We start from the raw sequence: 143101 nt of genomic DNA on the forward strand, positions 1-143101 counted from the left end.
ATTAGCAGCTTTCTGTAAAATAACTGTGCCATGCTGGAAAGAGTGTTTTGGCTTCGGCTAAAATTAAGGAGCGATGTTGTCCAACTTAGGAATGTGTATCAGCCATTCAGCCTTGTGGAATGTGAGAGGAGGTTGTAGAGAACTGTGGGGAAGAGTTTTCTGAAGGACAGTAGTCTGGTGTGGGGTCTTTTGGTGGGAGCTGTGGAGCATGTCACAAAGGATGATGTCGCAAAATGCCTTTGGAAGGAGAGTCCTCGTTGCAAGAAGTGTTTTGTGCAGATGAATGGCTCCAAGGAGGAAGGGTCAATACTCCTGAGAGATCACCCGTTTGTTTGAGGTGGTCTCCGAGGGGAGTTCGAAATGTAGCCGGTGCTTTCACACAGACCGTGGGTCCAGCGAGTGAGTAAAAAGATGCACTTCCAACTATTCCAGTGTGAGCTCTGGCATTTATGTGCACTTTGGTCTGGTTTCAATGTAATGGGCCCTTTTATCATTTATACTCCTTTTCTGTAAATGATCGTTAAAGTTGAAAAACTGGTAAATATACTTTCTTTAGCAAAGTCAAGATGGCGCTAAACAGTGACTCTTTTGCTTGCATCTTCAGAAACAGCTCTACTTCCATCATTACTATCTTTATTTTTGCCTTTCATGGTTCTTTGGAAGACCCTGACCTGGAGTTACACACTGACTTCAGTTCTTTGGGGGAATGGGACCTGTTCTCAGGGTTTCAGGACCGTCCGTTGTTCAGCATGACAAGGGTTCATCCTGAAAGTCCGGCTTGGATTTGGAAGCCTAAGATCTCAGGGCTCAGGAGAGGGGCGGATCGACGGTCAGTGTCACAGGAGGAGACCTGTGTGTCATCGGGAGAGCTGGAAAATCCACTGCTGTGAGCCCAAAGACCCGGGATCTTTGAGATATTTAGGAACAGAGCTAGGAGGAAGCAACGTAATGGACTTTTAACATTATAAACCAGAGAGTTGTTTGTTATGTCTCCCCGCTCGCTGGGGAAAAACGGAGGCACCACCTTCTCCCTTATTAGGGAGAGAGAGAACCTGTGGTATGTCATATACTGGGTGAAACACAAATTCTTTGGGGTAACTGCAAGTCTGTGTCTTTGCTATTTTATTTGCTCACGCTTGAGTGCTCAGTGGTGGGTGCTGATGCTTTTTTTTTGCCGGTGGGGGGAGGGGGGGATTGTTGCTCGCTGTCACTTACACGCAGGAGGGAAGGGAGCTGGGAGGGTACTCTGGGGGTCTTACGTTTAACTGTCATTCATTTTTTGGGGCACATCTCTGTTGTTGAGGACGTTTGCGAAGAAAAAGCATTTCAGGATGTATATTGTATACATTTCTCTGACATTAAATTGAACCCTTGAACCTTTACAATTTTATGCTGGTGCATGATCTGTCATTTCTGGGCTATCGATAACTGCGTATGGGCAGTGCTTACACGGTATTCACTCAAATCGAAGTTCCTTTAATCGGAGCACCACAGAGTTCTTGTTTGGTTGAACCCCAAATCATACCAAGCCTAGACATGCATTGTTTAAGAAAGGTGGACTTCTCAACAGAGTTACGTGGCTGCTAGCGGAGTTAGCTAACGAGCCAAGTCTGTATATGAGCCTGGTGAGAGGATTACAAATACAGAAAGAAGGTGTACTTTAATGATAAAGATTAGCTTTAATTGTCACACGTACATCGCGACATTGAAACATACAGTGAAATGCATTGTTGCTAACAAATCAGATCAGCGGGGTTGTGGTGCTGGGCAGTCCGCAGATGTTGCCACACATCTGGTGCCAGCAGAGCATGCCGACTACTCACTAACCCTAACCTGTCCATCTTTGGACTGTGGGAGGAAACTGGAGCACCCGGAGGAAACCCACATGGTCACAGGAGGGAGAGAGGGGAACGTCGACTCAGACCATGAGAGGCCTGCGTCGGGCATTTTCATGCCTTACAAGCACAGATTGGAAGTCCATGTGGGGCGCCACTCCTCACACAGACACTAGAGCAATGTGTGGTTAAGTGCCTTGCTCAAAGATACAAACATGCTACCACAGTTGAGGCTCGAACTAGCGACCTTCAGATCACTAGATGAATGCCTTAACCACCTGGGCCACAGGAAGAACATACAAACTTCTTACAGCCTGGTGGGAATCAACACCGATTGGTGATTGGTGCCACTATAACGCGCTGTGCTAACCCACTATGTTACTATGCTGCCCCTAAAGAATTATTTCCTCACATTCTCAATACACTAGGTAGCAAAGAGTCCCAAGGGAACCATTGCTGCATGAGGCTACATAGTGAAGATTAACAGGCCATTGACTTAAACCCATAACCTTTTGCCTCAGAAGTGTTTTTTTTTACCACAAAGCCACTCTCAAAACCCCAAGTTAAGGAAACGTTACTGAGAGTGTCTTCAGGAGAAAGTCAGTTTGTCATGATGAATAAGACCATTTATATCAACCAGCTTCAGTGTCACTGCTGACTCAGTTCACCAATACACCACACTCTACTGTACCTCCTGAGGAGGTTGCGATCATTCAGCGTCTGCAGTGCTCTGCTGCAGACGTTCTATGAGTCAGTGGTGGCCAGCATTCTATTCTACACTACAGTCTGCTGGGGCAGCTGCACCAAGGAGATTGATAAGCTCGTCTGGAAAGCTGGTTGTTGGGTCTGAGAGGAGGATGCTGCAAAAGCTACAGAGCATTATGGACAATCTCTCTCACCCCCTCCATGACAGACTGGAGAAACAGAGGAGCACCTTTAGTAACAGGCTGATTCCACCAAGGAACACCACAGGGGATCCTTTCTCCCTGTGGCTATAAGACTCGACAACTCCTCCTCCTTAAGTATATAAGTATATGGTTTCATTGCACATCTGTATCTTGCACTATTACTTTTTAATGCACATTTTTTATTTTTTTACACCTCAATGCTTACATTTTGCATTTCAAAGTATATATTTCTGACTGAGCAACCTTGCAACAACAATTTCCTTCAGGATTAATAAAGTTATCTTATTTTATCTATAGTGGGAAGTTTGGGTCTGATCAGCAATCTCAGCAACAACATACAAACACGTTGACACCTTTATCACTGCACCGAGTGGGACACGCAGGCCAAGAGGTGGTGGGCACATCTTTCAGATGGACAACCCAGACTGAGCTAGTCCAGCACCTCAGCAACCCCCCTCCCCACCCGCTGTGAAATCAATGAGAATAGAACTATTTTTCAGTACCATTGAAGAACTGTCCAACCTGTGGACATTGAACTCCAGGGCAAAGCTATTCAAAGCTCAGGATCATACAGACAATGCCTGCATTTGGACATTAAGCTCTATACTATTGTCATCTCCTTCACTGAAGCCTAATAGAGGATGGATTTCACACTCAACATCAGACAACAAAGCTCCTCCAGGAACACAGTGACCTGAGACTATAGGGTTCACAGTTAAATGGAAGGCAGGTAAACCCCTTCCCATATCTCAGGAGCTATTTCTCAGCAGGGGTGGGCATTGGTAATGAAATTCATCTGTCTTTGAAGATCCAGAAGAGTGTTTGGTTAATTGAAGGTAAGTGTGTTTAATGATCAAGATCTGAAACCTGGAACAATACTCATGGTCTTCTGCGCAGCAGAGACCATTATCCTTTTCTATGCTTCTGACCTCCGAAATACACTGGCTGGTGGTGTAGTGGCATCCGCACCGGACCTTGAGGAGAGTGGTCGCGAGTTCGAATCCAGCCACGTCCATGTGCGCTTTCCATTTGTGCTGGGTAGAGCATCAAGCTAGCAACTCAGCTTTTAAAACAGACAAGCGCTAAATGAAATGGCAAGGATTTTGCCCGATGAGCCACAAGGCGCAGAGAGGATATAAAAAATAACATCTGAAATACCAGACAGCTTCGAAGCACTGGAGATCAGAGCTATTGATGTAAAAGGTCTTTATTCAGCTCGACATCTACGTATTCTGGAGGAGAGCTGGTGGAAGACCCTCTTCTGGAACAATCTCAGTAGAATCTCTCCAAACTCGAAGTTTATCTACTTCTAAGAACAAAAGTAACAGGTGGATGATTCAATACATTTTCAATAGCTACAATGACATTGATTGCCTCAATATGCAAATGATTTCATTTGATTTCGTATTTAACTATCTTAACTGACAAGATATCTCTGAATATTCAAACATCTTGGCTGGGGGCAAAGTAATTCACAAGGAAGCCTATGTCCTCTTGAGGACACAGTTCCGTACGGTACTATAGTATGACATTAAGCCAGTTCACTTCCAGCTTCTCAGGTAACTAAGGAAGAGCAATAAATACTGTCTCACAAATCACAGCTTATTCGATAAACTTATACATTCAGGAGAAAAACAGCCTGGATATTACTATCCCTAAATCAAATCAGTTGACCTAAACTTAGTTCAAGAAAACCTATTAAGCACAAAGCTGAGTGTGTAATTTTGCTGTAGAGTGCAATAATGGCCATATAAGGTTTGCTGTGGTGTTTGAATTGCTGCCTCATTCCACACAGTTATTTGAGGTTGTGATAATTGTCTGCAAAGCCTGCACTATCAGTTGGAAAGGCTCATGGAATAAGTAGATATGCTGTGTTATGGTACACCGATTATTTTTTTTCTTTTGCAGCTGTTCACCTCTTACCCAGACACCACACAGACTCAGGATAACTGCGGGAAGTTCAGACTGCAGCAGGTGAGACTGGCTAAGTGAGGATAATGCATGTAAACATTCAAGTCCAGAGATGTGCGAAATGGAGTGCATGTGAAGTCATATAAAATGGCTCAAATCGAGTTCATGGTGTGACTCAGCGTCACTGAAGGCTCCAAAGCCACATGAAGGTATATGGAAAACAGGAAACCGTTCATCCATTGCAACAACGTTACAGAGATAACATGAATCAGCAATTGCGATATGGGAGCTATTCAAAGGCATCTAAGTCTATTCCTTTTTGTGAAAGTAACACAGAACCTGTCACTTTAGTTAATCAACTAACATGTTTATACCCATTTCCATTTCGACAACAGTTTCAATATCCTGGAGCTGGTCGTCCAGTTATCCTCAGAAATTTGAAAGCTGCAAATCTAAAACCGATAACCAAAAGCTCAGGGAAACAATTGGTGAGATTACGATTTGAGGAATTTCTCACAAAAAGCTTCGTGTGTTTTGCAGACTGGAGACTATTTTCTCTTTCTGTGAGTGGCCTTGCCAAAGAGGGCATTCAAACTTTGTGAGTACACTGCATGTGTGTAAGATTGCAAAACTATGGAAAAAGTCTCAAAAAGTGTATTAAATTAGTCAAGCATACTTATCTATAACAAATCCACTCTGCTCTCAATTGACATGGGTGTCTATAAATCTTTAAAACGACACATAATAAAATATGTAAGCAGTTGTTTAGAAGTATTGAATAAGAATACATCTCATTCATGACCAGTGTAAATTTAAGTTGATTCCGAATGTTCAGAATGTGTGATGATATTATCCACTGTACTTCTGTCAGAATGAAAAGGGTTAATGTCTGCACTCTCCCTATACCAGTGCTGTTGAATAAAGATCCCTTCCTAATTTATTAAACTGGCTTCACGTTGACAGCATTACATTGTCACACAAACTGTGCACTTAACATTTTAAAAGTGGGAGTGCACTGCGACTAGAATCATTCCACAAGATTCAGAAACTAATTCAAACTCACGACAGAGGACGAGAAGAGGGAGCATCCCAAATTTTAGGTCGTCACTCTGAATGCTTTAATCAACAGCACGGAACTAAGGAGGGAGCTCCTTTGTCTGCAAGGAATCCGGTGACACTCCAAACCATAACCTAGGTGGTAGTGAGGAAGCTTAATGTTGGAAATTAAGCCCCAGCTCAAAGTTCGAAGTACATATATGTCACGGTATACTCCTTGAGATTCATTTTCATGCATGTATACTCAGTAGTTCCAAAGAAACACAATAGAACCACTGAAAGCTGCTCACAAAGACGTACAAACAAGCAATATGCAAAAGACAGACTGTGCAAATACATAATTAAATAAACAATATTGAGGACAGGAGTTGTAGAGCTTACGGACAGAGCACCACAAAATGTTTAGCCTCTTTTCACACGTGAACAATGTCAATGAATATTTAACTAAACCCCATTTCCCAACAATTGCAGTTCCGGCCTCATCCATGGATCCATGTAAGTAGCTATATTCATTCACTAGTTCCAAGTTCTTTTAGTTGGGATTGGGAATATGGTTCATCTGTTCCTCCACAGCCTCACGCAATTACAGGAGCCCCACTCCTTACACCCAGCTTCGCTGTCCAATTTGTCCATCCTAGTGCTGATCTGTGGACCTTGCTATCACCATCCTTTTAAGCACCTCCCTTCACAATGTCAGTTCAATTATGATAGAAGCCTTTCAATTCAATCATTCTATTGGGTCAACTTTCTGGTCTTGATAGAAATATGATCCTATGAATGTTCCCTTCTTGGCTGCATCTTCCATCACTGTCCTTCCCAGAAAAATTCAATGATGGTGTACCCCTTTTAACCAAATTAATAAGATCTGGAAATCTGCTCATCTAACAATTGCTCCTTCTTTTAGTACCTCACTTTGTTCCGGATCTGGTGGCATGGTAGGATTGTGGTTAGCTCAACGCTTCACAGCACAGGTGACCTGGGTTCAATTCCCACTGCTGCCTGTAAGGAGTTTGTAAGTTCTCCCCCCGACTATACAGTTTTCCTCCAGGTGCTCCGGTTTCCTCCCACAGTCCAAAGAAGTATCAGTCAGTAGGTGAATTGGTCATTGTAAATTGCTCCATGATTAGGCTAGGGTTAAATCAGGAATTGCTGGGCAGTGCGGATCAAAGGGCCAGAAGGGCCTATTCTGCAATAAAAATAAAATAAAACTTGGCCTGTACAATATTCACCTACTTGTTACAGAATTAATATCTTTAAATACATTTTCTTAAAGAATGATTTCAAACGAATTAGTTTTTAAAAATTGCTTTATTTGTCATATGTGCATCAAAACATTTAGCAAAATGCATCTTTCTATCCGGTCAAGTCAGTGAGGATTGTACAAGGCAGCCCACAAGTGTCGCCACCCTTCCAGTACCAGTCAACAATCTGCAAAAGCACAACTTCACACTGAACCCTAATTTTTGAGCAACCCCAATCTTTCCAGTTTTGTAATCACAGGCCCATGTTTAAATGGTTCATTTGAGATGTACTGTACATTTATTATCGAAGTATGTATACTATACAGCCAACAACAGGAATTCTGCAGATGCTGGAAATTCAAGCAACACACATCAAAGTTTCTGGTGAACGCAGCAGGCCAAGCAGCATCTCTAGGAAGAGGTGCAGTCGACGTTTCAGGCCGAGACCCTTCGTCAGGACTAACTGAAGGAAGAATGAGTAAGGGATTTGAAAGTTGGAGGGGGAGGGGGAGATCCAAAATGATAGGAGAAGACAGGAGGGGGAGGGATGGAGCCAAGAGCTGGACAGGATTGGCAAAAGGGGATACGACAGGATCATGGGACAGGAGGTCCGGGAAGAAAGACAAGGGGGGGGGGACCCAGAGGATGGGCAAGAGGTATATTCAGAGGGACAGAGGGAGAAAAAGGAGAGTGAGAGAAAGAATGTGTGCATAAAAATGAGTAACAGATAGGATACGAGGGGGAGGTGGGGCCTTAGCGGAAGTTAGAGAAGTCGATGTTCATGCCATCAGGTTGGAGGCTACCCAGACGGAATATAAGGTGTTGTTCCTCCAACCTGAGTGTGGCCGTGGCCTCCTCTACTGTAAAGATGAAGCCAAAAACAAAAAAATATCCAGCGAGCAGATTTAACAAGATGTTTTCATTCACAGAACAGCCACTCACTGGATATTTTATTGTTTTTGGCACCATTCTTTGTAAACTCCAGAGTCTGTTGTGCATAAAAATCCCAGAAGTCCAGCAGTTTCTGAGATACTCAAATCACCCTGGGTGGCACCTCATTAATTAGCTTGTTTATTTCGTTTTTTTTAAAGAGGTGCTGGACGCGCTCCGATGCGCTCCGGCTAGCACTGCACCCCTGGATAAGATAGAGGCAGGGAAGTTGTTTCTACTGGTAGGTGAAACTAGAACTAGGGGACATAGCCTCAAGGTTTGGGTGAGTAAATTTGGGATGGAGATGAAAAGGAACTGCTTTTCCCAAAGAGTGGTAAATCTGTGCCCAATGAAGCAATGGAGGCTACCTCACTAAATATATACTTAAGACAATGTTGGATAGATTTTTTTCATAGCAGCGGAATTAAGGGTTTATGGGGAAAAGGCAGGTAGGCGGAGATGAGTCTATGGTCAGATCAGCCATCATCTTATTGAATGACGGAGCAGGTTCGATGGGCCAGATGGCCTACACCTCCTCCTAATTCTTATGTTCTTATGTTCTTAAAATGAAAATTTAAATTTAAAAACCTAACTCTCCCATGTGGCTAAATATCAAATTATCATCGATAGCCTGCCTCTGAAGCCCCTCTGATACAGTTTTCTATGTTAATGATACTATTTCAAGACAAGTGGCTGTTGTGGATTATCGTCGAGGTTTCCATTAAGCAGAACCGATTTAAAACTAGGCTCTAGCACAGGGGTTCCTAATCTGGGCCCCAAGGACCTCTCGGTTAATGGCATGGAAAAAGTTGGGAACCTCTGCTCTAGAGGAATATCAGTCTGCAAGATAGGTCAAAAGAGAAAAACTGTTTTTGCCAATAATCTCCTAAAAGCCTCTCATTTTTAGTCATAGTCATAGTCATAGTCATACTTTATTGATCCCGGGGAAGATTTGTTCTCAAGAGTTCCAGTTTATTTTCTTGTATTGTTCACTAGAAGATGTTTTGAAGTCAAAGAAGAAGTAACTACCTAATAAATCTAAATTTACTAATGATTATCGATTGCAATTAAAACTCATCCAACTTGCCGTCGTAGTTCAGTGGGAAAAAAGACATGCTTTTCTTGTTCCATTATGTAACTCCAGGTTCACTCTCAGTTCTTCTCTTAAAATGACTGTGTTAACCATCAGTTCAGGAGCAATTAGAGATAGAGAAAGTGTGCATGAAAATTGTACGCTCTCCCTGTTAATGCCTGGGTTTCACCTAGTTTCCTCCCAAACGTCAAGGGACGCTGATTGATAGATTAATTAATGACTGTAACTTATACCTGGTTGAGATTGGTAGTAGCAGAATTACAGGAGAGTGAATGGATACAAAGGATATGGGGAAATAAAAGGGGGAAGAGGCTTATAGAATTGCTCTGATAGCTAGCATAAATTTGCTGATCCAAATTTATTGGCCGAGCCTGTGATGTCAAGAATAAAGAACAGAATCAGAACACATTCCAAGAAGTAGGGCAGGATTTTCTCTCTCTATTAATTATTATATGAATGAATTTGACAGTTCTGTGAGGCAGTTAGCAGACCTGCTACCTCACAGTATCTGAGACCAGGGTTCAATCCTGACCTTGGATGCTCACTGCGTCTGCATGAAGTAGGTCTCCAGACGGTTCCTTCCACATTCAAAAGACATCCACCGTATATTGGCCACTGTAAGTTGTCTCAGGTATGTAGGTAAGTGGTAGAATCTCAGGAGACTTGATGAGAATTTGGAGAGAATTAGAAAGTGAAATTAACACAGGGTTAGTACAAATGGGTGTCTGATGCTCAACACACTCAGTGAGCCAAAGGGTCTTTTCCCATACTGTATCAGTCTCTATGGACTCTATGATTCTAGTCCCATGTTAAACTATTCAAAAGTAGTTATTCTGCTCTTGATGTTTTGTATTCTATTAGAAATGTGTAATTTGAAAATTTTAGCGGCCGTTTTGCATATTCAATGCTATTTACTCTACCAGTGGTGCAAATGTTAAAGAAGCTGTTGACAGTCATTAAAACCCTACGTTATGCTGAAAACCCATGTTTCAAGATTCAGTAAGTTTATTGTCCTTCTTCACTACACAAGTGCAAAGGAGAACAATATCAATGTTACTCCAAATCTGATGCAGCATAAAAAAACACAAAAACAAATAAATATCAATATAAAAGCAATCCTAAAAAACACAATGCACAAGGAATCACAGAGCATGACTTCATATACATAAAGACATGAAAGATAAAGAGGCAATGTACCAATGAAAGAAAAAGAAAATTTATTTCTTTGATGAAATGCAAAGATAACGCAAGGAAAGAAAATGAAGCACAAAGATGAGGGTGTACATATATCAGGATTTCAGGAAGAAACTGAGAAATGTTTGATAAAATTCAATGAATTTTAAATATAAACATTACAATATTTGTAGCTTCTAGTAACGTCACACCTCTCCCACATTCAGCACCTTGTTGTGAATGGACCAGTGTTGGAGTGGCTTTGGCTCATCAGGCTTGGGCAAGATCAGTCTTAGGTGAGGTAAGCATCCAGCAGGTGTCTCCTTTCCCTTTATTTTTTCAATCCTTGCTGTTAGGGCATAGTTATTGCTGTGAGAATGGCTCCATGGTATTTTTTTGTTCTGTGTGTGAGATGTGGGAACTCTGGGAGACCTCCAACCTCCCGGATGACCACATCTGCACCGAGCTTCAGCTCCTCGGAGAACGTGTTAAGGAACTGGAGCTGCAGCTCGATGACCTTCGGCTGATACAGGAGACTGAGGAAATGGTAAGTTGGAGCTAGAGGGAGATGGTTGCAGAAGGGGGGAAAATGGATGACTGTCAGGAGAAGGAAGGGAAATGGCCGTTCTCTCCAAAAATCAGTTTACCACTTTGGGTACTGTTGGGGAGGACGACTCACTGGGGGGAATGAGTCTGGTGCTGTGGCTCAGAAAGGAACAGAGGTGAAGGGGACTGCAGTGGTGATAGGAGATGCCACTAGCAGAGGAATAGAGACAAGATTCTGAGGGTGCAGTAGAGACACCCGGATAGTATGTTGCCTCCCAGGTGCCAGGTTAATGGATTGTCTCGGATCGGGTCCATGCATTGTAAAGGGGGAGGGTGAGCAGCTGGAAGCCTTGGAATATATTGGCACCGATGGTGTAGGTAGGAAAGGTGAGGAGGTCCTTAAGAGAGATTTTACAGAGCTTGGTAGAATGCTGAAAAACAGGACCTCTAGGATAGTAATCTCTCGATTGCTGCCAAACCACAAGCCAGTGAGGGCAAGAATAGGATGATTTGGCAGATGAATGTGTGACTGAGGAACAAGTGTAAGCGCAGTTTTTCAGATTTTGTGGAACATTGGGATCTCTACAACCTGCATAAGAGGGACAGGGTTACACCTGAACTTGAGCGGGACTAATATTCTTGTGGGCAGGTTTGCTGGGCTGTTTGGGGTGGTTTGAACTGATTTGGCAGGGAAACAGGAATTGGAGTGACAGCGCTGAAGATGGGGTAGTTAGTTTACAAATGGGAGTAGTTGGTTTACAAACAGAGGCAGTGCATAGTGAGACTGTTAGCAAGGAGAGGCTGATGATCGGCAAAATTGCAGTCAACAGGATGGGTAGCAATGTAAAAGGGGGACAAAATCAAAAAGAGAGAATACAGGACTGATGATGTTACATTTGAATGCACACAGTATATGGAATAAGGTAGATTAACGTAGCACAGGGATAGATTGGCACGTATGACGTTGTGTTTTTTTTTTTGACCTCTCAAGTGCCTTCAGTACTATACAGCCCTCATTGCAGGGGGAAATTCCATTCAATGCAGGTTGTATCCTGGATAATGGACTACCCGATTGGCAGACCCCAGTTTGTGTGGCTTCAGAGCTGTGTGTCAGACATGGCTGTAATGAGCACAGGGGCCCCACAGGGGACTGTATTGGCTCCCTTCCTGTTTACCCTGTATAACTCGGACTTTAGATACAACACTGAGTCATGTCATCTGCAGAAATTTTCTGATGACTCAGCAATAGATGAGTGTATAAAAGGAGGACAGGAGGATGAATTCAGGGCCCTAGTGGATGACTTTGTCAATTGGTACAAGCTGGATCATCTGCAGTTTAACATCAGTAAGACAAAGGAGATGGTGATGGATTTTAGGAAGACCAAGCCTGTACTTCTCCCTGTTACTATTAATGGTGAGGACATGGATGTGGTGAGGACCTACAAGTACCTGGAGATGCCTCTGGATGACAGACCTGAGTTGAGCACCCACACAGAGGCTGTGTACAAGAACAGTCAGAGTTGCCTCTACTTCCCGAGGAGAATGAGGTCCTTTAGAGTATACAGGCCTCTCCTTCACATGTTCTATTGGTCTGTTTTCACCAATACAATCTTCTATGCAGAGGTGTGCTGGGACAATGGCATCAACACCATTGATGCTAACAGGCTCAATAAAATGATTAGAAAGGCTGGCTCTGTTATAAGATCAAACTGGACACACTGGAGGCTATGGTAGAACAAAGGACCTTACAGAAAATCTTGGCATTTCTGGACAATATTTCTCACCCTCTGCATTCCACCTTGGCTGAACAGAGGAGTGCTTTCAATAATAGACTAGGACAATTGCACTGCTCCAAAAAGCACTATATGAGGTCATTCTTACCCTCAGCCATTAGGCTCTATAATGAGTCAACCATAGCTGAAGGGGATGATGCCTTCCTGTCAAGCTGTTTGAGGTAACTTATTTCTTATTCTTTCTTACTTCCCTTATAAAATTTGTATATCTATGCACTTGTAATGCTACTGTGGCACTATGATTTCCTTTGGGATCAATAAAGTATCTATCTAACTATCTATTTATCACTCTCTGAATCATGGCTAAAAGAAGATTATAGTTGGGAGCTTAACATCCAAGGATATATATTGTACCCAAAGAGTTGTGAGGTAATGTTACAGCTATATAAAACCTTGGTGAGACCTCACTTGAGTACTGTGTTCAGTTCTGGTCACCTCATTACAGGACAGAGGTGGATTCTCTAGAAAGAGTGCAGAGGAGATTTACAAGGATGTTGCCCGGATTGGAGAGCATGATTTATGAGAACAGGTTGAATGAACTTGGCCTTTTCTCCTTGGAGCGACGGAGGATGAGAAGTGGCCTGATAGAGGTGTATAAGATGATGAGAGGCATTGATTGTGAGGATGTTCAGAGGCTGTTTTCCAGGGTTGAAGTGGCTAACATGGGGGGGCTTGGAAGTAGATTCAGAGGGGATGTCAAGTCTAAGTTTTTCACATAGGCAGTGGTGGAGGCAGATACAATAGGGTCTTCTAAGAGACTTTTAGGTACACTGAGCTTAGAAAAATAGAGGGCTATGTGGTAGGGTAATTCTAAGCAGTTTCTACAGCAGATTACATGGTCGGCACAACATCGTGGGCCGAAGGGCCTGTAACGTGCGATAGATTTCTATATTCTATAACAGGCAGATAGGCAAGCGGGTGGAGTGGCTCCATTGGTAAAAAATGAAACTAAATCATTAGAAAGAGATCATATAGGATTGGAAGGGGTAGAACTATTGTGGCAGAGCTGAGGAACTGCTAAGATAAAAAGACCCTGATTCAAGTTACAGTATTTTGCATCAGCTTTCACAGTGGAAGACACTAGTAGGGTGCCAGAAATGCGAGAGTATTAGGAGAAGTGAGTGTAGTTTCTATTACTAAGGAGAATATGGTTGGGAAGTTGAAAAGTCTGAAGGTAGGCAAGTCAACTGGACCAGATGGTATACACTCCAGGAGTCTGAAAGAGGTGGATGACAAGATAGTGAAGACATTAGTAATGATCTTTCAAGAATCAATTGATTACGGCACATAGTTTTGGAGGGCTGGAATATTGCAAATGTCATATCACACTTCAAGAAAGGAGAGAGGCAGAAGATAAGAAATTACAGACCAATTAGTCTGACCTCAGTGGTTGGGAAGATGTTGGAATCAATTGTTAAGTATGTGGTTTCAGGGGACTTGGAGGCAGATGATAAAACAGGCCACTGTCAGCATGGTTTCCTTCAGGGAAAATCTTGCATGAAAATCTATTGAAATTCTTTGAAGAAGTAACAAATAGGATAGACAAAGGAGAATCAATGGATGTCGTGTACTTATATTTTCAGAAGGCCTTCGACAAGGTGCCACACATGAGGTTGCTTAACATGCTAAGAGCCCACGATATTACATGAAAGACATTAGCATGGATAGAGCATGGGAAATAAAGGGAGCCTTTTCTGGTTGGCTGCTGGTGACTAATGGTGTTCCACAGGGGGCTGTGTTGGGATCGCTTCTCTTTCTGTTATATGTCAATGATGGAATTGATGGCTTTGTGGCCAAGTTTGCGAACAATACGAAGATAGGTGGAGGGGCAAGTTGTTTTGAGGAATTAGAGAGGCTACAGAAGGATTTAGACAGATTAGGAGAATGAGCAAAGAAGTTAAAGATTGAATACAGTTGATGGAAAGTGTAGGATCATGCACTTCAGTAGAAGAAATGAAAGCATAGACTATTTTCTAAATGGAGGGAAAATTCATAATCTGAGGTGCAAAGGGACTTGGGAGTCTTTGCGCAGGCTTCCCTAAAGGTTAATTTGCAGGTTGAGTTCATAATGAGGAAGGCAAATGCAATGTTAGCAATCATTTCAAGGACTAGAACACAAAAGCAAGGATGTAATGTTGAGGCTTTATAAAACACCGGTGAGGCCTTACTTTGAGTATTGTGAGCAGTTTTTGGCTCCTTATCTAAGAAAAGATGTGCTGACATTGGAGATGGTTCAAAGGAGGTTCACAAAAATTAGTCCAAGATTGGAAGGCTTGTCATGTGAGGTGCATTTGATGGCTCCGGGCATCTACTTACAGGAATTCAGAAGAATGAGGGGTGACCTCATGGAAATCTACCAAATGTTGAAAGGCCTCGATAGAGTGGATAGGGCAAGGATATTTCCTATGGTGGAGGAGTCTAACACCAGATGACACAGCCTCAGAATAGAAGGAAATCCTTTTAGAAGAGAGATGAGGAGAAATTTAGGCCGAGTGGTGAATCTATGGAATTCATTGCCACCAGGGGCTGTGGAGGCCAAGTCATTGGGTATACTTAAGGCAGAGGCTGATAGATTCTTGATTAGTCAGGGCATGAAGGGATGCAGGCAGAAGGCAGAAGATTGAGGCTGAGAGGGAAAGTGCATCATCTACGATGAAATGGCAGAACAGACACAATGGGCCAAATGGCCTAATTCTGCTTCTACTTTTTATGGTCATGATTTTATGCCTAGATACCCTCATAACTACTCAGGTCCCACAGACGTCGATATAATTTTATTCCCGAGTACATTTCCCCTTCCAATTGCTATAGAATACACAGAAACTCAACATGTTGCCACATGCCAAGCTTAGCTTTCCCCTTTGCTCTATCACGTTTATAACATTACTCACCTCTGCTGCTCCCTCAGCACCAAATTTCTATTCTGTACTTTTCCACTCAGCAGTGAGACTTCTTCCATGTTATATTTTGTACTTTAAACTATCAGATCTATAGACTGGTCTTTATGGACTCAAATTTTATGCTTTTAGATAACTCATAAGGCTTAAATCACGCAGAACTGTAATGGTGTACATTGGCAATGACGTAACCCAGGTGCAGGTTCCCACGTAGAGACGGCGACGAGAGTTTATTCAAAATAATTCCGAAAGGACATCGGTGGCTGGGTCAAACGACACTGTGAGAAGTAACATACTCAAACCTAGGACCCTGTGATGATTAGCACTAATTGGGCATCTGCTTAAATAATACAAGTACCACGGGATCCCTGAGCCCATCAAAATAAACTGAACAAGCTTAAATAGAAACCACCAAGAGACCACATAACAATGAATGAATCGCTAGAGAAAAAGCAAATGGAAATCTGAACGATTAACGACTCTCATGAAACAACAATTAACCAATTCAAGTGCTCTAAAAACATCAGAGCCCAATGTTTTCCAGACACATGCCTGAAGAACTCATTGCAAGAATCCCATGAGTTATGAAATCTAATGTTCTGAGAACAATATTCCCATCACTTCCATCGCTATGGAGTTTCAGTGACCGGCATGCTACAGACGTTTTTACTTTGTTTTAACAGCTACTCTTTCTGCATACTTTCCATCTGTTTTATTGCAGACAAATTCTGGGGTGATGACCATCTTTGCCAATATTACTTCTAAGGACTCTTCTGTTTGTGAAGAAAGAAGAATAAGCCCAAACTTTTCTGAAATTGATTCTGTGAACTTTTTTCCATAGATACTGCCTGGCATCTCCAGCATTTTGTATATGAATACCACAAATGATTGAGTAAAATTATACACTATTTTCTGCCTTTCAGTATGCGACTGCTCAGAGACCTCAGTATCCTGTGTTGCCAGTTCTGCCTGTGTGGTAAGTGGTTTAGGGTACAAACTGAAAACTGATGGAATTCGCTGCTTCCACCTCATTATCAGTAGCTCTCTCTGATAACCCTATGGTGCACCTCATAGTCACCAATTTATTTTCAGTAGGGGTTCATACATCATGCATTGAGGCCCTCCATTGGTCGTGGTCGACCATGAATGTTGCATCCGGGCTGACTTTGTGATACGCAGGTCAGGGCAGTACGATACGGAGAGCAAGCAGTTGCCCATGTAGCAGGCTCCCCCTCTCCCTGCAGCTGATGAATCGAAAAGAACGGCAGAGACCGATACGGTTTGGCACCAGTGGCATCCCAGGAGTTGCCAGTCACTGTTGAGCTCAATGTAAGACTGCCTTAGGGACTCCAGATCCAAACCTGATCAGTTCCCCGATCTGCCACTACCTGCCTGTCATTTTACACCCCCTCCCCACACACACCTCTGGTCCACTAATTACCTCCGAATCCCTTCTCACCACTTCCCTTCTCCTCTTTAGGTTGGCCATCTCCTCTCTCAGTCCTAATGCGAGGCTTTCACCAAAAAGGTTGACAATTCATTTTCTTCCATAGATGTTGCTTGATCCCCTGAGTTCTTCCAGTGGTTTGTTTCTTTCTCCAGCTTCCAGCATCTTCTGCTTCATGTGTCTCTATCATCTATGATGTTGAATGATAGCTCTCATTTCAACAAGAACTGCCCAAATCTCAATACTACAAAGTAACTTGAGTTCTCTCCAAAAATAATAACATCACAGGTTTCAAGAACAGTTACTACACCTCAACCACCAGGCCCTTGAACAAAAGGGGAAACCTACACTCATTCTATTTCTGGTGCTCTCACAACCAATGATCTCACTTTAAGGACCCTTTATCCTGTTATTTTGTGGTCTCATTATTCATTGCTATTTATTAATATTTGCATTTGCACAGCTTGTCGTTCCTCTTTACAACCACTGTTCTATAGATTTGCTAAGTATGCTCGCAGGAAAAAGCAACTCCAGTTTGAATGTGGTGACGTGTGTGTTCCCAGATAATAAATTTTACTTTGACTTTAAAAATACCACATAATTATAAAAATAATATGACATATTAAAACTATCAAATTTCCCCACTGTTCCATTTTAATGTTTTTGAGTAGTACATCTATTATTGGAGAAAATATAACATGAGAGTATTGGAAAAGATTTTGGACTCCATTCAAGTCAAGTCAAGTCAAGTTTATTGTCATATAACTATATACAGTTGCTACAAAAAGTATTCACCCCCTTGGAAGTGTTCACGTTTTATAGTTCTACAACATTAAATCACAGTGGATTTAATTGGGCCTTTTTTGGCACCGATCAGTAGAAAAATAGTCTTTCATGTCAAAGTCAAAACAGATCTCTACAAAGTGATCTAAATTAATTACAGATATAAAACACAAAATAATTCATTGCATAAGTATTCACCCCCCTTCAAGTCAGTATTTAGTAGATGTGTCTTTGGCAGCAATTACAGCCTTCAGTCTGTGTGGATAGGTCTCTATCAGCTTTGCACATCTGGGCACTGCAATTTTTCCCCATTCTTCATGACAAAACTGCTGACAATCTGTCAGATTGCAGGAGGATTGTAGGTAAACAACCCTTTTCAAGTCCTCAATTGGGTTGAGGTCTGGACTCTGATTTGGTCACTCCAGGACATTAACTTTGTTGTTTTTAGACCATTTCTGTATAGCTTTAGCTTTATGCTTGGGGTCATTGTCCTGCTGGAAACAAATCTTCTCCAAAGTCACAGTTCTTTTGCAGACTGCGTCAAGATTTCCTCCAGGATTTCCCTGTATTTTGCTGCATTCATTTTACCCTCGACCTTCACAAGCCTTCCAGGACCTGCTGCAGTGAAGCATCCCCACAACATGATACGGCCACCACTATGCTTCACAGTAGAGATGGTGTGTTTTTAATGATGTGGAGTTTTTGGCTTACGCCAAACATAGCATTTAGTCTGATGGCCAAAAACTTCAATTTTGGTTTCATCAGACCATAGAACCTTCTATCAGCTCACTTCGGAGTCTCCCACATGCCTTCTGGCAAACTCCAGCTGAGATTTCATGTGAGTTTTTTTCAACAGTGACTTTCTCTTTGTCACTCTCCCATAATGTTGTGACTGAAGAAGCACCTGGGCAACAGTTGTTGTATATGCAATCTCTCCCATCTCAGCCACTGAAGCTTGCAACTCCTCCAGAGTTTTCATAGGTCTCTTGGAGGCCTCCCTCGTTAGTCCTCTCCCCTTTGAGGATGACCTGTTCTAGACTGATTTCTTTCATATTCCATATTTCATATGCCACACTCTTTCCATTTCTTGATCACTGACTTAACTGTTCTCCAGGGGATAGTCAGTGACTTGGAAATTTTTTTGTATCCATCTCCTGATTTGTGCTTTTCAATAACCTTTTTATGGAGTTGCTTGGAGTGTTCTTATGTCTTTATGGTGTAGTTTATTCCAAGATACTGACTCGCCAGCAGAGGAACCTTCCAGATACAGGTGTATTTTTACTACAATCAGTTGAAATCCCTCGACTGCACACGGTGATCTCCGTTTAACTAATTATACGAGTTCTAACGCCAACTAGCTGCACCAGTGATGATTTGGTTTGTCATATTAAAAAGGGGTAAATGTTTATGCAATCAATTATTTTGTGTTTTATGTTTGTAATTAACTTGGATCACTTTGTAGAGCGGTTTTTACTTTGACACCAAAGAGTCTTTTACTGTTGATCAGAGTCAAAAAAAGCCAAATTAAGGCCTCTGTAAAACATTAAAACATGAAAACTTCCAAGGGGATTGAATACTTTTTATAGGCACTGTACATGTATACTGTCAAACGAGACAACATTTCTCCGGACCAGGGTGTAAATCACAGAAGTACATATAACACACAGGAAAGTAAGAATTAAATCTACAAATAAATTATGCAGAAATAAACAAAGTAAAGTGCATAAATTAAATATTGTAGCATACAGAACAAATTAACCAGTGACACTTCAACAGGGAGTTCAGAAGCCTAATGGCCTGAGGGAAGGAACTGTTTCCCATCCTGACCAGTTTTGGAGTCTCCTGCCTGATGGTAGAAAGTCAAAGGGGATGCCAGATGGATAGATGGGATCCTTGATAATGCTAAGGGACCTGCGTATGCAACGCTCCTGACAAATGTTCCCAACGGATGGTAGCGAGACCCCTATGATCCTCTCAGCAGTTCTCACGGTCCTTTGTAGTGACTTCCAGCCTGATCGATGAGAGGGATAAGTAGGGATAATTTAGAATGGGTGATCTTTTGGGAAGAACTCACAGTAGAAGAAGAAATTCAAAGCTTGGTAACCTTGGGACTACAAGAAAGCAAATGTTGTCAGTTTATTATATAATAATCATAGTTGCTGGATTATTTTTGTTGAATTAATAAACTAGCAATTGAACAAAAGACTAAACTCTGAACAATGAGCGTTATTTAAATAATGTATACAAAAGGAGCTCCTTACAACCACTAAAAGACCCAAGGGAGAATTTCCCGTGAAACACCTACACTCACTGATGATAAATCATTGCCACATGCAGCTGTTGAAGCAAGTAAAGTTGAAGCAATTAACAGAAAGCTAGTTAAAGTGCAAAATGGTCGCAGGATCACGAGGGAACTTTTCTAACTGGACAAACTGAGATGTTAAGAGGTTCAAATAGAAGATAAGCATTATCAAAGATCTTATAATCAGGTGACCTGTTGCTCTACTAAAAAGCTATGCAAAAATTCCTCTAGCTCATATTCATTAGATCTTTCCAACCTTCTTCATCATAATACAAAACATGCACTCTGCAGGAATGCTGAAGTAGTCTTTAGTGTATGTTGGTTGTATCTTAAACCAAGCAACACACACAAAATGCTGGAGGAACTCAGCAGGCCAGGCAGCATCTGTGGAAAAGAATATAGTTGACGTTTTGGACCGAGACCTTTTACCAGGGCTGGAGAAAAAAAAAGATGAGGATTCAGGTTTAGAATGTGGGGGGAGGGGAGGAAGAAACACAAGGCGATAGGTGAAACCTTGGGCGGGGAGAGGTGAAGTAAAGAGCTGGGAAGTTGATTGGTGAAAGAGATACAGGGCTGGAGAAAGGGGAATCTGATAGGAGAGATCAGAAGGCCATGGGAGAAAGGGAAGGGGGAGGAGCAGCAGAGGGAGGTGATGGGCAGGTAAGGAGACAAGGTAAGAGAGTAAAAAGGGAATGGAGAATGGTGAGGAGGGGGTGACATTACCAGAATTTCAAGAAATCGATGTTCATGCCATCATGTTAGAAGCTGCCCAGCAGAATATAAAGTGTTGCTCTTCCACCCTGAGTATGGCCTCCTCGCAACAGTAGAGGAGGCCAGGGACTGACATGTGAGAATGGGAGTGGAAAGTGGAATTAAAAAGGGTGGCCACTGGGAGATCCTGCTTTTTCTCCTGGACAGAGCAAAGCTGCTCGGCAAAGCAATCTCCCAATCTCCTTTGGGTCTCACCAATACACGGGAGGCCAGATACAGTAGGCGACCCCAACAGACTCACAGGAGAAGCGTCGCCTCACCTGAAAGGACAATTTAGGGCCCTGAATGGTATTGAGGGAGGAGGTGTAGGGGCAGGAGTAGCACTTGTTCTGCGTACAAGGATAAATGCCAGGAGGGAGTTGAGTGGGGATCCAGTTGAAGGTGAAGAAAGGGGCTTCCCTTCCTCCACCATCAATGCTGCCCTCAACCGCATCTCTTCCTTTTCACATACGCCTGCCCTCACCCCAAACGTCCTGCCACCCCTACCACCCACCAACCTCATCGTCCTGCACATAATTCTCCATAACTTACGCCATCTCCAACGGGATCCCAACACTAAGCACATCTTTCCCTCCTCCCTACTTTCTGTTTTCCACAGGGATTGCACCCTTTGTAACTCCTTTGTCCATTCGTCCCTTCCCACTGATCTCCCTCCTGGCCCTTAATCTTGCAAGCGGAATAAGTGCTACACCTGCCCCTACACCTTTCAGGGCCCCAAACAATCCATCCAGGTGAGGTGACATTTCACCTGTGAGTCTGTTGGGGTCATCCGATGCTCCTGCTATGGCCTCCTGTATGTCGGTGAGACCTGACGTAGATTGTGAGACCACTTTGCCTAGCTCCTACGCTTCACCAGCCAGAAAAAGTGGAATTTCCCAGTGGTCACTCACTTCAATTCCACTTCCCATTCAGTCCACGGCCTCCTCTACTGCTGCGATGAGGCCACACTCAGGTTAGAGGAGCTACACCTTATATTTCGTCTGGGTAACCCCTGACCTGGTGGCAAGAACATCGATTTCTTGAACTTCTGGTAACGTCCACCCTTCCCCTTTTCCCTCTCTCACCTTATCTGCTTACCTGCTCATTTCCTCCCTCAGGAGCTCCACCCCCTTTTCTTTCTTCCATGGCCTTCTGTCCTCTCCTCTCAGATTTCCCCTTCTCCAGCCCTTTACTTCATCCCACAACCCCCCCCCCCAGTTTCACCTATCACCTTGTGTTTCTTCCTCCTCTCCCCCAACCTTCTAACTCAGACTCCTCGTCTTTTTTTCCCTCCAGTCCTATGAAAAGTCTTGGCCAAAAAGGTCGACTGTACTCTTGTCCATAGATCCATAGATGCTGCCTGGCCTGCTGAGTTCCTCGAGCACCTTGTGTGTGTTGCTTGGATATCCAGCGCCTGCAGATTTTCTCTTTATTGTACTTAAAGCCGCTTTAATTAAAATAGATAGTATCCCCAAGGTTTAAGGTTTCAAATCTGGATAATAGTCAAATGCACCTCCTAGCAACTTATTTAATTAGTGCATTAGTCAATGGGCAGTAATTCATCACAGCTGTAAATAATTGCATGCACAGCGACGGGTTTTTGTGATTACCAGAGCTTGTACACGATCACTGATAGTACAGTAATATACTGTAATAGATGGAACTGCCGCAATGGCACCATCAACAGACTGATGCCAGAAAAAAAAGGAACATCAAACCACCTTTGCACTTAACTATTCCAATTAGTTTTTTTTAAATAATGGTAGAACAGAATGCAAATTTTTTTTTGCACTCTATACCACAACGTCACTGGTTTGTCAATAATATAAACTATTGAAGGTGGTTTCAATAAGGCATTTTATATTTTGCCTCAGTTTTTTTAAATTGAGGTTAAGAGAAAATAGACTATTAGTTGGTTGGACAGCTTGCTATGTCTTCGACTTCTTCGACGAACCTCTGTTCTCAGTTTGCCAGAAGGAATCCCCAATTATGGTGAGGTTTGTTCCAACACAATCTTTGAAGTCAGATTGAAGAAGTAAACAACTGCCTTCGTGAAGGAGATTAACTTGCCAGAACATCTTTCAGATTGTCGGGTGCTATCCTGCATTTTGAAAAAATGCCTATGTAGCGTTTTCCTCCTTCAGTAAGAAAATATACAGCTAAATATTAAAACAATGTATTAAACTACAAAGAAAAAGGCAGGAGAATAGGTCAGGAAAATGAATCAGCCATGATGAAGCTGAATGGCCTGATTCTGCTCTTGTCTTTTATGGTCTTATAGTCTAAGCTTCTTGCAGGTTAGGAAGAAGCAACTGCTTCACACTAAATTGGAATTGGTTTGTTGTTGTCATGTGTGCTGAGGTACAGTGAAAAGCTTATCATACATGCTGTTCATACAGGTCAATTCATTGCACTGTGAATTGGGGTAGTATAAAGTAAATCAACAACAGAATGCAGCATAAAGTGCAACAGGTAGAAGATAAGATGCAAGGTCATAACAAGGTGAGGTCAGGAGTCCAACCTATTGTACTAGGGTAATAGTCTTAAAACGTAATAAATATTCTATTCCTGTGCATTTAGCTATATTCTGCTTTTAATACTCATACCTGTGTTCAAATATAAAAGTAAGATCATCATTAGAGGGAAATCTCTAACATTGAGATTTTGAGCATTTGTAAGATGCAGAGGTAATGAAAGATCTAACTTTATGATATAAACAAATCCTTTTTGGTCTCTGGGTCTCAGTATCAATTTCTAAGGGCTATACTTCCTATTTTTTTAATCTTCCATTGCCTATAGCATCAGATTGAAAACACCTTTCCTGCTTTAACCCAAAGCTGCTTGCTGTTCTGGTCAGTGCGCTACTTTACATAGTTTGAATGATTCTTGTTGCCAATTGGTGGGTAAGTGGTACGTTCCTTTTTTTGGGTGAGGGAATGGTTGGAGATTTGGGGTCTGATGTTCTTGTTGGTGTCCTTCCATGGAGCGATCTGTTATATTTTTGTTTGTGAGAGAGGGGTTGCAAGTTTAGTGCTATTGTTGCTGATTTTTTTTTTGCATGGGAGGAGGCTGGGGTTACAGGTTTGATATTTTAGCTGCCACGTCCGGGTGGGCGATCTGTTAGATTTTGTGGGAGGGAGGGGTTGGGGATTTGAGGTTTGCGAGTTTTTTTAAATTCTTTTTCATGTGGGGGGGGGGGTTGATGTCTCTTCTTTCAACAACTTCCATGGCTTTTGTGTACTTCATGACTATCTGGAGAAGATGAATCTCAGAGTTGTATTCTGCGTACATACTTCAATAATGAATTGAACCTTTGATGTTAATTGGCTACCTGGCACTTCAAATTATTCATACATAGCGTCTGGCAGATAGGAGAAGGGAAGCTCTGATCCCAAACCTCCACTGCCTTGCAGCTATACCCGCTCATCGGGAAGGCTTTGGGAGTAAACACCACGAAAACAATCCAGAGCTGGAGTCCCTAAAGCAGTCCTACATTGAGTTCAATGCTGACTGGCAACTCCTGTGATGTCGCTGGTGCCAAACTGTATCGGTCTCTGCCGTTCCTTTGGATTCATCAGGTATGTGGAGAGGGGGAGCCTACAGCATTGGCAGCATCTTGCTCTCCATATCGTACTGCCCTGGCTTGTGTATCAAGTAGACAGTTAGGACTCAACAACCACAGCTGACCCTAACCAACAGAGGGCCACATGTCTAGCTTATGAGAGCTTTCTTTTCACGCTGCCATGTAATTTCTAATATGGCGCCTCAGGAAGGTGAATGCCAAATGCTTCCGGTTAACTCCGGGATTTTTTTCCACGTGAGTACTGAGTTTTAAAACTCCAACCATTTGAACTGCCACTTATATAAAGTTTAATAATTTCTACAATGTGGATACATAACACATCCTGCAATTAACTAAACCTGCTGACATGATAATTCCAGTTGACTATTCCAGACAAGCCCTAATCTAATCTAATCTATGCTGAACTGTTATTCAATGTATAATGGTCTAAAGATTACTTAGTGCCCATAATTTCTTGTATCCAGGTATTTACAAATTAATCACCAATACAACAGCGGCAGTAAATGATGCACTGTATAAGGTGGTTCTGGTGAATCTCAGCAACTTCTGGCTGGTGGCTGATGAAACAAGGAAAACAACTAAATCCTTTGTTAATCACTTTTTTTCTGACAAATAATCATGCAAGCAATACTCTGTAACTTCTCTTTGGACTTGGATGCATTTCAATCTGGCAGAACTGAGTTGAGGCAGCAGACCCATCACCAAGAGCGAGGAGGTCCCAAAGTTCGATTGATTTAAGTGCTGGGCTGAATCAGAAACACCCCAGAGTGTGCCAGGGTGACTGAATATGTTGCTTGGATGAGATTTAAGTGCCAGGCTGCATGAGAAAGGTCGGGTACAGGCCAAATCGAGGCCCAGAGCTTCCAGGTCCCAGAGTGCATCGAAGAAACTGAACCCAATGTTAGGACAACAATTTAGGCGCCAGGCCAGATTTAAAAGGTCAGGGTGTCAGGGCCTGAGGTGAGGATCAGGTCAGTTCAGTTCACTGCTCCTTGGCATTTCCTCGGCTCTGGTAAAGGAAGCCTTTGAAATAAAACTAGAAGAAAAGAATTTTAACAAAGATGAAGGTCTCGTTCTAAGTAAGAACGGGAATTTGATTATAAACAGGTGGGAGAGCGGAAACTTGATTGGATGTGAACTGACCAATCAGGAGGGACGGACTTCAGGGGTATAAATACCACCAGGCTAGACATGCCCAAGCATCATCCCTGTCGATGGAAAGGTTTGTCATCGAAACATCGGTTATAATCAATACTGTACCCAGCTGAAAGCCCGAGAAGAGTTCATTTGTCATATATGCTCGGAAAGCATTAGATCCTTTTTCTCTTTGTGGACTTCAGTTCAGAATGCTATTTGCTTGCAGTTATTGTTTGCATGATCTGCTTTTATTTCTTTTCTCTGCACATTGGGATGCCTGGCAGTCTTCTTTTTTTAATGGGTTCTTTTGGGTTTCTTTGTTTCATGCCTGCCAGTTAGGAGACGAATCTTAAGGTTGTTTAATGGATAATAAATTTACTTTGAGCTTTGAACTTTGAACTTTGAAGTAGGTGTCCAGTATGTTGATAAAGAAAAGAATGAAAAATGTTTGGGAACATACTCCTAGAGGTTAGGAAGAGGTTAGCCCACTTGCTAAAACACAAAGATATACAAATGTTGTTCATAAGTTAGTTCCACTGGTTTGATCATCGGTCAATAGAAGCTGACGGAACTTTTAAAATTTGAGAAAGCAAGATCCTCCTAACCTGATTCTTGATCTTGGGAAATTTCATTTCACCTCTGCGAGATCACTATTTATTGTTGGAAATGTAGATAAAGATGCTGGAAGGCAGTTGTAACTAGCAGAGAAAACTTCTTTCATTTGGCCTCGACTATGTAGAAGCTAATCTTTCTGGTTACATTTTGCATGTTATGTGACGCTCTGACCACAAGAATGTGCCATCATCTTTAAGAGTTTCCAAACAAGTATTGAAAGGTCTGAACTTCCAGGGTTCGACTTCTCATTCTGTTTCCTTTGTCGCTCCTACCCTCACTTAGCCTTGGTACATGTACGGCTAGAGTAAAGTTTGATCTATGTTGTTGAAGTTAATGAGCTCTAATCATATCTAACATAAAGGTCCTTTGGACCAGTTTGTGTATTGGAGAAAACAGTATAGTTTTTAGTTTGCTAAATACCAGTAACAATCCTGTGCATTAATTGCCCCAAAATCACCATCAGCAGATGTGGAAAACAAAACTTGTTGGTTGTTGGTAGAAAAGTATTGTTGGAAGCGGAGTTGTGCAGTGCCAATCAATGTGGGTCAGGAAAACAGGAATTCGCAATGTTTAGTTTAGTTTAGTTTGGAAACAGTTTGGAAACAGTTGTTGCCAAAGATTCTAAATAACTTTGAGTCTGGTGTTCTAGTGAGTGTGGGTGGGTTGGGAAAAGATAGTGGAAAGATTTTATTGTTTTAAAAGTTGAAATGTAATTTACATTGGAAGTGGATATTTCAAAGTCAATGATGTGATGATGTTTTGATATAATTCCAAATGTTGTTGAGTCTCCAAGAATGATGAATGCTATAAAAAGATAATGAAGAAGATTAGCTTAATCTGTCACCTGTGCATTGAAACATACAGTGAAATATGTTGTTTGTGTCCAAGTTGAGTCAGCAAGGATTGTGCAGGGCCCACAATTATCACCACAAACATAGCATGCTCAGACTCATTAACTCTAACCCATACATCTTTGGACTGTGGGCGGAAACCGGAGCATGTGGAGGAAACCTATTAAGTCATGGGGAGAACGGACAAACTCCTTACAGGCCCCGATCTTACAACTGGTGCTGTAAAATATTTCCTTAACTGCCACGCTAGCATGAAATAAGAATAATTCTGGCAAGTAAATGAAACTGCAATTCAAGTTTCATGTGCTTTAAGTAAGGCTGACATCAGAGCATGAGAAACAGGAGCAGAGTGGGTCATTTGGCCTAAACACCTACAAGGTCATTGAATGAGATGATCACCTAATTGAAACTTCACTACATTGCAAGCAACATGCATCAAAGTTTCTGGTGAATGCAGCAGGCCAGGCAGCATCTATAGGAAGAGGTACAGTCGACGTTTCAGGCCGAGACCCTTGACTACATTACTCCCATATACCTTAAGGCAATCAAGGGATAGATGGGTAATGCAGTGAAGTGGTACTGAGATTTAAGTGTACACAGCAAATGATCTGCCACAGGAGGGAATTCCAAAAATCGTCAAGCATAGTTTGTCAGCAGCCTGAAATGAAACAAAATGCACATGAAATAATTCCAGTGCTTGCACTTCAAAAGCACTACAAGAAATATAAGAATCTGATTAGGGTGGAATTAAAGTGTGACATATTTAACACTGAGGGTCCCCCAGAAACGTATGAATTGTCAATCTAGCCTTTCGCCTAAAAACATTGTGGATTACTACTTGAAATCATCTCCAGTTAAGTTTACTTCCCTCATCCAAATCATGGATTGTGAATAGCTGGGGTCAAGCACTGCTCCCCATAGCATCCTGATCACCGTAAAAAGACTGATTTATTCCCTCTCCTTATTTCCTCCCTACTTTTTTTAGATTATGAGAACACTCAGTCCTCTTTTATTGTCATTTAGAAATGCATACATGCATTAAGAAATGATACAATGTTTCTCCAGAGTGATATCACAGAAAACAGGACAGACCAAAGACTAACACTGACAGAACCACATAATTATAACATATAGTTACAGCAGTGCAAAGCAATACCATAATTTAATAAAGAACAGACCATGGGCACAGTAAAAAAAAGTTTCAAAGTCCCCGAGTTGATCGACTCCCGAGTCCCCGATAGCAGGCGACAAAAGGGAGAAACTCCCTGCCATAAACCTCCAGGCACCATCAACTTGCCGATACCTTGGAAGCAGCCCACCCCAGCCGACCCTGAGTCCATCCGTCCGAAAACTTCGAGCCTCCGACCAGCCCTCCGATACAGCCTCCTGAGCACCATCCTCTGCCGAGAGCCTTCGACCTCTCCCCGGCCGCTGAAACACGCAAAGCCAAGGATTTCGAGGCCTTCAGCTCTGGAGATTCCGGTTACCACACAGTAGCAGCGGCAGTGAAGGGGGCATTTCAGAAATTTTCCAGGTGTTCCTCCGTGCTCTCACATCTATCTCCATCAAATCAGAATTGTGCACGGTCCCCTACTTGACAGATAACAGACATCACCACCAAAGTGGCCGTGTGCGCTCCACTTCCAAGTATATTGAACCCATGTATTTTAATTCTACACACTAATCTCTTATGTCGGACTTTATCAAAGGCTTTCTGAAAATCTAAACACGTTGTCCACTGGGCTGAATAGCCTAATTCTTCACTTATGTCTTATGGTCTTATCAATACGATAATAGGTGGAGGGTCAGGTGTTGTTGCAGAAACAGAGAGGCTGCAGAAGAACTTAAGGCTGATTTATACTTGCGCGTACGGGCTACACCGTAGCCTACGCAAGTGGCCTACTCCCTTGTGAGCATTTATACTTATGCATTGGTGTGTCTGCATCGCTCTGCAATTCACAGCAGAAAACATTAGTTGGCGGTGGGGTTTCTATGCCACTGTGTTGAGTTTCTTCCTGCACTTCAAACAATGACGATTGAAACTGAGCACATCATGTTGGAGTTGGAGCTAATAAATGTTGAATAAGAGTTTCTTCTCTCTCAGTTCTGAAATGGCGGAGAAGAAGAAGCAACTGGAAAGGTGTAGGAGGAAATGCGATGCTACCAAGCGGACCAATCATAGTTGTTGCGGTCTGCGTCGCCGCAACGCGTAGTTACATTGTGGGAGAGGTGCACGTTCGGCTACAGTGTAGGGTTCAGAGTAAAGTACAGCGTAGGATACGCGGCTACACCATACCTATGGCATACATTTGATGCAGAAGTATAAATTGGGCTTTAGACAGATTAGGAGAATGAGCAAAGAGGTGGCAGATGGAATACAGTGTCAGGAAGTGTATGGCCATGCACTTCGGAAGAAGGAATAAAAGCATAGACTATTGTCTAAGTCGGGGGAAAATCCGAGGTACAAAAGGATTTGGGAGTACTCATGCAGGATTCCCTGAAGGTTAATTTGCAGGTTGAATCAGTGGTGAGGAAGGTGCATGCAATGCTAGCAGTCATTTCAAGGGGATTGGAATATAAAGGCAAGGATGTAATGCTGAGGCTGTATAAGGCACTAGTGAGGCCTCACTTGGAGTATCGTGAGCAGTTTTGGGCTCCTTATTTCAGAAAGGATCTGCTGACATTGGAGAGCATGCACAGGAGGCTCACGAGAACGATTCCAGGAATGAAGAGGTTATCGTATAAGCAAGTTTCCTCCGAGTGCTCTGGTTTCCTTCGAGAGTCCGAAGGTGTAGTCGGTCATTGTAAATTGTCCCCAGGATTAAGCTCAAATTATAGGGAGGATTTCCGGGCAGCCAGGCTCGAAGGACTGGAAGGGTCTACTCCAGGATGTATCTCAATAAATAAATAAATTATAAATCCCCCCCATTGCTGTAAAAGATTGACATTCTTCTTCAATGACCCTTGTCATTTTACACACATGTATGTCAAAATTGAGTTTATTGTCAAATGCACAAGAACATGTATGAACTTGGAGCAGTAAACCTGGAAGCTAATGCAGTCCATTTATAAGTTTCTTGCAAATTTACTCTCGTACTATTACTTTTGCTGACAGTCAATCTCTTGGCCTATGCTTAAGGTGTTTTAAACTGTTCCCCTAGGATGGGTTTGCAACTCTACATGATACATGGATGTGGTGGTCATAATTACCGACCCCGTTCTGCTTCGAGGCCACCCGGACTCTGCACCAGAGCCCGTGGTTGTGACAATAGGACTCCAGTTTACATTGAACACTACGCTTCCTTACCTATAGTGTTTCTTGTAATCAAAAGGAATATATCATACTGTAATCATTGCAGGGTAAGTCCACACACTTGGGCAGGGGCTGTGATGAATAGTGATGGTAGCTAAAATGTGGATTTTTTTTTAGATTTTAGATTATGAGAACACTCAGTCCTCTTTTATTGTCATTTAGAAATGCATACATGCATTAAGAAATGATACAACGTTTCTCCGGAGTGATGTCACAGAAAACAGGACAGACCAACGACTAACACTGACAGAACCACATAATTATAACATATAGTTACAGCAGTGCAAAACAATACCATAATTTAATAAAGAACAGACCATGGGCACAGTAAAAAAAATTCTCAAAGTCCCGAGTCGATCAACTCCCAAGTCCCCGATAGCAGGCGGCAAAAGGGAGAAACTCCCTGCCATAAACCTCCAGGCACTGTCAACTTGCCGATGCCTTGGAAGCAGCCGACCCCAGCTGACACTGAGTCCATCCGTTCCAAAACTTCGAGCTTCCGACCAGCCTCCCAAGCACCATCCTCTGCCGAGCGCCTTCAACCTCTCCCCGGCCGCTGAAACACACAAAGCCAAGGATTTCAGGGCCTTCAGTTCCGGGGATTCTGGTTACCACACAGTAGCAGTGGCAGCAGCAAAGCAGGCATTTCAGAAGTTTTCCAGAATCCCCGGAACTGAAGGCCGCTGTGCTCTCACGTCATGTTCCGCTGTGCTCTCACGTCTGTCTCCATCAAATCAGGATTGTGCACGGTCCCCTGCTTGACAGATAACAGACAAAATCACCAAAGTGGCCACGCACGCTGCCATCGCGCCGCCATCTTCTCCCCCCTCCCGGGAGGATTTTATCCCCTAGTAATTTGAAGGTGCGTGTGCTGTTGAGAGTGTTGAAGTTCTGAGCTCCAAATATAAAACCCAGTAACACGAGGACTTTCCGATATTAATATATTAATGGAGACATTACAGAAGCAGATTGGGTTGGATTAAACAAGTAAAATTTTTAAATAATTTCAAAACATTATAAAACAAAGTTATTTTTGTTGCATTGGAAAACAAAACATGTATATGTATTTCCTTTTAAGATGATTCCGTTGGCTGATAATGACATCGTCTTCTTGGCAATTGAGGACAACACTGGTTCTGTGGGTCCTGAGGAGACTGACAACAGATATGTCAGAGGAAGGGTGCCGGACGGCTCCACACACCTGAAATCTGTGCTTTGGGAAGTCCACCACATCAGACAGAAGGAGGACGCCATATGCCTAGCTATGGAACCAGCTGTCCTAATAGGCATCTCCTTCCCAACTATCGAATGGCATGCCAGATCTACACGTAGAGGAATCCTATGTCCGTGATGATGAGGAACCAGGTGAGACCAGGAAACTAGAAAATGCGAAGGTGACGGAGAGCATCTGAGTTGTGACAGATGAAGTGGGAAGGGACTGGACTAGGGGGAGAAAGGATGCAGCCAAGATAGGAAGAAGTAAGCTTGCCTGGGCACTCTTGCACGTGGATCATTGACAGAACTACTGGAAGATCTGGAACAGCAGAGGGAAGATCTCCCAAGTAAGTAAGGTCCATGTATTGAATGGAAGGCACTGGCCTGGCACTTGCTGGTGGGGGCCATGCTCCAGTTCACCAAATCACAACAACACTGCCCTCGTGGCAGGTTTGAGGCTGATAACTGGGTTGGTGAGCAGAATGCTGCAAGTTCAGAAGAGGAATTATGCCATCCTGAGCTGTCCTGCAGAAGGGAAAAAAAAAGCAGTCAGGAATATTGGCATCTGCCTTCTGAAGATACCCAAGGAACAATCAAAATTGTGATAGAGCAAAGGCAAAATTATTAATAGCACTCTGTCAATAAAAGAAATGATGTGAAAACAGCCAAAATGTGCATTTTCAAACAATCAAGTATTATTCAAATGATACTGAAACACAGAAGCTAAGCACGAGATCCAGGAGCTTTGGGACAATAACCAGACGCACGGCATCTGCAGTGTCCTATATCCTGGTTGAGGGACCCAGCTTCCTCTGGGGAGGAGCAGAGGAGCAGGAAGGTCGGAGGCAGTGGAGGGGCAGTACTGTGGTAGATTTACAGCAACAGGACTGTCAAGAGCAGCAAAATCAAGAGGAAGTTTGATCCATGTGGCTAAGTTGTGCCAGTCAAATGGGTTTGGATCTTTTACCTTGCTCCAGCATTACTTTGATGAAATGGCCTTGTTTGATTATGCTCTCCTTGTTCTCCCATTACTATCACTTAACTTTAAAGCAGAAATCTAGATCTGATTGATCATCTTTGGATCCCAATTGTACATAGATAGCATTTCAATTGTATTATTGTTGTGTTTGTGAAGTGGGCCCTGATTAGAATTTGTTGGAGGATTCTTAATCTTCCACAGTTCTTGAGTGAACTGCGATGTTCCCAATCTGGTGAAACCTGTTTTCCTTCAGTTAGTCCTGACGAAGGGTCTCGGCCTGAAACGTCGACTGTACCTCTTTCTAGAGATGCTGCCTGGCCTGCTGCGTTCACCAGCGACTTTGATGTGTGTTGCTTTCCTTCAGTGATATTTTTTATTCTCTCATATTTTATGTCATGTGTGCACAAGAATGAAGTGCTATGAAAACCATTGGGGGGCGGTGTGGAGAAAGGGGTATTTACCTTAATAGTTTAGAAATACAACATGGAACCAGATTTTGAAAGCCTAGTGCCACTTCTCAAAGAAGCTGCTGATTTTGAACTTACCAATTTACCCTGGTATTTTAAAAGCATAGGTAACTCCCTCCCTGTTGAGGTTATTTCTGCTGTTCTGACTTCTGAGGCGTCGAAGCTATGGGAAAGAATAACAAAATGCTTTGTCTACAAATGCCCGTGCAAGCTGGACAGGGTCTGAGGGGCCAAAGGAGGGGAAGCTCAGGTTTACCTCTCTGCTCGTTACTGAGGTGTGTCCCCTGGTTTGTGGTGACGTGCAGGGATGGTTAGCTATTCACCATGGAGTGCTGCCACTCGCCTACGGGGTTAACTGGGAAACAAGTGTGATAGCACGGAGCCACAGGTGAATCTTACACAGCAAAAAGAAAGATACGAATTCCCAGTTGCACAGTGCTAACATGTTTAAGAGACAAAGGCCGTTATACTTGCATGTATCTGGGAAAACATCTCAGTGTCCATAAAGTATTGATAGCCATTGCAAATAAGTCATAAACCACCAATATTTTAACAATTGACTCTTTTTCTCTGATGGATTTGTTTAATTAGAGTGAATCTACAAGATAAAGGGTACTAACAGGTAGATATTGAAGTCAATGAAACCAAATACTGGAAATGAGGTACAGCAGGGTATTCCATCGCCGCCTTAGTGACGAAGACATCAGCCAGATTGGTCCCACAGTCACACACTGCTCCAAAGTGATAAAAGAGCTCGGACTGCTGCTGGGCAAAATAAGGAACACAGGAAGCAGCAGTTCAAGGAAGATAACACTGTAGTGACTTGTGAAGTTGCTGTGGGAAGATTTCCCTGCTAACTACAGCAAACCTGTTAGTGACTAACGACTAACAGCCAAATTTAGAGACCAACACATCGAAAGTGACAAGTTCCTGTCAAGCATCCAAAACTTGTATCTAATTGCTCATTAACTTCATTCTTAACTGAATCTTTACGTGGTGGTGACATGTAAGTTATACAGTTCGTCCGCCGCTGAGCTCAGATAATATCAACACGGACGGAAGGGATAACAAAGAACAAACAACTTTGAAAAAGTGGGTGGAGGAAAATGAAGAGTGGCCTCAATCTACATTCCTGGTTGGGATAAAGGTTGAGCTTGGCACCCTCTCGTGTGCACAGCACTGCATGTAATAGAGAGGCTGGCAGGGTGTTAATAATAAAATAGGTCAAAATAAAACAATTTCAAACAATGTTTTCCATTTTGCTCCAATATTCTCCTCCAAGAGGACCACAACCTTGCCGTTGGGTTTGGAAACTTGTGTGACTCAGTGACTCAGACAGTTATACTGGCTGGAGTCAGGGCTTTACGCCTTGGCTCTTGATAGGGTCAGCCATGCCAAGCAGGTCAAAGGGTAGAGGCCAGACTGAGAGTGGTCCACCGGTCCTCCAGGTTCGGTGGGTTCAGCTCAGGGCTAACAACTCTGACCGCTAAAGCAAAATTGTTACGGAAACAGCACTGGGGAATCCTCACACACCTGAGTGTGATGATATTCCTGAGTCTCCGTCCGGGACTTGCATAACTGACAGCAGTGAAAAAACTGGGAGGGAGCTACTGACACGATGAGGGAAGTCCTGGTCACTGCCGGAGATGGAGCTCCTTCACTGGTGCCCTAAACGCCAGATGTCCAAGATGTTCCAACATTCTATTTCACCTCACCTTTCTAAAAACCTTTATTTAACCCCAAGGAACTTCATGGTCAGAGATGAAAATCGAAAATAAAGACCTCGTTCAGGTTAGAGTCAGAAAAGACAGTGAAAGGGGGAATTAAACCTGCCAGAAAGCAGATTCTAGTGATGAATATTTGGTTGACGTGGATAGGCTTTTTCCATTGAGAGTGGGAGAGATTCAAACAAGAGGACATGAGTTGAGAGTTAAAGGGAAAAAGTTTAGGGGTAACATGAGGGGGAACTTCTTTACTCTGAGAGTGGTAGCTGTGTGGAACGAGCTTCCAGCAGAAGTGGTTGAGGCAGGTTCTATGTTGTCGTTTGAAGTTAAATTGGATAGATATATGGACAGGAAAGGAATGGAGGGTTATGGGCTGAGTGCAGGTCGGTGGGACTAGGTGAGAGTAAGAGTTCGACACGGACTACCAGGGCCGAGATGGCCTGTTTCCGTGCTGTAATTGTTATATGGTTATATAGTTTATGTCACAATAAACGATATAACCAACAAGAAAAAAATATGTAGTAGAAGACTTATAAAAATTAATCACAGCTGGGGGAAGACTTTTAAATTGATATAAGACAAGCCGTGGCACCCTCTCTTGGGCTGGAAGCGGTTACTACAGTTCTGACAATCTAAAAGTTGAAAAGAAACAGAAATCGTAAGTACCCTGTAGTGGGGACGTGAGCATTCAAATACAGCAGACACAGGTTTATATTTTAGGTGGAAATCTTTCACCTTTCTAGTCTGAAATAGAAAGTTGAGACAGATGAATTGGATCCAACCGCTCTGTACAGACATCTGTAGTGCAGTCCAATGGCGAGAAACAGAGAGTTTCCCCATCAAGTCTGGAGTCAGATGGGATTGTCCACTCTTCCCCGTCTTGTTCAAGTGCTTTGCACCGTCAGGAAGGGCTCAAATGTAAGAGGGTTGACCCTGCTGGGCAGCAGAGGGACCTAGGTAAAAACCTCTCTGTACGTGGGCAGCATCACTGTCTTCTGCTCAGATCCAGACTGATTCACAGATTGATCAGCATTCTGAGACCAGTATGAGTTGGCATTAGGAGGCCAGAATTAACTGCACGAAGAACAAGGCCATGCCCTTTGGCAACTAGCCTGACCAACCCAGTGTTGCCCTCGCCGTCAGGACTGATCACCTGAAGGTGCTGGGGGATCTGGGTCGGAGGGGCCAAGGGATGCGACAGGCATAGGCTGGAGCAGATTGGGACTGTGAGAAGGATGCTCCCGATCGATGGCTGGGAGAAACCTGGTCATCAGGCGTGAGGTGCTCTCAGGGCTGCTGCACTTGGCAAAGTGTGGCCAAGCCCCGCTCAAGCTGTTGTCAGATATACGTGGGGATCCAAGATGGAGCAGGTCAGACAAGCTGCAATGCACAAGTCCTGCACAAGGGGATCAAAAATGTACCCAAAGTCGCCCTCACCCTGATGACCACCTTCATGCGTGGCTGCAATGGGATGTGCGTGGAATCTAAGTACGTGGGCACCAAGTACTACTACATTCTGAGGTTTTATCTGTCCATGGTGTTGCAAAGGATGGGTCTAGCCCATTGCTACGCAATGTCCCAGTCAGCCAGATGTTGCCACACTACCTGCCCTCATGGAAAAGTTTTTCCAAACCAACACCTTTGACCACAAGCCCACTGGGCAGTGCTCAGCACTGAACATCATCCAGACACTGCAGAAGAATTCGATAGACACAGTGGGGGAGGTTCCCCGAGCAGACTGTCCACACCACCTGGCAGAATGCCTTATTGCCAGACCTCACCGACAAGCACCAAGACCCTGCTTGGCAGGCGGTGAAGAGGGGCTCTCCCAGTCAGATCATTCCAGCATGCGGGGACCGTCTTTTCCGCCGCGCACTGCACGCGCGATGACTGTAACGGGGATGAGCTGGTTATTCAGCTCTTTGCAGACTGTAGATTTGAGAAGAAGATGTGGAGAAGGAAGCAAGGGCCAGTGTCGCAGTTCATCCCGTACAGCCATGTGACAGAGGACTCTCTGATCTGCGGCCACACAAGTGCTGCTGGCAGATCATCAACTCAATGGAAGACACCCTTCGGTCTGCCCAAAAGCTGTTGGTCTTCCAGCACATACAGGAGTGCTGCCGATGCCCACATTCCAGGTTGCGGAAGTACGTGAGGAGGGATGCGCCGGGAGCTTGTTGTAGCCACTGCAAGAGCTCCGTGTGGAAAAAAAAAAACAGTACAGGGTTGTTCTGCTACTGGACAGGGAGGGGCCAGGTCAGGTGAGAAAACCCCTCAGTGATTGTAGAATTGCACTCCCCACGTGAGGGCATGTGAGTGGCAACAGTCCTATTGGTTTTAAGGAAGGAAATAAAACACGACTTAATACATTGACTGTGAATGTAAGAATGAAATTGCATAGCACAGATTATTCATGTAAATATTTTTAAAATTTTGAATAAAGTTTATTTTGATATATTAAGAAAAAGGACTTTTGAGACAGGTGCAAGCAAGATCTGTTTTCTAGGATCATCCGCAGCAGCTGCTTAACAGATTCTCTGATCCATGAGCTGTTCCCAGAGACACAATCGGAATCAGAACCAAGTTTATCACTGACATATGCTGTGCATGTTTCTGTGTTGTTTCGTGGCAGCAGTACCGTGCAAAACATTTTTTAAAAATACTATAAGTTACAATAAAAAGTAAATAAATTGTGTGAAAGAGGAATAGTGAGTTCATGGGTTCATGGGCCGTTCAGAGCTCCGACTGAGGGGAAAGAAGTTGTTCCTGAAACATTGAGTGTGTGCCTTCAGGCTCCTGATGGCAGTAATGAGTAGGGGGCATGCCTTCTCTACTCCAAAACATTAAACTAATTGCAAGAAAAAGACGGGAGCCGGGGTGAACAGGTCTTAGTTTTGTTCTTTTTACTTTTAAGCAAGGCACGCGCATACAGCTCAGTGGTGTGATAATGTACATCATGCCATTTACATATAACCTATAATGAATCATTTAAACAACAAAGGAAGCTTGGTCAAACAATATATTCACAATATTAGTGAAATAATAAATACATAACACCCTGGGGGGGGATGAATGATGGATGCTACCTTCTTGAGAAGATCAGAATCGGAATCAAGTTTATTATCACCAGCATGTGTCGTGAAATTTGTTAACTTAGCAGCAGCAGGTCAATGCAATACATAATCTAGAAGAAGAAAAAAAGAAATAAGGAAATAAAAATAAATAAAGCAATTACAGATATTGAATAGATTAAAAATCATGCAAAAACAGAAATAGTATATATTTAAATAGTGAGGTAGTGAGAGTGTCGTCGATGCTGGGGAGTCTTGTGTTCACGATGGAGACAGCTGAATCCAAACCCTCTTGACTTTAATTGTAGTTTACTAACATTTTTGTTAGTGTATATTCTTCACAATATATGGTGTTTGTCTCCACCTGCTGGTGGAAAGCAGTATAGCAGTTACATAATAGTTTGTCAACTTTTCCATTTTCATTGGCTAAGTATTAGCACATGACACACATGCTGAGATTGTGTGGCTTTTAATTGGTCCTTCCTAATCTCAGGATTTGTCTTAGCTCAAGTATAAAAGTGTCAGCTGCTGTAAAAATCGCAAGCTTGTACCTTGTCTTTTCCTGAGGATATTTATTTTCACATGCTCTGTGACTGTTCTTATGTTTAAACATTAAAATAAACAATCATGCAGAAACAAGTGTTCACTCATTCTTGGACTCCTAAAGGAACCTAGGGATCAAAAAGTTATCGGATCTCACATGAACCATAAAGGAGATTTTTTTCCTTGGTTTCTTTCTTTGTAAATATTTTAAATTATGAATAAAGTCTATTTTTAATACTAAAAATAAGAAAGCTGAGACTTTTATTTGTCATTGTTGTTCACAGCAACCTGATTTTGTTGCCGTTCAGGTAGGTAGCTGGTTTATAGTTCCTGTGTCCAGTGGAATTAGAGATTGAATTTCATTTTTATAGCCCTTTTCTCAATGAAAGGTACAGCTGAATAGTTAAGTTCCATGTGTTTGCAGCTTGTGCGAATTTTCAGGTCGCTCCTTGTGGTCTGACCATATCTGCAGGTGATCTCTTTGGTGTGGCCAGTTTGAGCACAGGTTATGAAGCTTGAGTGCCACCTGGAGGAATAACAGTGCATCTGCAAGGCTGAAGGTTACATGGGTAGCATTATTTTTGGAGACAGTCACCCCACACCTTCGGGAAAGGAGGTCAGAAAAGGAATGGGTGACAACTAGACAGGAGGCAGAAGGCAGACAGAAAAACCTCTGAATGTGTCCTACTCTAAAACTGTGCCCTGATGTTTGTTCAGTCTTTGTGTGTAGTTTTTCATTGATTCTATTGTGTTTCTTTGTTCTACTGTGAATGCCTTCAAAAAAAAACTGAATCTCAAGGTTTTATATGGTGACATATATTACTTTGAAATTTGAACTTTGAACTTCGAAAACAGTGGTGGGCGGGGAGGGGGAGGGGGTGAACAACACACTGCCTCTGGGGAGCCCAAATCAGAATCAGGCTTATTATCATTGGCATAGGCCATGAAATTTTTTGATTTGTGACTGCAGTATAGTGCAATATATTAAAAAATATTATAAACTACAATAAAAAATATAATAAATAAGTAAATAGAACAAAAAGAGAGCAAAGTGCTGAGGTTGTGTTCATAGATTCACGGACTGTTCAAAAATCTGATTACAGAGGGGAAGAAGTTAATCCTAAAAGTTTGAGTGTCTTCTTTTGGAATCCTGTACCATTACTCTAACGGTAATAAAAATCACAGCTCAGCTCACATGGAAGGGATAAAATCCAAGGACAATGGTGGAGAAAGAGTTCTTTGTGAGGAGAATGTCTCTGTGGCCAAGGAATCAGGAATCCATTGCCTTGTAGGATTTTGTAAGTAAAACAGGAGAGAGTCGTGTTGTCTGATTAACAAAAGCCGCAGGCCTTTACCTCAATGTACAAACCAAAGGCAGTCGCCTTACACTGAAGTCATTACGTCAGACACCGTCTCTTCAAGTGAACTCAAAGACGGTGTTTGTGGATTATGTATATAGGCATCCGTTAGTCTCGTGAGGCCATGGATTTGTGCCATGGAAGGTTTCCAGGGCGCAGGCCTGGGCAAGGTTGTATGGAAGACCAGCAGTTGCCCATGCTGCAAGTCTCTCCTCTCGATGCCACTGATGTTGTCCGAGGGAAGGGCACTAGGGCCGATACAGGTTGGCACCGGTGTCCTCGCAGAGCAATGTGTGGTTAAGTGCCTTGCTCAAGGACACAACACACTGCCTCAGCTGAGGCTCAAACTAGCGACCTTCAGATCACTAGACCTATGCCTTAACCATTTGGCCACGCGTAGGTTTGCCAACTTTCTCACTCCCAAATAAGGGACAAAAGTAGCAGTCAAATACGGGACACTTGTGTTTACCCCGAGAAAGACTACCATTACCACGAAGCCTTGCGCGGGCACCTGTGTGCGCATGCGTGTACGTGCCAATTTTTTTTGCACAAATCGGTTTTGGCTTAATCTTCCCAACTATACTGTACATACATTATTTCTACTTTCTATAGGCTGTGTATTTATCATATCATTCCTGCTTTTACCATATGTTAGTGTTATTTGGTATGATTTGGTAGGTTATTTTTTGGGTCTGGGAACGCTCAAATTTTTTCATGGTAATTGCTTCTTCGCTTTACACCATTTTGGCACAGGAGGTTTCATAGGAACGCTCTACCTTAGCAGGGGAAATGCGGGACAAGGGTGGTCCTGTATGGGACAAACCAATTTAGCCCAATATATGAGATGTCCCAGCTAATATGGGACAGTTGGCAACCCTAGCCACGCGCCAACACATTATGTAGATTATGAACAATATGTGTCTTCTGTCACCCATTACATTACCCTGCACAGGCCACCTCAGAATTCACCAAAAGTGGTATTGTGTGACTCTCTGGAGCTTGTAAAAGCCTCAGGGCTCAGGACCTATGTGCTTTGGTTCGACTAACAGTAGGTGCCTCTGGCTTGCCCAGGGGTGGGCTGGCGTGCACATGGTCAAGTCATGATGCGGGGGGGTATGTATGGTAGTTGAACCATCCAGGTCTTGGTGGACCAGCTTAAGGTGATCCAGAGAAATACGTTCAGGTTTACCCTTCCCATCTACAATAAGGGTCTCTTCGACCCGGAATGGGCCATCGTAAGGGTGCTTAAGGTGAACTTAATGCGCATCATGGTGGACAAAGACAAACATAGCTCGCCCGAAACCTAAGAGTGCTGCACTCGACTCGATCGAACGCTTTTTCTGCATCCAAAGATACAACACATTGTGAAGTTTTAAAAGAGGACGAATATATAATGTTAAATAGTCTCCGAACATTTGAAAAAGAATAGCAACCCGTTATAAAGCCTGTTTCATCTTTAAAAATAATTTTACCAAAATATTCTCCAACCAATTGGCCATTACCTTTGACAGGATCTTAGCGTCGACATTCAGTAATGAATAGGTCTATATGAAGCGCAGTCAGTAGGATCTTTATCTTTTTTAAGAATTAAAGAAATAGAAGCCTCATAAAAAGTGGAGGGTAGGTCACCTTTCACAAAAGAATCCTAAAACATTTTCAACATATACAGAGAAAGCAACTTCCCAAATTTTCGTTAAATCCATGTTATTGCATTTGTTACATTCATAGCTAGGAGGGCCATTTTGTTGAAGTGGAAGGACACATCAGCTCCCACTTTGTCACAATGGTTCTCTCAAGTGATGCTATGTCTTAGTTTGGAGAAAATTAGAAGTCAAACCTTTGAACCTTTATTTGATTTTGAGAAAAGATGGGGCTCATTTGCTCGTTATTATCATTTGAGCTCATTGATATAATTTTTCCACGATCTAATTGTAAATTTTTTAGTATATTTTCTTTTCTTGCTGGTGGTTTGATGTTTATTTTTAGAAGCTTTTTGTATGACGCATGTCTCCGGGGTTGTACACCTAATGGGTTCTCTTTTTTCCTCACTTTTCTGCTTAGTAGGTTTTTTTTTGTTATCACAAAATTTTGTTTTCAATCTTTAAGATAATGTCTTTTTTGAGACATTGTAAGTGTTGTTACTTCGATGTACTCGTGTTATTTTTCCTGTATATAACAATAAAAAAATTTGGAAAGAAATAAAGGGCTGCACACCGGGATGGGAGGTAGGGATAGGTTTAAGGGAATTGAGTTTACTGACAAGGGCGGAACGCTGCTGAGACGTCAACCAGGCGCTCATGACGTCAGGAGCAAAATCGCCCAGCACCCGTAGCGGCTGCCCGTACACCAGCTCAGCTGCGGAGGATGGCAGGTCCTCCTTTGGAGCCGTCCTGACCCGCAGAGACGATCGTGCCAACGTGGGCCCTCAGAGCGGTTTTTAAGGGACGGTGAAGCCGCTCTCATAGGCTCTTGGACAGCGGGTGACGCACACTGGTGTGACGCAATTTAACGCTGGACCAGTGGTCTGATGTGAATTGGAGACCATGGTCAGAAGAAATATCAGATGGGCTGCCAAAGCGAGCCACCCTGGTGCTGTTGAAGGCCCAGGTCACGCCCACGCCTGTTGCCGACGCTCGAGGGATGGCTTCTGGCCAGCTGGTGGTACAGTCCGCCATGGTAAGGAGATGGTGAGACCGCAGGAGGAGGAATGTGCACCAACCAGATCAAACCGTCACTCAGGGACCTCGAAGGGTGCTAGTGGTGCCCGGACGTGATGGTTAACTTTTCACCCACACAACTCAGGCTGCACTCCAGTCTCGCATGTCCTACTTAAGGCCGTGCTACACAAACCTCAAAGCAACCAGCTTCTGCGAAGCCTTCCTGCCCGGGTGCAGGAGGCCGTGTATGACGTTAAAAACGGTCGGCCTCCAGCTTGCAGGCACTGTGGGGCGAGGGCGACTGGTTGAGAGATGGTGCAGGAGAGGAAGTCCCCAAACTGAACTTCAGCCAACTGTAGGCCCGTGTCTGCCGTCCAGTAAGCCTGGACCTCTGGGTCAGTAGCTTGGTAGGCCGCCACGCTGGTGTAATTAACCATAACATGACGGACATCTACGGCGGGCCATGAGTGCCACCAGCCACAGCAATACTTTTCCTTTCGATGTGCCATATGTCAGTTGTGAATTCTGAAATATAAACCAGGCGGCATTGCTGCCTTGCAGACTAAGGGTCGGATGCTTTGGCCATCACGTGCACAAGGTGGTCAATGAGTGCTGTAAAATGACGACCCTCCAGTCGAAAACAAAAATGGGGGACAGCGGTCCAGCTTTCAGTCGGACATGCCGTACTTCCTCTCGGGGGAAGTGGAGCTACCGGCTGAAGAAAGCAAGTGGCAATCGCTTCTGATCTGGGCTGACATTTACGTGCCAGGCGGCACCTAATTAATTAGCTTGTTTATTTTGGCTTTTTTCTTGAAGACGTGCTGGGTGCATCCGGCTACTGCTGTACCACTGCATTCTTCGCGGCAATGTATCGGTCCGCGGCCCGGAGGTTGAGGCCACTGGGGTGGTGGGATACTGAGGTGTCATCTCATCATCGTCTGTTTCCATCAGGGCAGGCAGGTCATCTTCTTCTATGTCTGCCTGCCTCGATGTCGAAGGCCGAGGTTCGTCATCTGCTGTGGCTGATGTGGAAGGCTTGAAAAACGACAGTATGCTTGACTGCTCAGCCTCGCGCATTTTTCTATCATACAGTTCTTTGTAAGCACTCAAACCATCCTGCAGATATGCCCTAAACCTAGGTACCCTTTCAAAATTAAAGTTGTACTTTTCTGCAATCATTGCAGCAAAAATCTCATGCAGTTGCTTCACGTTCAGTTCCTGGACGACTTCACTTTCGGTCCGTTCGCTACTGCATTCAGTTTCGATTGTTATCCTTTCCTCTTCCAATTGCATCTGCTCTTCATCTATCAGTTCTTGATCATGGGATGCCAAAACCTCTTCAACGTCATCTTCGTCAACTTCCACAAACCAAACTCACTTTGTCCTTACTTGGTTCACCACGATCGAAACACTTAATTATGTCTAGTTTTGCGCTAAGTGTAACACCCTTACGAACTCTTTTAGGCTTTTCTGATACCTTAGAACTCATCTTGCAAACGGATGCTCAAAATAAATCAACATAAAGCACAGATGCGCACAGGCATGTGTTTAAGCAATGCCGGCTAGAATGCAGTTCCAGGGGAGGAGCTTGACTGCTCGGGGCACACGCTGCCTTTTTTCGTAACAGTGAAAACACCTTCTGTTAGAGAAAACAGGTAACTAATGTAGGTCTTTCGTAACAGCGGGGTGTCGTAAAGCGAATGTTCGAAAAAAGGGGGACACCTGTATTGCCTTTAAACACATTATACGGAGGAAGCATAGGTTCAGCTGCTTGTGGAATGAAACAGTGATAGAAATTCACCATACCTGAAAACTTGCATCCTTTTTTAGTTCCGTGGGGCAGTAGGAGATTCATAACAGCGGCTACTGTTGATGGGAGAGGTTTCGCACCTTCTGTGGAGATGCGATGGCTGAGAGAGTCAATGGTTGACAACCCATTAGTTCAGAGTTCATTAGTCGCTGGAAAGTCTGCACTGCATTTTTCAACCCAGAAGGCATGCGCAGAAACTCAATTCGGCCAAACGGGGTTACAACGGCAGGTTTGGGAATATCCTCAGCACACACAGTCACCTGAGGGTAGCCCTGACTAAGTCCACTTCAGGAAAAAAATTATCTTTCTGGCTAAACGTGCCGAAAAGCCTTGAAATTTGTGGGACCGGGTAACACAGACAAGGCGGCGGTAATTGCATCATGGGTGGGAACTGCCATTGGGTTTAGGGACCATGTGGAATGGTGAAGCCCAAGGGCTATTTGACCTGTGTACAACTCCAAACGCCTGCACGTTGGCAAACTCAGCCTTCGCGCCATTCAGCTTTTCTGAGTGCAGTCTGCGCACACGGGCGTGGACTGGCGGAGCAGTTGTGGAAACGTGGTGCTCGACCCCTTGCTTTGTGACTGTCGTAGGAAGTGTGGGCCTGTGACAAGGTTTGGGAACTCGCCCAGCAGATGAGCGAACTCGCGTGCGGAGGTGCATGTGCTAGACCCAGTCGTCATAGGGAACTTACTGGAGGAGCAGGGTAACTACCCAAAGCCCTTTGCATCCACAGGCCGGCAGTTCTGAAGATCTAGAAGTCCTTTGGTGCGCAGGAAATCTGCGCCAAGCCGAAATCCAGCCAATTTAACCAAGACGAAGTCCCATGTGTACTGATGTCCACTGAAGCAGAGTGCCATGCGTCGTAACCCATACGTATGTACCTGTTGGCGGCAGCCAGCGGGGTTTCATCGCTCTTTCCTTTCTCCTCAAGAGACGGTGCTGCCCGCACACTCCCATGAGCACCCGCGTCACGCAGGAATTGTCAGCTCGAAAGGGGGTCCGTAATGAACGATGGGCGACACTGGCGGCCGGAACCCACGGCGTTTACTGACCCCCGATGTCCCGGTACACTGGCACTGTCGAAGCTGCAAGGCGGCTGGCACGTCTTGGTGTTCGTGCCGAAACGTGTGTAGTAAAAACATAGACCCAGAGTTGTCTGGTTCGGAGCCGCGGGTATGAGTCTGCTGAAGGTTCTGCTGACAGGGAAAGGAGAAGGAACCACAGGACCGTAATACATAGGAGCAGAATTAGGCCATTCAGCCCATCGAGACTCCTCTGCTATTCCACCATGGCTGATCCCAGATCCCATTCAACCCCATAAACCTGCCTTCTCCCCATAACTTTGATGCCCTGACTGATCAGGAAACGATCAATTTTCGCTTTAAATATACCCACGGTCTTGGCCTCCACCATAGTCTGTGGCAGAGCATTCCACAGATTCACTCTTCTGTGGCTAAAAAAATTCCTTCTTACCTCTGTTCTAAAAGGTCACCCCTCAATTTTGAGGCTGTGCCCTCTAGTTCTGGATACCCCCACCATAGGAAACATCCTCTCCACAGCCATCTATCTAGAATTTTCAACATTCAGTAGGTTTCAATGAGATCCCTATGCATTGTTCTAAATTCCAGTGAGTACAGGCCCAAAGCTGCCAAACGCTCCTCGTATGTTAACCCCTTCATTCCCGGAATCATCCTCATAAACCTCCTCTGGATTCTCTCCAAAGCCAACACATCCTTTCTGAGATATGGGACCCAAAACTCTTGACAATACTCCACCTGCAGCCTGACTAGTGTTTTTCAAAGGCTCAGCATTATCTCGTTGATTTTGTGTTCTATTCCCCTTGAAATAAATCCCAACATTGCATTTGCCTTCTTTACCACAGACTCAACCTGTAAATTAACCTTCTGGGAGCCTTACACACGGATTCCTAAGTCCCTCTGCACTTCTGCTGATTGAACCTTCCCCCTATTTAAATAATAGTCCGCACTTTTGTTCCTCTTACCAAAATGCATCACCATTCATTTCCCAACTCTGTATTCCATCTGCCATTTTTTTGCCCATTCTTCCAATTTGCCTAAGTCCTGCTGCAATCGCACTGCTTCCTCAGCACTACCTACCCCTCCACCTATCTTCGTATCATCCACAAACTTTGCCACAAAGCCATCAATTCTATTATCCAAATCACTGACAAATAATGTGAGAAGTAGCAGTCCCAATACTGACCCCTAGTCACTGCCAGCCAAACAGAAAATGTTCCTTTATTCCCACTCACTGCCTCTGCCTGGCTGAGTGTAGACTATCAGCCACTTTGGCAAGCTCCCTATAACCCTTCACAGCTGTAATAGTGAGGGCTAAGAGAACTTGATCAGGCATTTGTTGCGTAAAGAGTCCTTTAAAAATAGAACAAGGATGGTGATTGCCCAGGAGAGACAGCATATGGTCCATTGGTTCTGAAGGCCTAGCGTCACCCAGGCCAGACAAGAAGAGCAACTGTTAGTGTGCTCAGACTCAGAGCCCAAAAGTCTGTGATAGGTGAGTTCTCAGAGGGACATATTCATTACATGCAGCCGGGTTTTCTTCCGGTAGAGTCACCACTGTGGCTGCAGTGGAGCTGTGACATAATAAAATTTGGTATTGTCTGCGGTGACCTCGCAGTGCAAACTGTGCTTCCTGTGCTGCTTCCAAAACTCAAAGCGACTGTGTTGGGGGACGTGTCTTTGAGTAATTCTGAAATCATCTGAGAGTGTCGAGGGTCACCAATATAGGATTTTGTGGATAAAACATTTCGAGGGTCATTTCATGCGCTTAACAAAAGCCGCAGGCCTTTACTTCGATTACGGACAAACCAAAAGGAGTCGCCTTGCCCTGGTGTCATTACATCAGACACTGTCTCTTAAAGTGAGCACGGCAATGTCAGTTTTTGTGAATTATTTAGAACAGTTTCTATTATGAACAATAAAATATGTGTCATTTCTTATCCATTACATTACCCAAAAGCATCATACAAGCAGCATAGAGAAGTAAAAACATAAATTAAATATACTTATGCACATTTTATAAGAAAACACGTTATTGCAGAAGTGATCTCTCTCTCCTTGACTGCTGAGAGAGAGCCTGTCTTGGTTATGGACTGTACTTTCTGATGGACTCGAGATCGGGTCTCTTTTGGGGCTTTTGCTGTTACTAGCATGGTGGAGATTGTTGGGGGGGGGGGTCAATGCTACTGTTACTGCTTGTGCCTGGGAGGGGGAAAGGACTTTGGGGTCCTGATGTCACTATCATTGATTCTTTGGGGGGGGGTCTTGTTTTGTGGATGTCTCTGTGAAGAGTAAGAATGTCAGGTTGTACAGTGTATACATTTTTCGATATTAAATTGAACCATTTTGATTCTAGGCCCATTTGAATGCAAAATGATCACTGTAATGAATATCATAGGTATAGTCTCCTGTAACATAGTCAGACATCCCACCTCTCCCGGAAGATCCGGGAGTCTCCCGCATATTGGTAGTGGCTCCCTGACGTCCGGAAATTATATACAATATCCCGGAAATAGATTTTTTTGAGAGGGAGAGGGAGAGCGAGCATCCTGATTGGTCTCCCTTCATGCTAAGAGTGGTCCCCAACCACTGGGCCGTAAGGAAACAATATGATTTGGCGATATGAAACGATATGAGTCATTTGCACCTTTCCTCATTCCCTGTCGCGCACTGTTGAACTTGAACGCACGCGAGGTCATTACCTGCGCGTCATCCGTGTCAGCGCGGGAAGGAAATCAACTCCTCGAGCTTGTAAATGACGGTGGGCTGAAAAGTTTGTTTGACATAACATCTCTGCCGGCATTCTGGATCAAAGTCAAGGCTAAGATCGCCACAAAAGCACAGAAAACGTTGCTTCCATTTCCAACATCATATCGCTGTGAAGCGGAGTTTTCTGCAATGAATGCAACAAAAGCTAAATTGCGGAATAGACTGGAAACAAGGAACCCCGCTTGAGTATCGTTGTCTCCCATCACCCCTCGATAGGACCATCTTGTTGCAGGAAAACAAGCCCAGGGCTCACACTGATTCAGCGATATTGGTGTGTTGCAATGATTTTATATGTTCATACGGGGAAAATACGTGCTGCGTGTTTAATATCCAAACGTTACTTAAAATGTTATGATGCTATTGACTTATCACCTACATTCCGGTCATGATTAACACCCCCCCCCCACCCAGTCGGCCGGTCCGCAAGAATATTGTCAATATTAAACCGGTCCATGGTGCAAAAAATGTTGAGGACCCCTACTAAGTAGACTTATCAGTCTTCTCTGTGGGTGGGCTTTACCGTCGACCTCAAAAATAATGACAGTGTTGCTCGCTGCACTGTTTGCAACAGTGACTTTTCTATTGCCCATGGTGGGTTAAAATGTAAAAGACATGTTGAGGTGAGTTTAACAGGTGTCATTTGTTCATTAGCATAGCTAACGTTATTTGAACTAGCTGGCTAGCTGCTAAGGAGCTACTCTATTGATGTCCTACGTGATAGTCGTACTTTATTGATCCCGGGGGAAATAGGTTTTCGTGACAGTTGCACCGTAAATAATAAATAGTTAAATAGTAATACATAAATTATGCCAGTAAATTATGAAATAAGTCCAGGACCAGCCTATTGGGTCAGGGTGTCTGACCCTCCAAGCGAGGAGTTGTAAAGTTTGATGGCCACAGGCAGGAATGACTTCCCATGACGCTCTGTGTTGCATCTCGGTGGAATGAGTCTTTGGCTGAATGTACTCCTGTGCCCACCCAGTACATTATGTAGTGGATGGGAAACATTGACCAAGATGGCATGCAACTTAGACAGCATCCTCTTTTCAGACACCACCGTCAGAGAGTCCAGTTCCATCCCCACAACATCACTGGCCTTACGAATGAGTTTGTTGATTCTGTTGGTGTCTGCCACCCTCAGCCTGCTGCCCCAGCACACAACAACAAACATGATAGCACTGGCCACCATAGACTCGTAGAACATCCTCAGTATTGTCCGGCAGATGTTAAAGGACCGCAGTCTCCTCAGGAAATAGAGACGGCTCTGACCTTTCTTGTAGACAGCCTCAGCGTTCTCTGACCAGTCCAGTTTATTGTCAATTCATATCCCCAGGTATTTGTAATCCTCCACCATGTCCACACTGACCCCCTGGATGGAAACAGGGGTCACCAGTACCTTAGCTCTCCTCAGGTCTACCAGCAGCTCCTTAGTCTTTTTCACATTAAGCTGCAGATAATTCTGCTCACACCATGTGACAAAGTTTCCTACCGTAGCCTTGTACTCAGCCTCATCTCCCTTGCTGATGCATCCAACTGTGGCAGAGTCATTGGAAAAATTCTGAAGATGACAAGACTCTGTGCAGTAGTTGAAGTCGGAGGTGTAAATGGTGAAGAGAAAGGGAGACAAGACAGTCCCCTGTGGAGCCCCAGTGCTGCTGATCACTCTGTCGGACACACAGTGTTGCAAGCACACGTACTGTGGTCTGCCAGTCAGGTAATCAAGAATCCATGACACCAGGAAAGCACCCACCTGCATCGCTGTCAGCTTCTCCCCCAGCAGAGCAGGGGATGAGGCCAAACACCCTGTAGACTTGCTTAAAGTTGTAATAGAATAAACATGATAATATAATATAAACACATATTTTAATGTCACATTTCCTGCATATACCCAGCTTGGTTTACAGATTAGACAAAATCACTAAACAAAGTATTACATACACCCTTGGAGGTCGATGGACAGGCTGGGGGGGGTGGTTTATGGTGTTGCGGGGAGGGGGTGCTACTCCCTGAAATGGTGTTGATACCTCCCTGAAATGAGTTTTTGCAGGGTGGGATGTCTGCATAGTACTTCAGACTGTGGATATAGCCACCCACTATGAGGCCAATCTAAACTACAACATCTATGTTGGTAACTGGATTATCATTACAACGCATGTTTTATCCTTGTCCGCACAAACTGAAACACTCCTGCTGAGTATTTTCCCTTTACATTCCATTCAAGGACTCTTTATAACTCATGGTCTCAGTATTATTTTGATTTGCAAACATTGTCTTTTGCTTATTGATGTTTGTCAGTTTTCCTTTATGTATAATTTTCGTAAACTCTTGTATTTCTTTATTTCCTGTTTATGCCTGCAAGAAAATGACTCAACTGGTGTATGTTAACATATATTTGCATTTTGATAAGTAATTTCATTTGAATCTTTGAATTGCCAAATTTCTTGTTCACGTGATACGATGACTCCGCCCCCTGTTCCTCCTGTGTCGCCCGTTCATGACGCAGTGGCAGCCGTCGCAGGGCGATTGCGAAACAGCCACGCGGGGCTCGGTTCCTGTGCCGGGGTGTCCAAAATGGTGAAGTCTCAGTACCGGGGCCGCTGCTCGGTCAACCCGTCCACCGCTAGCACCAACCCAGGTCAGCAGGGGGAGAGAGCTGTGCAATCGGGGACCACTTCCCAAAGGGGAGGAGGAGTTGACACTCGGTCAGATAGGGGCTGATAGGGAGGGGGAGGATACGGGGCATGAGATCAAGTAAGGGGGAGGGGATGGTTGGCCCTGGGGTCTGGGGAAGGTGAGGACAAGGAAGGGGGAGGGGATGGTTGGCCCTGGGGTCTGGGGAAGGAGAGGACAAGGAAGGGGGGAGGGGATGGTTGGCCCTGGGGTCTGGGGAAGGAGAGGACAAGGAAGGGGGGAGGGGATGGTTGGCCCTGGGGTCTGGGGAAGGAGAGGACAAGGAAGAGGGAGGGGATGGTTGGGCCTGGGGTCTGGGGAAGGAGAGGACAAGGGAGGGGGGAGGGGATGGTTGGCCCTGGGGTCTGGGGAAGGAGAGGACAAGGAAGGGGGGAGGGGATGGTTGGCCCTGGGGTCTGGGGAAGGTGAGGACAAGGAAGGGGGAGGGGATGGTTGGCCCTGGGGTCTGGGGAAGGTGAGGACAAGGAAGGGGGAGGGGATGGTTGGCCCTGGGGTCTGGGGAAGGAGAGGACAAGGAAGGGGGAGGGGATGGTTAGCCCTGGGGTCTGGGGAAGGTGAGGACAAGGAAGGGGGAGGGGATGGTTGGCCCTGGGGTCTGGGGAAGGTGAGGACAAGGAAGGGGGAGGGGATGGTTGGCCCTGGGGTCTGGGGAAGGTGAGGACAAGGAAGGGGGAGGGGATGGTTAGCCCTGGGGTCTGGGGAAGGAGAGGACAAGGAAGGGGGAGGGGATGGTTGGCCCTGGGGTCTGGGGAAGGTGAGGACAAGGAAGGGGGAGAGGATGGTTGTCCCTGGGGTCTGGGGAAGGAGAGGACAAGGAAGGGGGGGAGAGGATGGTTGGCCCTGGGGTCTGGGGAAGGTGAGGACAAGGAAGGGGGAGGGGATGGTTAGCCCTGGGGTCTGGGGAAGGACAGGACAAGGAAGGGGGAGAGGATGGTTGGCCCTGGGGTCTGGGGAAGGTGAGGACAAGGAAGGGGGAGGGGATGGTTAGCCCTGGGGTCTGGGGAAGGACAGGACAAGGAAGGGGGGAGGGGATGGTTGGCCCTGGGGTCTGGGGAAGGACAGGACAAGGAAGGGGGAGGGGATGGTTGGCCCTGGGGTCTGGGGAAGGTGAGGACAAGGAAGGGGGAGGGGATGGTTGGCCCTGGGGTCTGGGGAAGGAGAGGGCAAGGGAGGGGGGAGGGGATGGTTGGCCCTGGGGTCTGGGGAAGGAGAGGACAAGGAAGGGGGCGGGGATGGTTGGCCCTGGGGTCTGGGGAAGGAGAGGACAAGGAAGGGGGGAGGGGATGGTTGGTCCTGGGGTCTGGGGAAGGAGAGGACAAGGAAGGGGGAGGGGATGGTTGGCCCTGGGGTCTGGGGAAGGTGAGGACAAGGAAGGGGGAGGGGATGGTTGGCCCTGGGGTCTGGGGAAGGTGAGGACAAGGAAGGGGGGAGGGGATGGTTAGCCCTGGGGTCTGGGGAAGGAGAGGACAAGGAAGGGGGAGGGGATGGTTAGCCCTGGGGTCTGGGGAAGGAGAGGACAAGGAAGGGGGAAGGGGTGGTTAGCCCTGGGGTCTGGGGAAGGAGAGGACAAGGAAGGGGGAGGGGATGGTTGGCCCTGGGGTCTGGGGAAGGAGAGGACAAGTAAGGGGGAGGGGATGGTTAGCCCTGGGGTCTGGGGAAGGAGAGGGCAAGGGAGGGGGGAGGGGATGGTTGGCCCTGGGGTCTGGGGAAGGTGAGGACAAGGGAGGGGGGGAGGGGATGGTTGGCCCTGGGGTCTGGGGAAGGTGAGGACAAGGAAGGGGGAGGGGATGGTTGGCCCTGGGGTCTGGGGAAGGAGAGGGCAAGGAAGGGGGAGGGGATGGTTGGCCCTGGGGTCTGGGGAAGGTGAGGACAAGGAAGGGGGAGGGGATGGTTGGCCCTGGGGTCTGGGGAAGGAGAGGGCAAGGGAGGGGGGAGGGGATGGTTGGCCCTGGGGTCTGGGGAAGGAGAGGACAAGGGAGGGGGAGGGGATGGTTGGCCCTGGGGTCTGGGGAAGGAGAGGACAAGGAAGGGGGAGGGGATGGTTGGCCCTGGGGTCTGGGGAAGGTGAGGACAAGGAAGGGGGAGGGGATGGTTGGCCCTGGGGTCTGGGGAAGGAGAGGGCAAGGAAGGGGGGGAGAGGATGGTTGGCCCTGGGGTCTGGGGAAGGAGAGGACAAGGAAGGGGGAGGGGATGGTTGGCCCTGGGGTCTGGGGAAGGAGAGGACAAGGGAGGGGGAGGGGATGGTTGGCCCTGGGGTCTGGGGAAGGTGATGACAAGGAAGCGGGAAGGGATGGTTGGCCCTGGGGTCTGGGGAAGGAGAGGACAAGGAAGGGGGAGGGGATGGTTGGGTCTGGGGAAGGAGAGGACAAGGAAGGGGGGAGGGGATGGTTGGCCCTGGGGTCTGGGGAAGGTGAGGACAAGGAAGGGGGAGGGGATGGTTGGGCCTGGGGTCTGGGGAAGGAGAGGACAAGGAAGGGGGAGGGGATGGTTGGCCCTGGGGTCTGGGGAAGGTGAGGACAAGGAAGGGGGAGGGGATGGTTGGCCCTGGGGTCTGGGGAAGGTGAGGACAAGGAAGGGGGAGGGGATGATTGGGTCTGGGGAAGGAGAGGACAAGGAAGGGGGAGGGGATGGTTGGCCCTGGGGTCTGGGGAAGGTGAGGACAAGGAAGGGGGAGGGGATGGTTGGCCCTGGGGTTTGGGGAAGGAGAGGACAAGGAAGGGGGGAGAGGATGGTTGGCCCTGGGGTCTGGGGAAGGAGAGGACAAGGAAGGGGGAGGGGATGGTTAGCCCTGGGGTCTGGGGAAGGACAGGACAAGGAAGGGGGAGAGGATGGTTGGCCCTGGGGTCTGGGGAAGGTGAGGACAAGGAAGGGGGAGGGGACGGTTGGCCCTGGGGTCTGGGGAAGGAGAGGACAAGGAAGGGGGGAGGGGATGGTTAGCCCTGGGGTCTGGGGAAGGAGAGGACAAGGAAGGGGAAGAGGATGGTTGTCCCTGGGGTCTGGGGAAGGAGAGGACAAGGAAGCGGGAAGGGATGGTTGGGCCTGGGGTCTGGGGAAGGTGAGGACAAGGAAGGGGGAGGGGATGGTTGGCCCTGGGGTCTGGGAAGGTGAGGACAAGGAAGGGGGAGGGGATGGTTGTCCCTGGGGTCTGGGGAAGGAGAGGACAAGGAAGGGGGAAGGGGTGGTTAGCCCTGGGGTCTGGGGAAGGAGAGGACAAGGAAGGGGGAGGGGATGGTTGGGCCTGGGGTCTGGGGAAGGAGAGGAAAAGGAAGAGGGAGGGGATGGTTAGCCCTGGGGTCTGGGGAAGGACAGGGCAAGGAAGGGGGAGAGGATGGTTGGCCCTGGGGTCTGGGGAAGGTGAGGACAAGGAAGGGGGAGGGGATGGTTGGCCCTGGGGTCTGGGGAAGGAGAGGACAAGGAAGGGGGAAGGGGTGGTTAGCCCTGGGGTCTGGGGAAGGAGAGGACAAGGAAGGGGGAGGGGATGGTTGGGCCTGGGGTCTGGGGAAGGAGAGGAAAAGGAAGAGGGAGGGGATGGTTAGCCCTGGGGTCTGGGGAAGGACAGGACAAGGAAGGGGGAGAGGATGGTTGGCCCTGGGGTCTGGGGAAGGTGAGGACAAGGAAGGGGGAGGGGATGGTTGGCCCTGGGGTCTGGGGAAGGAGAGGACAAGGAAGGGGGGAGGGGATGGTTGGTCCTGGGGTCTGGGGAAGGTGAGGACAAGGAAGGGGGAGGGGATGGTTGGCCCTGGGGTCTGGGGAAGGAGAGGACAAGGAAGGGGGGAGGGGATGGTTGGCCCTGGGGTCTGGGGAAGGAGAGGACAAGGAAGGGGGAGGGGATGGTTGGCCCTGGGGTCTGGGGAAGGTGAGGACAAGGAAGGGGGAGGGGATGGTTAGCCCTGGGGTCTGGGGAAGGAGAGGACAAGGAAGGGGGGAGGGGATGGTTGGCCCTGGGGTCTGGGGAAGGAGAGGACAAGGAAGGGGGAGGGGATGGTTGGGCCTGGGGTCTGGGGAAGCAGAAGACAAGGAAGGGGGGAGAGGATGGTTGGCCCTGGGGTCTGGGGAAGGAGAGGACAAGGAAGCGGGAAGGGATGGTTGGGCCTGGGGTCTGGGGAAGGTGAGGACAAGGAAGGGGGCGGGGATGGTTGGCCCTGGGGTCTGGGGAAGGAGAGGACAAGGAAGGGGGAAGGGGTGGTTAGCCCTAGGGTCTGGGGAAGGAGAGGACAAGGAAGGGGGAGAGGATGGTTGGCCCTGGGGTCTGGGGAAGGTGAGGACAAGGAAGGGGGAGGGGATGGTTGGCCCTGGAGTCTGGGGAAGGTGAGGACAAGGAAGGGGGAGGGGATGGTTGGCCCTGGGGTCTGGGGAAGGAGAGGAAAAGGAAGGGGGAGGGGATGGTTAGCCCTGGGGTCTGGGGAAGGACAGGACAAGGAACGGGGTGAGGATGGTTGGCCCTGGGGTCTGGGGAAGGTGAGGACAAGAAAGGGGGAGGGGATGGTTGGGCCTGGGGTCTGGGGAAGGAGAGGAAAAGGAAGGGGGAGGGGATGGTTGGCCCTGGGGTCTGGGGAAGGAGAGGACAAGGAAGGGGGAGAGGATGGTTGGGTCTGGGGAAGGTGAGGACAAGGAAGGAGGAGGGGATGGTTGGCCCTGGGGTCTGGGGAAGGAGAGGACAAGGAAGGGGGAAGGGGTAGTTGGCCCTGGGGTCTGGGGAAGGAGAGGACAAGGAAGGGGGAGGGGATGTTTGGCCCTGGTGTCTGGAGAAGGTGAGGACAAGGAAGGGGGAGGGGATGGTTGGCCCTGGGGTCTGGGGAAGGTGATGACAAGGAAGGGGGAGGGGATGTTTAGCCCTGGGGTCTGGGGAAGGTGAGGACAAGAAAGGGGGAGGGGATGGTTATCCCTGGGGTCTGGGGCAGGAGAGGACAAGGAAGGGGGAGGGGATGGTTCGCCCTGGGGTCTGGGGAAGGAGAGGGGGAGAGGACAATTTGCATTGGGGTTTGGGTTGGTGAGGAGAGAGTATCAGCATTGGGGTCAGGAGAGTGAAGGGAGTGGTTGGCTCTGAGGTCAGGGTAGGGGAAGGGTACGGTTGGCATGGGGGTCGGGAGGGGGTGGGGATGGTCGGGGGAATGGGGTCGGAGGGAGAGGGGATGGGTGTTGCAGGTCAGGGAGGGAGATTGGGAAGGGAATGGTTGTCTCTGGGGTCAGGGGAGGGAATGGTTGGTAATGGGGTTGTTTAGTACATGGATTTGCCAAACTCGAGAAAGCAGTTGTCAGATAAAACAGGATGCTCAGCATTCCTAACTGACATGGTGCAAAACCATAGAAAACTTCATGAAATGCATCATAGACCCTGGTTGTTGGAACTGTGATTGTTTCTGATCACTACTGTTAATGAATGTTAAGTCTTTGAAAGAGATGTCGAAAGGATCTTCAGGAATGGTGGCTAGGATCACAGTTTTCTGTTTTTAGATCAAGGAAGCTGGGTTTGATCTTTTTAGAATAGGTATTGTGATGAAAAAAGTTGTTAAAAGTTTCGATGGAGAAAAAAAGGAAGCATTTCCAATGACATATATATACATGTTCTAGAGAAGTGAAATTTAAAATGAGATGAAAGAACAAGAGGTGACTTGGTAATAAATTGTGAGATTAAGTTTGTTAATATTTCAAATAACAGATGAATGAGGCTGAATGGTTTCCTTCTGCGCTACATATTGGTTGGCTTGTGCGAAGCGGATATTAGATGCATTGGAGATAAGAATGTGAGAGTTTTGATCACAGTTTTTGGGGTGACCTTTGTATTAAGAGGTGCCTGGCTTGTCTTCTCTTTGAATACACTTATCAACTAAGCATTCATTGCCGTCTGGGCAGGAGGGTCATTCTGAATGTAGAAATGGCTGATGGCCCATTCTGTGCTACGCTTATCGCCAGTTGTACAGGTGGGTAAAGAGGCCAAATGAGGAACTACAGACTTTTCCACATTTGGGACAGGAGTTGCCTGGTGGCAAGTATGGATGGGTGGTTTGTGAGGTAGTGCACGCTGCTTTAGCATGCACTGATGAACCACGGGTATTTGGTGCCAATAACAAACAAGAAAATCTGCAGATGCTATTTGGCGCCATCCTGAATCCTCACTATTTGAGTAGTCAAGGGCCGAAGATTTCTAGGCGTTAATGGGGATGTTACGTTTCTTCATGGAGGCTTTGAGCAATCCATATGATAACTAAAAACCATTATTCAATTTCTACAAGATGTCTCTTAATTCAGATGTTTGGATAATTCAGGTATTTTGGATTGACTAAAAATGTTCCACTTAGACATTTAGAGGGAGTTTACTTTGAAAATTAGAATCTTTGTTGCAATTTAATACATCTGGTTGTGTGCAGATCGACCCAAAGATGGGGGAGGCCTCAAGAGGGACAGGGCAACTATTAAACGTCTTAATATGTACAGACAGAAGGAACGAAGGTTGGTGTAAATTTATCATTATCCACAAACATCATTGTGCTAACTCTGACTCCATCACACTGAGCACTGGATACCCACAAGGCTGTGTGCTTAGCCCATTGCTGTTTACACTGGCAACACATGACTGTGCAGCCAGATTCAAGGAGAACCTGATCAGTAAATTTGCAGATGATACCACAGTAGTGGGGCTCATCAGCAAAAGTGATGAAACTATGTACAGGGAGGAGGTCAAACACCTAGAGAGCTGTTGCAGGGATAACAACCTGATGCTTAATGTCACCAAAACCAAGGAGATGATCGTCGATTTCAGACGGTCTCAGCCTGAACACACACCCCTCAGCATCAGCGGCTCCACAGTGGAGAGAGTGGAAAACATCAAGTTCCTTGGGGTGCAGATCTCGGACAATCTCACCTGGTCCAGGAGCACCACTGGGATTGTGAAATGGGCCCAGCAGAGATTGCACTTTCTGAAGAAGCTTAAACAAGCATCACTCCCCACTAACATCTTAACTACATTCTACAGAGGCATGGTTGAGAGTGTGCTGACCTTTTGCATCACAAATTGATACTCCAGCTGCAGTGCTGTCGACAAAAAAGCCTTGCAGAGGGTGGTTAGGGGAGCAGAGAAGGTTATTGGTGTCTCCCTACCTTCTGTCCAAGACCTCTTTCAGAGTCGATGCCTCCAGAAGACACGGTACATCATTAAAGACCCCTCACACCCTCTCCATGAACTGTTTGTTCTTCTGCTAATAGGCAAACATTACAGGAGCATCAAAACTAAAACTACAAGGCTACTAAACAGCTTCCTCCCACAGGCAATCAGACCGCTAAATAGCTGCTCCACCTGACTCTGCTTTGGACACTTTTAACTTGCACCGGACACTTATAACTTGATTTTAACTGACATGTGGCTGTTTTGTTTTACTATTTATTGTTATGTTTATTATTTAGTGTTGCGTTTGTTATGATTGCACTGTCCGTGAGAAACGCTGTCTCATTCTGCCCTGCAGAGCTGATGTGTGGTTAGAATGACAAAGTTTTTTGAATCTTGAATCTTTTGTATAATACATCTCTGTAGTCGCATTTCCAAACCCCTCGAGTAAATCCTTGTCAATGTTGTGACAGAAGCTGCATCATGGTGCTGAAGCTTTCTTAATCAGCTGCTTTGTAGAGTAATAGAGCACAGAAATGGGCCCTCTGGCCCGACTGGTCTGGGCTGATCACAGCACCCTGCATGCCGGTCCCAGTTGCCCATCACCTTCCCGGCCCTTTCCCTCCAAGTACCTGTCCAAATGCCTCATAATTGTTACAGTTGTACTTTCCTTGACCACTTCCTCCGACAGCTCGTTCCAGGTGCTCACTGCCCTCTCTGTGAAGAATTTACCTCTCGGGTCTCTTTTAAATCTCTCTTCTCTTGTATCCACACCCTCTGGATTTGTTCACGGTAAATTTAATATCAAAGTATATATGTCACTATATACAACCCTGGGATTCATTTTCCTGCGGGCATTCACAGTTAATACAATGGTATCAATGAAAACCTGCGCCCAACAGGGTGGGCAAACGATCAATGTGCAAAAGACAGCAAACTGCAAACACAATAAGAAAGAGAAAATTGAAAAAAATAAGTTGGCAATAAGTATCAGGAACCTGAGATGGTGGGTGGGTAGGTTGTGGGAACAGTTCAGTGATGGGGCAAGTGAAGTTATCCTCTCTAGTTCAAGACCCTGATGGTTGAGGGGTAAAAACTCTTCCTAAATCTTGTGGTACGGGTCCTGAGGCTCCTGTACCACCTCCCTGGTGGCAGCGGTGAAAGGAGAGCATGTCCTGGATGATGGATGCTGCTTTCCTGCGACAGCGCTTCATGGAGATGTTGTCAGTGGTAGAGGGGGCTTTACCCGTGATGGACTGGGCCGTATCCACTACTTTTTGTAGGCTTTTCCGTACAAGGTACAAGGGCATTGGTGTTTCTATGCAAGGCCATGATGCACCTAGTCAGTATACTCTCCAACACACATCTATAGAAGTTGGTGAATTTTTAGATGACACCTCAAATCTTCGCAAACTTATAAGAAAGTAGAAGTGCTGCCGTGTTTTCATCGTAATTGGTACTTGCGTACTTGACCCAGGTCAGGTGCTCTGATGTGATAGCACCAAGGAATTTAAAGTTGCTGATTCTCTCCATCTCTGATCACCCGATGAGGACTGAAGTCAATAATCATCTTGGTCTCGCTCATCTTGAGTGATTTCTACTCTGCAAACTGGGAAAAGGGCTAGGACCTTATAAAAGTATGAGTAGTATGGATAAATGTCTTTGTGGTCACCTTTCACTCTGATAAGCTTGAAGGAATAAAGACAGTGTGGCTAAGCTCTCCCTAGATTTCAAGCATTCTGGTCCAAACAGCATCCTCATCTGCCCCATCTCCAACTTGGCAAAGTCTTTCCTATAACAGTACTGTTCAAAACACTCCCAAGTGCGGTCTCGCCAATTACCTGAATAACTGCAGCATTATGTCCCTACTCAAACTTGGAGGTCAGCATGCTAAACACTTTGTTCATTACCCAATTTAGCTGCATGGGCTGCTTTCAGTGAACTGATCTCAGATTAGAGCATCTTGCTGATAGCGAAGTAGGTTACAATGAACTGCAAAGAAATCGTGATCAGTTAGGGAGATGAGCTGAGGAATGGATTTCATCTTGAATAAGTGTGAGAGGATACACTTTGGGCATTCAAACCAGGGTAAAACCTGGTGAAAGGTTTAGAAGAAAGGGCAGTTGGATAACTGTGGTTTTGTTAACTTCTGGCTATTCAATGGGTAGCATTCAGGAGATCATGGGGTTTTCTTTATCTTTAAATGTGAGATTAAGTGGGATCTCATCCCTGTTTGCTTTCCAACATAATAGCTGGAAGGGATCTGTTATATCACATTCCAATAATAACGTCATTTTTTTGTTCATCCGTTTTATTCGCTAATTTTTAGTGAAGATATTGGAGGCCCTTTTCTGAGCACATCTTTAAGTAATTTGTGCATATCTTCGTACAAATCGAACCTTCATTTGCATAATTATGTCCATTTTGACAGCTGTTGGAAATCTATTACAGGCTCTTAATTGTGTTTTATTTTGTTCAAGAAACAAACATGGGAAGATTGTCAAGCCACTGCAGTTCCAGTCAACAGTTACATCTGGCACCACGTCTCGAGTGGAACCAAACATCAAGTGGTTTGGTGAGTTCATTATTTTCTAGACTAATGTGATTTTCAGATGTGGCACAAAACTGTAAACACATGTATAACTGAAATGTTCATAATCTCAAGAATTTGATTGCCAGAGAAACAGATCTGTCTGTTGTAGACTTTCCTATTGCTCCTTGGCCTGCTTCACGTGATCCTCAAGCACTGGAGCCGCATTGATAGAGGTCAGCATGCTATGCACCTTGTTCATCACCCTGTTCAGCTACATGGGCTCCTTTCAGCGAGCTGTTTGATACAGAATTGGGGCATCCTGCTGATAGTGAAGCAGGTTGCAATGAACTACAAAGAGTTTGCGATCAGTTAGGGAGATGGGCTGAGGAGTGGCAAATGGATTTCAAAATTAGATCAGTGAGCATTTTGAAACCAAAGTAGGGGGATAAAATCATCTCTGCTCACTTAGGTCCTTCATGTTGTGATGTAGAGTACATTGTGATCACCTGTACCTGCTAGGCTAGAATTTGTTGTGAAAAATTTGTGAATCAGATTGACCTTGACCTGTATTTAAAGAGCCAACCAGAAACAACCACATGCCAGAAGGCCCCTAAATTCAGTCTTTACTGCTTTGGGAAACTTGAACCTGCAAGCTAATTGTTCTTCAGAAGTGTCCCGGTAGGATGCTGTGACTCTGGGAGTGAGTTCTGTGCAGATGTGTACTCCTACACCAAGATCCCAGACCCAACTCATTCACCCTACTGATACAATACTTTGCTGAATTACTGCTAGTGATGTTTGCTGTAAGACAGGCAGTGCTATGAGACGGGGCAGCATAGTAGTGTAGCGGATAGTGTGATACCTTGCACAGCTAGCTGTAAGATTGGGGTTCATTTCCTGCCATTGCTTGTATGGAGTTTGTACATTCTCCCCATGACCACATGGGTTTCCCCGGGTGCATTCCAAAATCGTACAGTTTAGGGTTAATAAGTTGTGCACCCACTATGCTGGCTTTGGAAACATGGTGACACTTGCGGACTGCACCCAGCATATCTCAAACTGTGTGGTCTTTGATGCAAAACAGCAGATTTCATTGTGTATTTCAATGTACATGTGACAAATAAAGCTGATCTTGTATCTGAAGATCTTACACTGAAGTAGTATTTCAGCAGTTAAATGCTGGAGAAAGTGTTCTCAGATAATTTGAGCGTGTGCTGTGCCCTGACAGCTTTTCCAGTATCAGTAGATCATCTCTTCAAATTAGGAAAACAGCAGTGAAGTACAAAATGTGCTCCTAATTTTACTCTGATTTTCACAAGTTGAACAGGACCATTCTAAAATAAAGGTTTTTTTTTCTTGCTTTTATATATAGCTAACACTCGAGTCATAAAGCAGTCATCTCTGCAGCAATTCCAAGAAGAGATGGGCAGTGTTATGAAAGACCCTTATAGGGTAGTTCTTAAACAAACCCAGCTTCCGATGTCTCTTCTGAATGACCGAATCACACCTCATGTAAGTTTTTAATTTTCATTCAATATAGCCATGAATACTGAGCAGTATAGTTTGTGCTATGACGGAATAGTTCCAAGTACTTGCATAGTTCCATCATGAACAGCTGTAACATTTAATTTGCCTTTATCTAAAATATTGAAATAGCTGCTGAAAAAAAATGTTCAGCTTTTCATATCTGCATGTCTTGACTACGAGATTGCCTATTGAAGTTTCTAGCTGTGTTATTCAGTAATGATGGTATGTATTCATGGTGGGAAATGCAATATTAAAGTTTGTGCCAAGGGTACTAAACACAAAATTATAACTTATAAGTCAGCACAGTTTTTAAGTAACTAGATCAACAAAAAGATATCTGGATCATTATTCCACAGACCTGAGTTTGAAACGCACCTTGGAAGTTGGAGAATTTAATGAGTGTCATGGTGCTGGTAGTTAGCACAACATTTTACATACCAGCGACCCGAGTTCAAATCCAGCCACTGTCTGTAAGAACCTGTATGTTCTCTCCATGACCACATGTATTTCCTCCAGGTGCTCCAGTTTCCTCCAAAGATGTACAGTTGGTAGATTAATTGGTCATTGTAAATTGTCTTGTGATTAGGCTAGGATTAAATCAACGTTTGCTGGCCAGCATGGCTGAAATGGTCTATTCCGAGCTGTTATCTCAATAAATAAATAAAAATCTGAAAAAAGTATTGAAATGAGCTTCTAAAAATGTGCAAACACTGCTGACTTTAGGCTCATTTAGTTGGTATGAACATAAATTAGGCTTATAGCGTATGTTTTTCAGTTTGCTGCTTTCTTGAAAATATTTTTTATGTCGGGCAGTTCACCTGAGCTTTAAATTCAGCACAATTATATCCTGTTTGAAATTGCATCTAATATTGCATGGAATTTAGCTAAAATTTTGGAATGTCGACATTTTATCCTGTTGGAATGGTTCAGAAGGTTTCTGAGCTTAGAGCGGGGACTTCCAAACTTTGAGGTGGTGGTTCGTACAACGCTTAATGGTACAGACAATTAATTCCCATCGCTGCCTGTAAGGAGTTTGTACATTCTCCCCATGACTGTGTGGATATACAGTATTTATTAACTGGGAACCACAGAGCCCTTGCTTAATGGTGTTGGTCCAATGACATAATGAAGGTTGGGAAACTTTGATTTAGACTATTCAAGGAGATGAGTGTTTTCTTTGAAAGGAATTTGTGAGATTCTTTACATTTTCTTTTCTGCCTTTAAGCATTTCTACAATTTAATCAAAACATAAATAAGACATTCTTTTCATTAGTCATGGGTTCCTTGATCTTCCACAGTCAGTGAGCTGAGCATTCTTGGGATCATGGTATGACTTGCAACAAAAAACAACTGCTTCAGCCAATTTGTTCTGCTGCTTTAAATTCATTTCTCGGTGTTTGTTCCCTTGATTAATATTTTCCAATGTTTCCACTTTGCTACCTTTTGCAATCACATTTACTGTAATTCCTCAACTTAAAAAAAAATAGATATTAAAGGTACAAATTTAAGAACTTGATCTTCAAAGGTGTTAAGGAAATTACAAGATAAACTCTCGTTATGTTGACAAATCTGCATCTGCAGCAAAGGAATTTGAAGACATTTTCCATATGTTTTAGCTTACTGGCTCGATTTAGAAAACTCCTTTAAGTAAACCATGATTAACGTTCACCAGTAACTTTTATGTGTGTTGCTTGAAATTCCAGCATCTGTAGATTTTCTCATGTTTGTGTTAATAAAACGTGCCTTGCTCAGATGCACTTGTCACGTACTTGACAACTGAATGACATTTGGTTCACTACGCAGTGCATCTTTCCCAACATCTTCAAGGACTTGAATTCTGTTCAGCATAGAGAGTTGGCAATTGAGTGACTCAGGATACTGCAGGCAGTGGACCTGAGTTCGTGCTCCATTGAGTCCTGGCTTCTGTAGCCTGTTTGGTTGTCTTCCCTGTAACCATGTGTTCCCCAGATTCATTGGTATCCTCCCACATGTGAAAGACTTGCTGGTTCTTGGATTAATTAGCTTCTGTAAATTACCCTTGATGTAGGTGGGAATGTAAAACCATGAGGCATAGCAGAACTGGGCCATCCGGCCCATTGAGTCTTTTCCACCATTCCACCATGGCTGATTTATGGCTTTCAACCCCATTCTCCTGCCTTCTCCCAGTAACCTTTGACACCCTGACTAACCAAGAATCTGCTACAAACGTACTGAATGGCTTTGCCTGCACAGCTGTCCATAGTAATGAATTGCACAGATTCACCACCCTCTGGCTAAAGAAGTTCCTTCTCATCTGTTCCAAGTGGACGTACCTCTATCCTGAGGCTGTGCCCTCTGCTCTTAGGCTCACCCGCTATAGAAAATGTCTTCTCCACATCCACTCTATCTTGGCCTTTCAATATTCGATGGGTTTCGATGAGATTATGAGATCCCATCCCATTCTTCTAAACTTGAGTGACTATAGGCCCAGAGCCATCAAATGCTCTTAATATATTAACCCTTTCATTCTTGTGAACCCCTCCAATGGATCCTGCCCAATGCCAGCACATCTCATATAAAGTAAAGGGCCCGACACAGCTCATAATGCTCCAAGCACGGTCTGACGAATACCTTATAAAGCCTCAGCATCACATCTTTGTTCTTGTGTTCTGTTCCTCTTGAAATGAATGCTAACATTGCATTTGACTTCTTATCACTGACTCAACCTGCAACTTAACCTTTAGGGAATCTTGGTAAAGGGACTCCAAGGTCCCTTTACACCACCGATTTTTGAATTTTCTCCCCATTTATGCTTTATTCCTACTATCGAAATGCATGACCATACACTTTCCCGGACTATATTCCATCTGCCAGTTCTTTGCCCATTCTCCCAATCTGGCTATGTCCTTCTGTGGACTCCCTGCTTCCTCTACACTACCTGCCACCCTATCTCCCTTCATATCATCCCAAAACTTGGCCACAAAGCCATCAATTCTGTCATCCAAATCATTGAAATGTAACGTGAAAAGAAGCGGATCTAACTCCGACCCCTGCAAAGCACTGCTAGCCACTGGCAGCCAGCCAGAAAAGGCCTCCTTTATTCCCTCTCTTTGCTTCCTACCAGTCAGCCAGTCTCTGTCCTTGCTAGTATTTTTCCTGTCCTGCCATAGACTCTCGTTACGCAGCCTCATGCAGCACCTTGTCGAAAGCCTTCAGCAAATCCAAGTAAACATCCACTGACTCTCCTTTGTCTAGCCTGCCTGACAGTTTCCTCAAAGAATTCCAGCAGATTTGCTAGGCACGATTTCCCCTTAAGGAAACCATGGCTACTTTATCATGTGCCTCCAAGTACCCTGAAACCTCATCCTTAATAATGGACTCCAATATCTTTCCTTCCACTGAAGTCAGACAGACTGGCCGATAATTTCCTTTCTTCTGCCTCATCCTTAAAGAGTGGAACGACATTTGCAATTTTCCACTCCTCTGGAACCATTCCAGAACCTAGTGATTCTTGAAAGATCATTACTGATGCCTCCAGTCTCTTCAGCTACCTCTTTCAGGGCTCTAGGGTGTTGTCCATCTGTTCCAGGTGACTTATCTACCTTTAGACCTTTCAGCTTCCCGAGCACCTTCTCCTTAGTAACGGCAACTGCATTCACTTTTGCCCCCGATGCTGTTGAATTTATGGCATATTGCTGGTGTCTTTGACAGTGATGGCTGATGCAAATGATCATACAATGATCACTGCCTCCAAAGGGTTCCTTTGCCTTAAGCTGCCTCATCAAATCCAGAACATGCAGTCAAGAATAGCTGATACCTCAGTGTGCTCAACTACGCGCTAGTCTAAAAGGCCATCTTGTAGGCGTTCTGAGCCTACCTATATTTCTCAGTATGCATTTGCTTCATATTTCAATGGATTTTCATCTGTGCAAATATTTAAAGCAAAATTATTTGATTGCAGAATTCAAAAGTACATATTCTGGATACAGAAACATTTGAAACAACGTTTGGCCCTAAAGCACAGCGAAAGAGACCAAATCTTAGTGTATATGATATGGAAGGCCTGGTGGAAAAAGCTGAAACCTCAGTAAAAGAATATAATCTGGAAAAAGACCGAGATCTGGTTGTGGAAGATACTGGAGTGCGGTAAGGAAATCATTAGCACTGGACTAAATAAGATGCTCAAAAGTGGTATGTTTAAATATCGTTGATTTATTGACATAGTCTCTGGGTGACATAAACATTTCAATAGCATAGAAGTCAGAATATGATGTGTAAAGTTTCAGAGACATTATTAAACACTACTTTTCAAATTTTAAGGAAAAGCTCAGGTCCTCTGGTACTGAAAAGTATTGAGTTGATTCTTCACATACATTTCCAAAAAAAAACTGGCTACATGTTATAATTCACGTGCTAAGTTTCTGTAATTTAGTTGTCCTATAGCTCTGGTGAACAATACCAGCTAAACACAAAATACTCTGCAGATGCTGGGGTCAGAGCAACGCACAACACGCTGGAGGAACTCAGCAGGTCAGGCAGCATCCGTGGAAGGAAACAGTCAACGTTTTGGGCCGAGACCCTTCGTCAGGACTGAAGAGGGAGGGGGCAGGGGCCCTATAAAGAAGGTGGGGGGAGGGTGGGAAGGAGAAGGCTGGTAGGTGCCAGGTGAAAAATCAGTAAGGGGAAAGATAAAGGGGTGGGGGAGGGGATAGGCAGGAAAGGTGAAGAAGGAATAGGGGAAAGCACAATGGGTAGTAGAATGAGGCGGTATCATGAGGGAGGTGATAGGCAGCTGGAGGATGGGGGCAGGGTGAAACTGGGATGGAGGAAGGGAGGGGGAGGGAATTACCAGAAGTTGGAGAATTCAGTGTTCATGCCAAGGGGCTGGAGACTACCCAGACTTTGAGGCCAAACTTAGGTTGGAGGAGCAACACCTTATATACCATCTGGGTAGTCTCCAGCCCCTTGGCATTAACATTGAATTCTCCAACTTCCAGTAATCCCTTCCCTCATCCGTTTCATTCTGCCTCCTCCTCCAGCTGCCTATCACCTCCCTCATGGTTCCACCTCCTTCTACTACCCATTGTGCTTTCCCCTATTCCTTCTTCACCTTTCCTGCCTATCCCCTCCCCCACCCCTTGATCTTTCCCCTTACTGGTTTTTCACCTGGCACCTACCAGCCTTCTCCTTCCCGCCCTCCCTCCACCTTCTTTATAGGGCCTCTGCCCCTTCCCTCTTCAGTCCTGACGAAGGGTCTCGGCCCAAAACGTTGACTGTTCGTTTCCACGGATGCTGCCTGAACAATACCAGCTACTGAGACCATAAGAGTAGTGATGAACCACTGCAGATTAAGTTCTGAAGGTATTCCCAAAATGCCAGGAACTGGGCTGCCAGCAATTACAGGGTGTCCCCATATGTCCAAGTCAGAATGTGTCATATAACTGGGAATCTGGAAGTCGTTTGCAATATTGTTTGGGATAATACATTGCTGGCTTTATTTTGTTTAGGGATGAAGTTAGAGAAGAAATCTTCAAAAAAGGACAGTCAAAGAGAATTTGGGGTGAGCTATACAAGGTAAATGTTTTAATGGAAATTATCTTTGCATCTCCTATCAGGCAAATGCAAACTTCATTCTTGAAAGACACTAAAAGCAGATTTTCACAGTTGATACAGTGACTGTCGGTTAAAAAAATAGGAATTGTTTTGCACGTTCACTGTTTCTCAAAGCTGCAGTTCACAACCTGCTAAGAGCGTCCTTTAGTGAGTGAGCTCTTTCAATATTTATGTTTGGAAAATGAAGCTAATCATTTAATCATCGATGGTAACGACATTAAAAGGCATAGACGCAATGAGCTATGGGGCTCTATACTACTCTGACTCAATTAAAATGTGGTTATCCCTTATGTTGAATCTTGCGTAAAAGTCCTTTTCGTCATTTATCTTTTTCTGTATATCTTTATCAGCTTTTGTTTTTGAAATATTGAAGACATGCGTAGGTTCATGAAGTCAACTGGCATGAAAGCGGGCTCTTTGACCCACAGAGACTGTTACAGTCCTCAAGCACGCACTTGTGTTAATACCACATTAATCCCATTTTTATATTCTCTTCAATTTGTCATCTACTCCCTACCTCAGATCTTGCCACTCAGCTGCATACGTAGTATGGTTAATTGGAATGCGTTCTCGTCTTCAGTGTGGAAGGAAATTGGAGAACCTGGCCATGCCTGTACCTTTACCTGCTCAAGTGCAAACTCTCCACAGCACGAGAGGTCAGGATTGAACTCGGCACTGAACTGTGAAACAGCAGCGCCGTTGGCTGGGCAGGTTTGGTAACAGTTAGGGATAATTGTGTTTCTTTGTCTGGCTCTTGTAAACCATTAAATAGAACAGTTCTCAACCAACTTTTGGAATTGCGTAGATAATTTTCAGCTTGCATCAATAGATGATAGACTACATTTTTTTTTGCTGGCACTTTATGTGTGATTTGCTGGGACATGAAAATTGTTGTGCATGAAGGATGAACAGCATACAGCACTTGTTTATCTTTACAATGGTCCAAAGTTCAAAGTAAATTTATTGTCACAGTACATATATGCCACTATATACAACCCTGAAATTTATTTTCTTGCGAGCATTCACAGCAACTACAAGAAACACAGTATAATCAATAAAAGAGAGCACCCAAAGGATGGACAAACAACCAATGTGCAGAAGAAAACAAACTGCAAATAAAAATAAAGAAACAATAATAACAACATAAACAAGAACAACTTATTAAATAGATATAGCCATTCCAAACACACACAGCTTACAGAAATCAATAAATAAAAAAAAACAAATACGCTGTATTAAAAGAAGAAATTGAAAGACATTGGAACATGTCCTGAGAGTAATATCTACAACAGTTATCATCCCAAGGGCACTACACAATAGCATTAAACAATTAGGGCTACATAGTAATATATATGTGAATCTGCGGAAAGCTGCAATACTAAACACCACTAGAATAGCCCGAAAGTTCATAGCAATTGACAAATGAACATGCTTGGCTGTGCCTGTACCTAAAGTTTTATCAGCTTGAGCTGAGGGGAAAAAAATAATAATAAATAAACAATAAATAGCGAGAACATGAGATGAGGGGTCCTTGAAAGTGAGTCCATGGCTTGTGGGAGCAGTTCAGTCATGGAGTGAGTGAAGTTATGCCCTCTGGTTCAAGAGCCTGATGGTTGAGGGTTAATGACTGTCCCTGACCCTGGTGGTGAGTACTGAGGCTTCTGTACCACCTTCCTGATGGCAGCAGTGAGAGAGCATGGCCTGAATGCTTGGGGTCCTTGATGGGTGCTGCTTTCCTGCAACAGCACTCCATGTAGATGTGCTTAATGGTGGGGTGGGCTGGACTATATCCACTACTTTTTGTAGGCTTTTCCATTCAAGGACGTTGGTGTTTCCATACCAGACTGTGATGCAGCCAGTCAATGTACTCTCCATCACACATCTACAGAAATCTCTCGAAGTTGTAGATGACATGCTAAATCTTCACCAACTTCTAAGAAAGTAGAGGCTGCCGTGCTTTCTTTGTAATGGAACTTGCATGCTTGACACGGGACAGAAGTGGTAACACCAAGGAATTTTAAAGTTGCTGACTCCTCCGCCTCTGGATCATTGACCTCTGTTTTTCTCCTCCTGAAGTCAATAATCAGCGCCATGGTCTTTCTGACATTGTGTGAAAGGTTGTTGCAGTGGCACCACTCAGTCAGATTTTCAATCTTCCTCTAATGTGTTGATACATCAATGGTCTATGAGAGCCCTAAGTGTATTAAAGCCTATTTTATTTTCCATTTTACTTTGGCCATCTTGGGGAGTCTAAAGTGTCTCTCTCCATTCAATAATACTGATGTTGCAAACAATCAGCATAACCTGATACAGATAATGCCTTTGTCCTTCTCATCTACTTGATCACCTCACTTCTAGCCTTTGCCCTGAGGATCCTTATTAGAATACCCCATTTTTCCCTTGCCGTTTGAGCATTCCTGATCAAGTTGCTTTGGGAGGTATTGCTTTCCTTGTGTATCATTAACGAAGTATTTTTCTTTAAGGTTATTGATTCATCGGATGTTATAATCCAAGTGTTGGATGCCAGAGATCCAATGGGAACACGCTCCCCTCATATAGAGGCTTATTTAAAGAAGGAAAAACCATGGAAACATCTGGTTTTTGTGTTTAACAAGTGTGACCTTGTACCTACTTGGGCTACTGTAAGTTTTTTGCATTGTCTCTAAAAATTCCTTACTAGAATGTAACAATTTCTTTGGAACAGGAAGAATTTTAACTTTGTTGTTTCTGGTGTACGTTTGGCTCCAAACAGACATTCAAAATGGGAATTACGATTTTAAAGTTCTGTTCCGTTTATTTACTTAGTAAAACTGCTAAATGAACCATAATAAACCACAGTTCAAACTTTTAATTTAAAAAATGTTCAAAATGTTATACTGTAAAGTCTAATCCAGTGTAATTTGGATCTGGATGGGCAGATTTTCCAGACTATTGAATGTTGTTCAATGCTTTTTAAATTCACTGCCTTTAGTTGTTACGTAGTATTACAAATTATCAAATTTAAAGGGACCATGGGAGCCAGGCTCCGGTGAGTTTCAGGGGAGTGCAGGAATGTGATCTACATATAAGTCAGATGTCAAACCATCAACATTTCTGAATAACCATAGTGAATTATTAATTTTACTGTACAGCCTTTCAAATTTAGTTTCAAGTTTCAACCTTTCAAGTTCCTTGTGTGAAGTGCCTGTTTGAAAATCCATGTTCTAAATTCTTTGCTGCTCTGATGGTGCTTATTGATGTCGTTGAACCATTGGGATAATATAATAACTGATCAGTCTGGGGTGAAATTGTACAGGATTTATTGATCAAATGTTTAAAAGGAAAGTGTGATTCTGTGTGTTTTATGTTTTAACAAGGGGATTTAAAAATAAATTATTAAATATTCCATCTCCTAGAAACGATGGGTTGCCGTGCTGTCCCATGAATATCCAACTCTTGCATTTCATGCGAGCCTCACCAATCCCTTTGGAAAAGGAGCTCTGATCCAACTTTTGCGACAATTTGGGAAGGTAGGAGAAGGAAATGAAAGTGGTTATAATTTTTTTTAAATGCAGGTGTTGGAAATCTGGAATAAAAAGGGAAATTCGACAACAGATCAATCAGCACCTAAGGAAAAAGTTGGTATTTCATGTTAAAGATCTCTTGTCAGAACTGGAAAAGTGAGAAAAGTTAATTTTAATCTGCAGAGAATGCCAGGGAGAGATGGATGGGGCAAAAGGAAATCTGATAGGTTGAGCTCTGGAATGCCTTTGGCTAAAGCTGTAGGTGAAGTTATCCAGTGTTAGATTAATGAGAGCAGTTACAATAAGCCAATGATTGTAAAAGCCATGAAATAGAGTTATCAGAAGTGTTCAGACTGCTGAGAAAGATGGTCTAAGCCAATGTTACAGATTGATATCTTGGATCAAAACTGGTGATTTTGAATACAAGCATGGAAAGTGACTTAACTGGCTTTATAGAATTCGATATCAAGTCTGAAGGTTGTGTAATGGGAGAAGATCTTTGCCCAAAATTTTAAAAATGTAGTTTGAATAGTTCAAAAACTTGTGAAAGCGGAATTAATAAAAACACATTATTAAGATGATAATTGAATTCTACAGTGATGCAGAACCAATCTCGTACATTGAATATCCTTTAAGATGTCCTAAATGAACCTTTTGTATACTGGTACCTGTTTTTTTGCAATATTTAACTGTGAAGCAATGACAGATGATTATTGGCTATACTTTGCTTTCTTAATAAAGTAATTTTTAGAACGTTTTGAAGGTGGTACAGGCAGTGCAAAATTCCTCAGCATTTCTTGTTGCCAAACATTCCAAAAGCCATAGGTGTAATCACAGGTTGAAATCACATTCAAACTGGGTACCAGTGTTTTGGCAAAGACTTATATTTTCCAGGTTTTGAAAATTAATTGTTTATGCTCCTTGGATTGTAGAATGGACTTGCCCTAGAAAGAGAGAACTTTCTACAATTTATTTGTAAGTCTTATAAGGATTCAATAGAACTGTAATAAAACTCTTGGTTAAATTAGTTTTGCAATGTGTAACATGTCCCTGGTGGATAAAACTAATATCTATAAATTATTAAATCTTCATTACTTAAATTTTGATGTTGCTTTTTCAGCTTTAAGTAAGAACTAGATTTTTGAAGGCATTGATTACATGTTATCATTTCCATTTTTTAAATAGCTGCATACTGATAAAAAGCAGATCAGTGTAGGCTTCATTGGTTATCCGAATGTTGGCAAGAGCTCCATCATTAATGCACTTCGATCAAAGAAAGTCTGCAATGTTGCACCAATTGCTGGAGAAACAAAGGTATGTAATCTGGATTTTAGGGCTTCTAAACTTAAATGTTTGTAAATAGATCCATTAAAAAGATGAGGGATAAATGCAACTTTCTTGTACATGGACTCCTTTTTCCTGGTCTTCGGTACTGTGGACAACTATCCTGCTTTATTTTGTTAAACCTTTATATACCCTGACAACATGTGGCCTGTTTCTAATTGTGGCCACTCATTTGGTGCACTGCAGTAAGAAGATAATTTTTAGAAGAAATATGCCACTCGAGTCTTGGAGACACAGATATCTGCAGATGCTTAAGTCAGGAGCAAAAGGGAAACGAAGGAACCTTGCAGGTTAAGGAGTATCTGTGGGAGGGACTGTCTACATTTTAGATGACACCCTGTTTTGGAACAGAGTGGCAAGGGAGGTTTGTCGTACAAAAAGGGGAGGGGGAGGAATGAGGCAGACTAGTAGGTAGACTGAAGAGGAGTGAGGAATGATGGGTGGATAGGGATGAGAGATAGAGGCAAGTGAGTGATAGGTGAAAGCAGATAGTTACTTTTTTTAAAAAAATGACCCGTGTGAATGGAGGAAGGGTGAAGGTAAATACAGAATTTGATAAGCAGGGATAAGCTGCAAGTGCTGGTCTTTGAAAAGTAAGGAAGGTGATAATGGAATTAATGAAGAGCAGGTGGGAGGGGAATTCCTCCGTGGCATCCATAATATGCATCTTAACTTCCAGCGCAAGCGAACGTGTGCAACAGCGCTCTCTGGTAGTCAAAAAGCTAGGAAACCTGACTAAAGACATCACTAAAAATAACTTTTGAGGTAAATTGTGTTAAATTATTCTGCAAACTGTGAAGGGGTGAGCGACAGTGAGGCGAGTTTGCGGGGTGAATCAATGCAGATGGAGTTCTGATGCCCCCTGCAGCTGGCCAGGGAGTGAGGTTGGATTGCTCTGGGTGCCACAAGGAGAAGTGGGATCTAGTGTTCATCAAGACCTCTTTAGATGTTGCCAGTGACTGCTCCCACGTACTCTCTAGCAGTAGACTGTATGTTGGAACACAGAATAATTATTTAATTCAGTTTCTTATTGCCCTCTTTGTAATCCATGAGCGTTTGCTCTCTATTCTGGTAATTGAGATCATTTGAACCACTGCCTTCGTTTAAACATTCAGAGCCCAGGAAAAAACAAACTGATAAGACTTCGACATTTGTCTATATCTTGATTTGTTGGGCTAGTAAATATTCTGTAAGTGACAATTTATGGCTCATCTTTTTCATTTCTAAGATTTCAATGTTAAGATTTCATGACACAAGGTTCTGCAATAAGTTTTGCCTTGCCTCTTTCCCTGTTGTAGGTTTGGCAGTATATTACTCTGATGCGGCGTATTTTCCTTATTGACTGTCCTGGGGTTGTGTATCCATCTGGTGACACAGAGACTGAAATTGTGTTGAAAGGAGTGGTGAGTATAACCTCCCAAAAAAAAGGGTTCTTTTTAAAAACAATCAGATTATTGATACGAATTCAGTCATGTATGATTTGGTGAATAAAACATGCAAGAGTCATTCTATATGCAGTTCTTTACTTCCATTACAAAGAAAACAAAAGCAGTTTCCTTACACTGAGTCATTGTGTCAGGCACCGTCTCTTAAAGTGAACGCATCAACTCAATGACACTGTTTATGAATTACGTACAGTGGCATGCACAAGTTTGGGCACCCCTGGTCAAAATTTCTGTTACTGTAAGTAGAAGATGAACTGATCTCCAAAAGTCATAAAGTTAAAGATGAAACATTCTTTTCAACATTTTAAGCAAGATTAGTGTATTATTTTTGTTTTGTACAATTTTAAAGTGCAAAGAAAGGAAAGGAGCACCATGCAAAAGTTTGGGCACCCCAAGCGATTTGAGCTCTCATAACTTTTACCAACGTCTCAGACCTCAACCAGCTTGTTAGGGCTATGGCCTGTTGACAGTCATCGTTAGGAAAGGCCAGGTGATGCAAATTTCAAAGCTTTATAAATACCCTGACTCCTCAAACCTTGTCCCAACAATCAGCAGCCATGGGCTCCTCTAAGCAGCTGCCTAGCACTCTGAAAATTAAAATAAATGATGCCCACAAAGCAGGAGAAGGCTATGAGAAGATAGCAAAGCATTTTCAGGTAGCTGTTTCCTCAGTTCGTAATGTAATTAAGAAATGGCAGTTAACAGGAACGGTGGAGGTCAAGTTGAGGTCTGGAAGACCAAGAAAACTTTCCAAGAGAACTGCTCGTAGGATTGCTGGAAAGGCAAATCAAAACCCCCGTTTGACTGCAAAAGACCTTCAGGAAAATTTAGCAGACTCTGGAGTGGTGGTGCACTGTTCTTCTGTGCAGTGACACCTGCACAAATATGACCTTCATGGAAGAGTCATCAGAAGAAAACCTTTCCCGCATCCTCACCACAAAATTCAGTGTCAGAAGTTTGCAAAGGAACATCTAAACAAGCCTGATTCATTTTGGAAACAAGTCCTGTGGACTGATGAAATTAAAATAGAACTTTTTGGCCGCAATGAGCAAAGGTGTTTGGAGAAAAAAGGGTGCAGAATTTCTTGAAAAGAACACCTCTCCAAATGTTAAGCACAGGGGTGGATCGATCTTGCTTTGGGCTTGTGTTGCAGCCAGTAGCATGGGGAGCATTTCACTGGTAGAGGGAAGAATGAATTCAATTAAATACCAGCAAATTCTGGAAGCAAACATCACACCGTCTGGAAAAAAAAAAGCAGCTGAAGATGAAAAGAGGATGGCTTCTACAACAGGATAATGATCCTAAACACACCTCAAAATCCACAATGGACTACCTCAAGAGGCGCAAGCTGAAGGTTTTGCCATGGCCCTCACAGTACCCCGACCAAAACATCATCGAGAATCTGTGGATAGACCTCAAAAGAGCAGTGCATGCAAGACGACTCAAGCATCTCGCAGAACTAGAAGCCTTTTGCAAGGAAGAATGGGCGAAAATCTCCCAAACAAGAGTTGAAAGACTCTTAGCTGGCTACAGAAAGCGTTTACAAGCTGTGATACTTGCCAAAGGGGGTGTTACTAAGTACCGTCCATGCAAGGTGCCCAAACTTTTGCTTCGGGCCCTTTTCCTTTTTTGTTATTTTGAGGTTCTGAACTTAAAGAGGGGTAGCTTTGAAGGTATGAGACGTGAATTAGCTAAGATAGACTGGCAAATGACACTTAAAGGATTGACGGTGGATATGCAATGGCAAGCATTTAAAGGTTTCATGGATGAACTGCAATAAATGTTCATCCCAGTTTGGCAAAAGAATAAATCAAGGAAGGTAGTGCACCTGTGGCTGACAAGAGAAATTAGGGATAGTATCAATTCCAAAGAAGAAGCATACAAATTAGCCAGAGAAAGTGGCTCACCTGAGGACTGGGAGAAATTCAGAGTTCAGCAGAGGAGGACAAAGGGCTTAATTAGGAAGGGGAAAAAAGATTGAGAGAAAACTGGCAGGAAACATAAAAACTGACTGTAAAAGCTTTTATAGATATGTAAAAAGGAAAAGACTGGTAAAGACAAATGTAGGTCCCCTGCAGACAGAAACAGGTGAATTGATTATGGGGAGCAAGGACATGGCAGACCAATTGAATAATTACTTTGGTTCTGTCTTCACCAAGGAGGACATAAATAATCTTCCAGAAATAGTAGGGGACAGAGGGTCCAGTGAGATGGAGGAACTGAGCGAAATACATGTTAGTAGGGAAGTGGTGTTAGGTAAATTGAAGGGATTGAAGGCAGATAAATCCCCAGGGCCAGATGGTCTGCATCCCAGGGTGCTTAAGGAAGTAGCCCAAGAAATAGTGGATGCATTAGTGATAATTTTTCAAAACTCGTTAGATTCTGGACTAATTCCTGAGGATTGGAGGGTGGCTAATGTAACTCCACTTTTTAAAAAAGGAGGGAGAGAGAAACCGTGGAATTATAGACCGGTTAGCCTAACGTCGGTGGTGGGGAAACTGCTGGAGTCAGTTATCAAGGATGTGATAACAGCACATTTGGAAAGCGGTGAAATGATCGGACAAAGTCAGCATGGATTTGTGAAAGGAAAATCATGTCTGACGAATCTCATAGAATTTTGTGAGGATGTAACTAGTAGAGTGGATAGGGGAGAACCAGTGGATGTGGTATATTTGGATTTTCAGAAGGCTTTTGACAAGGTCCCACACAGGAGATTAGTGTGCAAACTTAAAGCACGCGGTATTGGGGGTAAGGTATTGGTGTGGGTGGAGAGTTGGTTAGCAGACAGGAAGCAAAGAGTGGGAATAAACGGGACCTTTTCAGAATGGCAGGCGGTGACTAGTGGGGTACCGCAAGGCTCAGTGCTGGGACCCCAGTTGTTTACAATATATATTAATGACTTGGATGAGGGAATTAAATGCAGCATCTCCAAGTTTGCGGATGACACGAAGCTGGGTGGCAGTGTTAGCTGTGAGGAGGATGCAGGGTGACTTGGATAGGTTGGGTGAGTGGGCAAATTCATGGCAGATGCAATTTAATGTGGATAAATGTGAAGTTATCCACTTTGGTGGCAAAAATAGGAAAACAGATTATTATCTGAATGGTGGCCGATTAGGAAAAGGGGAGGTGCAACGAAACCTGGGTGTCATTATACACCAGTCATTGAAAGTGGGCATGCAGGTACAGCAGGCGGTGAAAAAGGCGAATGGTATACTGGCATTTATAGCGAGAGGATTCGAGCACAGGAGCAGGGAGGTACTACTGCAGTTGTACAAGGCCTTGGTGAGACCACACCTGGAGTATTGTGTGCAGTTTTGGTCCCCTAATCTGAGGAAAGACATCCTTGCCATAGAGGGAGTACAAAGAAGGTTCACCAGATTGATTCCTGGGATGGCAGGACTTTCATATGAAGAAAGACTGGATGAACTGGGCTTGTACTCGTTGGAATTTAGAAGATTGAGGGGGGATCTGATTGAAACGTATAAGATCCTAAAGGGATTGGGCAGGCTAGATGCAGGAAGATTGTTCCCGATGTTGGGGAAGTCCAGAACGAGGGGTCACAGTTTGGGGATAGAGGGGAAGCCTTTTAGGACCAAGATTAGGAAAAACTTCTTCACACAGAGAGTGGTGAATCTGTGGAATTCTCTGCCACAGGAAACAGTTGAGGCCAGTTCATTGGCTATATTTAAGAGGGAGTTAGATATGGCCCTTGTGGCTACGGGGGTCAGGGGGTATGGAGGGAAGGCTGGGGCGGTGTTCTGAGTTGGATGATCAGCCATGATCATAATAAGTGGCGGTGCAGGCTCGAAGGGCCGAATGGCCTACTCCACCTATTTTCTATGTATGAAACTGTAAAAAATGGAAATTAAAAAAGTAATCTTGCTTAAAATAGTAAAAAAAAGTGTCATCTTTAATTTTATGCCTTTTGGAAATGGAGTCATATTTTACTCGCTTCGCTATTCCCAGTAACAGAAATTTTGACTAGGGGTGCCCACTCTTGCTTTCCACTGTATGTAGAACATTTTCTATTATGAACAATGTGTCATCTGTCACCCATTACATTACCCAATAGTAATAAAATGAATGCCAAAAACAAGAGTATACATTGATTACTTCCATATATGTGACCTATTGTAGATCAGTGGTAGATAAATTAGGAGAATGTTCTTTTCTACCTGGGAATGCGTCATCTTTTCATTATCCCATTTGAAGTAGTACCAAGTTCAAAATGTTCCCTTTCTATATATGGCAGAAAAGAGCTGAACAAAATTACAGCTCTTTAATTAATCATGAATTTCTCGTTACTTGCACTTTACTTTTGAATTGGCCCTGAAGCCCGCAGATTGAAGCTTTGTACGGTTCCAGTTAGCCGGTAAGTTTTTTTGTAAGCACACAAACACGAGAAAATCTGCAGACGCTGGAGATCGGAAGCACAAAATGCTTAGAGGAACTTGGCAGGCCACGTAGCATCCATGGAAAAGAGTAAACAGGTCCTGATGAAGGGTCTCGGCCTGAAATGTCGACTGTTTACCCTTTTCCATAGGTGCTGCTTGGCGTGCTGAATTCCTCCAGCATTTTGTGTACGTCAGTGTTTTGTAAGTATACTAGTTCTTGCGTTTTCTATATTCTATGGTTCCAACGGCCTGTGTCTCATTGTATCAAATGAATTAATGAAGGTAGAGGATTTGATTTTTGTTAATATTTGATATGGGAGGTCCATTTTCCTTTGTGTTACAGTTCTAGAACTGTAGCAGTAGAAACTCTTGGTAAAACAATGTTATCATAACTGATAATATTGGATGTGTATGTTTCGAGTTTTAGTATTTAATATGTACTATATATGTTATTGCGTACCTATAATTGGGGTTTTTCTGCGCGTGCTATAGTCTGATTCAGGGAGGCTGAGTGCGTGATTTAAAAATTAAATTTTGGCAAAAGCACTGCTTGGTTTCTTAGCTCAACAGTAAATATACACAAGGTCATTAGTGTGTGGATATATCAAAAGCACGCACTTTGCTCTTGGCACAATATACACAGTCCAACTCCTGGTCTTCACGTGTGGCTTAGCTACTAAGCCCCATGGAAGTGTTTCTACTGACAGGAGGAGTAGGGGTGGCTTACTGGTGCCTTAAAACAGGGGTCCCCAACCTTTTTGCACTATGGACCGGTTTCATATTGACAATATTCTTGCGAAACGGCCGACTGGGGGGGGCGGGGGGGGGGGTGTGCCAACGGACAAGAGTAGCAGTCAAATACGCTGGGTTTACCCAAAAAGACTACAATGACCGTGAAGCCTTGCGCGGGCACCAGTGCGCATGTGAAACTTGCGCATGCGTGTACGATTTTTTTCTACAAATCGTCTTCGGCGATTCTGTTCTTGGGGGGGTGTTAATCACGACCGTAATATAGATGATAATCAGCTAATACACTCAGTTTCGTTTCTAAAAGGGTTTATCTAACGAATTTAATATTAAACACACAGCGCATATTTTCCTCGCATGAATATAGTGATAGGTCAATTATCAAAGGAGCTTGAAGTAAATGTTGAACGAACTTCCAGTAGAAGTAGTAGAGGCAGGTTCGATATTATCATTTAAAGAAAAATTGGATAGGTATATGGACAGGAAAGGGATGGAGGGTTATGGGCTGAGTGCAGGTCGGTGGGACAAGGTGAGCGTAGCGTTCAGCACGGATTAGAAGGGCAGAGATGGCCTGTTTCCATGCTGTAATTGTTATATAGTTATATAAGTCAATAGCATCATAACATTTTAAGTATCTTTTGGATATTAAGCACGCAGCACATATTTTCCCCGTATGAACATATAAAATCATTGCAACGCACCAATATCGCTGAATCAGTGGGAGCCCTGGGCTTGTTTTTCTGCAACAAGACGGTCCTATCGAAGGGTGATGAGAGACAGCGACACTCGAACGGGGTTCCTTATGTCCAGTCTATTCCGCAATTTAGTTTTCGTTGCATTCATTGCAGAGATATGTTGGAAATGGAAGCAACATTTTCAGTGCTTTCGTGGCTATCTCACGATATTCAGCCTTGACTTTGATCCAGAATGCTGGCAGAGATGTTATGTCAAACATACTTTCCAGCCCGTCGTCATTCGCAAGCTCGAGGAGTCGATCTCCTTCCCGCGCTGACATGGATGACGCACGGATAATGACCTCGCATGCGTAATGACTCAACAGTAGGCGTGACAGGGAATGAGGAAAGGTGCAGCTGACTCCTATTGCCAAATCATATCGTTGCCTCGCGGCCCGGTGGTTGGGGACCGCTGCCTTAAAACCAGTCACTTTGGGCTGATGGGGCTCATCTGCCATGGTTGGCAGCGCATCGAAAAGGAAAACTCTGATCTGAAACCTCTGCTGCCTTGTAGCTATACCCACTCATGGGAAAGGCTGTGGGAGTAACCCCCCCCCGCCAAAGGAAGAATCCAGAGCTGGAGTCCCAAAGGTAGTCTTATTGTTCAACGCTGACTGACAACTCCTACAAAGCCACCAGTGCCAAACTATTGATCTCTGCTATTCCTTTGGATTCGTCAGCTGTGTGGAGAGGGGAAGCCTGCTACATGGACAACATGGATCCCAGCCATTGGAGGGTCTCAAATAAGCAGAGTCTGTGTATATTCTTCAAATGTTTCACATATTGTGGCTGTATGTGCTATTGCTACATGTCATCTGAAGGAAGGCTATTAGCCCTTCCTGTACGCCACACATAAAATCTGCTCTCTTACCTGGAGTGATTTGTGTCCAATAAATGTCCATTGTTTACATACAGCACATCGTATGGATATGAACATTAATGGTAAATTTGCTTGTGCTTTAGTTTTGTCGTTGTTTATCAAACTGGTTAGGTTTCAGTCTCCTGTATAGCTGCCTGATAATAAGAATGTAGCAATGCCGAAGTAGTGATCTTTTGCATTGTACTGCTGCCACTCAAACACTTTTCATGACATATGGCATTGATATTAAACCTGATTACTGAATGTCAGATTCTGGAAGTTTTTCTAGACATAGTAAAACAGAATGAAATACATATTCTTATAAACAAGTTTAAATTAGGTCAGCTGAGTGATTAAATGCAATCATTTCTCATCTGACCCTTGATGATACAATAATTTCTAATTGCTTAAAGTCATCAGCTTTGTACTACACTGTATTTGGTGGTGAAAGCTTTGATACATGGTTTATACTGTTCTGCAGATTACTGGCTGCCAGCTATTTATATAATCAATATGAATTTATTCAGGAGTAGGTTGCAGTTGATTACCAACGTTTTCTGAGTTTTCCATTTTCATCCTCTTTGAAACCAAGAGCAATCCAATATGGATGATTTTAAAAGGCTCAGCTGGTAAAAGTGATTTCTTTATCTCTGTTTCCTCTACAGGTTCAAGTTGAGAAAATCAAAAGTCCCGAAGATCATATTGCTGCCGTGTTGGAAAGAGCTAAAGCAGAATATATCAGCAGGACCTACAAAATAGATTGCTGGAGCGATCCGGTTGATTTCTTAGAAAAGCTTGCATTCAGAACAGGAAAGCTTTTGAAGGTGACATTCATTACAGCTTTGGATTACAATACAGCATTTAATTACAATATCTCTGTTTGAAATGTACTGAAAGTAAACTGTTTTCAAAATTTATTTCCAGAATGCACTTTACGATACCCAGCTTAAAATATTGGTTCAGAAGATGTCAGTCTTTCTAGAGTAGGAGAGAATTTGAAAATTGTGTCCTGTATAATTGAATAAATAACCAAAGGTTATTGCTGTTACATAACTTAATTAGCATAGAAAAGTAACTGATGTATATCTAAACTATGAGAAATGGTGCAAAAATAATAAGCGTAAGAGCAGAATTAGGCCATTCTGTCCATCGAGTATGCTCCGCCATTCAATCATGGCTGATTTATTATGCTTCTCAACATCATTCTCCTGCCTTCTCCACATAACCTTTGCTGCCTTTATTATGCAAAAACCTATCAAACTCTGCTTTATATATACCCAATGACTTGGCCTTCATCCACACTGTGGCAATGAATTCCACAGATTCACTCCCCACTGGCTTAACAAAAAAAATTCCTCCTCATCTGTGTTCTAAATGGGCATCTCTCTTTTCTGAGACTGTGCCCTCTGGTCCTTCACTCCCTCACTGTAGGAAACACCTCCTCCACATCCACTCTATCTAGACCTTTTGGTGTGCGATAGGTTTCATTCTTCTAAACTCCAGAGCCACCAAAAGCTCCTCATACGTCAACCCTTACATTCCTGGAATAATTTTTGTGAACCTCTTCTGGGCCCATTTCAATGCCAGCACACCTTTTTTTAGATAAGGGGCCCAAAGCTGCTCACAGTACTCTGACCAGTGCTTTATAAAGCCTCAGTATAGCATCCTTGTTTTATATTCTAGTCCTTTCAAAGTGAATGCAAATATTGCATTTGCCTTCCTCACAAACGACCCAACCTGTAAGTTAACCTTTAGGGAATCCTGCACATGGACACCCAAATCCCTTTGCAGCTCTGATTTTTGAATTTCCTCCCCCATAGAGAAATTAGTCTGCGCCTTTATTCCTTCTACCAAAATACATGACCATACACTTCCCTGCACTAGATTCCATCTGCTGTTTCTTTGCCTATTTTCCCGTCTGTCGTAAGTCTTTCTGCAGACTCCCTGCTTCCTCAACTCTACCTTTCCCTTCCATCTCTCTTTGTATTATCTGAAACTTAGCCACAAAGCCATGAATCCTGTCAACACATGAGATGTGACAAGAAGCAGTTCCCAACACTGCAACCCCGCAGAGCACTTCTCGTCACTGGCGGCCAACAAGAAAAGGCTCCCTTTATTTTTATTCTTTGCCTCCTGCCAGTCAGCCAATTTTCCATCCTTACTAGCATCTTTCCTGTAATACCACGTGCTCTTATCTTGGTAAGTACCCTCATGTGCGTGACCGTATCAAAGGCCTTTTGAAAATCCAAGTAAACAACTTCCACTGACTCCTTTGTCTATGCTGCTTGTTTTTTTTCCTCAAAGAATTTCAACAGATTGGTCTGACAAGTTTTTCCCTTAATGATTAATAATTCCCATTTATATGGCACCTTTTTATAGTTTAAAGAAAACTCACTGGACCGAAAATTTGACAAGAAGCCCAGGAAAAGCAGTTGCAGCTTTGCAAACATGTAGCTTGAAGAGCTGTGTAAGAGTTACTTCACACAACAGATGTTCTCCAGCTGCCTTGTATGGTCTGTCAAAACGATTTGAAAGAGGAAAAATTAATTTAAAAACTAACTGCATGGCAACATCCCTCACTATCCCAGAGCAGTCAGAATGCAATTTCAACTCTTAGCCACAAGTGATTTTGCAGATGCTGGAAATCTTGAGCAATACACAAAATGCTGGAGGAACTTAGCAGGTCAGGCAGCATCTGTGGAGGAGATGGCCAACTTTGTGGGGTGAGACTCTAAATCAGGAGTGGAAATGAAGAGGCCAGGAGCCAGAAAGTATTCAAGTCTTGTTATTTTTCCTTTACAGTCTGACAATACGAATTGATAGTTATACCATTTGTCTCCCGTTGTGACTTACAGTTACATAAGTTTGTGACCTTGACTATTAGTCGAGACAGACTAAGAACAGAGAAAGAATACAAAACATTGTCTCTGCAATACTGTGCAAAAGTCTTAGGCACATATATAAGCAACACACATCAAAGTTGCTGGTGAATGCAGCAGGCCACGCAGCATCTCTAGGAAGAGGTACAGTCGACATTTCAGGCCGAGACCCTTCGTCAGGACTAACTGAAGGAAGTTAGTAAGAGATTTGAGAGGGGGAGGGGGAGATCCAGATCCAAAATGATAGAAGAAGACAGGAGGGGGAGGGATGGAGCCAAGAGCTGGACAGGTGATTGGCAAAGGGGATATGAGAGGATCATGGGACAGGAGGTCCGGGGAGAAAGACAAGTGGGGGGGGGGGGAGGGGGACCCAAAGGATGGGCAAAGGGTATAGTCAGAGGGACAGAGGGAGAAAAAGGAGAGTGAGAGAAAGAATGTGTGTATAAAAATAAATAACGGATGGGGTACGAGGGGGAGGTGGGTCATTAGCGGAAGTTAGAGAAGTCGATGTTCATGCCAGCAGGTTGGAGGCTACCCAGGCGGAATATAAGGTGTTGTTCCTCCAACCTGAGTGTGGCTTTCATCTTTACAGTAGAGGAGGCCGTGGATAGACATGTCAGAATGGGAATGGGATGTGGAATTAAAATGTGTGGCCACTGGGAGATCCTACTTTCTCTGGCGGACAGAGCATAGGTGTTCAGCAAAGCGGTCTCCCAGTCTGCTTTACTCCAGTTGGCTTTAGACACACATATATATATTGCTAGGGTGCCTAAGAATTTTGCACAGTACTGTATATTGTGTCCTCTCAGTTACCAAATAATACTTACTACTACTTAGCTAATACAAAGCTAAGTATTGTTATTTTTTTTTCCCAACCACCTTTCTATCTTAACCAATGTATCATACTATACAAAAGTATTTAGCCAGCCAGTGGTGTGATTCCGCACCGGACTGCAAGCAGTATGGTCCCGGGTTCGATTCCGACTGGCACCTTGCACACTTTCCATCCGTACCAGGTTGAGTGTCGAGCTAGCAACTCAGCCTCATTTAAAAACTGACAAAGTGGCGTATCAGACAGCAACAAGACATGGAAAGGGGCAACAAGAACAAAAGTCTTGGGTACCCCAGCTTTGTAAACAGTATGTATAGAGTACTGTATCTTTAGCATAACAGGTTGCTTGACTGCTGTTTCTGTTCACGAAACTTCTGGGACCATACAAACAAAGAAATATTTGCATTTATGTTAAGCCTCATTACGCCCTTTAAATGCCCTGATCTATGTTTAGTGGATTGTAATAATGAGAACCAGTATTAGAAGTGACTGTCATTTTTCCACAAGCAGCTGTCAAGAATGGGCATAGAAATGTAGATTTTGGAATGTGATTGACTCGGGCTTTTTCATCTCTAAAAGAACACTATACACTTATTCTAGTTTCAACATTAAACTGTGCAAAGAGATTCAGACCTGGTGTGATGCATCACCCCATCAGTACTTCTGAAACTTTATCCCATGGTATGTTCCATTGGCCTGAAACTTGCTGATGGTTAGCTGATTACACCTCAGTGCATACATGGCAAAATGTTGGAAGTCTAAGACTCCCTGAAGTCGAAACCCAGCATGGTGTTGAATCTTGCCGATCTTGATATAGTTCTCAGATGTAAAGATAAAGATGGTTGATGAGGGAAATGAAGACACTGATTTGTTTGAACTTCCAAAAGATCATTTATGACTGGAGGAGAATACACTGTGCAATTCTTCAGTTATTGATGGTAGGACAGCTGCTTTTCCAAATATGCTTTGATGAATTGGGCTAGAATGTATCAGGCATTACCTCCAAATGTGCAAATATGAAGGATAGTACAAGAAGTTATAGTGGAATTTGCAAATGAAACAATGGTGAAAAATGATTTTGGTGGGAAGCATGAGGAGAGGCAGTATAAATTGAGAAGTACAGGAAGAGATCTTTGGGTATTTGTACAAAGTTTGATTAAAGTGGTATCACAGGTTGGAAATGCGATCCAGCACTTTGTTATGGTGACATCTAGTGCCAGTGGATCTAACACAAGTCTGTTATGTACCACTCCACTCCTGGATGCCACTGAACACTGGTGAGGATCAGTGATCAAAGAAACATGGATCTAAATGTACTTCATATCTGACACTGTGTTTATACTAGCGAGCTCATACTTACAAACTGCAGCTCCATTCATTTAAATGAGAGATTTGCTAGCTATATATCTTCTACTTTGTAAAACACATTTCCATTCTACCTTAATTTTCTCCTATTTAAACTACTAAATAACTGAATTAAATTTAAGTGTTTATTCAGTACATTGTACATTTACATATAGAATTTACTGAAGTGCAATTCCTCGTGGTTTCTTTGATTGAGTTCTGTTGTTTGGAATTTGAATGAATTAACTCACCTATTGCTATTCCAAGTCTTTACAACAATTTACAAAGGAGTGATGATTGATTTCCTTGTACAAGATAGTGAAGCGCTTATTGTTCATTTTAAAACTTGGCGCAGAAGAACTTGGTTTTTAAAAAAAAAAGTAAAATAAAAATGTGAAACAACAGCATCTGTAAGATGTTACCTTACAGCTCAGTTGTTGTTTGAAGTTGGCCTTAGAAACCTTTGAAAGTGCAGTACAGTTACAGATTTCTGAGATCCGTAAATCAGTATGCGTCGGTCCTCCTTTGTCATTTGTTTATTTCCGATTTAACCACCTGTTACTGTTTTCCAGGGTGGAGAACCTGACATACAAACTGTGGCCAAAATGGTTTTGAATGATTGGCAAAGAGGGCGAATACCTTTTTATGTTAAACCACCAGATGCTGAGGGTGACTCTCAGGTAATGATTTTTTGTTTAACACATTGTAACTCCTGGTTATTTGAGTTACTGTCGCCTTCCTGCCAGCTTGAACCATTCTGGTCATTCTCCTCTGAACTCTACCCACAGAACTGCTGCACAATGGATGTATTTTTGTTTTTCACACTATTTTCTGTAAGCTGTTAGACTGTTGTACATGAAATCCCAGGGGATCAGCAGTTTCTGAGATACTTGAACCACCCTGTCTGGCACGAACAATCATTCGAAGTACAAGGTCACTTAGATCACATTTCTTCCCCATTCTGATGTTTGGTCTGAACCTTTTGACCATGTATGGACACTTTTATGCATTGAGTTACTGTCACATGCTTGGCTGATTAGATATTTTTATTAACAGGCAGGTGTACTAGTGTCCCTAATAAAGTGGCCACTGAGTGTATATGCAGGAGATGACAGAGTTAATAAATGCAACTTTTCCATACTGGATTGTCATAATCAGATGCGCCGAGGATTTGATGATGGAGGGGAAGAGCTGTTCCTAAAACGTGTGTCTTCAGCCTCCTGTAACTCATCTCTGATGTTAGCAGTGAGAAGTGGGCAAGTCCTGCATAGTGGGAGTTCTTAATGATGGATGCCACCATTTTGAAAATGTCGTTGGTGGGGAGGTTACTGCCCATGATGGAGCTGGCAACCCTCTGCACGATTAGAGTTTACAGCCCTCTGGAGCTTTCTCTGATCTTGTGCAGTGGTCCCTCCATAAAGACAAATTCTGTTTCTCCAGATGTAAACATAACGTATTCCTGAACAGAAACAACTTACTACACCTAGCCTTTTAATTAAGGCGGATGCAAGTTTTAACTGGTTGCCCTGGCATCCTAGACTTGTGCCATTGCACCACGTGGGCAGAAACAAACACAGCAAGAGTGAATTGTGCATTGTGTACTGATTGACCTCTCAATTCATATCCAATATCCTGCCCGCACATGCACATTGTACCCCTGGGGAACCTTTGGATAGAGTTTACAGAAGTACACACTCTTACAATCACCCTTTTTGGGTTTTAGATAAAATTCATTTGGGTAGCATGTGAAAATACTGAGCTATGCAATAGAAGTGGAAACTAGTATTGTTAATTGGACTGCTTTTGACATTAAATAGTTTTCATTGGTCATGGCCTATTTCAATGTTAATTGTTATGTGGAAAAATCACTTGTTATATTTGGAGGACATTTTTTGATTACTTGATCACATGAAGCTCAAAATTATGCACAAGGCCTGGTTTCTTCAATAGATTTCACTTCTGTGTTTTCCAGCCATTAACTATGTTAAAAGTGGAAAAAGAGCCAAATAAATCTGATCAAGTGGAAGAGTCGTCAGAAACAGTGATTGTTGAAAAAAAACAGGAAAAAGCTGAAAATCCAATAGTGCCACAAATCGTTGCACACGTAAGGCAAAACTTTGGGAAAATCAACGTGGCGCCTGAATTTTCTGAGGCAGACCTTCTACCTGTGAACATTTCTGAAGATGAAGGCGACATTTTGGATGAAGAAGAGGAGGAAGAGCTGGGTAACGAAGATAGTGATGGGAAAGAATCAACTGGTGCTGAACTAAATAAACTTCAGGAGAATAATCACCAATATGTGGACAAGCCAAAACAGACACTGCGGGATTTGGATGAAAAGATTGCAAAATACAAAAAGTTCTTGGATAAAGCAAAAGCAAAGAGATTCTCAGCTATAAGGTAAATTTCTCATTTTGCCCCCTCTTCCTCTCCCCCCACTCCCGGTCAGCAAACATGTGCAGGAAATTGTTTCATGTTAGCTTTTTACTACAGTTAACATTATCACTCAAACAGTTCTACCATGGTCAACGGCTTCGAGGTTTCTAACAGTGACTACTTGGGCCAAAGATTCTGTTTCCATGTTGTATGTCCTGATGTCTGATTCTATGCCCAACTTGGATGAAATTTAAAAGGGATATTATTGGAGGTTACACCTACATCATTCAGCAATTTAATTGAAATTAAAATGTGACATCCTGTTCCATATTGTCTGTAGAAGTATTTAATTATTCTGTGGAATACTATTTTCGCAATATGCAAGACAAGATTTTCACTGCATCTTGGCACATATGACAGTAATAATAAACCAAAGCCAATTTTTTAATGTTTTAGGATTCCTAAGGGACTTACCACAAAATTACTCACACAAACAAGTCAAAAGACATCTGATGAGACACAGGAATCTACAGAAAATGGTAAGTAAAGACCTTGTTTTTGTGAAAATAAAGCACTGGCAAAAATCTTTAAAACAATCAAAATAGATTAATATAGATTTGTGTTTGGAAATTTTTTATTTAAGTTGCATTTCTGGAGACATTATTTTCAGTTGTGTTCTTCATTTTAGTTTCAATGATTACATCAGGAAAGGTAATGTTGGAAGTGTACATAAGGTGCATATGAACAGCACAGATAGAAGGGAGAAGGGTCCGTGTGCCATTAGGGAGCTGGGAGGTGGCAGAAATGGTTGGGTTGTGGTTGAGCGGGTATGTTGAATCGCAGACAGGAGAAATGGGATGATGAACTAAGGAGTTCCGGCTAGAGTTAACAAAAGGAATAGGGTCAGGAAAAAGGGGAGGTGGTAGCATGAGGGGCAAGGGAAATGGACGGGGAAACTTGCGGAAGATCTAGCCTGGAAAGTTTTAGGTAACTCATTGCCTGGCGTGGCTCTGCTAACATCAGGATTCTACTGCCAAAGCAGGCCTCATCCCCTCATTCTGTGAAGTTTACAAATGCTTTCTTTGTATTTTTTTAATTTGTGTTGCACAAATGTATTTAAAACATTGTGCACCATTAAACTCCACTGTACATGCCTAGTGGTGTTTGTTTGCTGCTACTTTCAAGACTATACAGTATTGAGCACAGCACAGATGGTATGAATGGTAAGAGTGATGCTGCTAGCTATTTTAAATTCACATTGCATGGGTGTATCACCAACTGTGGATTCTAATATACGATGTTTTAAATGGTTTCCTTGCACGTTTTGAATTGGTTTGTGAAATTGGTGTCAATTATGTGAAAGATAGTTACCTTATACAGAGAAATCCAGCTCCTTTTCATTTTCTTTATTTCAAAAAATTGCTGTGTCTTTAAAGCTACCGTTCAACTTTCTACAGGTGGTAGAAGAAGAAAAAGAAAAGCTCAAAATGAATCAGAGGATGAAGAACCTGCTCCCAAACTTTCATCCAAAGAGGCAAGTTTTTTCCTGCATGTAGCTCTTTATTGAATATGGTTGTGCAGCAAGGTAACGGCTCCTAAAGAACCCTCCGTGGGAGAAAAAACTTGCCCAGGATAAAAATTCTTAATTTACATGACATAGATACGGTAACTCAAAGTTTGTTTAAAAAAAATTGAGAATTCTGATTAATTTAAGACAATTTCAAGTTGTATACAAAGCTGTTATAAATGTAATCATTTGTGATCAGATTAACCAAATGGTTTGAGCTTGCTTATACACCAAATTGAGAGAGTTAATTATCAAGGGAATGCAAACAAAATGCCAGCTGATATTAGTAAGTGTGTAGAATGGACATGTAACAATTAATGATTGCCTATGCAATTGATGTATTTTAGTGCAAAGACTTGAATAATGAAAGTCCAATTAAGATTAAATTTCTCATTACAAATAAAGAAGCATTCAGTCCATCAAGTCAATGTTGGCTTCAAAGATCTATCTCATCAATCCGATTTCATATAATATCAAGAAAGGTTTTTTTTTTGCCCCCTGCAAAATATATACCGAAGATACCTGGGGTTATAGATACGCAATTTGTTAAAAGTAGTGTTCTGGTTCTTTAAGGTGAGCATTTTAATTTTAAGTTTAAAGCCAAACACAATTCATTTCTGAAGGGGTGTAGTGCATAGGTCTGGAATTTATTTAAGCAGTACAGTAATGTGACAAACATTTTTCAGAGTGCTGTAGTATTTTCCATTACTTTGAAATGGATGTTGAGAGCAGGGGAAAAAAAACAAAATCTCAACTCTGTACAGGGAGCTGAGAGTTACAACCTACAGAAAAGATTGAATCATCTGAAGCCGTTTTGTTCTGGGTAAGAGAAGGCTGAGTGGTAACATTAGGACAAATGATGAAAGTATTCCACTTGTAAGAAGAGTTTTTGAAAAGTTTAAATTTAAAATCACAGTTGTGAACTTGAGAAATTTCGTACCCAAAGGGCATTGAGGATATTGGAATATCAGAAGGAAAAGCTAATGTGAATAGCAAAGGAGCATTTAGACTCCAGATAAATGCATGAGGGAGAAAGAAATGCCTTTAAGGTAAATGAAGAGGGATGATGTACCCTCTCCATTGACCTCTACGTTCACATCATCTGAGACATTTGAACTGCACATTATAAGCTCTGCCAATTCTAACTAGGCAGCAGAGCCGATGGCGTGTGAATTGTGTTTTATCAGAAACTTTCATCTCATTGAACTCTTGTGACTTTATATTTGCAGAGGCGAAGGTTGGACCGTTTGCAGCGCTCAAAGAAGGTTGGCGTCCGGTATTATGAAACACACAATGTCAAGAACAAAAATAAAAACAAAAAGAACCCTGCATCCAAATCACAGGGATGTAAAAAGAAACGATAACTTTGAAATAAAGAGACTTTCTCTTTTTAAATGAATAGCACAATTATTTTTTTACAAGTTCTGAGATTTTTAAAAATATATAATGGTCATTCAATGCAGGAAGGAGTGGCTGTATTGAATTTTAATTTAAGTATAATGACTTTTTGGTGCTTGGTTTTGAATTTGGGAATGACTAAAGCAAAAATTAGAAAATTTTATATAATCTAGGCATGAGTGAGATAACATTTGAGGAGTTATAAAGCAAGGGAATATACAGTAAGTGTGCTATCCTGAGGTATGTGAAGGTGGAAAGACAAATAGGTAAGGCAGTTTAAAATGCAAATAAAATGCATTTATATACTAACTGGGACATGGAATGGCAGAACAGTAATGATTTGCTAATACTGTGTACTTATTAGGCCACAGCTTCAACAATGTGTTAAGTTCTGGCCACTGCATCAGAAAAGATTAAAGTGCAGAGGAAATTTACGAGGATGTTGCCAGGACAATTTTTTTTTTAATTATCCATGAGACAATAGGCCTTGATTATTTTCTTTGTAAAGAGGCTTAATTGTGGGACCTAGACTAGACTAGTTGCCCTTGCCAGAGGTACCAAAAGCAGTCAAAAGTGCTTTGCAGATAATCCCTGCCACACAACCTTTAATGGCGCAAAGTTCTATTATGGTAAGTGAGGCTAGTCAAGTAATGACCATTTCACAGTTGATTCATACCACTTTGGAAATTTGTCTGGGCACATCCAGACAAGAGGTACACACCCTGCTGGAGTACTGCAGAGGATGTTTGTCCATGTCATCCAGGAGGGAAACTTGGGGAATTGCCACTGGAAACTGTTTCCGGTGCTGGACTGAAATCCCACAAGGACAAGTTGTACACCTGACTCCACACCGAATCAGCCAGACTCTGAAAGTCCTGCCCATTACCCGCACATTTTCACCTTTCCTCTGGTGGCAGCACTCCCCACCTCCACTGGGTCTTCACCACCAGCCCTTTCTTCTGACCTGGCTTCAGTCACACTTTGTGAAGGACTTATAACCATGTAGCACAATTTCTGTGTACAAATATATATGATTTGAGCTGAAGTTGAGCACTCAGACCATGTTTGCTCCATTCAATGAGCTTGTGGCTGACCTGATTTGTATTCCCACCTATAGCCCAGTGAGAGTTCGGGGAGCTGGGTTATGCACAATAGGCAGCGATTTAAACAGGGAGGGGAAATGGGTTAAAAATTCTATATCTGAATGCACGAAGTGGATAACGGAGACATGGCTGCAAGGGGATCAGACCTGGGAATTGAATGTACAAGGGTATATGTGCTATCGAAGGGACAGAAAGGTGGGCAGAGGGGGTGGGGTGGCCCTGTTGGTGAGGAATGAGATTCAGTCTCTTGCAAGGGGGGACATAGAATCAGGAGAAGTTGAGTCAGTGTGGATAGAACTGAGGAACAGTAAGGGCAAAAAGACCTTAATAGGTGTTATCTACAGGCCCCCAAACAGTGGCATGGATATTGGGTGCAAGTTGAATAGGGAGTTAAGAATGGCATGTGGCAAAGGAAATGTCGCAGTAGTTATGGGGGATTTCAACATGCAGGTGAACTGGGAAAATCAGGTTAGTACTGGACCCCAGAATAGGGAGTTTGTAGAGTGCCTACGGGATGCATTTTTGCAGCAGCTTGTACGAGAGCCAACCAGGGACAAGGCTATTCTGGATTTAGTGTTGTGCAATGAACCGGATTTGATAAGTGATCTTGAAGTAAAGGAGCCATTAGGTGGTAGTGACCATAATATGATAAGTTTTTATCTGCAAGTTGAGAGGGATAAGGGCAGATCAGAAGTGTCAGTATTGCAGTTGAACAAAGGAGGCTATGGAGCCATGAGGGAGGAGCTGGCCAAAGTTGACTGGTCGGATATCCTAGCAGAAAAGACAGTGGAACAGCAATGGCAAGTATTCTTGGGAATAATGCACAAGGTGCAAAATCAGTTCATCCCCTGGAGAAAGAAGGATTCAAAGGGGGGAAAAGTGGCCACAATGGTTGACAAAGGAAGTCAGAGATAGCATAGCATTAAAAAAGAAGTATAACAGAGCTAAGGTGAGTGGGAAGACGGATGATTGGGAAATTTTTAAGGAGCAACAGAACTTAACTAAAAAGGCAATACGGGGAGAAAAAATGAGGTATGAATGCAAACTAGCTAGGAATATACAGGAGGATAGCAAAAGTTTTTTTTAGGTATGTGAAGAGAAGGAAGATAGTTAGGAACAATGTTGGGCCCTTGAAGAATGAATTGGGAGAAATTGTTATGGGAAACAGAAATGGCAGAGGAATTTAATAAGTATTTTGGATCTGTCTTCACTAGGGAAGACACAAGCAATCTCCCAGATGTATGGATGGGCCAAGGACATAGGGTAACAGAGGAACTGAAACAGATTGACATTAGGAAGGAAACGGTGATGAGTAGACTGATGAGACTGAAGGCTAACAAATCCCCAGGTCCAGATGGTCTGCATCCTAGGGTACTAAAGGAGGTGGCTCTGGAAATTGCAGATTTATTGGTGATCATTTTCCAATGTTCCTTAGATTCAGGATCAGTTCCTGAGGATTGGCGAATGGCTGTTATCCCACTTTTTAAGAAAGGAGGGAGGGAGAAAACAGAGAACTATTGCCCTGTTAGCCTAACATCAGTAGTGGGGAAGATGCTAGAGTCCATTACTAAAGATGAAATAGTGGCATATCTTGATAGCAGTGATAAGATTGGGCCGAGCCAGCATGGATTTACCAAGGGCAAATCATGCTTGACTAATCTATTGGAGTTTTTCGAGGATGTAACCAGGAAGATAGACACGGGGGATCCAGTGGATGTGGTGTACCTTGACTTTCAGAAGGCATTTGATAAGATACCACATAGGAGATTGATGGGTAAAATCAGAGCTCATGGCATTGGGGGGAGGATATTGACATGGATAGAAAACTGGTTGGCAGATAGAAGGCAAAGGGTAGCAGTGAATAGGTGTTTCTCAGAATGGCAGGTGGTGACTAGTGGGGTGCCACAGGGCTTGGTATTGGGACCACAGCTGTTTACAATTTACATCAATGATTTAGAGGAAGGCATTGTGAATAACATCAAGTTTGCTGATGATACTAAGCTGGGTGGCAGTGTGACATGTGATGAGGATGTTAGGAGAATTCAAGGTGACTTGGATAGGCTGGGTGAGTGAGCAGGAACTTGGCAGATGGCGTTTAATGTGAATAAGTGTGAGGTTATTCACTTTGGGAGCAAGAACAGGAAGGCAGATTATTATCTGAACGGTGTGGAGTTAGGTAAGGGAGAAATACAAAGAGATCTAGGAGTGCTTGTTCATCAGTCCCTGAAGGTGAATGAGCAAGTGCAGCAGGCAGTAAAGAAAGCTAATGGAATGTTGGCCTTTATTACAAAGGGAATTGAGTACAAGAGCAAGGAAATCCTTTTGCATTTGTACAGGGCCCTGGTGAGACCCACCTGGAGTATTGTGTGCAGTTTTGGTCTCCAGGGTTAAGGAAGGACATCCTGGCTGTGGAGGAGGTGCAGCGTAGGTTCACTAGGTTAATTCCTGGGATGTCTGGACTGTCTTACGCAGAGAGGTTAGAGAGACTGGGCTTGTAAACGCTGGAATTAAGGAGATTGAGGGGGGATCTGATTGAGACATATAAGATTATTAAGGGATTGGACAAGATAGAGGCAGGAAATATGTTCCAGATGCTGGGAGAGTCCAGTACCAGAGGGCATGGTTTAAGAATAAGAGGTAGGTCATTTAGGACAGAGTTGAGGAGGAACAACTTCTCCCAGAGAGTTGTGGAGGTGTGGAACACGCTGACTCAGAAGGCAGTGGAGGCCAATTCTCCAGATGCTTTCAAGAAGGAGCTGGATAGGTATCTTATGGATAGAGGAATCAAGGGTTATGGGAACAAGGCAGGAACCGGGTATTGATAGTAGATGATCAGCCATGATCTCAGAATGGTGGTGCAGGCTCGAAGGGGCGAATGGTCTACTTCTGCACCTATTGTCTATATACTCTATTAACCTTTCACTCCCTTATCAAGAATGTAATTTTACCTTAAAAAATGTTAAAAACAAATTCAAGTTTAATTATCATTCAACCATACAGGAATACAGCCGAAAGAAACAGTGTTCCTCTAGGGCCAAGGTGCAAAACATACATAGCACATTCAAAACAGTAAAAAAAAAAACCCAAAAAAAAAACATACTGTATTTAGTCTAAGACTGAACAACATATGCTGCAAATTGTATACTGGCATTGCAAAGCCACTGCGATCCAGCATGTCATTCCACCAATTGAACACTGGAGGGCAGCAGTAATGGGAAAGGACAGTCCCCAACTGAGCAAGGATGCCACGCTGTACCACCTCTGGCATTTCTCTCCTGGACCGCACAGCAGGCAACCCTGTGGCTTGAAGTCTGGTCCTTGCTACAACTGAGTCTGTGCAGATCCCACACTGCCTGTTGCACCACCAAACAAGGGAAACAGGCCTGCAGCATCTCAGATTGAACTTTTTAAACTGATTCCAATGAACAGTTCAGCATTTATAAAATCAGCTAGCTACATGTGATAATCACATTTCCACTTTAGCCTCCACATCCATTTTTCAGGTGTAATGGTGCCCAACGTTCTGAGATGTAAAAAAGTTCAGCTCATTTTGCTTTTAATTGGACAGTCTTAATGTTTCTTATTGCAAGCTTTCTCCTCTAAGGTCTTTGAACAAGGTAAATCATTCCTGGCATAACTAGGAGCCATCACACCTGAAAACTGATTCAAGGTTCGAAGTAACATAATAGGATCAATGAGAGGCTACACTAAACAGGGCAGACAAAAACCAATGCGCATTTATGAAAAAAAACAACAAACCGCAAATCCAAAATGAATGAGAACAAAAATAACGTAAGCAATAAATATAAAGAACATGAGATGAAGAGTCCTCGAAAGTGAGGCCATAGGTTGTGGGAACAGTTCAGTGATGAGGTGAGTGAAGTTATCCCCTCTGGTTCAAAAGCCTGATGGTAGAGGGGTAATGACTATTCCTGACCCTGGTGTTGTGGGTTCTGTAACCCCATTCTGATGGCAGCAGCAAAAAAAGAGCATAGCCTGGATCATCGAGGGGTTCTTGATAGATTCTGCTTTCCTGTGATGGTGCTCCATGTAGATGTTCTCAGTGGTAGGGAGGGTTTTACCCATGATGGACTTGCCCATGTACGTTACTTATTTCTATAGCTTGTCGTGATGTTCACTATGAAATTTTATTTTTAGAATAATATTTTTTCCTGAGTGGTCATAAACCTGAAACATCAGTTCTGTTACTCTTCCCTTAGATGCTGCTTGACCTGTGGAGTATTTCCAGCATTTTCTTTTTATTTTTATTACTCTGAGACTCTATGCAAACTGAGAATTTTAAGTTTATTAATGGAAGGGCACCCTGTTTGGTTGAGTTATTGAAATAAAAACACTTGATAAATTGCTGACAAAATAATAATGTGCGTGTTTTTAATGGTCTCCCTCCTAAAGGAGAAATATGGGACACTCTTTATACAGCGATGACTGGAATGGGCTGCCAGCAATAGTGAAAATATATGTTAGCAGGACCAGTGTATTGGAAGCAAATGAGAAGATGCTTTGGCATTCTGAAAAGGGGAGATGTGTTTGATGGTGGCACTAGACTGGAGATGGTGATGGTGGTAATGACAGGTGATTATCCTTTGAAGGTTGACGCAGGTGGTGGGGATCTTGAGGTTAAGAGAAAATAATCTAAGAGGAACACCTTTTAAAGATCATGAATGTTATTTTCTCTTAACTTTCTGCAAGGGACTAAAATACCTTCCTAAAATCTTTAAAAATTAGAAATTGTAAGCTAATGGAAATATTAAATAGTTATGTTAAAAGTAATTTTAAGTTATTTGAAATACAGTTGATCTTGATTTCTATGTGTGTGTAAAATTAAATGCAATTTCAGCTTTAATAATACCATTGAATAGACAAATTCATCCAAATATTTAAGGAAATTCTTATGTAGTTAACATTTGTGTTGTTCCTTGATTTAATGTTTGATGAAAACTTAACAGAACACTGGGGAAAGCACAACTTAATTGTAAATTGTGCCCAGAATTCCAGATGTGCTCAATCTGAAAAATTGTGGATGATGTACTCTGATATTTCCTCAAGGATACCACTTTTCAAATTCAAATAAATAATTTACCCATTTTAATTTAATGTTAGTAATATTGTCAATATATTGTTTGATTAAGCATTTTTGTTTATATAATTTATTATGGGTTATATGTAAAAAGTATGTGGATGGCATATGTCATTACGGTAATATGTCATATGAGCACCTCACTGACAAGAATACTGGCTACACACACGAAATACTGGAGGAACTCAGCAGCCAGGCGGCACCTGTGGAAAAAGGACAGTCAATGTTTCAGGTCAAAACGTTGACGGTTTACTCTTTTCATTCAATGCTCCTGGCCTGCTGAGTTTCTTCAGCATTTTGTGTGTGTTGCTTGCATTTCCAGCATCTGCAGATTTTCTCTTGTTTGTGATAAGAATCCCCGCTTCTGTGTTTTTCTTTCGATTAGTTTCTGGAGTTACAAACGTAACAGTGGTGATAAGGATGTTTTAAAATGAAACCAACATGACTACTTGCCTGTTGTTGCAGCACTTTTTTTTGGAAGGGGAGAGAAAGACATTCAAGTTATGCAAAAATTAACAAGCAATAAGCACAGATGTGGGTTCAAAAACATACCAGGTGATGATAAATTTTAAAAAGCAGGATACAAATTACATTGGAAAGATAGACATATTTGATTGGACAACAGATAACTGGATGATGTGTTCAGAATGAATTGAAAAGTATTTTGAAGCAAATTGCCAAGGAAAACCAAGTACCAGTGTTGCTGAGTGCAATGGGTAGAAAAGAATACAGTTTGCTTTAAAGTTTAACTGCTCCAACCAAACCAGCAGAAATAAGCTTAGATGATATCGTAAACGTAATAAAGGAACATTTTGAGCCAAAACCATTGTTGATTGCAGATCACTTTAAGTTTCATAAGTGGAATCAAAAAGAGGGGAGGTCCATTTCTATTTATGTGACTGGGGTAAAGAAATTGTCTGACCATCATCACTTCAGTGATGACCTTAATGGGACTAAGAGATAGTTTAGTTTGTGGAATCTTACAGGAAAGCATTCAAAAACTACTCCTAACTGAAGCAAAACTCACATTAAAAAGAGCAGTTGAAGTCACTGTATCAAGGGAAACAGCAGCCAGATATGCAGTTGAGTTGCGGTCGGGAAGGAAAGTGAGTGTGAACAACATTACAATGTCTAAATGGAAACCTGCTTGGCCAAACCACATTGTGGCAAGAGCTCACGTACATCAGACTGATGCAAGTTTAAAGGCAAAACTTGCAGAAAATGCAACAAAGTAGGACATATACAAACTCATGTTGGACAGACAAAAATAAATGGACCACACATGAAAGAGAAATAGATTAAAAAATCAAGTTGTGGTTTCAAGAAGAGCACAAATCTGCAAGGTATTGATGAAAATCTGCTAAGGGACAAGCAATATGGCTTATACCAGAAGTGAATGGCAAATTAATTAAAATGGAATTGGACACTGGCTCAGCTGTTTCAGTCATTCCACAAAATGTGGTTGAACAGCATTTCAAAGATACTGAACTGAAGCCTGCAGATATCGAACTAAGAACTATACTGGAGAACAAAACAAATCTTATGGGATTGACTTTCATAGCAGTGAAATACAACAACAAACACAGCACATTGGACTTGATTGGCAATTCATCCACTATCTGCACGCCACATTCCCAGCTATGGAAAGCAAATTAAGGTGCTGGATGATGTCACGGCAGTATATAGAAATGGCATTGGAAAACTTAAACATATCAGGGGTAAATTGCCACACCCAAGTTTTACCAAGTCAGTCCAGTTCATTATACAACCCATGATAAAGTAGCCAGTGAGCTAGATTGCTTGGAAGCTGAAGGAATTCTTTCCAAGGTAGAGTGGAGCCCATAGGCCATGCCAGTGGTCCCAGTAACCAAGACCTTTCAGGATCTGTGGTGATTTTAAGTCAGCATCAACCTAGTGTGGAAAGGAAATCAATACCCTCAGCCCAGGATAGTGGATATCTCTGCAAACCTTACTGGAGGGAAAAACTTCAACGAAGTTGAGGCCTACCTACAGATGGAGACAGAAGAAGAGTCCAACGTGCTTCTTACAATTATCTCTCACAAAGAGCTTTATCACTCTAATCGGCTTATTTTTGGAGTAGCATCTGCACCTGCACTCTGGCAGAAAACTATGGACCAGGTACTGCAAGGCTGCCCAAAACACTCGGTGTTACTGGTAAGGATGACAAGGAAGATCTCCAAAATCTGAAGACAGTATTAAAAACATTAGATGATTATAGACTCAGAGCGCAACGCAACAAGTGTGAATTCTTTAAATCAAACACCACTTATTGTGGTCACACCATTGACACTCAAGAATTACACAAGTGTGCTGAAAAAATTCAAGCACTAGTGGATGCCCCAAGGACAAAGACTGTATCGCAGTTGCAGCCTTTGTTAGGATTCAACAATTACTATAATAGGTTCCTGCCAATCCTGGCTAGTGTGCTCCACCCTTGAACTCATTACTCACAAATTCTGAAAAAATTGCAATGGACAAAGCAGTGAGAGGCGACTTTCCAAAAGGCAAAAGAAATAGTGACTTCAGATATTTTACTCACACATTATGATCCAGTGAAGCTTGCCTATGATGCCTTGCCTTTTGGGATAGGTGCAGTCACGTCACATGCTATGAGTGAGGGAATTGAATGCCCCACAGTGTTTGCATCATGTTCCCTAACCACTGCAGAGAAAAATTACACAGAGATTGCCAGAGAGGCCTTGTGCCTGATTTACAGTATAAAACGTTACAACCAGTACTTGTATGGGAGAGAGCTTACCTTCATTACTGATCATCAACCACTAGTGTCCATTTTCAATCCACAGAAGAGTGTTCCACCAACAGCAGCAGCACAAATGCAGAGATGTGCTCTGTTTCTTGGAGGACGCAATTACAGGATAAAATTCAAGAGGACAACTGATGTTGAAAATGCTGTTCGATTGTCCTGTTTACCTTTGGAAAAGGAAATACCCGAAAAATTTTCAGAAGTGGACACTCCTTTTGACATATTCTCCCAAGTACAGATTGAAAGCCTCCCAATTACAGCAGAGAAGGGAAACCAGAGAAGACCCCACACTGTCTCAGGTTTACACGGCGACCTAAAGTGGCTGGAATGTGCAGCAGAAATTCCACTTCCCCTATTTTTACGAATGCCAGGATGAACTTGCCTTTGACAGGGTCGCCTTATGTGGGGATTGAGAGTTGTTGTACCATTGAAGCTGAGAGCTGAAGTGTTAAAGCTGGTCGTCTAGGCTTGGTGAAAATGAAGGTGTTGGCTCAAAGCTTTGTCTGGTGTCCTGGGACAGAGCAGATCAAGCAGCTTGCCATGCACTAATCCGGGATGCCAACACGTCCTGAAGATACCAAGAGCAGTGATTCTCCATCTCTGGAACTGGCCTTCATTGCCCTGGCAGAGGATTTTTGTGGATTTTGCCAGACCATTCATGGGCACAAATTTCCTGGTGGTAGTGGATACAACTACAAAGTAGCCAGATGTGTTCCCAATAGCTTCCACAGCAGCCCCGCACACTGTTGGTGTGTTGAGAAGCCTCTTCTCAAGGGCTGGTGTTCCAGTACACTTAGTCATTGAAAATGGAACACAGTTTCAGTCATTCCTGAAAATGAATTGAATGGGACATATTACTTCTCAAATGGCCACAAATGGCTTGGCAGAAAGGTTTGTCCAAAGTCAAAAGGACGCTCTGCGAGCAATGTCAGCAGAATATTCTACAGTGAATCAGAAGCTCACCAATTTCCTCTTTTGTGACGCAGCACACTGCAACCAGCAACTCACCAGCTATGCCATTCTTGGATCATCTCTTGTGCTCATGCTTGGATCTTGTCAAACCTAATCTCAGAAGGAATCTGTAGGACAAACACCTGGACAAATTGAGGGTTCCTTAAACAAAGTGGTTCAAAGTTTCACTCCTAGACAAACAGTCCTGGTGAGGGACTATGGAGATGAACAAAAATGGCTGCTTGGAAAGATTAAGGACAGTGCTGGATCACTCTCCTACACAGTGGAGATTGCGGCCGACCTCATCTGGAGACAGTACATCGATTAGTTGGGGATAGCAGGGTCAATTGTTAGAGAAGAAAGGTGCCTAGATCTGTCAGAACCATTTCCTGCAGTCCCAGAGTCAACTCCCACAACCACCATGGAGGCAGCCCTAGATACTGAGATTGTTTCACAGCCACAAGACTCACCTACCAAGCAGAATGACCTCCCTCCCCCTAGTCAGGAAATATGTTATCCCAGAAGAGTAAGAAATCCCCCACAGCGATTAAATCTTTAGGCCTGAATGGGGCAATTTTAAATTTATTATGCTGTGGATGTCTATATAGTAGTTGTATCATATAGTATTTTGTCAAGTGTAGTGTGTTTAATATTTCAGTGATCTTTGTGTAATATTGTAAATATATTGTTTGATTACGCATTCTCTGTTTACATAATTCATTATGGGTTATATGTAAGAAGTATGTGAATGGCATACGTCATCAAGCCACCATGTCATATGTGATGTGAGTGCCTCATTTAATAAAAGGCTCCTGTATTTTGCTTTCTATTAGTTTCTGGAGTTACAAAACATAACACCACTTACCTTGGATTAGTACAATTGTGAAATTTGAGATCATAAGCTTCAAAATTTAACTTTCAAATTCTTAATTGACATTCGTGCAGAAGTAAAAATATATTTAATTTCAAACGTTTACACTGTATTCAGATTAATTTACTTATCATGTTCATCAGAACATACAGTGAAACACATCATTTGTATGAACCACCAACACAACCTAAGAATATACTGGGGGCAGCCCACCATTGTCGCCAAACTTTCCAACACCAAAACACCATGTCGATGATGTGCAGCAGGATAACGCAAGAAACAAAGCAAAACAAGCTCATTTCTGCCCACTCACACATGCAGACAGGCCCCAGCTCCAGGATAGGCTGCCTTCGGGCCTCCAGCCTCCTGTAGACTTCTGGACTCACAGACATTGCAGCCACAGATTTCACATCATGTATGACAGTGATAATAAACCTGAATCTGATTCTGAAGTAAACTGTGTGACAGAACAGGGAAAAAGTTGGAGCCCAACATTGGCTGATAATTTGCTTGGGTGAGAGTTCCTCCAGCATTTTGTCTGTTGCTCTGGATTTCCTGCATCTGCAGAATCTGTTGTGTTGTGGCTCTGGATTTCCAACGTTTGCAGAATCTTCTGTGTTTGTGCCTCAGCTGATTGGCCTTCATTTCAGAGGCTGAAAAAGTATCATCAGTGTATTGTAGTGTAAAAGTGTTGTGGACCTTGGAGCATTCTTGCCACCTACTGGTGATAGTGCTACTTAGCTTATGAAAAAGTTCTAGCCAATAGTTGGGCTACATGGTGAAAGAGATTGTTTGATCAGTTATTTTTTCAAATCATGAAATATGTTTGATTTTATTGGAAGAAATAATAGGTAGTCAGTGGACCTTTTCTACTTGGATTTTCAGAAGGACTTTGACAAGGTGCCGCACATGAGGCTGTTAAGAGAGCATGAACAGAAGATTGACTAACTGTCAGAAGGCAAAGAATAGAGGGGGCTTCTAGAATAAAGGGGCCTTTCCTGGTTGGTTGCTGGTGACTATTGGTGTTCAACAGTGGTCAGTATTTTTACATTATATGTTTAATGATTTGGACAGTGGAAGTGATGGCCAGGTTTGCAGGTAGTGTTGATGAAGAAGGTAGACTGCAGAAGGACTTAGATAAATTGGGAGAATGGGCAATGAAGTGGCAGATGGAATGCAGTATAGGGAGATGTATGATTATGCACTTTGATAGAAAGAATAAAGACTATTTTCTAAAGAGAGAGCAAAATCAGAAATCGAAGCTGCAAAGGGACTTGGATGCCTTAATGCAGGATTTCCTAAAAGTCAACTTGAGGTGGTAGTAAGGAAGGCAAATACAACAATGACATTCATTTCAAGAGGACTAGAGCATATAAGCAAGGATATAATTCTGAAGCTTTATAAGGCATTGGTTGAACCACATTTGCACTATTGCAAGTAGCTTTGGCCTCGTATCAAAGAAAGGATGTGATGGCAATGGAGAAGGTCCAGAAGAGGTTTACAAGGATGATCCTGGAAATGAAAGGGTTAATGTATGAATAGCAATTGATGACTCTGGGCCTGTATTCACTGGAGTTTATAAGAATGAGAGGTGATCTCATTGAAATCTATCAAATATTGAAAGGTCTAGAACTGGACGTGGAAGGAATGGATTCATTCGTAGGAGAGTCTAGGACTAGACGACACAGCCTCAGAACAGAAGAACGTCCTTCGTGAACAGAGATGATGGGGAATTTCTTTGGACAGAGGGTGGTAAATCTAAGGAATTCATTGCCGTAGCTGGTTGTGAAAGGCAAGCCAATGATTGCATTTAAACCTGAGGTTGATAGGTTCTTCATTAGCGCGGATGTCAAAGGTTATTGGAAAAGGCAGGAGAATGGGGTTCAGAAGAAAAATAAATCAGCTATGTTCAAATGGCAGAGCAACTCAATAGATCAAATGGCCCAATTCTGATCCTACGTCTTATGGTCCTACAAGCACAGGAGAAAATGTATTTTGTTTTGATTGTAGAACATTTGACTTCTAGGAGAAGCTTCAATTACTTTGGTTTCTCTGCATTTTTTTGTGCCCAACCCTGATAATACTATGTTATCAAACTTGACGGGTCACTTCGAAGTAAGATCTACCCGTGGATAGACCAGACCAGTTAATGAGAAATAGTAAATTGCTGGAAATACTCAGCAGGCTTGTCAGCAACCGTGAAGAGAAAATGTGCCCACCACCTTTGTACATTTTGAGTGTGCTAGCTGATTTTGAATAACACTGTGTTTTCAATCATTTTAAAATCAATTAACAAATGCCATTCTCTAATATCCTTGATTCGCAACCCTTTCAAAACCTCAATTAAAATCGTTTATGCTTCCCCAACACAAACGTCTACAAGTATTTCTAGTGGTAAAGATTATATTCAGGCTAGGGCATAAGCTGGGCTTTCTGTTTAAATTAACAATCATATTCTTTGATATTAATTCTACAAGAAGTAATTGGCATAACCTGTAAAGTCAATGGTACAAGAAACAATGACCCTTTTAATGCCCAGTTCTCTTTCTGTCTTGGGAAACCACAAGCAGCTACACAGTTGACACTTTCAGAAAATAGATGTATCAACTGAGCTATCTATCCATCTGACTCATTCATAAACAATGTCCACATTTAGTCACTAAACTAATAATTTATTATGTACTAATTAAAGCATGCTACATTGCAATATTTCTGTGAGTGGCACTTCATCTTTTTTTAAAATCATTTTTAGCAGCTTTGTAAATAACAAAGAAAAAAATCTGTGTCATTTTCACTGTGCATTGTCCAAATAGATGAATAAATTTGTACTTGGCCACGTTGTCTCTTTGGTATGACACAGCTTAAGATATTCTGTCTTGGAGAACCACAAACCAACATAGAATGTGTACGAATGCTTGTAAGTGTATAACTGAACAATTGATAGATGATTTTCTAATAAACTGAGTTCTTCAAATACAAGAAAGTTAAAAGAATTTATTAAAAGAAATAAGAACAGATACATTATTCTAAAATTTAAAACACAATTAGTACTGTAATTACAAATTACAAATTTTTATGAAAATAGTGTAATATGATTAAAGGAAAAGAAAGGATATAGATCAGAATCTCAATGCCTAAAGTTGTAATAAGGAGTCAATGGTTTGTAACTTTTGTCTCTCTCATAAATGCCAAAAAGATTCTAATCCGTATCAGTAGTTGATATTTGTGTTTATTGGGATTTTTTCTGTTAACCTTTATTTCATACATATTGCCTAGGTGAAATCAGTTGATAGAGCTGTGTGGTGTCTCAACTAGCAGATAACTTTCCAAAAGAGAATTTTAGATATTTGAAATCTTAAGACAGTAGTCTGAAGGATCACATAAATGTTGATGAAATGAAATCAATATCCTCACCTTTTCAAAACAAACTGTACATCTTTATGTCTTTCTGAGCGTTTTTAATTGAGCTGATTATGTTTGCTGATTTTAAAGGTTTACTGAGACTGACAATTGGACAGTCTTGAAGACTAGCTAATAATAATTTTAAAGAAGATACCTTTGAATGGGGATGTTTTACTTAAAACTGATTGTGGAATCATTGGTGTTGGAAATTATATTCCCAGCATTGTACAACATTTATTAATGGAATATTATGGTATTTCTGGTATTATAGTGAAGATGCAAAATTTAAACTGCCAAGAAAATGAACAAAGGCTGTCTATGGACCTGTGAGCTGAATGAGATTAACAGGAATCATAATTGATGTTGAAATAAATTATATAGGTAGCCACATGAAACAGTGCAGTGTATCTTGGCCCGGTTCCTACAAATAGCCTTCAGATCATTGAGATTCTTTTTCACAGACAACACTTTTGCCTGTATGGAAGTTGAACACTGCTTATGAATAGGATATTCAAAAGATTATTTCTGGAGAAAAACATGATGACTTCACTTCCTTGGGGAAATTATGCCTTCCAGTTGTGCCTAGAACAAGAGGAGACTTTTTAAGAACTCAATTTTCTTTTCCATTAATGGTACAAATATTAGTATATTATGTTGTTTTAACATACCATTTCTGACAATAACTACTGAGAATACAAGCATAATTTCAACACAGAACTAAATTAGCATGTTAAGAATTTCCACATGCTGGGTATTTTCATGTGCAAAGATATTTTAATTTATTTGAGGCTGATAATCAATTATATAAATTGATGAAAATTGACTTGAAGATACTAACTAATTCCAACGTTTCCAATTATAATGCTAATAGTAACCTGTCCACTCTAACAGTACTTCATCAGTGTTACAATTGAAACTAAGTGCCATATCTTAATAATTTAACAAGTGATGTACCTAATAATTGTTGACCAAGCAGAATAACATGTACACATAGCATGCTAGGGATGCAAAGTAGAAACTTCCTGCTGTTATTTTGTCCAATTACATTGAATCTTGATCAGCTTAATTAGTTCATTTTGTTGTGTCATGTAAACAACCTATTAAAATCTGATGAATTGATTGGACTAACTTTGGAGTTTAATCACAAGAATCCTAAACACCAACATTAACATTTGCATGATGATATTAGTGCAAAACAGAGGTAATGCATCCATTTTAACTAAAAAAGGAGGCACTAATTCTGGGTTACTAAAATGAATAAACATTTCCCAGTCGGCATGCAAATTTGCAAAGGATGATGTCACAGTAATGCACTTTATTTTCATTTTAAGTTGTCAGTGATGAGCTTTGATTTAATTTTGCTAACCTTCAATTGCTGATTGGTTCGTTTGAGAAACTGAATTTCCTCTGCATGCTTCTTCTCCTCCACTTGCCGCCTTTCATTCTCCCTTTTCTCGATTGCTTCACACTTCGCTTTCTGTTCATTGAGCTGTCTCTCCAAATCTTTCTTTTCTGCTTCCAGATCAATAATCTAGCAAGGGATACAATGAAATCCGAAATCATAATGTTAATTTTAATATCAAACATTTTTAATGTAATAAAGCCTTTGCAGATACAGTACCAATTCTTTTAAATGTCCCACTGATAGTAAGTGAAATTACGATGGGAATAATCTACACTGGTTTTTAGAGTTAAGAAGCATTACAGCAGAGAAACAGGTCGAACTGTTGTTCTGCTTAGTCCCATTAATCCACACCTGGACCGTAGACCTCCATACACCTCCCATCCATGTACTTATCCAAATATCTCTTCAATGTTGCAATGAAACCCACATCCACCACTTCTGCTGACAGCCTATTCCACACGCGCAACTTCTGAGTGAAGTTCCCCCTCCAGTTCCCTTTAAATATTTCACCTTTTACCCTTAACCTATACTCCAAGAGGTCCACAACCTTGTTGTGGTTTGGAGGCTTGCATGCCTCAATGACCCAAAGAGCTGGAGTCAGGGCTTTACACTTTGGCTTTTGGTAGGATTAAAGGGTAGAGGCCAGACAAAGTGTAGTCTACTGGTCCTCCAGGTTCAGGGGTTCAGCTCAGGGCTAACAACCCTGGCTGGCGGAGCAATATTGTTATGGAAACAGCAATGAGGAAACATCTGAGTGGCTCAGGACATACAGAGATGGAGGACCTTCATTGCTGCCCTAAACACCAGCAGGTGTGACAGGCAGTAAGTAAGTACCCCTTAACCTAAGACTTCTAGACTCACCCAACCTCAGTGGAAAAAGCTTGCTTGTATTATTCTGTCTATACCCCTCATAATTTTGTATATCTCTATCAAATCTCCTCTTATTCTCTTACACTTCAGGGAATAAAATCTTAGCCAATTCAATCATTCCCAATAACTCAAGTCCTACAAATCCTTGCATTCTGTTCATTTTAAGAAATGCATGTTTGTACTAGTGGTTTATCCAATTTTAGCTCTTCCACCTCAATCATACTGTTCCTACAAGAGCAATGAACAACTCTCCTCCAAGCAGGTGTAGGTTAATAATGCCAGCTGACCAAAAATCTATTTTTATTAATCCATTCATAGGAATCACTTAATTATAGTTTTTAGCCAACAGTAAATGTTTACTTTTTTCTCCATGTCAGTTTTGCCCTCTTCTGCTTGCAAAGCTTTCCTCATCCCGAAAGCGACACTGCTTTCATACAGTGTCTGATAGGCAGAGATGGTCATGCGGATCTCATCACGGACCCGCAGCAGCAGTAACCCACGCTCGGCACAGTTAATGGTGACTTGTCTGATCAGTTCATCTGCAGGAACACAAAGAATGAAAAACAGAACTCAGAAAAGAAAGCTTTGTCTCATATAGTCCATGTTCAGAATAGAACTCTTGATATTACAGGATAGTCAAGATAAATAACCTATTTCCAAACAACAGGAATTCTGCAGATGCTGGAAATTCAAGCAACACACATCAAAGTTGCTGGTGAACGCAGCAGGCCAGGCAGCACCTCTAGGAAGAGGTACAGTCGACATTTCAGGCCGAGACCCTAGGTCCTGACGAAGGGTCTCGGCCTGAAACGTCGACTGTACCTCTTCCTAAAGTTGCTGCCTGGCCTGCTGCGTTCACCAGCAACTTTGATATGAACCTATTTCCAAGCCTTCCTTACAGAGAAGGAAGCATAGAATCATAGAGCAATATGGGACAGATACTGGCCCTTCAGCTCAATGAGTTCACGTTGACTATTGTTCACCTAGTCTCAATATCCTGCATTTGACCCATATCCCTCAGGCTCCTCAACAGCTTCCACCTATCCAGGAGCTATTATTTTCTACCTATTTTGGTATAAAATATTAACAAGGAAATACAATTCACATTTATGTACTTTCTCCTACATTAAAGATAATGTCATCTCTAAGGCATACTCTTCCAATTTCAGAAAGTAGTAACAATGTGGTGATGAATTTGAATAGTTCGCCTTTTATCACAACTCACATTGCATCCAAACGTTATCACTGCTTATGGAATTGTTGAGTAACGTGTATAAGCATCTTTCCATGAAGCAAATGAGGTTACATTTAAAACATTTTTGATTAATTTAATGTAGTTGATTATAGTGGGAATGTAGATGCTAGACTTAGGAGGGCAAACTTCCTTTAGCTATTTTAATACATTTTGGGAACATGTGCCAAGTTGGCACAAGTATGAACAAAACTTATCGTTGGCAAATCTCAAACCAATGCCAGTTCAGATTCATCCTGGCAACAGGGGCTTGAGAACTGATGCTAACATTTGGCTCCTTTTGGTGTTTAAAGGCAATCCCTGCCAAGTAAAATGAAAGTTTTCAAAGTTCTCTATTCATTGTTTAGAAATTGATGATTTTACGTTGAATGTTTGTTTTTTTGTACAACAGCACCCAGTTTACTGAATTTCACTGTAAACCTTTATTAACATCAACGACTTTATTCATGTAACAAAAGATAAGAAGACAGACTGTAATCTACCAAAACACTGTGAGTAGAGCTCTCTGCGGACTGGACATATTCCCGTCTCTCGAGCTTGCCGCTGCTGCAGCTTCATATCCAGTTGTTCCTGCAGATGGACCACATCAATCCGAGTGCAGGGAGTGCTAGATACCTGCTGAATCCACATCTGTGAGTTCTCCGTCCATTCCCTGAAACATAATATAAATCAATCTAAGCTTGGAAGGCTCATCAACTACTTGAAGATTGGTTGTTGACTGATTTCATCCAGTTGGTGCTTTGACTAAGCTGGCATTTGCTGTATCAAAGTTCATACACAGAAAAACAATCCAGCACTGTTGGAATTTTAGTGGTGCTGATAAGTCAGCTTTACTGAACTATTGGATAACCTAACACTCTTTGGATTCACTTTTTTTAAATGTTATACAGTAGAATAATATCTTTTCCAGTGAAGCTGGTAAATTTATAGGGAACATACAAACAGGACAGGGCATGTTTCAAGGGTGTTTGGAAAACAGAACCAAATGAGTACAATGAACAGTAGGAGCCTGGATCCTGGGGTGTATCAAAGGAGTATGGGAGCTGGGGCCTTTGTGGGTATCACGGGAGCATGGAAAACAGTGCCTAATAAGCCAAAACGTTTAGGACGTTCAGGGTTACTGGATTACTGGAGTTTTACTTATTTTCTTCTGCAATTGTTCTGAAGCTAGTGAGAGTTGAGGGCCATAACTCACAGAGTGCAGCATGAATTGGAGATTAAGCAAAGGGAAGGCAGAGGTCCTGGTGGAGATAGAAATAGTTTCTGTAAGAGGCCACATCAATAAAGGGTTTTTAGGGCAGAATTCTCCAAACTGGTACTGACCAGAGAACGATGCATGGGGGAATCTGTGTTTCAATAACGGTGGCCTTACAGACAAGAGCAAGCATCTCTAAGGAAGAATCTGTCAATATGGTGGAGCTGGATTTTCAAATGAACATTTGATAAAGGACGGCACAGTAGCATAACACCGTCTGTTACTTCCTGTAAGGATTTTATACATTCTCCTTATGTCTGCATGGGATTCCTCCAAAGACATATGACTTAATGGTCACATGGGTGTGATTGGGTGACATGAGCCCATTGGGCTGGGAGAGCCTGCTACCCTGCTGAATCTCTAAATTGGGAGCGGGGGGAGGGGGTGCGGAGCACTTAGTGTTGGGAGTAATAAATTGCCATGAATAAATGGGTCTTTTTCAAGTTAACGCTACAGGGATTCCACAAGCACCATTACTGCTTGGTCAGCTATTTACAGTCGATAATTATTACCCATGAAAAGATAAAATGTATTTGATCAAGATTGGTGATGGTTCACAGCTAGATGGAAATGTACGCTGTGGGGAAGATGTATTGGAAGTTGGAGCTCCCCCTTCCACTGAGCTACACATGGGCTGCATCTCCTGATACCACTTGCAATTCCAAAGAAAAGCTGGAAAACAACAAAAAAAAGTGCTCTGAAGTTTAAAAAAATAGCCATTTGGAGAAGGGCAACGTCAATGGAATGAGAATAAATTTAACATAAATTAGAATCAGAGTTTAGCAGGCCACACCATACTTGAATAAGTGCATTTAAAGTGGAGATATTTCTACTACACTCTCAATACCTTCCTATAAATTTTAGTTAAAGCCAGAGCTCCGTGGATAACCAAAAAAGACAAGGCAGTGAAATAACGTAGAAATAGAGAGCAAATGACATTTGCCAGGTTGTTAACACAAGTGAGAAGCAGCTGATTACACAGAGTTCAGAGAAAAGGTGAGAAAGGAATGGTACAGAGAAGAAAATGGCAGCAAAACGTAAAGGGAAATCCAATAATATTTTGCAAGCATTTGAATAGGGAAAGGAAGAAGAGAGATGGGACTGACTGGAGACCAAGAAAGGAACTTACTTACAGAGGCAGAGCTGCACTGTCATCTTCAATGGACGATGCACATGTACTTAAGATCTCTCAGTCCCTATGTTCCCTTTGTGTTTTCTGTTTTATTTTCTTCCTTTTATTTCCTCCTTCATATTTTTCAGCAGTAGATTTCATATTCCACCAACCCATCCATTCCACCAATACTGTCTACATCTTTTTAAACTATGTTGTCCTCCTCACAATTCATTACCCTTCTACGATTTATGTTTGCAAATTTGGAAATTTTGCCCACTACATCTCAGCTAATACACTAAAATCCATTGAGAAAAATAACGGTCCAGGTACTGGTTCCTGGGAGACTCCACTGTACACTTCCCTCCATTGTGAAAAGTAACCTCACATTTCACTCTCTGTTCCAATTCACTATCCACAACGCCCCTTTTATTCCTTTTCCTTGCAGAGCAGACTCAATGGGGGAATGGCTAATTCTGTTCTTATGTCTCATGGCCTTATTCCACTGCCTTCAATTTTGTTGACAAGAATGTCTTGTTTGAATAACACACATCAAAGTTGCTGGTGAACGCAGCAGGCCAGGCAGCATCTCTAGGAAGAGGTACAGTCGACGTTTCGGGCCGAGACCCTTCGTCAGGACTAACTGAAAGAAGAGCTAGTAAGGCCCGAAACATCAACTGTACCTCTTCCTAGAGATGCTGCCTGGCCTGCTGCGTTCACCAGCAACTTTGATGTGTGTTGCTTGAAATTCCATATCTGCAGATTTCTTTGTGTTTGTGTCTTGTTTGAATGTTCATTTATTCTAAAACTTTAACTCTGTCTTTCTCGTTACATTTGCAATTGGATTTGCTGAGCACTTTCAGAATATGAGGCTGGATCAATACAAGCCTCTGAGAAAATAGTCTACTGAAATTAATAATGACTGGGTTGCATATCTTGGAGATGTCAAGTGCAACTTTCAGTGAAGAACTCAATGAATGAAAATACCAAGGGATCCTGTCAGTTCATAATTAGTTGAATTTACAACTGTGTAAATAGTTAATAAAATGTATAACATCACGTGTTATTACTTGTATTAATTTATACTTTTAGAAGGAAGAGAAGTGCTTTGTGTGTGAGTGGATGCCACCCCATCATGAAATCTTGCCCTCTGCTGATAATAAGGCAAATGGCAGCAGTCAATGCTGTTTGGGCATTGAAAATATTATTATGAGCAACACACACACAAAGTGCTGAAGGAACACAGCAAGTCAGGCTGCTTATAATGATGGGTCTGAGCCCAAGATGTTGACTGTGTACTCTAGCACTATCCGTCGTAGCCTACAATGAAACTGCTACCTTAAGACATTTAAACTGTGTTTTCCTATTTGTTTAATCAGTATGTTCCGTAACACTTCAATGCTAATTTATTTCTACTGATTTGAAAGCACTGCTGAGTCAGATTTTGCCACTGATCATTGATCAGAAAGTGATCTATCTACACCTAGGTTTACTTGATTAGAATACAGAGGACCAATTTCACTGGCCGGAAGCACTTCAGACTCCAGAAGTGTGGGCTCAACGGTAGAAGGGCATCAATGCACCGATGATCCTCACCCTTAGAACTGCTGACCACTGGCGATTCCCTGCTTCTAAGTTTACAGGTTATAGAACCAACAAATAATCTTTACATGTCTCATTTTTACCTTATAATTGACTATTAAAATTGAAGTAAATAATGTGGAAAATGTCAATATATTTAAAAGCAAGAGAAAATCTGCAGATACTGGAAATCCAAACAACACACAAGCAAAAGTCCTGATGAAGGGTCGCAGCCCAAAACGTTGGCTGTTTACTGTTTTCCATTGATGTTGCCTAGCCTGCTGAGTTCCTCCAGCATTTATGTGTGCTGCCAACATTATTAAAAGTGCCTCAAAACATTTAAATCACCCATAAATAATCAAAAACATAAAACCATTACAGTAAAATAACTGAAGTTCCCCTCTGTATGCTACTCCAGAGTTCTATCATCCCCATTAATGTCAATGGATTATTAGATCATACATCAAATCTAACCTCGGGCATGGTCTGAGAAGTGTTTCCTTCAGATAAAGGTGGGGAATTTCAGCAAGGCTGGGCTCCACCACTGGAATTTTGCAGCTGAATGTATAATGGATTTGCAATTCTTAATCTAGCAGTAAGTTCAGGCTTTTATTTGGAACCATGGACATAAACCTAAGGGATTTGGCCCAGGCATGAGGGTAATATTATTGCCTCATTTAAAAGTTATATGAACTGTTAAATGGCAATGCACTTACAGTGACTTTACCTCTGGAATGGACATTATATAGGATCACAGGATGAACAATTTCCCAATTGTCATTATGATCGGCACCACTTTAGCAGGATATTTATTGGGGGGGGGTAGTGGTGCATGGAGGTGAGATGCTATAGAACAGTGGGGTCGATTGAGAAAAAACATTGGAAAAATAACATTCATAAACACAGAGGATTCTGCCGATGCTGGAAACCCAGAGGAACACACACAATGCTGGAGGAATCAGCAGTCAGACAGCATCTATGGAAATGAATAAGCAGTCAACATTTCGGGCAAAGACCTTTCTACAGGACTGGAAAGGAAGGGGGAAGATGCTAGAAAAATGACTCTGCCCTCTTTAACATCAGTCCACCATGCTATCTGTCTGTTGTGGACCTGTTGATTCAAATCACAGTTAGCACACCACCATGTAGCAGACCTAAGGTGAAAACTAATTTTGATGCAGCCAAACTTGAGGAGGATTCTCCACAGTTCCTCTCAAATGATGGAGTCAAAAGCAACTGGGAGGTTATAAAAGGTCTCATTTAGGAGTTGGTGTTGCTCCTTGCATTTCCCTGGAGAGTTGTTGAATGGTGAATAACATGCCCATTGGCCTCTGGTTGAACAAACCCATTCAACGATTACTTCTTTGGTCCTGGGAGAAGGACCCTGGTAATGACTTTCCCCGTTCAGACAGAAGTGAGATCCTCAGCAGTTATTGTAATCAAATTTATTTCTGAGTTCCCCTGGTATAATTTTAATACCCAGGGTGCTGAATTTTTGCTTGATGCTATTCTTGATCAAGTTTCAGAATTTCAGCAGAGACTCTCCAGACTCAGTCAACAAGCTGTATTGTTTGTGCAGGTGCACCTTCAGAGGCCAAGCTCCAAGTGACAATCAGCATGTTTATCAAAAGGAATGTGAGAATGGGGCCAACACTAAACGTCCATGAACAAAGGTCCTCAAACCACCTTCTCCCTTTGCCCAACATCACACTTTAATAAAAAGATCCATAAGCAGCCATGTAACTTGGACCATAATGTCAAAGAAGGTAGCTTTCAATAATGAAACTCACCAGAGCCTACAATGTATTAGCAGAACATTTGGCTAATTGAGGTGAAAAATATATGAAGATCAAGATCTCGATCAGAATCAGGCTTATTATCACCAGCATGTGATGTGAAATTTGTTAACTTAGCAGCAGAAATCTGGTCAAAAGTTCGTGTTCTCATATTCATCAGAGATCCTTTCACCTTTGTACATTTCTAAAACATAGACCACCTATAGCAAGTAGGTCCAGATAGGTATAACTAATGCTGTCCCCAAAAAAATCATCCACAGTGGCTTCTCTCAGGCCAAGACCCTGAAGATCTAATTCTAACCAACTACTTCTAATTGTCCAGCAATGTTGTTCACATGTCTGATTCTAGATTCCTGAAACAGACACCGTTCTGAACTCTGGACCTACAACAGATTATCAGCAGGAAACAATTCAAGCATGTTTTCAAAGCAGTTCAATAAAATATCTTCTACACAAGATCCAAATGCCAGGATGAATTGAAATTAATTTGAAATATCCCATCAAACGAACAATGAAATGGATTGTACAACGTAATACTATCTTCTGCAAATTAGAATCTTCACACTTAACAGCCAAAGTCCTATTGATTTGTCTGAGAAATCCTACTGTCTTACCTGGGAGGCAAAATTGCATTTAAAATTTCTTCAGTCTGCTTGGTGGCATCAATTGAAAGTGGTTTGGGCTTTGGAGGACTTGGAATTGGTGATGTGGAAATGGGTTGCTGGGGACTCGCCTTCAAGGCACGAGCCTGAAATGATGTAAAAATAATTTACATGATGCAATGTAAAGCAGACATTTAGTGTATTGTAATCCCAGCAACTACTAATCCCTGGCAGCTGTTTTGGAGGAAAGATACTTCGAAACACCAAGAAACCCTTTCTGAAATGGGGACAATTCTGAGTGGAATTGCTTAACAGCTAATCAAAAACTTAGTGAAGAATGATTCCATTCATTGGTTTCAGTAGGATTTATATAGTCTAATATAACAATATGCTTCAATATTCTATACACTTTAATTGACTGCTGTATTTTATGTTACAAATGACACCATACAAAAAGCCAATAGTTGTGGGTAATTGAGAGGGTACAACCTTTCTCATCATCCTTAAACAAAGAAAATAGTTGGGCACAAGACAAATCAGGACAATTAAAATTTGTCTGTTATAGTAATTTTGGCATTGGGATTCTTGCCTCTGAGTGAGAAGGAAGTGAATACAAAGGACACCAAGGGATTTGAGCTCAATATATAAATGTGTTCTAAGGCTATTAGGAAGATATACTTTTATGTTTCAATTTTTAGAAGAAAATTTCAGCAAAAGATCTGTTTATTGGTAAAGGCTAACCAAGGGATTGTCAAATCAAATCTAGTTGTAAAATACGGGTGCTGTATTTGAATGTGCATGCTTAGAAATTAAATGTTGGGAGCTTTTCATTCAGTTGCTTATCTGTTTTCCAATAAAACACATTATTCCAAACTATGGGAACTTGATTCTGATGTGTATTTAATATTTCAGTAATGTTTGGGTAATATTGTTAATAAAAGGTTCGTCCATCGTCATTGATGAAGACCTCGACACCATTAGTACTTTTTACAAGGTCGAGTTGCTAGCTCGACACTCAACCTGGCACAGATGGAAAGCGTGCCTGGGAGCGGCTCGACTAGATTCAAACTCGGGAACCTTCACTCCCGGAGTCCGGCACTGATGTCACTGCGACACCAGCCGGCTTCGAGACTAGTGCTTGATTTGGATTTAAGTGAAGGAGAGTTGCGCAGCGTCAGCCTCACTCTCTCTTCCAAATTCCCATCTGGATCCAGTGGCAAGACAGAGTCGATACGGCTGGAGATGGGACTAGGCGCAGTGTATGACCAGGACATCTTCTGTGTCTTGTCCTGCTCTACACGTTCCACAACGCTTGCAGAGACCGCCTTCTTGACTGTTGGACCTACCATTGGTCTCGTCCGCTCAATCCGCCGGAGTCTGTCTTCACATGCTGGTATAGACAACTCCCTATCTCACTGAGGGTTTGAGACCTGTCGGCTACCCTCTATCCTATTGTAAATACATTGCTTGGGCAAGCATTCTTGTTCTTTAAAATAATTCACTATGGGTTATATGGAAAAATAAGTGAATTGTGAATCATGACACTACGATGTGATACATGCATGTCTCAAACAAACTAAGACCCATTCTCCTGGGTTCCTGTCTTTTTTCTTGCAATTTTTAAAAATGTTTTGAAGTTACAAAACATAACAGGTTCAAACTTTACCATTTACAGGGCATCCTTGCCTCTCTTACAGCAAGTTGCTAGAAAGCCTTTTCTGGCTACTAGAAATTTTCAGAACCATTCAGCAACTGTTCAGATATTGGACCAATTAACTAATAGTTTATGTTTACAACTGCAATTTTTGACATAAGATGCCAGGGAAAAAGCATAAACCGGAATATAGCTAAGATAAGCTTTGAGGATTCCATAGCAGCACAGACGTAACTTCAAAGGTGCAGGCAGGTCAAAGAAGATGATTTGTGAATAAATGATCAAGAGGGAATGGGTCCTCTGTAACACAAAACTACTATCCATGGTAGTGGCTTTCAGTTCTTCACCACAGTCTCATTCTAGGCTGCAAGAGACAATTTTCAGAATTGTCAGTCACATGAGTAAACAAATGCACTGTCCTGAACATATGGTCCTTGTTCTGGTCATTGCTGAGCAGTAAAAAGTTTTAACTAAACCACGACTTAATATCAGACCAGCAGCTGCACGGCACTACCATATTTACGGAATCAAATCGTACAAACATAATAATGGTATTGTCAAAAATACATGAGCTGATTTTATGCTTATAGAGAAGGGAGCTAATGATGGAAGAAAATACTGTACAGGGAAAAAATGATAAGACCATAAGACATAAGAGCAGAAGTAGGCCATTCGGCCAATCGAGTCTGCTCCATCATCTGGAGTCTTCTTCCAGTCATCCCCAACCCCTGCCTTCTCCCCATACCCTTTGGTGCTCTGGCTGATCAAGAACCTATTTATCTCTGCCTTAAATGCACCCAATGACTTGGCCTCCACAACTGCTCATGGCAACAAATTCCACAGATTTACCACCGTCTAACTAAAGTAATTTCTCTGCACCTCAGTTCTAAATGGACGTCCTTCAATCCTGAAATTGTGCCCTCTTGTCCCAGACTCCCCTACCATGCGAAATAACTTTGCCATATCTTATCTGTTCAGGCCCTTTAACATTTGGAATGTTTCTATGAGATCCCCCTCCTCATTCTCCTGAACTCCAGGGAATACAGCTCAAGAGCTGCCAGATGTTCCTCATACAGTAACCCTTTCACTCCTAGAATCATTCTCGTGAATCTTCTCTGAACCCTCTCCAATATCAGTATATCCTTTCTAAAATAAGGAGCCCAAAACTGCACACAATACTCCAAGTGTGGTCTCACGAGTGCCTTATAAAGCCTCAACATCACATCCCTGCTCTTATATTCTGTACCTCTAGGAATGAATGCCAACATTGCATTCGCCTTCTTCACCACCGACTCAACTTGGAGGTTAACCTTTAGGGTATCCTGCACAAGGACTCCCAAGTCCCTTTGCATCGCTGCATTTTGAATTCTCTCCCCATCTAAATAATAGTCTGCCCATTTATTTCTTCCACCAAAGTGCATGAGCATACACTTTCCAACATTGTATTTCATTTGCCTCTTCTTTGCCCATTCCCCTAAACTATCTAAGTCTCTCTGCAGGCTCTCTGTTTTCTCAACACTACCTGCTCCTCCACCTGTCTTTGTATCATTGACAAATTTAGCCACAAATCCATTAATCCCATAGTCCAAATCATTGTCATACATCGTAAAAAGCTGCGGTCCCAACACCGACCCCTGTGGAACTCCACTGGTAACCGGCAGCCAGCCAGAATAGGATCCCTTTATTCCCACTCTCTGTTTTCTGCTGATCAGCCAATGCTCCACCCTGTAATTCAATGGACTCTTATTTTGCTAAGCAGCCTCATGTGAGGCACCTTGTCCAAGGCCTTTTGAAAACCCAAATACACCACATCTACTGCATCCGCTTTGTCTACCATGTTTGTAATTTCTCAAAAAAATTGCAATAGGATAGTCAGACAGGATTTACCTTTCAGGAAACCATGCTGGCTTTGGCCTATCTTGTCATGTGCCTCCAGGTACTCCACAATCTCATCCCTAACAATCGATTCCAACAACTTCCCAACCACTGATGTCAGGCTACCAGGTCTGTAGTTTCCTTTCTGCTGCCTCCCACCCTTCTTAAATAGCGGAGTAATATTTGCAATTTTCCAGTTGTCCGGTACAATTCCAGAATCTATCGATTCTTGAAATATCATTGTTAATGCCTCCGCAATCTCTCCAGCTACTTCCTTTAGAACCCAAGGGTTCATTCCATCAGGTCCAAGAGATTTATACACTCTCAGACCAATAAGCTTCCTGAGCACCTTCTTAGTCATAATTTTCACTGCACATACTTAACTTCCCTGACACTCTTGAATGTCCGGTACATTGCAGATGTCTTCCACTGTGAAGACTGGTGCAAAATACGCATTCAGTTCCTCTGCCATCTCTGCGTCTCTCATTACAATATCTCCAGCATCAATTAATATTGGTCTTATATCTACCCTCAACTCTCTTTTACCCTTTATATACTTAAAAAAACTTCTAGTATCTTCTTTGATATTAGTCGCCAGCTTCCTTTCATAATTCATCTTTTCCTTCCTAATGACCTTTGTAGTTTCCTTCTGCAAGTTTTTAAAAGCTTCCCAATCCTCTATCTTCCCACTATCTTTGGCTTCCTTGGATGCCCTCTCTTTTGCTTTTATTTTGGCTCTGACTTCACTTGTCAGCCACGGTAATATCCTTCTTCCATTCAAAAATTTCTTCTTGTTTGGAATGTATCTGTCTTGCACTTCCCTCATTTTTCACAGAAACTCCAGCCATTGTTGCTCTGCTGTCCTTCCTGCTAGTGTCTCTCTCCAGTCAACTTTGGCCAGATCCCCTCTCATGCCATTGTAATTTCCTTTATTCCACTGAAATACCGACACATTGGAATTTCGTTTCTCCTTCTTAAATCTCAAAGTGAACTCCATCATATTGTGATCACTGTTCCCCAAGGGTCCCTTAACCTTAAGCTCTCTTATCACCTCCGGATCATTGCACAACACCTAATCCAGTACAGCCGATCCCCTACTGGGCTCAACAACAAGCTGTTCTAAAAAGCCATCCCTTAGATATTTTACAAATTCTCTCTCTGGAGGTCCAGTGCTGACCTGGTTTTCCCAATCTACGTTCATGCTAAAATCCCCAATGATTATCATGACATTGCCCTTCTGACATGCCTTTTCTATCTCCTGCTGTAATATGTAATCCACATCCCAGCTGCTGTTTGCAGGCCTGTATACAACTGCCATTCGAGTCCTTTTACCTTTGCCATTTCTTAACTCAACCCATAGAGACTCTACACCTTCCAATCCTATGTCATCCCTTTCTAACAATTTAAAATTATTTCTTATACACAGAGTCACACCATCCCCTCTGCCTACTAACCTATCTTTCCGATACACCGTATATCCTTAAACGTTCAACTCCCAATGTCAGCCATCCTTTAGCCAAATTTCAGAGATGGCCACAACGTCATACTTGCCAATCTGTAGCTGAATTTCAAGATCATCCATTTTATTTGTGATGTGTTGTATAGTTGAGGCAAGTAGAGAACTGAGGGCGGTACATTGAAGACAGTCGAAAGTCAGAGGAATGCAGAGGAGTACACTGGATATAATTAAATATCTTAGCAAGGATACTTGCAAGAATTAGGACTTAAGGAACAGATTGAGTAAGTTGAGTGATATATAGAGAGCATAATTTTATAAATAAAATGATTTTTTCAACAAAACTGTAGTTTGAGAGTATCGTCCACTAGTGTACAGGGACAGTACGTGAGGAAAATCAGTAATAAAAATTTTGCAGGCACTAGGTTGAAGGTCTTGTAATAGACATTCTTTTTGTTAATGAATTGTCTGACAGGGAACAGAAGCTGCTCCCAACATGTTTGCCAACATTTCCAAAACATTTCCATTACGAGTAATTGGATGGTGGCAAATATAACAGGAGTGGAATGGATAGTCATAGTCATACTTTATTGATCCCGGGGGAAATTGGTTTTTGTTACAGTTGCAGCATAAATAATAAATAGTAATAGAACCATAAATAATTAAACAGTAATATGTAAATTATGCCAGGAAATAAAGTCCAGGGCCACCCTATTGGCTCAGAGTGTCTGACCCTCCAAGGGAGGAGTTGTAAAGTTTGATGGCCACAGGCAGGAATGACTTCCTATGACACTCTGTGCTGCATCTTGGTGGAATGAGTCTCTGGCTGAATGTACTCCTGTGCCCAACCAGTACATTATGTAGTGGATGGGAGACATTGTCCCAGATGGCATGCAACGGACAGCATCCTCTTTTCAGACACTACCGTCAGGGAGTCCAGTTCCATCCCCACAACATCACTGGCCTTACGAATGAGTTTGTTGATTCTGTTGGTGTCTGCTACCCTCAGCCTGCTGCCCCAGCACACAACAGCAAACAGGATAATTGTAGATGTTGGATTTGCTGAGGTTAGTGAGCAAGCTCACATGGGTTATTCCCAAGGACCAGCTAAGTAAAGCCATAAACCAGAGCATTGATGGAGGTTTACAAGTTAAAACCGCAAACTGCTCACCTTAGCTGATTTTTTCTCCGTGTTCCTACTGACGAGCAGTGGATGATCATATTTCAGCAGAGAGTCTATTGGGGGAATCATTTCTGCTGCTCAGATCTGCCTAGTTTCTTCTTGTTTATCTACTTCTCTGATCCGTCTCTCTTGTTTTACCAGTTGTTCTTTCTATCCCACTTTATTTTGGCGTCTCCTATATCCCTATCTGTCTCTATTTATGTTTATCTCTCCCACTCACTGTCCAGATTTACTTGTCTTTTCCCAGCCTGTCCAAATTTCTGTCTCACACACACATACTCACTGAGCCCTGCTCTATCTCCTCCTTCCTGGTTCCCCCTATCCTGCTCTGACCTGTCCTCTTTCTCATCTATAAGTTTATACCAGTCTCTTTTGCTGCCCGTCCTAGCAGTCCGACTCTCGCTTTCTTCTTCAGTCTTAGTCTCTATCTCTTGCTCTGTCCTGCTCTTTCACTTTCTCTCTCTATCCACTCTCTGTATATATTTATTGCTCTCCCTCTCTCTACCCACTATCTCTATCCCTCTTATCTATTTCTTTCTATTCAACTATTTTCTCCTTCAATATATCCTTGTTTTTTTCTAACCAGCTCTTGATCTACCTATCTATCCCTTTCTATGTATTTCTAGTTCTCCCCTAACCCTCTAACTCACTCCCCCTATCAATATATCCCTTCTATAAGCGTTTTCTCCCTTTTTTCTATCCCTACCTATACCCCTTCTTTCCCCCCTCCCCCTCCTTTTCCTCTCTCTCCCTTTATTTCTCTTCCGTTCTGTCTATCTCTGTCAACACCCCCTATATCTCTCCCTCACGCTTCCCCTTTCCCTCTCCTGTGTATGCACCTCTCTCCCTCTCCGTTTCCAGGCGCAGCCAACGCGTCGTTTCCATGGAAACAAAACTTGGCAACGGCCCTGGTAGACGTCCGGTGCTCCCACGACAGCGGTCCGGAGGGAAACCGCGGCCCGGCACCCGCGGGAGAACAGACCGGATGTAATTGCCTCGATGGCACCGGGGATACCGGCGTGCCGACAGGTATTCTTCTCAGGCCGGGCCTCTGGTGATAAATCATTTGCATCGTGAGTTAAAGCAAGACAGCCTGTGAGGCTGTGGTGAGGAGGAGTGTGGGCATCCAGCAGATCGGAAACATCCCTGCACGGGGGCATTGTAAAGGAATGCATTTGTTTGATGGCACAATACGTGTAATGATTGCATTGCATTTGCTGTATATATGTGTATGAATCAAACATCTTTTTGAAGTTAAGAGGAATTTTGCAAGGCTAAAAACACGAACAGTCAGAGGACGGATCAGCCAATGGTCACCCGTACCCGAAAATCAAATGGTCTCTTGGCTAGTCTGAAGAACCACCTGAACTCGAAAACAACTGAACGCGTTTGGATTGTGAGAAGACAACATGAGCCGAACAAAAACCAGACTGGGAGAGAACTGCCTCAACGTCTAAAGTACAGAGGTGGCCAAAGGGCTATTTTTTTTTTTCTCATTTCTCCAAACAAGCAAATGAGTGGACTTAAGATAAAGAAAAAACAAAGTGTTGGAAAGGATTAAAACAACTGCAGATCTGGAAAATTCAAATAAAAACACGAAACTGCTGGGAATATTCAGCAGGTCTTAAGGAAGGAGAACAGTTAACATTCCAGCTCCAGAAACCATCATCAGAAATGGGAAAGAAATGCCTACCAAATTCTTACAGTATTTTCTGTTTTGTCAGTATCTCCAGTTCTTTTATTCAATTTTCAAATGACCTAGCTAATGAATATGTTTGAATGCAGAATGATTAATTTGGACTCTACTGTGATGGATCAGAAATGTACATGGATTATTTTTATCAACCATGGACATATTCAGAAATATATATTTTTAAAATCCATTGAAGTCTTATTATACCCCATTGAGACTGTGTTCAGTATCCAAAGGCTGTATCTTTAGGTTAAGCATCCACTCTTTTTTTCCCTCAGATGAGAATATTGTTATATCTTTTTTTTTAGGTGATATTTGAAATGGATATAATTTCTTAAATTATGGAGATATGTAAATCTTAAAATTGGAAGTCTGCTCTTAGTTTAAAGGAATTATATATCAGATCACCAGCAGCTCTCCTGGAATTTTTACCCGTTTGTTTTCGTTACATCAGTTGTTTTGATGTTTCCCACATTAAAGGTCACATCAGCAAAGCAGAACTTGGTCAGCCCTGCATCGGATTGTCAGCCTAGACTTCTCTGCCTCTATCTCTGAACAGGGCCTTGAATTTATACCTTGTGTATCAGAGGTGGGAGGACCTTCAGGAATCCTGCCCAATTTTAGTCTATGACAGGGCAGATCAACTTCTGATGTTATGATTCCATTCACCTGGCGCACTCGGAATTTTGCTGAGGTAGATTTTACACGCTGTTATTTCACTTTTTTTAAATGTTGCACAGCAGAACAATACCTTTTCTGGCGAGCCCATTAAGTTTCAAGGACAATAGGAGTTGGAACCAGGTGAGTTGAGAGGAAGCACAGAAAGAAGGGCCCAAGTGACAAAGGAAACATAGGAACAGAGGCCCAGGTGTGTGAAAAGTAGCACGGGAACTGGATTCATTGATCACAACAGTCTTAGAAAGTGGGAAACAACCTGATGAAATCAAGACATCAACTTTCCTTGGCAGATCATTCCTGCCTAGCTAGAATCTCAATCCCAGTACAAGCACTGAGTGTCCTCATAATCTAATCCAAAAAATCTGCCCTCGAGAGGGCTGTGGTGAGGATGAGATGAGAACAAGAGTAAACATGAGAGAACTTAGCAAACAAGAAGGAAAGAATAGAACAGATAAAAGGAGTGAGAGCAGGGAGGACATTCCTCTAACCTCCTTGTAGACTGTGCATTTGCCAAGAAAATCTAGTAAAAGCTTAAATGGTCCTTGTCCAGGTTCACCTGAGCAGCTGTGTAAAAGGGGTCTTCATGAACTATGGGTTCCTCCCAGGTATGTAGACTGAGAGATCATCTGAAGATCATCAAATCGCACTTTGTTCTATCTGAAACTTATGTTGGTCTTCCAGTCTGGAGATATTGTAAGGAATATCACCTTTTGACACCTGCAGGGGAAGGACAACGACCTAAGTTTCTATTACCAGTGAATTCTGATGTGCGCTCTCTTGCCAAGCAGACTTCAAATGCTTCACTCACAACACGCTGGAGGAACTCAGCAGGTCGGGCAGCATCCGAGGAAACGATGAGTCGACGTTTCGGGCCGGAACCCTTCGTCAGGACTGTAGGGGGAAGGGGCAGAGGCCCTATAAAGAAGGTGGGCGGAGGGAGGGAAGGAGAAGGCTGGTCAGTTCCAGGTGAAAAACCAGTAAGGGGAAAGGAAAGATAGAGGAGTGGGGGAGGGGAAGAAGGGAGGTGATAGGCAGGAAAGGTGAAGAAAGAATAGGGGAAAACACAATGGGTAGTAGAAGGAGGTGGAACCATGAGGGAGGTGATAGGCAGCTGGGGGAGGGGGCACAGTGACATAGGGATAGGGGAAGGGAGGGGGAGGGAATTACCGGAAGTTGGAGTTCTCCAGCTTCCGGTTACGAACATAGAATTCTCCAACTTCTGGTAATTCCCAATGATCTTTTAAGAATCACTAGGTTCTAGAACAGTTCCGGAAGACTAGAAAATTGTAAATGTCACTCCACTCTTCAAGAAGGGAGAGAGGCAGAAGAAAGGAAATTATAGGCCAGTTAGTCTGACTTCCGTAGTTGCGAAGATGTTGGAGTCAATATTAAGGATGAGGTCTCAGAGTACTTGGAGGCACATGATAAAATAGGCCATAGTCAGTACGGTGTCCTCAAGGGAAAATCTTACCTGACATATCTGTTGGAATGCTTTGATGAAGTAACAAGCAGAATAGACAAAGGAGAATCGGTTGATATTGTGTACTTGGATTTTCAGAAGGCCTTTGACAAGGTGCCACACGTGAGGCTGCTTAACAAGCTATGAGCTCATGGTATTACAGGATAAACCAGTGGCTGACTGGCAGGAGGCAAAGAGAATAAAGGGAGCCTTTTCTGACTGGCTGCCAGTAACTAGTGGTGTTCCACAGGAGTCTGTGTTGTGGCTGATTCTTCTTACGTTATATGTCAATGATTTGGATGATGGAATTGATGGCTTTGTTGCAAAGTTTGCAGACAATATGAAGATAGCTGGAGGGGCAGTTAGTTTTGAAGAAGTAGAGAGGCTACAGAAGGATAGACAGATTAGGAGAATGGGCAAAGAAATGGCAGATGGAATACAGTGTTGGGAAGTGTATGGTGATGCAATTTGGCAGAAGTAATGAAAGAGCTGACTATTTTCTAAATTGAGAGAAAATACAAAACACTAAGACGTAAAGGGACTTCAGAGTCCTTGTGCAGGATTCCCTGAAGGTTAATTTGCAGGTTGAGTCTGTGGTGAGGAAGGCAAGTGCAATGTTAACATTCATTTCAAGAGGACTAGAATATAAAAGCAAGCATGTAATGCTGAAATTTTATAAAGTACTGATGAGGCCTCACTTGGAATATTGTGAGCAGGTTTGGACCCATTATCTTAGAAAGGATGTGCTGAAACTGGAGAAGGGTTCAAAGGACGTTCACGAAAATGATTCCAGGATTAAATGGCTTGTCATATGGAGAGTGTCTGAAGACTCTGGGTCTGTATTCACTAGAATTCAGAAGAATGAGGAGTGACCTCATTAAACCCAATCGAATTGTGGAAGGCTTTGATAGAGTGTATGTAGAGAGGATGTTTCCTATGGTGAGAGAGTCTAAAATCAGAGGACAGCCTCAGAATAGAAGGGCATCCTTTTAGAGTGGAGTTGAGGAGGAATTTCTTTAGACAGAGGGTGCTGAATCTGTGGAATTCTTTGCCACAGGCAGCTGTGGAGGCCAAGTCTTAATGTATATTTAAGGCAAGAGATTCTTGATTGGTCAGTCCATGAAGGGATATGGGGAAAAGGCAGGAGATTGGAGCTGAGAGGAAAATTGGATCAGCCATGATAAAATGGTGGAGCAGACTCGATGGGCCAAATGGCCTAATTTCATTCCTATATCTTATGGTCTTAAATTCTAATGAATCCTCTGTGTCATCACAGGATTGAGTTACATCCATGGTTTGAGAGAAGTACACATAAACATTGGTCATAATTGAAGTTAAGAGTAAAATCTGTGTAAAGTATTGGGTACAAATTTCAGTCATAGTCATACTTAATTGATCCCGAGGGAAATTGATTTTTGTTACAGTTGCACCATAAATAATTAAATAGTAATAAAACCATAAATAATTAAATAGTAATAAAACCATAAATAATTAAATAGTAATATGTAAATTATGCCAGGAAATAAGTCCAGGACCAGCCTATTGGCTCAGGGTGTCTGACCCTCCACGGGAGGAGTTGTAAAGTTTCATGGCCAGTGGCAGGAATGACTTCCTATGACGCTCAGTGTTGCATCTCGGTGGAATGAGTCTCTGGCTGAATGTACTCCTGTGCCCAACCAGTACATTCTGTAGTGGATGGGAGACATTGTCCAAGATGGCGTGCAACTTGGACAGCATCCTCTTTTCAGACACCACCATCAGAGAGTCCAGTTCCATCTCCACAACATCACTGGCCTGACGAATGAGTTTGTTGATTCTGTTGGTGTCGGCTACCCTCAGCCTGCTGCCCCAGCACACAACAGCAAACATGATCGCACTGGCCACCACAGACTCGTAAAACATCCTCAGCATCGTCCGGCAGATGTTAAGTGACCTCGGTCTCCTCAGGAAATAGAGACGGCTCTGACCCTTCTCGTAAACAGCCTCAGTGTCCTTTGACCAGTACAGTTTGTGTATAATAGTTTGTGAGATTTTGCATAGTGTTGATAATTTCTTAAAACAAGTCTCTTGTAGTGTTTGTATTCATGTTATTTTCTTGGTATTTTTCCTTCGTCTTAATACATTTTTAAAAGAATTTTGAGCTGTGTTGGTCTCTGAGCCTAGACTAGATTTAGCCGATCAGTGTGGGTTTGAGTCAATGCCCAGAGGGTCAAGGCAAGGGACAACTACTTCTAGTATGTAAAGGTGGGAGGAGAAGATGGTGGTGCGACGCAGTGCGCATAGCCTCTCCGGTGAAATGATATTGTATTGTTAAATAGGGGCCGTGCACAATTCTGATTTGATGGAGACAGCTGTGAGAGCACGGAGGAACATTTGGAGTAACTTCTGAAATGCCTGGTTCGCTGCCGCTGCTACTGTGCGATCGAGAATCTCCGGAGGGAAGGCCCCAAAATCCTCGGCTTTGCCTGCTGCTGGCAGCCAGGGCTGAGGCCGAAGCGTTCGGCAGAGATGGTGCTCAGTGTTGGACGGCTGGTCGGAGCTCGAAGTTTTCGGAGGACTCAGAGTCGGACTGTGGTTGGGTATGGCAGGGAGAGTTTTCTTCCTTCTCCCGTCTGCGTGAGATGTGGGACTTTCAAGAGACTTTGAACTTTTTACTGTGCTAAATGGCCTGTTCTTCATCAAGTTACGGTACTGCTTGCACTGTTGTAACTATATGTTATAATTATGTGGTTTTTGTCAGTTTTTCAGTCTTGGTCTGTCCTGTATTTCTGTGATATCGCACTGTGGTAAACCATGTATATATGTTGTAATTCGGTTACCTGTCTGGACACACCCCTCTGCTGACTGCCCCTGTGGCTCCTCCCACAGAATCCTGTATAAAGGTGTTTGCCTTGCCCCTCCCCCCTCAGTCCGGGGGCAGACACTCACCGTGGAGGTTGTATTGTACAGCGAATAAAAGCCTTTCAGTATTTTACCAAACTTCAGTCTTTTGGAGTAACTGAAGGTGCTTCACACACCGGAGGAATATTGTATCATTTCTTAACGCATGTATTACTAAATGACAATAAAAGAGAACTGTGTGTCCTCATAATCTAATAATCTAATCTAATCTAATATCCAGGGATGAACCAAAATTTATTTTTTGGTTGCCTATTCCAGTGATACAAACTATTGCTAAAAACTCTGTCAGTCTGAGCCAGACACATTGCCAAATGTAGAGATGGGAAATAAGGAGGGCTTATTGCAGCTCCAACAATCTCTGTTCAATCTTGATCTTGGATGCTGTGTAATGTTGACACTTCTTTCCCTCCTTGTGTTCAGGTTTCATCTTGTATTCCAAAGACCTACCTGCTGGTCGGTAGGTCAGTTAACCACTGCAAATTGTTCCCGAAGTGAATTGCATTCAGTTTGAGAGAAGTACTATTCAAGGTTTCAACATTGTCAGTGAGTTTGGTGTGTTGAAGAGTATTGGATGTGTGTTGGGGATGAGAGCATCATGAGAGTCTGCCAAAACATGGAGCAGGGAGCTACCAGCAATGCTTCCAGTATTGACCAACACTCACCATGCTAGCCAAAATACAGCTCTGGTGCAACTCTCTTCAATGCTCCCTGAGCAACTGCCTTTGTTAAAAGTAGGGGGAACATGTACCATTTGATCGCCATAATCAAGAGCGTTGTAACAGATAAATTGCTCTGCAGGGCAGCACTGTATGTATTATTTGACGTGATGTTTTTCAGATGAGGCACTGTTGTCCCTACCAGCCAAGACAAAGATCCTGTGCTACTGTAGAAAATTGTAAACAAGTTATCACTAATTTGAAGAATACTTACATCTTCATGAACATTACTAAACTAGAATATATCATGGTTACCTTGCAGAATGACTGTTGCAATTGCTAGATTAAAGAACCTTTATTGTCTGTAAAATGCTTTGGCCTAATCTGAAGTAGCGAAATTTATAACACAAGATTGTTTTTGTTTTCACTGGGACGGTATTTAACAACTTCTTTTGTAAACTAGATAGCAAAGATCTGTTTGCTTTTGTAATTGTTTTTCTTTTTGTGATGTGGAGTTATTGACCCATAAAAGGCTTTCAGCACTGTGATAAAATACAAAAACTTAGATCCTGATCTGAAGTTTTGCACCCTGTCCAAAGTCTCTTCTCTAAGGATCTTTGTGCCTCTGTAATGAATAGCATTCTTCTGTCTCAATTCTGTGTATTGTTTACAAAGACCTATACTGGGATTAAACAATTTGACATCTTCAAAAGACGGTGCCTGAAGAAGACAGGAGCCAACGTTATAGACCCTCAGTATCCAGGACATGCCCTCTTCTCATTACTACCATCAGGGAGGAGGTACAGGAACCTCAGAAAGCAGCTTCTACCTCCCTGCCAACAGATTTCTGAAATCTCTATGAACCATGAACATGTCCTAACAATTTTGCTCCTTTTCACTTCTTAAAATATATTTCTCATTGTAACTTATACTACTTTTATGTATTCTACTGTACTGTTGCAAAACTACAAATTTCATAACGCACGTCAGCAATGGTAAACTTGATTTTAATCTGAGCAGTATAACGCTACAGTAATCATTGCTGTTGCTGCCTTTCAGCTCCAGGGACATGGTTATGATCCTGACGAGATGCTGCTTCTGTAGAGTTTAGAGGTTCTCTGTGATTGCTTGGGGTTGTGATTTCAAAAGTTTGCTGATCAATAGGTTCATTGGCAAATTGCTCCAGTGTAGGCAGGTGGAACAAAACTTGGGTGGGGAGGGGGAGGTTGATGTAAGTTTGAGAGAAAAAGTGGAATTAAGCATGGGATTAGTACCAATGATTGTTTCATAGAATATAGAACGGTAAACCACTGGAAAAGTTCCATTAGTCCATTATATTGTGCCAAACTAATAATTAAACACCCAACTGAACTAATTCCTTCTACCTGCACGATGTACATATCTCTACATTTTCTATATATTCATGTGCATATCTATGAGCCTCTATTGTGGTTGCCTCCACTCCCACCGCTGGCACTGCATTCCCACCATCCATCATTGTCTGTGTAATCATGCCTATCTCCTTTGAACGTCGCCTCGCTACTTAAATGTATGTCTTCTAGTATTGGACATCTCGACCCTGGAGAAAAGATACCAGCTGCCTGCCCCCTATCTATGCCTCTCATAATCTTTAAAAATTCTGTCAGATCTCCCCGATATTAGGTGTTAAAGCAGTGGGCTGACAAGCCCATTCCCATGCCGTGGCACTGAAGGGCTCATTGCAAGGACATGTGTCAGGAAAAAACAATATCATATTGTTAAGTTATTGTTTGCTGATCATTTTTGATATATTAAATCATACTGCTTTATTATTGTCGAATGAGCTACAGTGGACAACTGTTACAACTGCGCATTGAGGTAGTACAACAGAAAGCAATGACAGCATACCAAAAAACTGTTGCAGTTAAAGAGAAAGTGCAGAGCAGGCAAACATACAAGAACATAATGTGATATATTTTACTTATACTTTACATTTTATTGTCGCCAAACAATTGATACTAGAATGTACAATCATCACAGCGATATTTGATTCTGCGCTTCCCGCTCCCTGGATTACAAATGTTAAATATTAAAAATGGTAAAAATTAGTAAATATTAAAAATTTAAATTATAAACAATAAATAGAAAATGGAAAGTAAGGTAGTGCAAAAAAAAAGAGGTTTTTCAGGTCACGGGTCCATCTTATCATACTGGGAGCAAATAGTAGGATAGAACTGTTCTTAAACCTGGTGGTAGTGTCGAAGTAAATCATATACAAGTAGATATTTATCTCTGCCTGACAATGGAGGTATTTAAATATACATTATATTTGTAAATATTAAGAATAAATTGCATTTTTGAGGGGGAATGCTGCCTTAATCCAATCTGTTGAAATCACAGGGTACAAGGAGGGTGGGGTGCTCAATGCCCAGAACAACCGTAAACAAAAGTGCAAATGCTGGAAATTTAAGCACCACATACAAGATGCTGGAGGAACTCAGCAGGCCAGCATCGATGGAAGCAAAGGACTATTCTTTCTCCTCCCACAGATGCTGCCTGGCCTGCTGAGTTCCTCCAGCATTTTGTGCTTGTTGCTTGAATGCTCAGAACAAGGCTGTATGAGTGCAGCAGCACACAGGAAATGCTGGAGGAACTCAGCAAGTGAAGCAGCATCTATGGAAGAACAAACAGCCAACGTTCCGGCCGAGAGCTTTCTTCAGGAGTGATAGGGGTGGGGGGTGGTAGAGGTGTGAATTAAATGGTTTGGGGAGGGGAAAGAGGCTGGCTGGAAGGTGAGTGCAGCTGGATGTGAATGGACCCTGTCTCCAGTCCTGACCTCTGCCCCGGAAGCGCTGTCCTCCCTCCTCCCCCGCTTCTGCCGGCGGGCGTTTCACCGGGCATCAAGCGTCGGCCGGAGCCGCTCCGATGGAGGCGCGGGGCCGCCGCAGGGCCTCGCACAGTCCCGGCCGCGACAGGGTGCGCATCAAGAGCGAGGCTGTGGCCTACAAACGGCGCCGCTCGAGTTCCGGCTCGTCCGGCGGCAGCCTGTCTCCGCCCGGACACTGGAGAGGCCGCTCCCCGGCCCGGAGGGAGCCGAAGCCCGGCCCCGGCACACAGAGACACCCGCGGCCTGAGGGGAAGTACAGGCGGGTGAGTACGGTCGGGCAGCATGATTCCTGAGCGCCGAACCGGGTGGGAAGCAGGGACTTCCGGCATCGAGCTGAAGGAGCGACCGGTGACGGGAAAGGAAGGGGAAATGGAAGGAAGGAGGTGGGGTGAGAGCCGGCGAGGGTGGAGGGAGGGGGGCCTTTCGGAGAGAGGGGGGGAGGAAGGGAGGTCATCTGGTAAGAGGGAGGGAGTTGGTCACCTGCGAGGTGGAGGGAGGTAGGGGGGTCACCTGCGAGGTGGAGGGTGGTAGGGGGTCATCCGGCGAGAGTGGGGGGGGGGGTCATCTGGTAAGAGTTGGAGTAAGAGAGAGGGGCGGTCATCTGACTAGGTGGGTAAGGAGGAGCAGATGGGGATCAGCTGTTGTGGGTGAAGGGAAGGAGAGGGCTTATCTGCTGGAGGGGAAGGAGGGAAGTGGAGGAAGAGGAAGGAAAGATTGTGTTATTGGGAGGGAGGCAGTGGGGTGGGGAAGCAGGGACTGAAAATGAGGGGGGTTGAATTGTTGTTGGGAAGTTGAGGGTCTGCATTCATAGCCATCACTCTCCCAATTCAATTCAGGGAAAATGTAACAAGAATGTAGTTCTCTGGCTAGGGTTAGAGAGTGGGAAGGAAATTGGTTTTAGTTCAAGAATGGGTGCATTATGAATTATCACTCAAATTGCACCAATGTAAAAAAAAAACTTGGAGGTAGAACAAAGATAGTGATGTGGTACATTGCAGGAATCCAGAATATAAGAGTGGTGAAAATGAAATTGGCAGTGATGTCAGAGTAACTGCTTGAAAATGGAGGGCAATGGTGAAATGTGCTTTTAAAAAAAAAAGTAGGGAAAGTCATAGTAGTCATCGTCATACTTTATTGATCCTGGGGGAAATTGGTTTTTGTTACAGTTGCACCATAAATAATAGTAATAGAACCATAAATAGTTAAATAGTGATATGTAAATTATGCCAGTAAATTATGAAATAAATCCAGGACCAGCCTATTGGCTCAGGGTGTCTGACCCTCCAGGGGAGGAGTTGTAAAGTTTGATGGCCACAGGCAGGAATGACTTCCTATGATGCTCTGTGCTGCATCTCGGTGGAATGAGTCTCTGGCTGAATGTACTCCTGTGCCCACCCAGTACATTATGTAGTGGATGGGAGACATTGACCAAGATGGCATGCAACTTAGATAGCATCCTCTCTTCAGACACCACCGTCAGAGAGTCCAGTTCCATCCCCACAACATCACTGGCCTTACGAATGAGTTTGTTGATTCTGTTGGTGTCTGCCACCCTCAGCCTGCTGCCCCAGCACACAACAGCAAACATGATTGCACTGGCCACCACAGACTCATAGAACATCCTCAGCATTGTCCAGCAGATGTTAAAGGACCTCAGTCTCCCCAGGAAATAGAGACGACTTTGACCCTTCTTGTACACAGCCTCAGTGTTCTTTGACCAGTCCAGTTTATTGTCAATTCGTATCCCCAGGTATTTGTAATCCTCCACCATATCCACACTGAGCCCCTGGATGGAAATAGGGGTCACCGGTGCCTTAGCTCTCCCCAGGTCTAACACCAGCTCCTTAGTCTTTTACACATTAAGCTGCAGATAATTCTGTTCACACCATGTGACAAAGTTTCCTACCGTAGCCCTGTACTCAGCCTCATCTCCCTTGCTGGAGGGAAATGAGGCAAATTGGGTAGATCTTTTTAAAACTAAAACAAATGCTATGGACTGAACTCTTCCAGTGTGAGGTAAAATTATACATTTATTGCTCAAAATCCAAATTTCAGCATGGAGGCAACTCTTAATTTGTTCTGGTGATAAGATGCTTATGCAAGTCAAATTTAAAATTATGTATGCAGTATTGTTTTCTGTTTGGGTCATTTGTTTCATGAAGTAGATTGTCAAAGAAAACTGGAATTCTTTTAAATCCTAGCTGTGCTTACTTGGTTAAGTTGGATCTTCTGATTGTATCTAGGAAAGACATGACCATCCGCGACAGGAGCGCCATGAAAGATGTCACAGAGACCACTCCGAAGGGAAAGAGCACCGACATAAGAAGGCCGATGACAGAGAGCGACGCAGAGAGTGGTCGGATCGTGGGCGGGGCCACAGCAAAAAGAATGGTGGGCCTCGCACAGAGCACAGCGTTAGTGGCCGAGACAGGGAAGTTCAACAGCTCCACGAGCAGCAGGCCGAGCGCGAATTGCACAATGAAAGGCGGCGCCAGAACCGTGATCGTTTCAAAACTCTCACAGCCGAGAATCCCCAGTCTGAACCGAACAGTAGCCAGGCTGGTCGGGGCAATACTACGCAGGTTAAAGAGGAGCCGAATTTTGAGTTATCTGGTGCTCTTGTGGAAGATACAAACACCTTTCGTGGCGTGGTGATAAAATACAACGAACCGCCAGAGTCCCGAGTCCCAAGGAAACGATGGCGTCTTTATCCATTCAAGAACGACGAGCCTCTCCCAGTCATGTACATTCATCGCCAGAGTGCCTATCTTTTGGGTCGGCAGCGAAGAATAGTGGACATCCCGCTTGATCATCCCTCCTGCTCCAAGCAACATGCAGTGCTACAGTACAGGTTTGTGTTGTTCTCTGATTGGGAAGAAGGAGATTTAGATGTCTCCTTTTACATGCACTCAAAGGAATTAAAGCAGCTCAATTTGATTAATCTGCTGTCCTTAAATCACTTCTCGATAACAGACTTGGTGGTAAATTGATAATATAGGCAAAATTTTTGACAATGTTGCTATAGCCTTGGGGACTGAGATATAGAGAGAGGTTGAGCAAGCTAGGGCTTTATTATGGAAAGTAGGACCATGAGCGGTGATCCTATAGAGGTATATAAAATCATGAGGCTGGATCGGTGCATACTGTCTTTTCTCCTCGGACTGTGGGGTTCAAGAATTAAAAAGGGCATAGGTTTAAGGTGAAAAGGAAGAGACTTAAAAGGAATCTGAGGGACATTTTCACCCAGTGGGTGGCAGATATGTGGAATGAGCTAGAGGAAGTGATTGAATTATAGCAGTTAAAAACAGGTGGGCAGGTATGTGTGTGTGTGTGTGTATGTATATATATATATACCTATCCTATATTTACACACAAAGGGTTTTGAGGGATATAGGGATGGGATTTTGATTAGCATGGACTGGTTGGGTAGTTTCCATGCTCTATGACTTCCAGAACCTTAAAGGTTAGGATATGAATTGTAACCTGGCCTCAAATATTTTGGAGCTAGAAAAATTAAAGATTGTATAATAGATGGCCAACATCCACTCAGCTTTTTACTGGTGTCATTCAGCCTGATTCCAAGTCTGGGATTTCCTTTCCCTCTTCAAATGTAACATAAAATGGTCAGTGATTTCTCAATTGCGGTTACTGATAAAGGAGCAATGAAAAGTGCATCCACTAGTTTAAATGACTGTATGCAAGCTTCACAGAAAATTACACTGGAACTAATGGCATCCTAAAGCATTCACTTAATTTATTGCTTTGTCATATAGCCATATTATTGGAAGGATATACCATGGGGGAAGAAAAGAGACTTGTTTTTGTATCATATTCTGTTCAGCATACCTGTTTTGAGAATGGAAACTTCTTTCTTGGTCTGTCAGGCCATATTTTTGCCTTGGGGCTTCTGTTTATTTTTCACATTTTTCTTTTCCACTTATTCTTAATGGGATATTTTGAAATTAATAAATAGTTATTATCATTGGCTTGACAGTACTTTGTGTGGTAAAGACTACTCAAAAAAAAAAGAATGAGGATGCCTGTTGTATAAGTACTTAGCAAGCATTCTGAAAAACATAATGTCCCTGTTTTCCTTTAGTGAGGGTGGAAGCACCAGAGAGATTCTGGTGGTGAAGGAGAAAGAGCATGAGTTTGTATATCATTCTACATTTTCTACATACAATTCAAGACACTTTACATCCAGTGGTATACTTTTAAAATGTGTCCACTATTTTAGAAAATTTTTTTTAAGTAGTTGGAAACGATAATTAGGAAGTGCCTTTGGGAGTCATAGAACATTAAACTGCTAAGAAGCATTTAAGATAGATCAATTTTACATTGGTTATAAGAAGTTGGTTTTGCTCATTCCAAGTTCACATCTTGCCAATTTTTATTTCTCAAATACCCTCTTAACATTGCTGCAAATTGTTGCTGTTAATGTATGGATGTGGTTGATTAGCATAATCCGTCAGTTTTGATTTTAATCTGCACAAACCCATCCCAGGTTCAATCTTTGAAATGTGCAAAAATAATGAACAACTTTATTTCTTGAAACCGCTTATTTCTTCAGCGGTTTGGTCGGGGCACGACTGCGCAAACGTGTGGATGTCAGCCAGTGAGAACAGGGAGAAGAGTTTAAAAGTTAGAGACAGATTTATAGAGCGGGAGACAGAGTAGGAAGGCCTTGTCTCAACAGGGTTTCGGTGATAATGGGTTGAGGCGAGGTAGGTTAACTGTGTAGAATACAGACAGGAAGAATGTGTGTGAGGCCGGTGTACTGTGCTTGTTTGTCAGATGTGGGAAGTCCGGGGTGTGTTGAGCTGCAGCTCCTTTGGGTCCGTGTTAGGGAACTGGAGATGCAGCTCGATAACCTTCATCTGGTCGGGGAAAGTAAGGAGGTGAGTAGAGAGGAGCTATATGCATAGTCACACCGGGGCCTGGGGAGACAGATAAGTGGGTAACAGTCAGGAGAGGGTTGGGCAAGAATCAGAGGCTAGAGAGCACCCCTGTGGCTGTACCCCTTGACAATAAGTACTCCTGCTTGAGTACCGTTGGGGGGTGGGGAACGGCTACCTGGGAGGGAAGCAACAGTGGCTCAGAAGGGTAGGGAAAGGAAGAGGATGGCAGCAATGATAGGGGACTCTATAGTTAGGGGTCAGACAGGCGATTCTGTGGACGCGGGAAAGAAGAACGGATGGTAGTTTGCCTCCCAGGTGCCAGGGTCTGGGATGTTTATGATCACGTCCGTGATATCCTGAAGTGGGAAGGAGGACAGCCAGAGGTCGTGGTACATGTTGGTACCAATGACATAGGCAGGAAAAGGGAGGAGCTCCTGAAAGCAGAGTACAGGGAGTTAGGAAGTAAGTTGAGAAGCAGGACTACGAAGATGGTCATCTTGGGATTACTGCCTGTGCCACGTGACAGTGAGTATAGGAATAGAGTGAGATGGAGGATAAATGCGTGGCTGAGGGATTGGAGCGGGGGCAGGGATTCAGATTTCTGGATCATTGGGACCTATTTTGGGACAGAAGTGACTTGTACAAAAAAAACAGGTTGCACTTGAATCCCGGGGGACCAATATCCTGGCAGGGAGGTTTGCTAAAGCTATTGGGGAGAGTTTAAACTAGGATTGTTGTGGGGTGGGAACCAGACTGAAGAGACAGAGGAAGAGGCAATTGGCTCACAAATAGAGAAAGCTTGGAGACAGTGCTGGAGGGAGGATAGGCAGGTAATAGAGAAGGGACGCGCTCAGACCGATGGTTTGACATATGTCTATTTTAATGCAAGGAGTATTATGAACAAAGAGGACGAGCTTAGAGTGTGGATCAGTACTTGGAGTTATGATGTTGTGGCCATTACAGAGACTTGGGTGGCTCAGGGGCAGGAATGGTTACTTCAAGTGCCAGGCTTTAGATGTCTCAGAAGGGACAGCGAGGGAGGCAAAAGAGGTGGGGGCGTGGCTCTGTTGATCAGAGATAGTCTCACAGCTGCAGAAAAGGAGGAAGACATGGAGGGATTGTCTACAGAGTCTCTGTGGGTAGAAGTTAGGAACAGGAAGGGGTCAATAACTCTACTGGGTGTTTTTTATAGACAACCCAATAGTAAGAGGGACATCGAGGAGCAGATAGGGAGACAGATTCTAGAAAGATGTAAGAATAACTGGGTTGTCGTGGTGGGAGATTTTAGTTTCCCAGATATTGATTGGCATGTCCCTTGAGCGAGGAGTTTAGATGGGGTGGAGTTTGTTTGGTGTGTTCAAGAATGTATCTTGACACAATATGTAGATAAGCCTACAAGAGGAGAGGCTGTACTTGATCTGGTATTGGGAAATGAACCTGGTCAGGTGTCAGCTCTCTCAGTGGGAGAGCATTTTGGAGATAGTGATCACAATTCTATCTCCTTTACCATAGCATTGGAGGGGGATAGGAACAGACAAGTTAGGAAAGTGTTTAATTGGAGTAGGGAATTATGAGGCTATCAGGCAGGAGCTTGGAAGCATAAATTGGGAACAGATGTTCTCAGGGAAACGTATGGAAGAAATGTGGCAAATGTTCAGGGATATTTGCGTGGGGTTCTGCGTAGATATGTTCCAATGAGACAGGGAAAGGATGATAGGGTACAGGAACCATGGTGTACAAAGGCTGTTGTAAATCTAGTCAAGAAAAGAGCTTACAAAAGGTTCAAAAAGCAGAGTAATGATAGAGATCTGGAAGATTATAGGCTAGCAGGAAGGAGTTTAAGAAAGAAATTAGAGCCAGAAGGGGCCATGAGAAGGCCTTGATGGACAGGATTAAGGAAAACCCCAAGACATTCTACAGTTATGTGAAGAGCAAGAAGATAAGACGTGAGAGAATAAGACCAATCAAGTGTGACAGTGGAAAAGTGTGTATGGAACGGGAGAAGTGGCAGAGGTACTTAATGAGTTCTGTACTTCAGTATTCACTACGGAAAAGGATCTTGGTGATTGTAGGGACGACTTCAAGCAGATGGAAAGCTTGAGCATGTAGGTATCAAGAAAAGAGGATGTGCAGGAGCTTTTGGAAAGGATCAAGTTGGATAAATCACCGGGACAGGACGAGATGTAGCCCAGGCTACTGTGGGAGCTGAGGGAGGAGATTGCTGAGCCTCTGGCGATTATCTTTGCATCATCAATGGGGACGGGAGAGGTTCTGGAGGATTGGAGAGTTGCGGATGTTGTTCCATTGTTCAAGAAAGGGAGTAGAGATAGCCCAGGAAATTATGGACCAGTGAGTCTTTCTTCAGTGGTTGTTAAGTTGATTGAGAAGATCCTGACAGGCAGGATTTATGAACATTTGGAGAGGCATGATATGATTAGGACTAGTCAGCATGGGTTTGTCAAAGGCAGGTCGTGCCTTGCGAGCCTGATTAAATTTTTGGAGGATGTGACTAAACACATTGATGAAGGTAGAGCAGTAGATGTAGTGTATATGGATTTCAGCAAGGCATTTGACAAGGTACCTTATGCAAGGCTTATTGAGAAAGTAAGGAGGCATGGGATCCAAGGGGACATTGCTTTGTGGATCCAGAACTGGCTTGCCCACAGAAGGCAAAGAGAGGTTGTAGATGGGTCATATTGTGCATGGAGGTTGGTCACCAGTGGTGTGCCTCAGGGATCTGTTCTGGGACCCCTACTCTTTGTGATTTTTATTAATGACCTGGATGAAGAAGTGGAGGGATAGGTTAGCAAATTTGCTGATGACACAAAGGTTGGAGGTGATGTGGATAGTGTGGAGGGCTGTCAGAGGTTACAGTGGGACATTGATAGGATGCAAAACTTGGCTGAGAAGTGGCAGATGGAGTTCAACCCAGATATGTGTGAGGTGGTTCATTTTGGTCGGTGAAATATGGTGAGAGAATATAGTATTAATGGTAAGACTCTTGACAGTGTGGAGGATCAGAGGGATCTTGGGGTCCGAGTCCATAGGACACTCAAAGCTGCTGCACAGGTTGACACTGTGGGTAAAAAAGCATACAGTGCATTGGCCTTCGTCAATCGTAGGATTGAGTTTAGGAGCCAAGAGGTAATGTTGCAGCTATATAGGACCCTGGTCAGACCCCACTTGGATTACTGTACTCTGTTCCAGTCGCCTCACTATAAGAAGGATATGGAAACCATAGAAAGGTTTACTATGGAGATTTACAAAGATGTTGCCTGGGTTAGGGAGCATGCCTTATGAGAATAGGTTGAGTGAACTTGGCCTTTTCTCCTTGGAGTGACAGAAGATGAGAGGTGACCTGACAGAAGTGTATAAGGTGATGAGAGGCATTGATCGTGTAGATAGAGGTTTTTTCCCAGGGCTGAAATGGCTAGCACGAGAGGACATAGTTTTAAGGTGCTTGGAAGTAGGTATAGAGGAGATGTCAGGGGTAATTTTTTTTACGCAGAGAGTGATGAATGCGTGGAATGGACTGCCGGTGACAGTGGTGAGGTGGATACGGTAGGGTCTTTCAGATACTCCTGGACAGTTATATGGATCTCACAAATAGAGGGCTATGGGTAACCCTACGTAATTTCTCAGGTAAGGATATGTTTGGCTTAGCTTTGTGGGCTGAAGGACCTGTATTGTGCTGTAGATTTTCTGTGTTTCTATTTCATTGTGATTCCAAACTGTTTTGTGCTGTGAGGAAGCTGGAGTAACAATTACACAATTCTAAACCTTTTGTTTTGTTAGGCATCTCCCTTAAGAAAATTGCTTATTTTTTTCACTCATTATAAATGCTTTTATATTGTCAATAAAACAAGCTGCTGGAAATAGAACTTAAAACAGTATAACATTGGACGGGCTATTCAGCTTGCAGTATTATGCCGATCTTGATGCCAATTTGTGTTAGATATCCTCTGCATATCATCTATAACACTGCACCTGTGAGTGAATGAGTGAGGTCTCTGTCAGTCAGAGTCGACCATTGATACTGCGTCCTAGCAAACTAGATACGCAAGCTTGGGCAGTAAGATATGGAGATCATACTGTTCCCGTTGTAGCAAGCTCTCCCTCTCCGTGCATCTGATGAACCTCAAGGAACAGCAGAGACGGCTGTAGTTTGGTAGCAGCAGCATCGCAGGAGTTTCCAGTCCGCGTTGAACTCAGCATAGGACTGCCTATACATGGCTGACGAGCCCCATCTGCCCGAAGCAAGCTATCAGTAGAAAAGGTTCCACTGGGCTTAATAAGTAAACCACATGTGAAGGTCAAGAGCTGGACTTCATTGTCAAAGGCTATTTGAGACACACGCCATTGGGAGCATTTAATAGGTAGTGGGAGCTTGTCTCCATTACCACCTCCAGCTATGCAACTGTAAGGAGGCACCATCTCTGAAATACAAAGAGAACTCTGTGAAACACTCAGCATCAGGTAGCATTTGTAAAGAGAGGAATAGTTGATGGTTCAGTTTAGTGAAAATTTATTCGCTTGAAATGTTAATTACACTGCAACAGTGCCTCTAGTGAATTTACTAGGCATCTTTTCTACTTCACTCCTAAGGGTCTAAGATAAAACACATGATATTTAGTAACTCGTTATTTATGTTAGGGGGTCATCGTCGGCATATAAAAGGGCTTGAGCCCATTCTCTGAACATCATCCACCCATCTGCACTAATCCCATTCCCCTTAACACCTACTACACCTCTCCCATCTCCCCTTCTGCCAGTCACTCACACAGTAGGGCCAATTAAGTTACCAACCCTCACGTATTTGGGTTGTGGGTGAGAATATCTACTTGAAGAGCTTGCAAATTCCAGAGAGATAGCTCTGGAGGTCAAGAATAAATCTGGGGTGCTGGAGCTGAGGCAGCAGCTTTACCATCCTGCCCAGTATGCACATTTTTGCTTCCCTTTTTGGGAAACATACAAATCCCTTAATAAAGCTGAAATGGAATTTAAGTACAATCAGTGAATAACATGCTGTCTGTTTTCTCTTCGTAGACTTGTGGAGTTCACGCGTAGCGATGGTACTCCTGGAAGGAGGGTGAGGCCGTACATCATCGATCTGAGCTCTGCCAATGGCACCTATCTTAACAATCAGCGCATTGAAGTCCAGCGATACTATGAACTCCGAGAAAAGGATGTGCTGAAGTTTGGTTTCAGTAGCAGGGAATATGTCATTTTGCACGAGTTCTCAGATACTGCTGAGGTGGATGCAAAACAAGAACAGGATGATGATGAAGAAGTTGAAAGTTAATGTTTAAAAGAAAACCTCTGTCTGCATATCCACTTCCCCTTGTAGTTGAATGGTTATGCTATAATTGGAAGGACCAATGGACATTTGACCACTTTTGTTTTTTCTGTTGAAGTGAAGCCAACAGCGAGTGCATATTGACTCTCATACTGGGGCTCCAGATCAACTTGTGTTTGAATTGCAGCCTGACTAACAGGATTGAACATGAAATCCCTTCAGACCAAACATTTAAGGTTCTATTTTGCAGTTGACTTTTCATATGTTGCAATCTGGTTCTTTGACTTCAGTATGGCATTCAGGAAGCTTGTAGCAAAGCCCATGGAATTGCTGCATAGATTTTACCAAGCAGCTGCAAAAGGGCTCTAATTAACTATGTAGGAAGACACGATTGTTTTTATTGGTGTTTATTAGTTTCAAGTTATTTAGTGGAGAGCAATGAACTCCATGAGCAAGTTTACCAGTGGGCTCTGGTCTGAGGATGTCAGACAACAAGTTGTCATATGGCTGTTTCATCTTTTATACATCTGTCGGCTTTTGCGAGCTTTGACATGTTTGGTTGCAAGTCTCAAGCCTTTAATTTTTCTAACTGAAAATTGTGCGCAGTGTCCTTTATAATTTAAAGCTCTTTACATCAAATTTCAGATGCCTCCTGCATTTGAATTAATGGTAAAAATGAGCAGAACTTTTTTTTGTCTGAAAATTATCTTTAACCTTGTGTTAAAATGTAAGGTGCTTTATTTTCTCACAGGGTTTATCTTTCTAATTTTGATTTTATGTTACTGTTTTGGTTAACGGGTGGGAAAGCGGGGATTCTATTGCTAGTAATATATGATGTTCAGTTATATAAATGCTCCAACAAGGCAAGAGATTTTTGGTTAAAGGTTTTTTTTTTAATCTGCCAGCAATGAATTGTTGTTTTGAATGACATTGAGGAGCAGGAAGTAATAGGAACCTCACAAACTCCTACATAGTAAACCTTGCAATCTAACCCTCTGCGTCTTGGTATTGATCCATCACATTTTGATTTGGATACAGTCACAAATGCAGCTGTACCTGTGCACAGTGAAAATGACATGCCAAGGGCATTGACCAACTGGAGCATTAAACATTAATTTCAAATTATACTGTGTCTAATACTTTCATTAAATGTGTACTTTCTACTGAAACTTTCTTTATATAATCAACTGAATTCCTGGATGTACAGTAATTCAATCAATTTTAATTGAGGCATAGATCAAATTAATTTAAATCTATGTACAGTTTGTCAGTAGTTGAAAATCATCAATTTTACCCACCACCTGAGCTTGGAGTCTTTCAGCTGGCAGTATAATCTAATTTTGGTCTGTAAAATTCTTGAATTAGAGGAAGAGTTAGTATGAATTGTGTGGTTCAAAAACGCAGCTATATTCTATTCCTACAAGTGTTTCTGACATCTTGCAGTAAGAGACATATTCCACCAACATTCATTTTGATCTTTAGTAGCTCTTGTTAAAGCCCATGGACCCAGAATGTTAACCCTGTGCCTCTCTCCACAGACTCTGTCTGACTTAATGAGTGTTTACCGGCAAATTCTGTTTTTAAGTAACTTACATTATGTTGATGGACTGTCCAGTTAAGATGCCTGGATGTCTAGGACGTATAACTGCATCTACCCATCTACCACCTCCATCATAACTGCTTGGAATGAAGATAGTCATTTATAAATGACAGTGGTTGGGGCAGGAATGCAATCGAATT

The 143101-nt window shown here is 42.9% G+C and overlaps 3 protein-coding genes across 3 annotated transcripts in view; 2 read left to right on the forward strand and 1 right to left on the reverse strand.

The window, feature by feature from the left end:
* Positions 1–50284: 50284 nt before the first annotated feature.
* gnl2 (G protein nucleolar 2) lies at positions 50285–90661 on the forward strand. Its single transcript, XM_072246970.1, has 16 exons — positions 50285–50432; positions 56857–56938; positions 60071–60165; positions 61496–61635; positions 65591–65775; positions 67137–67203; positions 69726–69884; positions 70638–70751; positions 71931–72059; positions 73388–73492; positions 80934–81092; positions 85896–86003; positions 87296–87723; positions 88156–88238; positions 89157–89233; positions 90496–90661. Exons 1-16 carry the CDS (start codon positions 50369–50371, stop codon positions 90628–90630), a joined length of 2130 nt encoding a protein of 709 aa, XP_072103071.1. The 5' UTR covers positions 50285–50368; the 3' UTR covers positions 90631–90661.
* A 13864-nt stretch (positions 90662–104525) lies between these two features.
* Positions 104526–121628, reverse strand: dnali1 (dynein, axonemal, light intermediate chain 1). Its single transcript, XM_072247056.1, has 6 exons — positions 120903–121628; positions 114759–114892; positions 108884–109053; positions 107510–107688; positions 106241–106405; positions 104526–105456 (listed from the first exon to the last, which is right to left on the reverse strand). The coding sequence occupies exons 1-6, from the start codon at positions 120981–120983 to the stop codon at positions 105421–105423; spliced, it is 765 nt and encodes a 254-aa protein (XP_072103157.1). The 5' UTR covers positions 120984–121628; the 3' UTR covers positions 104526–105420.
* A 9444-nt stretch (positions 121629–131072) lies between these two features.
* snip1 (Smad nuclear interacting protein) overlaps positions 131073–143101 on the forward strand; it is a 12610-nt gene continuing 581 nt past the window's right edge. The window contains exons 1-3 of the mRNA XM_072247231.1: positions 131073–131430; positions 133411–134018; positions 141112–143101. The exon at positions 141112–143101 is cut by the window's right edge and continues 581 nt beyond it. Of these exons, the coding sequence (XP_072103332.1) occupies positions 131206–131430; positions 133411–134018; positions 141112–141367 (1089 nt within the window). The 5' untranslated portion in view covers positions 131073–131205 and the 3' untranslated portion in view covers positions 141368–143101. The remainder of the gene's footprint in view (positions 131431–133410; positions 134019–141111) is intronic.

This window comes from Mobula birostris, chromosome 30 (assembly GCF_030028105.1).
Source record: "Mobula birostris isolate sMobBir1 chromosome 30, sMobBir1.hap1, whole genome shotgun sequence".
Classification (NCBI taxonomy): Eukaryota; Metazoa; Chordata; class Chondrichthyes; order Myliobatiformes; family Myliobatidae; genus Mobula; species Mobula birostris.

Excerpts from the sequence above, each read along its gene's own strand:
- gnl2 (XM_072246970.1), top strand. The coding sequence starts at position 50,369 with ATGGTGAAGTCTCAGTACCGGGGCCGCTGCTCGGTCAACCCGTCCACC. Across the intron at positions 67,204-69,725 it reads TTTGGGGTGAGCTATACAAG|GTTATTGATTCATCGGATGT; the intron begins GTAAATGTTTTA and ends TTTTTCTTTAAG. Across the intron at positions 87,724-88,155 it reads AAGAGATTCTCAGCTATAAG|GATTCCTAAGGGACTTACCA; the intron begins GTAAATTTCTCA and ends TTAATGTTTTAG.
- dnali1 (XM_072247056.1), bottom strand. The coding sequence starts at position 120,983 with ATGATTCCCCCAATAGACTCTCTGCTGAAATATGATCATCCACTGCTC. Across the intron at positions 107,689-108,883 it reads GCTCTACTCACAGTGTTTTG|ATGAACTGATCAGACAAGTC; the intron begins GTAGATTACAGT and ends GTGTTCCTGCAG. Across the intron at positions 105,457-106,240 it reads GAACCAATCAGCAATTGAAG|GCACAACTGGAAGGCATAAT; the intron begins GTTAGCAAAATT and ends CTCTTGTTCTAG.